Source organism: Tinamus guttatus, unplaced genomic scaffold (assembly GCF_059628265.1).
Source record: "Tinamus guttatus ecotype Peru unplaced genomic scaffold, ASM5962826v1 Tinamus_guttatus_pri_ptg000599l, whole genome shotgun sequence".
NCBI lineage: Eukaryota > Metazoa > Chordata > Aves > Tinamiformes > Tinamidae > Tinamus > Tinamus guttatus.
In genome coordinates this window covers 1,944,111-2,064,566 of record NW_028289133.1, presented here as the reverse complement: position 1 = coordinate 2,064,566, position 120,456 = coordinate 1,944,111, and the positions used below count along the sequence as shown (strand labels likewise).

Below are 120,456 nucleotides of genomic sequence, written 5' to 3'. Positions count from 1 at the left end.
AGTTTTGGAAGCAGCAGTTGCACCTTCATATATGAACTTCTGTTCTGTTTAACACATACAGCAAAGGTTTATTATTCCCTCTCCAACAGATAAAAGATACAGCATGAGATCTCAGGTGTCCAACTGTTTACCCTGTCTGCATTAAGGTTTGGTTCTCTCCATCTTCTCCAAAGACTCCTCTTTTTCCACTTACAGTGTATTGAACTGTGTTACTAACTTTCATCTTATGAATTGTACCTAAACTAGATGGTAGAAGGGGCTAAATTAGAGGTTATGAATATTCTTTTTGTATAAGCTTGACAAGATTTTACAAGTTCATCCTTTTACTGGTTCTGGAATTAAATTAATATAAAAATTAATCTAGTAACAGATTTTCACCTTGGTGATTTTTTTTTTGTCCTAAATGATTAGTGTGTCTTTCTTTCCTTTGCAAGGCACATTATAAATTAACACCAAAGGTGCTGGCTACTTTTAGGATCCTGGGAGACACAGGAATTCCTTGTATACCTTCTGCAAAAGCATCTGCTCTGAACATGTTAATAATTCATATACCCATTTCAGAAAATTGCTATATTCTTTTTTTTTTGATGAGCGTGAAGGTCTGATATCAAGGAGCTTAAATGAATTCTAGTTTTAATTCTTTGGGATCAAAAATAAGAAAGCTTTACTTGTAACATCACTGTGATTACCCATGTTTCACACCATGGAATCACAAGACTTTCAACCATGGTGTAAGCCTATGGGGCATATGCATAATAGGATTTCCAAAAATTTGGCTATAACTCAGACTTTCTGTATTTTCCATGCATTTAAAGTTCATGTGAATCAGCGATGCTGAAAAAAAATACAATTAGTTAATTATATGAACAATTGCATCTAATTATTCCGATTATCCAAGTGGTGGAGAATTAAGCTGACAGCTGAAGTATACAACAAAGACCCATCATGACATGAGTCACGAACCTCTCTCCATACCTCGCTTGTACACAGCACTGTAAGGGGCAGCTGTGCATGGAAGGAGAGACGCACGTCGAGCAGGATGTCTTGGCCTAATAATTGTGGCCTTTCAAAACTCGAAATACGCTCGCTAACCTGGATGTTAGTGGTTGTGATGCTCCGGGTCTCCGCTCCGTTGTAACCAGGAGCGTGTTTGAAGTAGCCTTTAATGGACAAAGATGGCAAGACCTTGGGACCAACCTCCTTTGGATCTTCTTTCCTCAGTGATGATTGCTTCAAGTAACTTTTCATACCAGTGAGTCATCACCAGGTGTCCTAAAGAGGTTATTGCTTCCCCACTCACTCAACATTAACTTCCTATTAATGGTCAGATTCACTAAATGATTCAGACAATCATAAATCAGTTGTCTAGTATTGTGGGGCTGCTCTGTGCTGTTACTGATGCACTGAATTGAAATGCTGCTAAAACACAGACATTTGATTGTATATAGTGACATTTAATTGCATATAGTGACATTTCTTTGAGAGTCTCATCTGCGGCTAATATATAAGGTTTGATCTTAAAAATCTGAAAAAAATCCACCCCTCCCCTCTGTCTTGTTTAAGGCTAACTGTACTTTTCTCTACAGATCTCTACAGATCTGACAAAAACATTTTGATTATCCCAGAATCAAAACATCTAAACTCAGGGAATTCCACACTAGAAAGCTCAATTCAACCTAAAGATGTTAATGTATGAAAATGCACAAAAATGAACTTCAAACACTCTTAAATCTATCTTGTAGTGAAACAAATTAAGTGAACAAATATGAAATACACCTTTCAACATAAATTAAAATTAATTTAAAGATGCAGTTAGTGAGATGCTGAAATCATATCTAGTACTACTGGTCAGAGAACAGATTATTTGTCTTTTTTATGGTGAAATTCCTACATTCATAATGAGTGGTTTCAAATAGAGAATCCCAGATTTCCTACCTCAAAATCTCAGGTTATCTCATAATCTCAACCCTTTCTCCCTTTTCATAAAGGTTTTCAGTCTGACATCAGTGTGAGGCTTGTTGGACTGGTTTAGCTGCCTTCTACATCCCTGGTATCTTTTGCTTCATTTTCTGATGCTGGTCTCCAGAACAGGACTAATCATTGCAATTAATGTTTTAAATTCAGATGTGCACAGCAGCATCATTCAGTTTGAAGATCAGCATTCCTGGCCTGGTTTTCCATGGTGATAAATGAGGAATCTGGTTGTCCTCCTCACTCTCTGAATTTTATGATACTGTGTTCTGCACTAGCTACAGTTCTGTCTTGCCTATAAGCTGCAGCAAGCTACTTTGCAAGCAAAATTGTGAGGTCCAGTGAACCCTCTGCATACCCAAATAACCTCCCTGTCCCTGTAGGGTAAATCCCATTCCTTAAATTTTTTCCAGTTTATCTCCTAAGGGAACCTGATCCTCCAAGGTGCTGAGCTCTGCCATCTCCCATGTTGCTGCCATCTTGCAACTTGTTTCTTGGAGATGGTGCTCTGAGTCCTGCCAGAAGCAGGAAAATCAGCCCATAGTGAAATGCTGGGTGGAGCAGAGTCAGTGATAGGATCATCCCTCTGATTCCCAGACCTTTCCCAGGCAGGGAAGGAAGACAACAATTTACCGTAGGAATTGTGTCCACCTAAGGAAAGACAGCGCTGATAAATATAAAAGAATAATGATGCCATTAAGAAACGTGAGTCATCTGGGTGATGGGAGCTGGCATCCCAAATTGATTTTCAGGCTTTGAACAATTCCCAACATGTAAAACAGTTGAGAATATTTAATTTTCCCCTCTCTCCACTCATAGCTAATTTGTATCAGAGTTGGACACGGAAAGATCAGTTGATCTGAGCATGGCAAGAGACCCTTCTAACAACCAAGCAAAGGCCTAAAACAGTAAATAGCATGGGAAAAGGCCGGAAAAAAATGGTTCAGCAAGCAACTGCACCATAACACAAATGTCTGAAAAATTAAGATCCCACTTCTGCAGTAATGTGGACACTAACGCAACATTCTGCTTTGTGCTGGTTTCAGTAATATTTCTGCTGACAATCATGGGGAAAAGAATATGTAGCTACTAATGCTCCCTGCTGGGCAAATATTTGCAAAATGCTTCCTCTGTTCCTGCCTCGTCATAGCAGCAGAAATCCTGCCTCCTTTTTTTTTTTTTTTCCAAGCAAATAAAGCACCTTCTTCTTATCTTTGGGAAAGGAAGTTGGGAATGCTTCTGCCTGATGAGGAGGGTGTGTGTGAGAGCACGAGAGGCAGAGGGAGCCAGGAGGCATCTTCTTGTTAGGAAATACTGGGTGATCGGGCTGCGTGGCATTCCTCTGAGATGAAAAGGCACACAATTCCACAATTAAACGAACACTGGGAGCAGGTTTGCAGAGCGGAGCCGCTCAGCAGCTAGACCTCTGCTTTGCTCGGGCCTCGCTGTGATTTACGGCTCACTCTTGATCAAAACCCAGAGAGGGTTTTGGCTCTGAACCCTGCAAATGCTCTGTGTGCCCCGGGCTGGGCTGTGTGTGCACAATCATTGCAGAAGGCAACAGGGTGTAGGTGCAGACCGAGCAAGACCGAGGAGGGAGCTCGCTGGGCTTGCATGGCACCAATTCGGTGTGTGGCCTTGGTGCTGCTGCATGTGGCTGTGCTGGAGAAGGATGCAGGTTCCTCGCAATGCTGAGCTGGCCCTGAACTCTTTCCAAGCTCGTATTTATGGCTGGAGAGAGTGAGTTAGTCAAGATGCACCCTGGGTTTAAGGGTTGGTCCCTGCTAAAGTGTCATGGCACGGCGAGGCATCAGAAAAGGGGCAGCCTGCGTTTGGACTACTGAGTGTCTCCAGGCCTAGAAATGCCACTCAGTGAGCTCAGGAAATGACAGTGTAGGTAAGAAAAGAGCAGAGTGCTCAGAGAGCTTTGCAATTTTTTATTTTTTTGCTCAAATTGTATGCAGGCACGAAGCGCATCCTGCACACAGAGGAGTCATGGAGCAGCTGCCTGCTCCTCTACCTGGCTGAGGTTCTCTTCTCCTTCTCATTTTTAGCATTCCTCTACTTCTTGAACCCCGACCTTGTTCTCCTTATGAAGTGAGGGGGAGCTTAGGTCCTGGAACAGACATGGGCAGCCCAGGACTGATGTTCTCATCAGGAATTTGGATCCCCCCTCCAATGACTGCAGGGAGAAGGCTGCCAGAGATGCTTGCTGGGAGTGAATTCCTCACATTCCTACCTGGCCTGGCAGGATGATTCAGAGAATAAAACCTGTGACAGCAAAGGCAGGGGAATAAAATCTCTTCCCAGGTCTTCTGAGAGCCGTTAAACGAGAGCCATTAAAAAGGAAACCCTCAGTGCCCTGAAACCTGATAGATACTAAGGTGGACTTGGCTGTGAAGTTGCTACTGATGGGTGGCACGGGTGGCACGCGCAGAATGTCCTCAGGCAACAAATACAGCCCTTGCTGTAATGAAGTATTCACGGAATTCGGGAAAACAGGTTTTTCTGTTAGGTTTTGCCTTCCCTGCTGCAAAGGTGGCGTGCTCTTCCTCCAAACTGATCAGTGCAGGGTAACTCTCCTGCTCCAATTTCCTGGGGGAGGCAAAGCACTCTAATTTTTCATGGGGTAAATCAGGCTAAGACAGCAACGGGGCAGAGCATATGCATTCACCTCACCCAGCTACACTGCAGTAAAACCTAAGGTTTTCACAGCTCTGTTCTTATCTCACTGGAAAAAAAAATCACATTTTCAAAGCAGAGAGGACTAATCTTCAGTGCCTGGAAAAGGAATCGAAATGGCCCCTTACAGATGCCAAGACCAAACTGCTCAGACTAAATGGCACTTATTCAAATTTGCTGTCTATCATCAGTATTGCCTCTGTGAGCAGAGAAAGTAAGTGCAAAGCGGTGCTATTTCATCTAAGTGACACTGAGCTTTTCCCTACCAAGTCATGGTTTGCCCTTGAAGATGAAAAGCCATAAAGCTGAGAAAAGCTGATGGATACAGCTTAGGAGCAAACTGGAGCTGTGCTCAGAGGAGGGCAGAAGCAATCAGAAATTCAGACAGCTTTTAAAAGGCAAATGAAGTTAAAAAAACAATCAGTCACAGCCTATCTTAACTATACGTTTTATTGCAAAGTGAATCATTTTCTCAGGGTTTCAGGAGTAATGATGACCTTTTGCAGTTTTATCTGTAATTTTACAGATGTTGTCACTCGGCTGTAATGCTAATTTAACCAGGCAGAGAAGGACCCACCTTAACAGGAATGCAGAGAGCAAAGTGAACCAAAATGAGGATCAGAGACATAATTCATATGGGATTCTTAATTTGTTCTATTACTCTTAGAATATGATTTATTAGTGGGATTTTTGTTGTTCACAGGTACCCAGTAATGCCTCACATCACGTCGGTTTCATCGTTCTATCAGATGCATATGGGTTTCAGGTAACCAAGTGCACATGGCACCTCTGTAGCAATAAAGATAAAAGGACTGTTGCCTTCTGGAACAAGGCTCTGATACGACCTGTGCTGTATGGTCTCATCTTTCAAGTGTTTGTCACAGGTATCCTCAGCTGCTGTGGTTTCTGATGAATGCAAGGAGTGCAAGACAGTCTGTGAGCACCAGGCTTGCTCTGAGACACATGTGGGGTCAAGCCCATCATGGACTTAGCTGCAGTGATGCCTTAGCTTGGGTGGCAGAAAGGGATTGCAGTGCCAAAGCAGCACAAATAGCGGTGCTTCTGGTCACTTAGAGAAGAAAGAAGATGGTTACCTAAGTAAGTGTAATGGTAAAATGGGAAAGAACTGGGCAACGTTTTATGTAACCTCCTAACAGGCAGCACTGGTCTGTCTTTCTGGTACCACAAGGTCTTGTCATGGAGATGACAACATGGCAAGAAGGAAGCACCTGTAGGTGCTCGGAATCGACATGGGAGAGTTTCAAATGCAGAGGATGATCTTCTAATCTCAAGATATGATGTCAGAGAAACTCAGTCTCCAGCCGGAGACAGCGCACACAGTGGAGACAACCACAGTGCGTTGTAATCATGCCTGGAGCTGCAGTGAAAGGTCTGCATCCAGACCACCATGTTCTCTATTTGTGGGGAAAATTAGCTCCTCTTACGCCTCCTTTGTGCTACAGAGGGCCTAGGTAGGTTGGCGCCTGAAGGAATCTAAGTGAGGGTCTTGCACTGGCTGCTGTGGGATGGTGAGCAGCTTGTGTTGGTGGGGGCTATAGACCAGCTGAGGACGGCAAAGGAGTTGCTATAACGCCATTCGCCATCATCATTTTCAGACTCTTTGCCCTTTTCTACCTTTCCTCCCAGGTGAAAACTATCCTGCCCTCATCTCTTCCGCTTCCCTGGAGTTTCCAGCCTGACTCATCCTTTGGCCTCCCAAGCCCTCAATTTTGTGCTCCCTTCTCCAGGCTGAAACGGTGACAAGTTTCACTGGCCTCCTTTGGAAGTCCCCCTGCCTTGGGGTTTTTAAAGAGGAATCTTAAGAGTCCTGCTGGGAACTGACTCAGGAACACATCCTTGGGGTTGTGCCCCATCCAAGCCCATTGATCTGCCACTGGGACCCTGGCATGGAGGCACTAACAGCCCTAGGACCAAACCGTTTCTCAACACATGCCTCCCAGATGTGTAACTGTCACACGGGAACTGTCACACGGGAAGCTTTGAGTCCTCCCATTGCTCCACCAAGTGTCTGCATCGAGACCACCCAAAATCACCAGGAACAAAACCAGACAGAACAATAACTGCAAACCTCCCCCTAGACATTCAAGTGGAGGGAAAATGTATTTTTACACATTGGATTTCCTCCTTTCCCGCCCCCCCTTTGCCAGCATCACTGTTGTACGATTTTAAAAGTGCCTCATTTGAGCATAGGAAACAGGCTGTAGAGAATCAGCTCAGCTCTGTCAGAGCCTGGGGACAGAGTGAGGCTTTTTTCCTGCCTTCTGTCTTGCCATCTGCATTGCAAAGCTGGGAAATTTCTGTTGTTCTGAGGTGCTGCCTCTGCAAGCAGTTGTGGTCACAGCTTCTATTTCTACGCTGGCAATTTTTGACATACGCGGTTTTCTTTCTTTCTTTTTTTTGGGTGTGTAAAGAAACATTCCCCCACCACACTGGTTCCTTTCAGCCCCCAGGGAACTGGGGGCTCTTCAAGGCCCTCTTCAAGGCTTTTCCCTCGGGAAGGGGCCCCGGCCTCTCGGGACGGTTCGCGGTGGCCGGCGCCTTCCCGCAGGGAGGCCGCGGAGCCGGACACGATGCCCCGCGTCGAGCGGCAGCGGGAGGCCGGGCCAGCGCGGGGAAGACGTCCAGATTTGAGCGGGGAGGAGCCAGGGCCCGCGCGACGCTGGCGCTGGGGCGCTCGGCCTCAGTCGAGGCGCTGGCGCGCGGACGCCGTGGGGAAATGCGCGAGGAGTCATCGCGGGGAGGCATTTCCAGCCCAGGGGAAGGAGCGGGCCGCTGAAGGGAGCTCACGGCAGGGCTGTTGGAGCAGAAAGCACAGGGAGCCCCGCGGCTCTGGCTCTCCACCCCCTCCTCCACGCTCGCATCTGGGCACAGCTGTTTCCCGGAGCCCGTCTGCAGCTGGACGCCGCTTTGCAGCAATGGAAGCGAACGGCAGCTTCCTCGCTTGCAACAGTAAGTCAGAGAAATGTCTTTATGCTTCAGCTCTCTCCTACTCGAACCAGAGCTTTCTTTTTCCTCCTCCTTCCCCCTGTCCTCTTTGCCACCCTGTGCAGTGTGAAACCCCATTTACAGGAGGGTAACAAGTGATTTTTTCTTTGTTACTAGGGCTAGCTGTGTTGGTAGGAAGAGTGTGTTGGCTGATGAGAATATGCAGGTCCTGAAAACTTGATCCAAATCTCCTCCCCTTTCTGGGTGAGACAGCGAGTGGGACAGATGCTCAGCTGGGTAAATTCCTGGGTCTCGGGGGAAGACAGTGGGGCTCAAACAAATCACCCCCAGCTTGGGAGCTTCCTCCCAGACTCTCAAATACTCAAAAAAAGTGAAATAATATTCCTAAAATAGAAAGAAGCCTTCCTGCCCTTTCAGCGAGTGAGATTTAGTCTAATCATTACAGGGACTGGGAGGCTTGTTTCATAGACAGGGCAAGAAAACATCCCTTATTCCCTGGTCTGACTTTCACCTATTGATTTATTATCTCTTCCTTGTATTTTCCTCACTCTGATGAGCAGAAACAATTCAGGGCTGTGCACAGCTATCGCAAATGGTTTGAAAGGGGATACTGCGATCCCACAGAAATAGGAAGTCTCCAGTGCTTATTTTTTAATGAGATGCTCGTTTTCTTAGTGTGGTAAAATAAAAGCAATCAAATTAACGCAGCAGTAAGTGCTTGTTCTTAAATATAAATAGTTAGCACTACTAGGAGAAATGTGAAAAGGCTCCCCCGGGCTCAAGAGCTCTTCCCTCTGATTTCCCCCGATGTTAGAAATCTGAGAGGAAGGTGAAACAGAGGTTAATGTTAATGTTTTTTGTAGGTATATCATTCATTATACAACCGCTGGGGAAAGAAAGCTAGAAATACATCTGGAACTATTAAAATCTTTCCTATTCTGGCTTGTAGGTCATTTTTCAGTGAGTATTATTTAGTCTTCTGGGGTTAGGAAACGACAGGAATTTGGTGGCTGCTTGTTTTTCTGTTTTCTTGTCAGAAGTAGAAAAGCATACCAGGGCTGGATGAGCTAAGTTTAAAAATATACATATTTATGTATTTACTGAAATTCCTTTACACATAGACTCACAGTGGCGAAGTAATTTTGGATGCCCCACTACGTAGACAAAAAGTTGCTCACGTATTTATTTGTGAGCAGGAGCAGACTTGTGCTATGTAATTTCTCTGAAACTGCTTGACTACTATAGTTTATAGATGTGGCTATGGCTATATGCTGAGACGCCCTTTCTATCCATGCAGTGAAGCTATAGCTTTAATACATGTGTTTTCTATATCAGAACTAACCACATACGCAAAATCCTATTGCAGTTAAATATTTGACAGTGAGTAAAAGATTTCTTTTTTAATAAAGAAATGATATATTATTACATATTTCTCATTCATATAGAAATCTAAAAATATTTTATATAATATCCTCAGGTAACAAAAGTGGATTTTACTGTAGATGAGAGCGTGTGAAATGTTTTCAGAGCTTTTTTTGACTCTGAATTTGGATGGAGATGTGAGACTTAGGATGAAAACTCAGCATGATCCTGTCCGTTTTCTGTAGAGTCAATGCAGCTACTTTAATTTAGTTGTCTGTGCCTTTTATTTTGAACGTGTTTGAGTCAGCCACTTGAGCTTCTTGTTGCCTTTTTTTTTCCTTTTTTTTTTTTAATAAAGAGTCATCTGCATTTATTATGCAATAACGTGGCTGGGCTATTAATAATCTTGATCTTGACTCATGAAGCTGGCATGACCCTAAACTGGGAGCCCTTGTGCTCACAGAGACTATGGAAAGACTAATTTGCACCATGCCTTATTCTTACACACTGCCCTCTTCATCTCGGACACTGCTCACATTGTGTGCGCAGAGCCCCGCGAAGGGGACGCGCTCTGTGGCAGCCCAGGGTGAGCATCAGCAGAGAGGCAAGAGCCATCCGCTTCCTCATTCCTCCTGTCAGCCAGTCCCAAGGACTTCTGCTTGATTTCAATTTCCAAATGAGTCATTTCCACCTGCCCTGTAGCTGGGAGTCTGGAGGAGTCTCCCTTTGGGAGCTGCACCCGTGGGTGGAGATTGCTGCGATGCTGGGGATGAGATGGGATCTGCTCTGATGAAGCTGGAGCATTGCTGCTCTTGGGCCTGCTGAACAAAACCCTCCTTGCACACCCGGCTTGGTGCGGAGGATGTTACAGATGCGTTGCATGGAAGGCTTTGAACCGGAGCATTACTACGGGTGCAACAGAACGTGCCATCGTGACACTTAGCAGGACATGCTCTGCAAGCTGGCCCTGTTTTCAGACAGGACAATAAAAGTTGTCTTGGGACATTTCTGTTCTCATGCAAAAACTGCTGGATTGGCAGTTGGAGTGCTGCTTTTAGTAAAACTAAAGCACACATTGGTTTTTAGACTCTGTTGCCAGTATGCAAGGCTCCAGCACAGATGAATAGGGGCAAACAGATGCTTTGATGCTTTGGAAAAACATATTAAAATGAGGAACAGAGAGGGAGAAGAAGGAGAGTAGTTTTCCAGTCACTTGGAAAACTACTGCAGGTAGCTGAGATCAAAGCCAAGCGCTGGAAGAAGCAAGGAGAGGTGCATGGGTAAGAGATGGCTTGGGCAAGACCTGAAGCTCTGCTAACTGGATGGGCAGCTCGGGAAGCCAAATGTGGCCATGATGTGGGAGCAAAATATAGTTTCCCTCACATGAAGGTAGAAATATATAAACACGTATTTATGAGGGAAAGCCACAGACAAGCACGTACTGATTTGTGAAATAGCAAGTCAGGAAGTGCAGGGCCTTCAAGAAGCTCTCCTGAAGGACTATCATAGCATGATTGCTGGGCTAAACATTGCAACACCCAGGGTGGATTCAACTGGATAAATGTGGGTGTCTATGTGAAATTTTAGGCTTATAGGGATTGAGATAGGCGAATTGCACTCCTTTTGTTTCTGCTGGCATGATTTCAGTGTGCTGTAGACATCTGAATATAGGTGAGACTAACCCCTAGCCCACATGTCTCCTAGGTCCTTACTGTAGGCCAAGGGTCTCAGTCCTTTCTCAGGCCCACCGGGACAAAAAGCTGCAGACTTTGAGTTAAACAGGGACATTTCACTTTTGCTTTATTCAGATGGAAATTTTCCCACAGTTTCTTCTAAACTTAGATGATCCAGTATAAAAAATGTGTCTGCAGAAATTGGACTGCTTTTAAAGCCCTTTGTGCAGATACACAGTGCAACTCTCATTGCCTATTGCTAGCTAAATTTAGAGTAGTGAAATTCCAGATAAGTCAGTCAGGAAAAAGAAAAATAAGATTTTTTTCCTAATTTTGCATAATTTAATTAACCTCTCCCCCTCCCTCCTCCTCCACTGATACTGAATGGCAAGAGTGACCTGTATTTGGCTTGCAGAGAAAAAATCATCTCCTGATGCAGAAGTTGGCAAAAGCTGTAAGGGATCAGAAATTGGAAGCTGGAACCCAGCAGTTATGTTATGAAGAGAACATCTTCACTGCCAGCTGCCCAGAAACATGACTTAATGCATAGGGAGCAGTTATGCAAGAAAACTGCACAGGTGCTCCTTGCTGCTGGTTCTGATCTTGTCTATCAAGTTGGCACCCTCCTATTAAATTACTTTCCTCCCACCCTTTTCACATCAAGCTGGAAAGGCTGTAAGTTACTGTGGCCTGTGTGTTTTCTGGTGCCTCTCACTCCATTCCAAGCGAAAGGACCAGTGCCCTTTGGTCTGCGTTTGAGATCCTGAGTGTAATGAAGGGGTTTTGCCTGGATTTCATCAGGAGCACGTGGAGACAGCGCTGGCTTTGGAGTGGTCACTGCCAGTGCCATGTGTGGATACAGGCATCTCGGGAATGACCCCGAGTGGCAGAAGTATTTCTGTAGTTTTTTCCAAGTAAAGGTCACCCCTCAAAGCGATTTGTCTCAACAAGCAGCCTGGCTCTTTTCTAATAGACAGGGCCAGGGCTCTGCACAATGTCAGCTCGCAGCCTGGCATGAGTTTGGCCTGGCTGCTAATGGCATGGGCCAGGGACACTTCCCAGTGGGCAGGATGGATATGAGCAGCCTGTTTTGAGGAAAGATGGCAGAGCAGTGTGGACTGATCCGAGCAGAACCAGGGGACAGGTTGCTCCTCCCAGAGACCTTAGAGCAGGTGAGACAACCAGAGCCTAAGGGGCCTGAGGAATATTGAGCTGGGTTTCAGAGCACCAGAAACTGACCCACCATGTGGCTTTTTGCCAGCATTTTAGGCGCTGATTTGGAGGACAATCCCATGACATGCTCCTTGCAGGGACAACCATGTGAAACACCAAGATTCATCCCAGTATCACTTGGCCAGACCTCTGAAGCACCCCGCAAGGGTAGCCGAGCAGGAAGAGGAGCTAGGGTAAGGAAGAGATAGGGTTGCTGATGTGGCTGCGTGCTTCGTGGAGAAGCCCATTCTCAGTGTCACCACAAGGTGGAACTTGGTACATATCACATGCGCTGAAGATGCATCCACGATAAACAAGCAGAAGCATCTTTGGCTTGAGATGCCTCAATATTATGATCCCAGCACCCATTCCCTGCTCCCGGGTCCCACAGACATAGTGAGAAGGGCAAAGCTGGTGCAGAGGAGCCAGTGGCATCTCTTGGTGGTGGGTAGAAACTGGCTAATGGTACCACTGATTAGGAAAAGCACAGGGGAAGCCAACTGATTTCTCTTTGCTTGAGAAGTTTTGTGCTTTTCCTGAGCGGCCACTGCCCAATGCTGGCTGTGCTTGTTTCCAAGCAGCCAACACGCCAAAGATACCACCCATCCTTGGTGTGCAGTGCTGCCAATGTAATGATCATCAGGCTTTGTTTTCCATCGGGAATGATGCCCCAGCTGGAGAACTGCTTCTGAGGGCTCCATCGCCCTAATGAGCAATGGCAGTTTGTTACATTACTACAGACCAGATGGACCATGGCTTTTCCAGACTGTCATGAGCTCTGGCTGCAGCTGGATAGAGGACTCCACACACAGAGGGGAATACACAGGGCCAGATGCTGCAGTTCAGGTGCTGAACCCTACTGCTCTTTTGTAAATAATCCTATGGCATTTCATTGCGGAGGAGTGAGGGGGGTGAAACTACAGTGTTCCTTCAGAAAAGTGTCATGTAAAATAGACATCATTCCTTTTGGTGACAAAAACAGAGCAAGGCACAACCTTTGACCTCTTAGATGGGGAAAATCTCCCCCTCAGATGGGATGGGTGTGTGTTACATCAACCGCTGGAGGCGTTATTTATCACGGCACAGGAATTTGGATCATACGCCTGATGCAATGGGGAAGTGATGAGGTCACCAGCAGCACGAGCATTTTATTTCCAGCGCCAGACTATCCCAAGCCCGGGCGAATCAGCAGCTGCCACCTGCCTTCTGCCATGTCCCATGTCATTTGTGGTGCAAAGAGGCTGCAGTCAGCAGAAGGGCTGCGTCGTGTTTGGGGCTGCCAACAAGCCCTGGTGGCAGTGGGGAGACCGGTTCCAGCCCTAAAGAGCTCAAAGTCAATCTGCTTCTTCCTCTGTCAAGTGGTGATAGAGCTTCCTGGCCTCCTTTGCAGATGTGATGGAGATTAATTTGTGACTTTTCTGGAAAACTGAAGAGCAGCCTGAGCGTTATTAGCTTTCTCACACCGCCTATTTCCTACCAAACTCTCTGGCCTTTCTTTCTCTCTCAAGTGCCTGTTTCCTTCATTTCAAAGTGCTTTGCAATTTGTTCACCACGTTCTGGCATTGATTTGTGTTTGCTCCATGAGTAACCCCGCTGGAATCGATAGGATGATTAGCAAAGCCCTGATCTCGGTGCATGGGCGTGAATAACTTTGCGCATGTGACTGCTACCATTGATCTCAGTGAGGTTGGTCACGTGCATAAAATTGCAGGCTTGAGTCCTTGCAGGTTTCAGCCCTAGTGAGGTGTTATCCAAGTAAGGGTGTGGGAATTTATCCCGAAGCCATTTGCAGGAATCACTTCCTTCGGCACAGCCGTGTGACACCGTGTCATGTACCATGTAACAGTCGCAGACAATGGCCTGTGCCATGCAGTGTCACACATACCCATCAGGCTGCGTTTATGAGATATTCCAATTTCTTTGAACAGCCTCAAGACCATAATAAATCCCGACGTGTTGTTTCCCAGAGCAGGGCGTTTCTAGCCCAACGCTGCCATCTTTGTTTTAAAAACAAACTCATGGTTCCTGCCTTCTTCCTCCAAAGTCCTAACAACAGCAGCCCTTCCTATGTGGGAGTCAGCAAGGGTCCTGTGTTTTGTGTGTGTGTGAACTCCAGGGATGACGAGAGCAGAACGTTCTCCAGGAGCCTGCGTGGCTCTGAGCACCGGTGCCGCTGGCGCCGTGTATCGGAGCTAGTAGGAAAATGAAGTGGAGGGGTTCAGCGTGCTCCCGGATGGATCCCTATGGGAGATTCGCTGCTGCCGGGCTGGAGAGCTGGATGCACAGAAGCAAACTCCGTTGCCAAAGCACGGGAGATGACTCTCTTCCCCGCTCCTTAAATAGATCAGTTCTCTCCAGCACAATGTGAAATACGGGACGTGCTTGGAGCCCGCTAGCTAATAAGTATCATCTTGCCATTGCATCATGCTGCTCTCCAGCTCGCCAGGGCATGAGCCAAGCCCGCAGCTCTCTGCAAAACTACAGCTCCAACATCCACCTCGCGTGCGTGGAGAGGGCTCAGAAGGGTGGGAGCTCTCCTCACCACCTGGTTAGTTTGGCAAGGTGCCATCCAGAAAGCACCCTTACTCTCCTGTGCTGTGCTTTACAGCTGCTCTGTGTAAATGAGGCACGACTGCCATGTACTGCTGTGCTGAGACCATGCAGGGGCCCTGCCTCATCCTCAAGAAGTTTTGTATACGAGGCACATGTCAGCGATCACTTTTTGATCCTGTCCTTGTGCTGGTCAGGTAACCAGTGCCAGGTGCTGGTCTGTGAGCGTTGGAAGGGCTTCCCACAGAGTGGGTAGAAAGGAGGGGCGCGAGGCTTGGGCTGGAGAGCTCCAAAGGCCCCTCGCAACCTGAGTTATTCCGTGCGCCCTGTGCGTTGTCGCAGATGGCGATGAAGCCTTTGCTCCGTGTCAGGCTGCAGGATGAAGGTGGGTGACGCTGCAGCCTCAGAGCTGTGCTGAAACGCAGGGCGAGTGACTCAACGCGAGTCACGCTGGAGATCCCTGGCGGAGAACAGGCTCACAGGCGCTTTAGGAAAACGCTCCTCTCTAGCTGGACAAAAGAAAATCAAAACACCGTTTATGGACAACTGGCTACAGCAGCCCTGGCTACAAGGTGCTCTCAGCCTTCTCTTTGTGTTCCAGGGGCTACTAGCGGCGCAGCAGAGCAGCCAAGGTCTCTCGTGCGGGGGCACCTCGGGGCAGGGGTGAAAAGCCCTAGGCACTGTGTAGGAGCCACAGGTGACATGTGGGGACCCCGCACCCCTCGGAAACAATGCCCAGAAGTGGCACCGCTGTCGGGAAGCTTCCTCCTTCCACCTGGGCGGCTGCCAGCGGGAGCAATTTTGCAGCCGGAGCGGAGCGTGCGGCCGGTGAGCAAGCGGGAGGAGAGACTTCCCACGGTCCCACCCCCGCCGGCCCCTGCCCTCCCTCCGCGGCTCCTGCTCCCAAGCTTGAGACCGGCTCCCAGATGCCCGCGAAGCCCTCGGGGGCTCCTGGGGCCCCCCATCCCTGCCGGCACCTGCTGCCCTTCCCTGACCGCCGTGCTGGACCATGCAGTGCATCCGGAGGCAGCCGAAGCTCAGCGTGTCCCAGGAGAACCTGCTGCAGGAGCAGAGCCGCAGGGTGGCCGCGCTCAACGGCGCCAGGCTGGGTAAGGGCAAGGAGGCCACGTCCTCCGCTCCGTGTCTGCCGCTGGTCTCTGCAAAGAGGCTCTGCTCCACCCTAGAGGCGGCTCCAAGGCTGTTCTTAAGCTCCCGAGGTTTCTTTTCCCTTCCTTTGCTCCCCTCCAGATGGGCAAGCCACCACCTCGGCGCTTGAGGCATCGAAGAAGGTGGGAGCTGAGTGGCAAAGGGTCGTTTTCCAAATCTCCCGCTGCGCTTTCGGAGCTGCTGCTGGAGAGCGTGTTGGAAATGGCAATCCTGCCTGATTTTCCTGGACTCCTCGGTGGTGCATTTCCAGCCCGGGGAAGTGCTCAGAATACAAACAGGAAACCCAGGGAGTTTCATAACGTCTGCGCCTGGCTCTGAGCTGGGTCCTGCTCGCTGGAGCGGCGGCCCGAGAGGGCAGGCGGGAATGGAACTGCCTCCCTTTGCCCACAGCAGCGCCCTGGATTGCATCCACTGACTTCAAAACTGGCAAGCCTGAGTTGTGCCTGGTCTTAAGCACTCGCTGGAAGAGGGGGGAGAAGGCAGGAAGAGGCTTGTTTTATAGCAGCTGTAAATCCGTGCGCTTATACCGGACCGGCAATCCGTGAGCGAGCAATGCGGAAAGGCAGCGACTCGCTGCCTCCTATGAGCCTGCTCCTGGTGTCTTCCTGGTGCTACCTGCTGCTGTGACAGCTGGTGTTTTATCCTGTTGCCTGCTGGCTCTAAGCCTGGGATGGATAACGCACAGGCTAAAGTTTTTGGTGTCTTTGTGTCTAAAGCCTCTTTGTGCAGGATAGTGACTTTGCACTCGCTGCAGTGCCGCTTGCTTAAGGCTCTCGTGCCTTAGGCAAAGGCAGTCTTCCCTCTGAACTTTATGGTGCAGTAAATATATTCTGGTTATGAAGTGTGTGGCATGGAAAGTGGAGAGTGGCCCTTGAAATGCACGTTGCAATTTTGGGTGGAAATGCGTGTTTGGTATTTTGCACAGGGTGCTGAGCGAGATGCAGCCCTTGCTCATGGTCCAGGCAGGATCTGCACACCTAGGTCAGTGTGCCGACTGCTCTCCTCATGCCCGGCGTTGTTTTGTACTTGGACACCAACTGCACAGCGGTTTGGGATCTTTAGATGTGTGTGGTGGCAACCCAGGCTGCTCTCAAACCAAAGCTTCTGTGTCTGCGAAACCTGAGCTTGGCAGAGCAAACCTCATCCACTCAGCAGTGTTAGGGAGCGACTCAGGAGAAAAGCCTGAGATGTGAACTGGGAAAAGATGTTTTTTGGGGAGGAAAGCAATTCAAAGGACAGTTTTAGAGTATTGTGCCACTGAGGGGTGTTTGCTGTTGCCCTATTACCAGATCAATTATGGTGATCAATTCAGATTAATCTCTGGCCTGACCAAGACCATTATCTGCCTGTTAGATGGGAACAGAGAGGTGAAGTAGACCAAGGACCTTGGTGTATGAGAGAGGGTCCAAAGCAGTAGCTGTCCTTGCAGGCTGGTTTAGTCATCTGAGCTTGAACTCCCCCTGCATGGACACTGAGCAGGCCTGGGACCTGCCTTGCCCCCCAGTTAATAGGATGGATCCCCCTTGTCCTCTGGGCCCACATGTTCCTGGTTTAGTGTCTATGATGGGTTATTCACAGCAGAGGTGATCTCTGGGTGGCTGCTGCCTATCCCAAAGGCCCTGGAGGTGTCACAGCTTTCCACATCAAGGGAATGATGGAGCTGCTGGCACCCATCCTGTCCTCTCCTAGCCAAACACATCACCTCCTGGAGGTGAACATGTCTTCATTCGCTCCCTACCTTCTCTGGCTGCCTTCTGACCCAGGCTCCCTGCAATCTCTGATCTTTGCCATGGTTTCACCACATACCTTCTTTCTTCTTTCCCTGTGCTCTTGCAAAGTGCAAGGCAAAGACTTCCTTTGCCAGATGATGTCTCGATGTAAGAGTTGACTGCATGCAGAGGCTCAGGAAAACAAAAACATGAAGCTGTCAAACCCTTTCTTGGACAGTGATGTATGCTATGCACCCAGGAGGATGCTTCTAGCTAGCCGTAAGGGATCCAGGATGTATTATTATCATTTAATTCTTCCCTGGGGACCCATGGAGAGCCCTGAGGCTGGCACTGGAGGGTGAGTAGCTAGCACAGGAAGAGGTTGGATACCCCAGCATGCCTTCCTTTTGGCTTGGTCCATAGACACGTCAGCCAAGGATAGATGACAGGGCTGTTCTCACCCCATGGTTGAATCCTCTGAAGAAGAAAAGGAGCTTCAATCCATGCTGAAGACCGGCTGAGCTGTGCTGGCTGGAGGGATGAGGGGCTCTCAGTTCCTGCTGGTTTCCTTCTTGTGTGGATCTGGCTGGGAAGAGAGGAACCTGCCCTTGACCACTGCCTGTGGCCATCTAGGTTTGCCCGAATGACCTGATATTCTCACAGACAATATCTGTTCTGTGATTCTGTAATACGTGGCCTTTACGTCCATGATAAGCCTACTGGATCACACCTTTATGCTCTCAGTCCCTACAGCAGAGGCCATGCGTTGTTTTTGTAGTGCCAAACACAGACAGCATAGCCCATCATCGATGCAACCATTTAGCATGTTCAGTGTGGTACGTCACACGTGCTGCGTGGAGCGTCTGTGTAACCAACCATTTCACAGGTAACGGCGATTTCTCATTACACACTTATGTGCATGTGCACCCATGGCTTTCCTTCTGCTCAGGTCATCCTAGGATGGCTCATCCTCCTCCTATCCCATAACAATACCCTGCATGGTTGGGACCTAAGGAAAAAGAAGGAAAGAGGCCAGGAACCAGAACAGAGTTTTGTGGGTGATGCAGACAAAGAGGAAACTTTCCCCCTTAACCTTGAGGATACCAGAGTAGCATTAACTAAGCCTAAATCTCTGTTAACTCCTCTGATAAGAAGGCATTTTCTTCAGCAGGGAAGCCTCGACACTGCAGTTTAACAGACCCAGGGCCCTGTGATGCTGCTGTGGTGTCTGCTCTTCCCCATGGTGATCTGGCTTCTTGTAGACCTATGCCTTTGCTTGAAAACAGTAAAACCAAGGAGGTTCCAGATGCCATGGCTGGGGTGACTCTTTTACCCTTCTGTGCTTGCAGGAAGTGATATTTTTATTTTCTCTGTGATTTTCTTTCTGAAGTTTCCAGAATTGTGCATATCTCCCTCTCACATCTACTCCAGACCAGACACTGGGCCTGAGAGGCCAGGGGATTCTGAAGCTTAGGCAGGTGTTTTAATTAATGATATAACTAATTGCATGTAGAGGAAAGAGAGAGGCCACAGCTGCCTTTTCAGGATCTCCAGCTCCTATCGTGCTGTGTCAACTCGTGACACCTCAGCCTGGCTCAGCTCCAGGCCTGCATTGTGGCATCTTCAAAATCAGGAAAACATCTTGAGCTCCTCAGTGGGTGAGCAAAACAGACCCCTAAAAGTGATCTGTGACAGAGATCCCAGGCTTTTTTGGCAGTCTAAAATTCTCTCTTGAAACCCAACTGTCCCAGTCACAAGCACATGATGCTGCTCTTTTGCTGCTGCAGCCATCATGCACCTTGGTAATCTGCAGCCCACCAGCTACCCCTCCTCTGAGCCCAGCTTAGTTGTGGTGTCCTGAGGTTAGAGGCAACTCTTGGATCTCATGTGGGGCCTTGCTTTTTAAGCAGAGCTGAAATGATGCTTGGTGGTTTATTAATTTGCCCTGTTAAAATAGCAGCAGCTCAAGGGTGTGTCTTCCAAAGAGGAAAAGCCAGTGGCCCTGGGGGAACTGTCGTATAAATGGTTTTACATCGGCTTACTTGTATTTCTGTTTTGTGTGACCCTGCATTATATTTACTGGGATATATCCCAGGAAAGCGAGTGGCAGGTGGTTGCAAGTGGCTGAATGACAGTTGAATGAGCTGATGGACAAGTATTAATGACAGTTGTCTGCATCACCAAGATAAGGTTAGCAAAAATCCCATTGAATCAGGACAAGTTTGGCAAGTGCTGCAGAGTTAAATGGTGTTGCACCAGCTCTGAAATAACCCTTCTTGCAATGTCAGAGTCAAGATGCCTATTACTGAGAACCCAGAACGTGTTTCTCATGTTTCATTCTCTGGCCCTCCCCAGCCCACACGCTCCGGATCTGTAATTAATGGTTGATTTAAGGGGCAGATTCTCCAAGGTAGTTAGGTATGTAGAAGTCATATACTACTGCGATTCAAAGCTGTAGGAGGCTAATTCTCTGTTTTGAACGTTGTGGTAGATGCTCGATGCCAGTTTAGATGTCTAAGTGCCTTCCTGAATCTAGCCTAAAACAAGAAATTGCTGAAGTTCCTAGCGACAGAGCTTTGGTTATTGTTACTTTGCATTGTAGTGCTTGGTATATTTAAATAAAGTGCACTTTATATAAAGTGAATGCTAGCTGGACAAAGAGGGGAAGACATCTGCTACTTAGTAGATGCAATGCCATCAGTCACTGCCCTTGTCTATGTATGTTGTAATATTCATGACATTGATCTTCAGAATTCCCTGGGTGGAGTGGAGGGACCTGTTTTCCCAGAGAAGGAAGAGAGGCATCTGTGTATATCCCTGTGTCACTGCCAAAGGATATCCGTGATAGAATAAAGCTGCTATCTCTTGAATTTCCTGACAGTGCTTGAATTGCAAATTACCCAGCTCTTCTTTGTCTGCTTTTTTTGTTAATATGTTTTTGTTTTTGTTCCGTCCTATGTTTACTTGGAAGAAGGTATTTTATGTTTGTGAACCACCTGGGAATTCTGGCAATTCGCTTGGTTACCTCCATCTAAGAATAAACGAGTGGTCACTCTAGTGAACATAAAATGTTGTGTAGCGGATTTCTTTCTGTCTTCTGCTGTCCTCTTCAGAGCTATCTTCTTTACTGGAGTGGTCTCTCTATATATTTGCCTGCAATGTCCTATGAAGGAACAACCCTGTGTACATTATTTCTTGTGTTGATTCCTGTAACCCAGTCAATGTTTTCTTCACAGGCCTGAAAGATGACAAGGATCTGAAGTTCCTTCTCAAAGGCAGCCAGCTGATCAAAGTGAAGTCAGGTTCTTGGCAAAAGCAGCGGTTTTATAAGCTCCAAGAGGACTGCAAAACCATATGGCAGGAATCAAAGAAGATGCTGAGGACCCCAGAATCACAGACCTGTAAGTATCATTCCCTTCACCACATGCATCAGGCACTGTCTATAGAGAAGGTTGCTTGGTCCAGGGCATTTATCCTTGCAGTGGGAAGGCAGAGGTTCGAGCAATGGGGCCAGATCCTTCACACCTTGGCACCACACAAACTGACAGATGGTGTCAGCTCTGAGACAGCTGAGGGGAATCTGCTGAGTGAGGATTGGCCACGTTTCCCAAGCTGATGAGCTATCACTCAAAGCTGTCATGAAGTGGAAGAGTAATAACCACAGGGGCTGCATGGTGTGATGTAGCATGGCGTAGTGTGGAGGGAAGACCACACCAGTGGCAGGTGGGACAAACTCTTGAGGAAACAACAGCATGCTGAGCTCAGCAGTGATTCCCAATTTCCTCCTAAGAGTTCAGGTTACTCAGGTGTCCCTGTGGTGGTACAGCCAACATGCCAGATGTGAGGCTTGTCTTGCACATCTGCAGCATCATACAGTGAATTTTGGTTGTTGGTTTGGGCTCTGCCAGGATACTGCTTATCTGCCCTGCAGCTCTTAGGAAAGCAGGACAACGTACAGTCTGGTATTGAAACCTCAAAAGGAAAAGACACTGATGTGGAGATCCAAGGGCTTGCAGGAGATGTCTTTGGAAAGCAAAGTCTGTTCTCATCCTTACCCTGGAAACTCAAAACTTGCCCCACTGTTGTCCATGACAAAAAGTCCAGATACAACAGTCACCACTGCAAGAACATGGGGAAAAAACATTTAGTGTCAGCATCATCAAACTTAGGATCTTATTACCCAGGGCCTTCTGGTCCCTGCTGTTGAGTTAAAATGGAACAGTGTCAAACATCAGAGGGAAAGGAAGACACTCATTACAACAGTGGTATGAGGCAAGGTATGCATCTGTTTATATCTGTTATATCCTTTAATATTCTTCTGCGCTGTTTCTCTGTCATGATCATCATAGACTTTTAAAGACATGAGGTTAATGAATAATTCTCAATATAGTCTATAGCATGCTGAAATGTGAGAGCACTGTTGTCCTAGTTATTTGCACTTTTTTTTTTGCAACAACTAAATGTGTCTAAGCAAGGGGTGGGTCTTCCAAATTACCTCCACTCCTACAGTAAGTGTCACTGAGGTGTGTGAGATCTTGAGCCAGAAGAATAAGGTTGCAGGGCAAAATATATTTGGTTTATAACCTTCGCATTGCTGCACTTTTCACCTGTGACCTTGGGCAGCTCATTTAATCTCTTTTTACATCTTTCCCCCAGTTTAACAACACGCCTTTCTTCTCCACTACCTAGCTGTATTTTAAAAGGCTTTGGGCGAGAGACCCTTCCTTTTTGTGCATTTGCACGTCCAGCACAGCAGGGCCCTGAGCTCCACTGAGCCAGTTAAATACTGATGTGATAATCCATAATAGCAACAACAAATGTGAAGGCCTTAGTGAATGTGAATGCCTGCTCGGTTGACCTCTGTTCTGTTTGCAACTGAAGTCCTTGCCCAGGTAATGTCTTGTTACAAAACAAACAAGGGTGTGAGTCGAGAAGGAGGAACTTTCAGAGCTTTCTTTCCCCTGCCAGCAATTTCCAAATTATGGGGGCTGAGTGCTCCTCTAGCAACAACCTTGCCCTCACCTGCAATCCTCTGCAATAACTGCACAACCAGCAAGTCCTTGTGACCTGACTGCGGGGACCTTGAGATGAGCTTAGAGAAGCGCTCTTTGAACCCGCTGCTTCCCTCTCCAGGGCAGTGGCACAGAAAATTGCACTCACTATAATTTATTATATATCAAGTTACAGTGAGAGACCTGCAGTGGGACCAGATCCTTTGAGGTGGGTGTTGCGCACAGGCTGGGTATGTGCGTGCGTGGGAAGCGACTGCACGGTCAGCAAGGGTGTGGATTTACATCGCTCAAGATACCCCAGATGTTTTGTTAGCTGGTGGCAGCTAAGGTAGGTGGCTACATTTCTGGAGATGGTGTCAATGACACTGCAGGCAGGAGAACTTGCTGTGCCCTGGGAGTGTCCTAAGTGCAAGAACAAAGGCGGACTAATACCAGCTCGCCCCCACACATATTGCTCTATAATACCTGCACGGGAATAGGTCCCTCCCAAGAGAAAGTCTCTTTTATCACTGGGATAGGAAAATCATCCAGGCAGTCAAGGCTGAGGTGATCTCTGCCATCTTGAAGAAACAACTTCTGGCAAGGCCCCAGCTCTGTTGATTTTCTTGGACTTGCTGACTTTCTGTGCTTGACTTTTACTCAACCACCTCAGGGATGCTTTTCACAGACACTGTGGGCATGCCTCAGCCTAGAAGTCAGTGGTAGAAACCAGCACTGTACCAACACCTGCTGAGTCCCCAGGCCATCCACTTCCCCACAGTTGTCTGCTCTGTCTGTCCTCTAAGTCCTTCCACCTCCAAGTTTTCAGGGCAACCACTGGTTTTGAGTTTGATTCTCAGGATTTCAAATTCACTAGGTATTAACTGCTCTGGATTTCGATACGGAGATGAATTCCCCAGTTGACACTGTGTCTTCTGATAGACTGTATTGCTGTGGCTGCTTTTTTATTTGGCCGTATGTGTGTAGTTGAAAAGCAAGGAGTGTGGGATCATGAGTTGATACACAGGATCAAGGGCTCCAGGGTGAGACTCTCCAGAGAGTTACACTTCCTTGCTAACAGACCATAACTTTGTCTTCCAGTGCAAAGCCTTTCTAAAACTGCAGATAAGCTGCCTTTCATAGGGAGGAAAACGAATGAGTAAAATGGAAACTGGGAGGTCTGGGCAGCAGGTCTAATCTTATCTGCAGCAGAGCTGAGAGCAGCCAGATGGAGGCAGCTCAGAGGAGTGAACTCTGGATAGGGCGAGGGTTACATTTTTATTTGGACAGTTTCCTGTTACTCCAGTTACTGCATACAGTCATACAGAGAGGCTGTTTGTAAACCACTGTGTGGCTGTGTTCATAGAAGATAAAACTGAGAATCTCCAGGGCTAGGCAGAAGAATCTCAGCATCTTGAACTAAAGACATAACAAACATAGCAGGGTTGTCACAGGCACAGATAGTTGCTTAGGTCAGATGCAAAGGGACACAGTTCTTACCTTGCTATGCCTTTATTTAAAACAAGTAGAACTTTATATTGGCTGTTGTCTGGATAGCTGTATTCCCCACAAGGCTTTTTGGAGGCTAGGCTGCCATTACGATGTAGTTCCTACACAGGTAGAGCATAATATTTCTTCTCCATATTATCCATAATCCATTATTTTTCACTATATTCCTTTTAGGCACAAAGGACCAGATTTTGCAAATGCATTGGTAGGAAGCTCTTGCATTGCCCTGTGGTGATGACTGCCTGCAGGCAATGCCATCCATCCCTACATTGCTTTGCAGCAGCCCCTGTTGCAAACTACCTCATTAAGAAACACAAAAGTGATGTTGGGCCTCTTGCATGGTGAAAGGTTCAAGTACAGGTCCAACATGGACCATGTACACCTTCAAGCAGCTCCCACCACTCCCAAAGCATTGGGATCTTCCTTGTTGGCAGGATAGCTGTGCCTCCTCCTGCTCTGTGGTTATCACAGAGATGCTGGTCCATAAGGACTTCTGTGCTCTCTCTTATCTTAAACAAAGTGTGGAGCTAAAGTTGCTCAGATGCTTCTCTGGACTATTAGTCTTTTATGCATCATACTCTAGGAAATGGAAAGGATCCCTGGGAAATGGAAAGAAAGCTTTGTACGCTATGTTTTTCCCTAAGGAGAAAAAAAAAAAAAAAAAAAGAAAAGAAAAAGAAAATTAAAGAAAAGAGATTGGCTTGGGCCTGAGAGAACGGAGTTCAAGTGGCAAGTTAACAGTTTTCAGAAATAAAAAAGGAAAGGTTTGTGCAAGGATCTGAGAATCAGCCAGTTCTGTAACAGCCAGTTCACTCCTGAGCATCTCTCTGGACCAGTTGCAGAGGGAAGGGATCCAGCAGGGTGCAAGGGCTCATGTCCAGGGAGCAGCAACCTGTCACCATCCCTAACACAATCTTGTTCAGCTGCGGTCAGATATCAGGTCTCATCTGTGTGAGGAAAAAAAAAAAGGAGCAAAAAGCCATATGCTGCTTTCAGCTGATATCAATTTTTAAAAGTCTTCTCTTAAAGAAGTGGAAATCCCTAACGTGAGCTCACTTAAGCCAGCATTAACCCCTTTAAAAATCATCTGCATTTAAGATTTTGTAGAGAGGGTTGAAAACCTTACAGTGGAACAGCATTTTGAGCTTTTGGTGGAAAAGACAAGTGCTCAAAACTGGAAGAGAAAGCCTGAATGATTGATTTCGATTTAGGGCTCCTACCATGGGGCCTCGAAGGAGCTGGGGCTTTGCTACCTTCTGCACAGAAAGTCATGGAACAAATTAAAGAGATTTGGCTGAAATATTTAAATTTATGGCCAAAAGCTTTTTTTTTTTTTTTTTTTTTTTTTAGTAAGAGTGAGTTTTGGACACAGCTGAATGAGGAGGGCTAAAGTACTGAATTACTGGGCAGTGACACACCTATTTAAATCAAAACATTGTGATTATTTTCAGACATGAAATTGATACTTGGATCTAATGATTAATTACCAGTTGGTGTTGTTGCTTTTGATTTCGAACTGTATAACATGGTATTTCTGTATGGTTTAAACACAATGCAAAAACTTTATGTTTATGGCCTGCTACCAGTGCTCAGCAGGAAGCTTTTCCCTTTATTCTTAAGTTCTTGTGAAATTTAGGAACGCCCTTAAATTGCTTAAAATACCCCGTGATGAACATACCATGCCATTTTTGTGGAGGGATGAAAGATTGCCTCCATCGAAAAAAAAGTACTGGACTGGCTTTCAGAAGAACAGAAAAGATGTAGGGTCTTTCCATGATTGCTTACGTCAATAAGTAAAAACTTTTCCTTGTTTCTGTGCATCTGATATGTGCTGAAATATGTACAGATTGTTCAGCAATCTGTATACACACAGCAGGGAGTTGATTTTGCCAACAGCTTCTTTCTAGAGATGGGTGGGCAGTTTCTTTAGGAATTGATGCTTCATAGTCAGATGTGTATTTATCCCTGGAAAGATATTTGCTGATGTGAATGTGTTATGCAAGGCGGATCTCAGCTGTGAAAACAAAACTGTCTCTTTGTCATCTCATTAGTTTTTATCAAAATCACTCATCCTATTAAGCAAGTCATCTCAAATGCAGAATTGGCTTTTGTTGTTGTTGTTTTTATCATTATTATTATTTAATTTTGAAACAGGTCACTGCATGCATTGCTGGGACCATTTTCTTCGCAGGCAGTATGCTGAAAGTTATTGACCTTATTCTTCATAGCATATGTTAAATGCAAAGATGGATGGGCTGAGAGCCTTAGATCCAAATTTAGGGGCAGAGTAATAGAAGGAGAAGTACAAACCAGCTGCAGAAATAGTTTATGGGGCCCTGACTGTGCTGTCTGGGAGGAATGTAAATAAAGATCGCTCTATTTACATCATCACTCCATACTGACAGGATAAAACTGGATAAAGACCTTATACAAAAAGTTTTCTCCTAGTAGATCTGTAAAATTGCACGCCCATTAGATTACTGGCAGTCATCTGGTGACATGTGCCAACATGCAGCGGATCTGAAGTTAAAACACAGTGCTGGGCAAGTCAGAGGGGGACAGAGGAGCAGTGACTGGATGAGGAACCAGCAAGTGAGACCATGGGTAGTACAGCAGGCCAGGAGAAGAAGGAGCAAAGTGTCCAGGGTTAAGAAGAAGGCAGCACAGTGGGGTTTACAATAAAAAACACCCCTGGACCATCATGGGAAAGCATCTCTCAGGTGTTAGATAACCTTTGGTGTTCCCAGTGCAGGGAGTTTATGGGACTTCAATGCCTGCTGGCTGTAAATGTCCTGATCCCAGCTACACTCAGCCATAAGCATCAGGTGCAAATGAAAGCAGCTAAAACAACTTGTGTCAAACTCTGTTGAAGTTGTGGCTGGGGAGGGTTTGATCTCTCTGCAGATATGCAGTACTGTGGGGCAGTATGGTGCAAGCTGTTACCACCTGGGTACATTTCTCATCTATGTTTCTTGCCAGCAAACAGAAATGACTTACTGAGGCTGCTGGAGTGGATGGAAGAAGACAACGTGACTCAGTGCCACACTGCAGAGATCACTCATTTTTGGAGGGGAAGTAGGATAATGAAAGGGAGGGATCTGAGGGCTATTTCCTCCACAGTGAAAACTGCCCCCCTCCCCTTATGAGTAACTGAAGTGCCCATGCATTGATGCTTCTCTTCCTCCTTATCAGCAATGGCTTCTCACCACAAGAATAGGGAAGCACTTTCGTAGGTTTAGTGGTTTGTTGGAGGAATAGGTTCAGTTCCTCATTTTCTGTCTTCTCTGTAAAGCTCGCGATAAAGCATTTCCTCTTGAAGGGCTGTCTGTCCAACCAGAGGAAGTCTAAGAGAGGGTTCTTTCTCCATTCCTCCCTTTTTTTCTGTATTCCTTGGGGTTAACATACTCAGAGTTCAGTCTGGACACTTTACCATAGAAGCAATGACTAGGGAAGAGAAGGATATTAAACCTGGAGCAGAGGCCAATGGCTAGGGCTCACCTCTCAAGCAAACGCTATAACCATTTGACATGTTGACAAGGTCCTTCTGGCTCTTCAGCCCTTGTATTTTTGGCTGCCTGATGGCTCTTTGTGCGTACATTTAGCTTGGATGCACTCCTGAAGCCTGACAGCTCTGTGGTTGCAGCTTTTGGGCTTATCTGAGGCTTGAACTTTTGTCCTTCTTCCAACTGCTTCCTCCAGGATTGATTCCTACACTAATGACCATCCCGTAGACATGTATGGCTGCAACTGATGCACAAGGGTGAGTTTGGCTGTGCCTCGTGGAGGGTGGTCAGGCCAGCCAGGGAACTTGCAGGAACAAGGAGGGAATCTTTCATGCATGGGTTGTTCTAGGAGATGACATAACTTCTGGTGACTGGGGGAGCTTTCGGGTCAGGGAGAGGTACAGGTGAGGCTCTACATCCGTTCAGCAAGTTTTCTGGGGTCACGGTTTTGGACTTGAGCACTTGCAGACTCTTCAGTCTCGTTAGATTCACATCAATGTGAATTATGGATTTTATTTTCCTTTGAAAGAGGGACGCTCCTTGACCTTCTGCAGTAGGTTAGAAGTTTGCAAGTATAACTCTGAACACCTGGAAAGCCACAGGAGCAGAAATATAGTCCAAACAAACACCCAAAAGACACACTGTGGTTGCTGGAAAATGTCATGGCTGTCAAGGTGGTCTCCTGCATTCTGCAGGCTTGACTCATCGGCTGGCTCTTAATGCTGCATTGAAATGAGAGGCTGGGCAGAGAATTGATGAGGGAGGTGCAGGAGGGCAACATTGAGTAATGTAAATAGAAAGGAGGGATAAAAAAAAACAGATTTCTTGTCTCCCTCTGACTTGCTCAGACATGTGTAACCTCACTGACCCCAGGGAATGCTGCTGTATGTCCCTGTGAACCCACATGCAGAGGGGAGAAACCCTACTGTTAACTGTGGCACTAGCTGAGCTGCATCCATGGCAGGGGGAGGCTGGCTTGGATGTGACCTGTTTGGCCTGATGATGAGAGGCCTGGAAGGATACAACATCCCTTGTGTCCGCTTTGTGTTTTGGGCTTTACACAAACCACCTCTTCTGCAGACATTAATACTCAGGAGAAGCAGATGCAAACTTTCCAACTTCTCTTCTGGCTTTCATTTCTTCTCTGCTGTGCTGGGATGGAGAAAGACGGGGAGGCTGCAGTGATACGTGTTAATGGGAGTTTGCTGTAAGTGATCCTCTGCTTTAAAATGCATCTCTATCCCTCAGTTGTTTCTGATTTCTCCTTGCAGTTAGCTCAGCTGAGCACACAGTGAGTTTGGGATGGTTGCAGGGCTGCTAGTACAGTACACCCACTGTTCTGGAGCAACTGATAATGTATTCGTGCTGGGTTCAGATTTTCCGAGAGTAGGGAAGAGATAACATTTACAGATGGCTTTGGCCAGCTCCTTTGGCTTCAACTCTTTATTGATACATGAAAACTGAACACATGGCCAGGCTATGGAAAGCTTTAAAAAGTTCCCTCCCTTATTTTTTTTTTCAACAGTTCCTGCATTGATAGTCCCTCTGCTAGTCTCTTGCATGGTTATGCGAGACACTGATCCTGTTCCTCGACTTTTCTTGTACTTTTTCTACATGGAGGACCCTTGTGCTCCCCATCATCTTCCTCGTAGCAGAAAGCCTCACAAAGGAGAAGGCAGCCTTTCCAGACACAGAATTGCAGTCTTCTCTCCTCCCACACAGCTCTCTTTTTTTCCAGCAGATTTACTTTGCCAGATAATGGTTTCCAAATAATCTATTCTAAATTTCCAGCATTTAACATCAGATTTTCTAGCCTAGGAAACACCAGGTGCTTGCCAACCCCAAATCTAGGGATTGATTGCACAAGCAGATTAGCTAGCCGGTCTGAGGGGAAAATACCTCCTAAGAGCGAAGCAGTGATGAGCAGTTGGCAGGTGATTAGGAACAACAGGGCGAAACTTCCACATGGACAGTCACAACCAGAGCAGGATGGCTTTGGAGAAGTGTCACCTACCTATGGACCATCTGCAATGTGCGTGTCTACATCTGTCCTCTTGGTAGATGGTCCACTGTAGCCTTGTAGTTAAGGGTGTGATTTATCTCTCTCTAAAGGGTATATTTAAATAGGACAGAAAGGTTACGTTCCAAAAGGTGTCTTTTTGTTTGTTTGTTTTGTTTTTTAATTGCTTATGAAAGAAGCCTAATTAAACTTTGGACATTTTAATTGAGGTTAATGCCTCCAAACATGACAGTATCCTTTCCAGTAAGGGTGCAAGATATGTAGTTTTGTAACTTAAAGCACAATCTCTTTCATTTTCCCTCTGTGCTAGTTAGTGGGAACACTTACAATCAGCAGCCTAGCTGTGGAGGAACTGCAGTTCTTTTATTCAAGGAGAGTTTTAGCACTCAAAGCCATAAGTTTTCACTCACAGTAAATTGGCCGGGTAGCATAATTCCACAACAGCCCTGCCCAACCCAGCTCTCTCCTTCTCTCCCCTCAGACACATCCACGGTTGACTCTTGGTCTTTGCCGAGTGATAAACACAAAGATAATTGCTCATCATCAAGGAGGGTTTTTGCCAACTCTGGGAAGCACTTCCCTGTTCCCCGGCAAGTTCTTATATAGAGACCACACCAACAAAGTGTTATGGAAGATGTTTGGCCACCCCAGCACATGGTGGAAATTCAAAGCAAAGGTCAAGTGGTGGTTTTGGATAGTTAAAGATTTTTCAAAAGTGAAGTGTTTCTGTTGTTGTTTTTTTTTTTCCTTTTAAACTGAACATATTTTATGCAGCTGAGTATATTGTGAATGCCAAAGTGAAAAAAAAGGAGATTTAAAAACTTGTATATGCATCCATGAACTTTGGATGATCCCAGGGAAGCCATGCTAGAACTGTGGGGGTAGATACTGACATATCTTTCTGCAGTGTTGACTTTGAAATAATTAAAAACTTTAAGAATGAAACTGCACCAATTTAAATGAAGCAGCAGGAGGTATGGATGCTTAAAGACAAGTTTCTCCTCTTCAGCCAAACAGTGTGGATATTTTGCACTTGCATACTACTTTTCATCAAAGTTCCCTCTGTGTTTATAGGTGGATAAGAAAGGTGGAAAAAAATGACCAATGGCTGGTGTCCCTCTTGGGCTGTGCTATTGAAAGCATGGAAAAGGACACAGATTTCTGAAACTGGTAGCTCCTGTCTCTGAGCAGCAACATCTCAGGCTGGACAGTTAAAAATCCATGGTCTCAGTGACAGATCCAGGTACTGGAGTAGGGTGGATAGATGTAATGGGTTGCATGTCCTGATGCTCATCAGGAGAGGCACCACTTTGCTCTCCCCATTTGCAGATGTAGACTAGGGTCAAGTCAGTGATGCTCTGCAGACCAGAGCCAAGGTCTTTGAGATGATTTATGTCTCATAAATGTGATAAGAGAGTATCACATCCAGTACCAATTTTGCTTGTTTGTTAAATAAAGGATATGGGAAAAGAACAAAGGAGAAGCTCTTTGTGTGTGTGTGTGTGTTTACTTTTTCTTCTTTCTCTTACTGCTGCTTTTGATTTCAGTTTTTTTGGTACCCAAGTTTAGAGAATGGGGGAAAGGAAGGAAATCCTCCAGCAATGGTAGGGAGAAGTTGCAGGAAAAAGAAAAAAAAAAAGTAATTTTCTAACATCCATCACCAAGTGGAGATAAGGCTGACCGAACCCCTGCTGACAGGATGCTCTGTTTTCTTTCCACAGTCTCCATTGAAGATATTCGGGATGTGAGGTCAGGCCATAAAACAGAAGGTATGGAAAAATACGCCAAGAATGTCCCAGAGCATCTCTGCTTTTCCATCATTTTCAAAGACCAACGGAAAAACCTGGACCTCATTGCAAACTCAGAGGATGATGCCAACCACTGGATCAACGGCCTTGGGAAAATCATAGCCCACAGCAACTCTATGAACCAGAAACAGAAGCTCCAACAGTATCCTTTGCCTCATAAAGTAGTTAATCACACACAAAGATGCATTTCTCTTTCTCTGCGGGTAGAGATAGGAGACTAAATCTCCTTTTCCCCGTTGATCTTGGGCACTGAGTTTTATCCTGCACTGATTTTACACCCGGGAAACTTTCCTGATTTCCAACGCTTTTTCCTGATTTGATGCAAGCAAGAGTAGATTTGGGCTTCACATAGCAAAGAATTGCCCCTTTCAAGTAGCTTTAGATAAAACAATCATTATATTTTATATTCTTCAGGAGTCTGTCTCACTTGCATTGCAGTAAACTCCAGGACAGTCAGTTCTTGGCAAGGCATGAAAAGCTGGTGCTGTTTATCATGTTTCTCAGTAAAATAAGGCAAGGGAACCCATTCTTCTCTTCTGTTTGCCAACTTTACCCTGGGTAGCTCTAGTGCAATTGTTTCTTATTTGTCTCAGGTTGGAGGAAATGCTGTCCTGAAAAGAGTTTGCAATTGCTCTAGAAATAATGCAGTTATTAGAGTGGAAAAGGAGTGAAGCGGAAAAGGAGAGTGAGTTAGTTGGGTGAAATCCAAGCTCTGCTGAGATTTTCCCTGGGATTTCACTCAGTAAGGTCCTTTATGATCACAGGTCTCATCTCCATTTAAAAAGAGGTGGGTGCAGAAATGAATCCATGGGTGCAGGGATTTTTAAAAGTTTTTTTTGCAGCTTCTCTGTGTCTGAGGCCCTGCCAGCAACATCTGGATCTGCTGGCTGATTTCCCCTCATTTGACAGAACAGCAGTGGTCATAAAATGCAAAAATCCTGTGAGTTCCAAAAAAAAAACAGGCACCCAGCTATCAGAGAGGAAGCCATGGAGTAGTTGCAGAGAGGAGCCTGTGTGAGCTCCATGCCTTGGTAGGCATCAAAGCATCTACACAGCAGCAAAGTGATGCAAGTTCCTTGGCCAAGGGAAGGCCACACAGGTTGAGTCTGAGCCCTTGGCAGGGACTGGGAAGTCTTGTCTTCATCTGGGGCTTCTCTCCACATGGGTTCCCAGCTAGATAATGTATAGCAGACATGAAGGAGATGGCCCATAAAGACTGAGCTTTCATTAAGCCTTACTCTTCTGTGGGTTTTCTGGTGTCTAATAAGCCCCCGGCACAACCTTGGTGCAATCTGCTCAAAGGAACAAGGCTCTATCAGTTCTGATGTGCCTGATTGTGTTTCTCTTCTGGGTTATAAGTATCTTTTTAGATGCTCTTTCATATTCCAGACACTAAACTCATTCCTCAGCTGTGTCAGCAGTGGAGTGTCCATGGTAGCAGGGAGTAGGCTCTAGACAACCTGAAATCTTAAAGCTTTGGTGCTGCCAGCACCACAAGTTACACCCTGGCCGTTTTCCTTCTGACTGTGAAGGCTGCCCCCACCCTACAGTGTGTGGGGCTACAAAAAGTGGTCCTTGGGGCATGCTGAATTGAGTATATTGCTGAAAAACTTCCTCCTAAGAAGTGATTGCTAAGTGGGAATGGAATAACGATGACATTTGTAAGGGAAGAAGGCTGTAAAATTCCAGCCTTCGTGGAAAGGGCCTCTCTGGAAAGCAGAATCAAAGCTGAGGCGGGCAGACAAGCAATATTTCTGGAAGAGTAATTACAGTGCAGTGCTGGTTTTCAATCTGGGCTTGTCTCAGGCCATTTAATGTAACCTGGAATTACAGAACAGCACAATTTCTCATTTGGAGTTTGATGATATTTAATTAAAGCCTGGGACTTCAAATTTAGTCTTTTCTTCACCATGTTTTCTTGGCAGCATGGGTTTAAGCAGGACTTCCTTAAACCTCAGAAGTGTTCTCCACATCTGTGAGCACAGAAAGAGAAAATAAGTGAGGAAGAAGTGCTGAGTCCCTATCCTGTACCCCCTCAACAGAGAATTGCCTTACATTGTATCTTTTCCAGTCACTGAAACCTTGGCTTGAATATGTAAAAAAATGAGCACGATTTTTAAAATATTTTATTTGGAAATTATAGAAATTATCTTATAGAAATTATATAGAAAATATTCATAAATTGCTATATATAGAAATTATTATACAGAAATTATATAGAATTATGTAAAATTATATATAGAAATTATTTAGAAATTGTAGTAGATTTAGAAATATTGAGACCAAAAAATGTACTAGCTTCAGGGAGAGTTTGTTCAGCTTGTGATATGATGGAATTGCCTGTGGTTGCAAGGGACTGGGCTTAGCGGCTTATGTGTTCTTTCCAGTCATACATTCCTATAAAGGATAAAACCTCCTGATATTTAAAAAGTACTTCTGACGTCCTTCTACATACAGTAGTATCTTACTAAGCATCAGATTCAATCCTGCAGCAAGCTGGCATAGTTTGTTTAACAAATATTGGAGGTATGTGTGCCTGGAATGATTTGAGACCAGAATCTAAAGGGGATTTTTCATCTGAGGTGCGTGAAACTGGCTGCGTTGATTCTGGCTTTTATGTATAAATTTCACTTCTGTTTGGGAGTCATTCATCCCAAGTTTTCTGTGCTTTTCTGTTGTGAGCAAGTTCATGGAATATCCACCAGCCATTTTTAGTCATCTGTTTGGTTTCTAGTAGAAAGTTGATAGTCCCATTTACAAATAGTTTACACATATTTCTAAGTTCAGAAAAATAGTGTGAGTGCAGTGTCCATGGTGAATACTTGGTTTTGAAGGTTACATCTGCAGCCACTAAGGTTGTCATTTAATATTTCCTCTGGGGGAATTTTTTAAGTGCCTGATTATGATACTATAGGCATCAGCTGATCTTTGAAAATTCTGAGTTTTATTTTGGTCATGCTGAGATTGGGCACTTTTTTAAACAACTTTTTGGAATGAGCTTGAAGTAATGGCTCCTTTGCAAGAAATAGAAGCTTAGATACATGGAGATCTAATTTTTGCTTGGATGACTTTTTCTATATTAAAAATAGGAGGCTTTCTTTGGAAACCCTTACTCATTTCACAGTTAAAGCAAAGTAAAGAAATGCAGTTCCTTGCTGCAAAAAGAATATTTTATTCTTGTTAAAACTCCAGTGTATCTTAACTGGCTGACATTATTTTCACAAGAAACTAAAAGAACTTGGGAAATCCAATTCAATTTAACAGGCATCACACATAGAAAAGCTTTTATAGCAATTGATCCAGATCCATAATAACTTGAGTATCCTATAAACCAAACTCTTAGGCATTGTCACAGTATAATATAATAATAGATCTTAGGTATTTTAGAACGGTAATCCAAGATCCACAAAATTTGTTTTGATTATGCTAAAAGAAAAAAAAGTTAAGAAATACAGGTAGAAAATCTTAAATAAATACTGAAACTGGAGGTGAATGCTTCTTTTGGAGACTCTGTTCTGATATACTGAATATTGGTCAAATCCATTACACTTTGTCTTACCTTCCTGGGAGCTCTTTTCATCTTTCATCTATCCCCTTTTAACAGTTTGCAACAAAATGCACTTTCTGTCATAAGAGAGAAATAAGACAACTTTATGATTTGCCTGTGGCCAGAAACTCCTAAGTAGAGTTGATCCAGCTTTGGCCAGATGGAGAAAAGCTTCTCCTGGGTCTGGATCGCTCATATTACAAAGTGTTGTTGCTACCAAAGCACCATTTTGCCCTTTCAAAGCAAAAGGCAAGATGATGCAAGATGTTCAGTGGTACCATGCTGATTTGCAGCAGCTGGAGATGTGGTTCTGAGACTTCAGAAGGGTTTTTGCCCCCCATCGTTTAAGTATTTAGGAGGTATTTAGACTAGGCACTGGCCTGGAGAGATTTCCTTACATCATCTTGCAGCTGGATTCATAGTTGCCTGCGGAAAGCTGATAAAAACAAAGACAACAAGATGAGCTTGAAGGAACTCAAGGACTTCCTGAAAGAAGTTAATATCGAAGTTGATGACTATCATGCCAAAAAAATTTTCCAGGTAAAGACAACAAGCACATAAAGTTGCTGTTGACTGAGGTAATGATTTCCCACAGCGTTTCAGCTTTAGCTGGAGATCTAAGCTAATATGAAATTGTAGCATCTTTTTTTTTTTTTGCACCAAGGAAGTACTCATGGTTTTTGGTGTTCAGTAGGTTCCCACTGACAATTAAGTTAGTCTAGCACAGCACTTCTGATGAAGGTATCTTTCTTTTCTGATGCAGGTATCTTTGATGAAGGTCTTCTGCCTTTACCATTGAAGTCACTTTTTACCAGGTTTGGTAGAAAGATGGGACACATGCATGAATATAAAAAAAAAAGTGAAATGCAAATGGATGTTGAGAGGTGCTGTGGTAGTTCTGCATGTCATGAGCATGTGGCAATGCTTCGGCCCACCTGACATCAGAGGGGTTACAGTTGTGAGCCCAAATCTTTACGTTCCCAGAGGAAGATGTCAAGTGACCATTGAAAACAGAAAAAAAAAAAAGGCAGATTAGAAAAAAAAAAGAAAAAGCAAAACAATCTAGAGAGATATGTGGCATTGCACACAGGCCTGGATCAGTCTGGTTGCTCTAATAGCCTCAGGCATGTTTAATCTGCTCAGGGACATACACTTCTAATTTCTCAAGATTTGGCTTGCTGGCTGAGCCTACGGGAAGATAATGGAAATGATGACAATTTCTGAGCTGTTAAGTTTTTAGTGTCTCTCTAGAGGAGACTTCCTGCCTAGGAGAGATAAACTATCTGGATAAATTCCAAATTTTCACCACGTCCGAAGGAGGATTTGAATTCATGGGTGGGCGGTATCTGAGATGCTCTTTCTTATCAGTGATAAGCAGGTGGGTGGTTGTGGCCATTGAGCAGTAGTTCTTCTCCTTCCTGCAGGCAGGTGATAGGAGAGATTGGGAAGGTTTCACTAAGAACTCCCCTAAAGGGAGGAACTTGTTCCCTAATCCTTGCTCTGTAGAGGTCCCTCTCTCTGGTAACTCTGCAAGGATTAAGAGGGAAGGTGGCCAGCAGATCTTTAAGATTTTTTTCCTTGCAAAATCCTCCTGATAAACTGCTAGTGTATCTTGTCCTTTCTTCCCCACTCAGGAGATCCTGAAGGAACAGCAGGATTCTTCTGATTAAGTTAGATGTCTCTAGTGCAGATGTCTACACTAGAAGTCACTTTACTCTTCCTTTTCAGTCTATGTCAGTCAAGACAATAAAGCTCAGTGAGACTGGGGCACAATTTGCCTATTCTTTTGGAGATATCTCATACAGATGAATCCTATATCTTTAAACATCAAGTATCTGAAAATACACCTTTGTCTTGGAGACACAGTCTCCCCTTCTTTCAGCAGTCCTTTCAATAGTTAGAAGGAAGCTCTAGGAGTAGAAACTTGCTGAATTCTACTTTTTGGATTTTTGTTTTTTGTTTTTCCTCTAGAAGTCCAAAGAGTTACTAAGCTCTGACTCATCCCATCTAACTGCAGGCAACTAACTGAAGTACCCTTATTAGACAGGTAATTATTCTAATCTTGCTGTATATCCAGTGGAAATCAAGGCTTTTCTGGAGATTAATTCAGATCTCTCGTTGTCTGACTTGCCTCCAGCAAAAGTCTGTCTTGCTCTATTTGACCGCTGAGGTAGCCTAAAGTAGATAATTATCTTCCTAGTTTACATGCTACCTAAACTTAGATGGGATGAGAGACATTACAGTGTCTTATAAGGGTGATCATTTCCATATTAGTGAGTTTTTTCTTCATTTAGTCACAGGAAGGAAGGGTGAATAAGTATTTGAGAGAGAACTATAGGGCATGTGTCACACTATTCTTTCTTTCCATCATATAACTCTGTGCCCACGTATAGGTTTCAGGCACATCTGAGTAAGACATATGCAATGCAAACAGACTCTACACATAACTTTTCTAGTTGCTCATCATGTTATGTTCACATGTTATATTCCTGTTTTAAAGAAAAGAAAACCTGTCATTCACCACATTCCTGCAGTTTATGCCATCCTGTTTCCCTCTTTCCATTCCTTCTTCAGTCACTAAATACCATGCTCTGCTTAGGCTGAGATCTGCCAGATCACAGCATGGGATGGTGCAGTCCTGGAAGGCAGCAATGAAAGGATGGTTCCCGGAGTGCTCAAACCTATTTTGAAGCTCCCCATAGCACTAAGCATTTCACAGGTTTTCTCACAACTGAGAGACACCCACAGCTTTCACCTAGCAGACCCTGAATTCATAACAACAAGTGAAAATCTTTGTCATTAGCTCAGCCAGCAGGACACAATGCATCGTGATCGTTTTATTTGGTTTTATAAGTGGGTTGTAAATTGCCACTAAAACACTCCGTGCTGGCATCCCAGAGGGAGAAATATTCTCTCATTATCATTTTGCTTGAGGATCTGCCAAGATCACTATGGCCATCAGTGAGGTCATCAGCAGAGTTAGGCTGAGATTAGCATGAAGACTGATTAAGCCAAGACACACATTCCGTACATAAAACCCAGGGCTATAGCTCTATCTGATCAAAGATAAAGGCTCCTTTAACTTTGCTTACTATATTTTAATCCAAGGACTCTATCAATCATTTAAGATGCACTGAGTTAAGTGTTTCCCTATATTTCTTCATCTCTTGGTCTACAAATGTCTCTTGATGCTTGCTTCATTCTTAGGTTGTCAAGAGATTTCGTTTTAACTTTTTGTCTGCACAGCACCTGCTGTAGTGGAGCTCAGGGCCATGCCTGGTGCTCATAGACATACCGATAATATGAGTTGTTAATAATAATAATAATAATAATAATAATTTTAACTGTTCTATGACTTGGGTTTCTCATCGAGAACCATCAACCAATTGCTTCTCGTTCACTGGCCGGTAACTTTGTCCAATTATTTTGTGTTCTGCGTTGTGTAGCCCTGGTGCAGATTACGGCTGGCGTATGCCAGAAGGAAAGAAGGTTTTCACTCCTTCTCCCCTCTACGTTTACAGCATTGTGACAAGTCCAAAACAGAGGCTCTGGAGGATGAGGAGATAGAGGAATTTTACAAGATATTGACAGAGAGGAAGGAAATAGACAAAATCTTCCAAAAGTATGCAGATGCTGAAGGGTTCATGTCCTGCCAGAATCTGGTGAGGTTCCTTTATGAGACACAGCAAGAAGAAGATGCTGTTGTTGCTGCCCCTGCCTTAATTCAAAGATACGAACCAAATGAAAGAGGTAAGTTGGAACTGTGCCTGGTTTGAGTCAAAAACTTATTTGCTTGGTGAGCTCTGAACTGCCTTCCTGTTGTTTTCTTCTGCAGCTGTGTGTGTCTTTCTCTCATAGCAGCTGTTTCTTTTCAGCCAGCGTTATTGGGAAATATTAGCAGCTCTAGAAGAGCAGTGTACAGGAAAGGCAAGGAAATATCTTTGTTCTTCTTCAGCTTAAGTACACTGATCAGCAGGAAAGCAGTAAGGAGATAGCTAGAGCACTGAAATCCCTGTGGGAAAGGCTCCGATGACCTATTTAAAAGTGAAGGTTTCAGGTGGCTTTGCAAGGTTTAGTGAGCAGCGATGCTTCTGTTCTCCAGAAGCAGGAATGGAGACCAGTCTTTCTGAATGTGAACATCTGAAAGCTGTCAGGTGCTGAGGTATCTGAGTAGTTAGCTGAGAAAATGACTTCTGTTTGGGAGAACAAACACAAAATTGTCTCTGTGCTCAGAAATTAAGTGAATAGACAGACTGGAACATGTGGAAGGATATGTTCAACAAATTATCCCAAAATCATAGACTTTCTGCATTGTCCTACTATAACTTCAGAAGGGGGACAATGCTGATTTATAGATGTCAGATCTGGAGATTGGACTGAGATCTAGTTCTACCTCTCGAGATAGGGAGACTCCACTTCCTCTCAAAATGGGTCCATACTGCATTTACTCTTTGCAAAACATATATTCATTGAATTTTTGACAATTTCTCTATTTGGACATGAAGGGAAATTGACGTGCTCAGAATGAGATGTTTGTACTGTGCATCTCTAGAGATGGTTTGGGTAAGTGCTGTTCTTGGCAGTTTCTGGGTCTTTTCAAGGATAGTAAGTGCCTTAAAGAGCTATGCTTGTAAAAGAGTTTTAAAAGTATTTTCAGGCTTGATGAAGCTGTCATCTTCACCTGAACAACTCAACATCTTTAGTAACAGCTGAATGTCTAGGGAGCACATTTTGCCTCTGTGGTCCTCTGGAGATCAATAGGCATTTGCAGGCAGAGTTATAAACCAGGTGAAGATGGCACAGCCTGGAGGTGTCAGATTTTCATTGCAGGATTTGTGTCTATTTATCTGGCAGCCAAGAGAGGTAATGCCATGACCAAGGATGGTTTCCTGATGTACCTGCTGTCTGAAGATGGGAATATATTCAACCCATCTCACAGTAAAGTTTACCAGGACATGACTCAACCACTCAGTCACTACTTGGTGTCATCCTCACACAACACCTATCTCATGGAAGACCAGCTGACAGGTCCAAGCAGCACAGAAGCCTATATCAGGTAATGTGTATGTGTGTGTGGACACAAGATGCATTGATACTATAGGTGCAAGAGGACCAGGAAGCAATCTCTAACCCTGAGATGGAGTAGTGGGCACTGCTTTGTGTTCACATTGAAGTAAACTGTTTCTAGACCAGGTTTGCCATGTCTGTATTACATAGCACTTTAGCTTGCATCTCCACTGAGTCTATTATTCTGACTATAAGGCATACAATTGCTACATTCTTTGTCTGTGTGTGTATTTTTTTAAAAAATTTTGAACTATCTGCAATAATATGGGGGTTGGATTATAACCCTGTAGAATGGTGTTTTCCAAGTGTGAAGCTCAGGGACTCTATTGTACGCCACAGAATATGGCATGAGATTAGGTGTGCTAGGGATTTATAGGATGTGAATAGTTCTGGGATAGAGCTGGAGGACTGCAGAGGGGGTGGAAGGAGCCAAAAATGATGTGTACTACTATAATGTTAACGATCCATATTGCCTTTTGTGAGTAGTCTCTGGCGTGAACTATTTCTAGAACCATGCTGAGGTTTATCTTGGAGCAAACTAGCTGGAGTAGTCCACAAAATCATGGACTTAAGGTTGGGCTGAGATGTGAGCTAATGAGTAAGTGTGGGTGATCAAGAAGCTCCTGTATGGTTTCTCTTCATCAGTTTAGAGGCTCCCACAGCATCTCTGGACAGAATATTAGGTGTGACCTACTTCTGACCTTAATGACAAATGCTGTGTCTGATAACTTGTGACCAGGAGCTTGCAGTGGCCTCCATTAACTTGCACAAACACCTTATCTTCTTTCTGCCATGACATTTACACAGCCCTGTTATTGAGACAAAGTTTCCTCATAAGCAGACTGGTGACTGCAGTTCTTCCTTTGCTTATTACTTATCTGTCAGGAAATTATGACTGTCTAGAGTCATAAGCTTAAAGTAGTGGAGAGTGAAATCTGACACCAGTTGCATTTTCATTAGCTGGATGAATTCATCTTACAGTATCTGAAAATTACAGAATTATATTTTGGCTAGAAAAAAAATTAAATAAAAAGATTCCCATGATTCTTATTGCAGTGAGTCAAAGGGCATGTGTTATCTGAAATGTACAGGGAGTTACTGTAAAAGAGACCAAATGATCTTCTGGAAAGAGAGGGGTCCATATAGGGGGAACTACATTTGAAAGAAAATGAAAATGTAAGTGTGGATATTTACAGGCAAGACTTTCCAAAGGGAATTTCAGTCTGTAGCTTCAGTTCTACACACTGGCCCTCAACAGTCTCCCCAGGCATCATTGTAGAGTTTCCACACCTCCCTCCCTGACAACTCTGAGGATTCATCCCCCGTGTCTTATCAAATCTAGATGAAGGCGGCACATCATCTAGGCTTTGCGAGCTCGTTTCTAAGGCTGACCTTGACCTACTGTCTTTCTTCCACTACATGATTTCTCCTTCATTTTATGATCTTTGTGCACAGTCTTTGAGCACAGATATGAGTGTCCTTTCTCACGTGGCACTCACTATCTCCTTTGCTGTCAGTTACCTTGGACTTTCATTACTTCTATTTTCAGACCCCTTTTGTGCTTTCCTTGCTTGACCTTGAGCTCTCTTCACTGACTCTGAGTTCTCCCGATTCTACCCTTTCTTCATCTGCTTTCCCAGTTTTCCAATCTCCTCTTTTCTCTCCGGATCCCCAAGCTCCGTGTAAACCTTCCCAAGAAATATCTGTGCCTGATACAGCCTCATTTTGAAACGGAGAGGAAGGTTTAAAACCCAACCGCTTCGGTTCTTTGTTTCCAGAGCCCTCACCAAAGGTTGCCGTTGTGTGGAACTGGATTGCTGGGACGGCCCTAACTCGGAGCCCGTCATTTATCATGGCTACACACTCACCTCCAAGATCCTCTTCAGTGATGTCATTAAGGCCATCAAGAACTATGCTTTCAAAGTAAGGATGAGGGAATTTGGACCCTCTAACATTTCTCATATTGAACTGTTTGAGACACGTAGTATGTCTCTGCCCGTTAAGCAGAGACCATAAAAAATAAGTCTGCACCTTAGCATTTCTCATGAGTAGAAGATACATCCTTCTGGCTGGGCATCCATGTTCTTCCTTCTTCAGAGATCCATTTCTAGGAGTTACTGGTTAGGCAGTGCACTGTCTGGGGCAGAGTGTCAATCTACCAGCACCAGCTGCACCCTGGATCCCACTACAGTGAAAATAATGCCCAATATCTTAAAAAACAACTTATGTAATGAAAAGTGCAAATGGGCCTATGGTTTGCATGGCTTTTATATGTCAGGGTACACCCCTAGTTTAGGAGCACCAATGTTTAGGAGCATTGGAGGATCAGATATGAGTGCTTCTATCCTGCATTAAAAGAAATGAGTAGGTCTGGAATCTTACATGTCAGTGCTGGGCTGTCAGCCTTCAACAGAACTTTGGGTCTGCCAAGACTCGTGGGTTTTCTGCTATTTTCCATCAGTCCAATTAAGCTGAGATTCACACCAAGCTTCCTTCAGGGCTGCAATGATAGTGATAATGTCTTCAGCAAATATCTAGGGGTTACAGGGAACCACAACCACATCAGGCCTTTGTGTGAAAGGAGGAAGGATTCAGTGGCGTGAAATCTCAGCCACTTAGAGATCGGAGCAAACCTAGTGATTTACAAAGCCTCCCTTCCCAGGCCTTGCTCTGAATTAGAGAGGTGCTCATACACATGGTGCAGGTGGAGAATGGTGGCACAGGGAACCTCATCAAAGTGCTCTGGGAAGTCTGCGACAGGTTGCTTAATCCAGCTCACTGCCTTGTCTGTTAAATTGTCATTTTTGGAAGACATCAACAGAGATAGCTACACTGCAGCTGAACATGACATTTTAAATAAATGCTCACTTTAGCAGAAGCCTAGACACTTTAGTTTCCTGAGAAAACATGCAGTTTATAACTTCTAGTAGCACTGGGGTTAATCTGCAGTTTCACTGATGATGGATGTTGCTGTCTTGTTCTAGACTTCGCCATACCCTGTCATCATCTCCCTGGAGAACCACTGCAGCCTTGATCAGCAGAAGGTCATGGCTCAGCACATGACGACAATCCTGCAGGACATGCTCTTGGTCGTACCGATAGATGGAAACAAATCCCACTTCCCCTCCCCAGAGGTGAGTGAGGCCACTGTAGCACTTTTTGCCTGAGGGTAGGACAAGAACATCTTCTTGCTGGGCTTTTGTGTCACTAAGTGCAGGAGAATATGCCTAAACTGGAGAAGGGTGCCTTTGCAGAAGAACCAACCTTGATGAGAGTAGAGGTGGAACAAGAAATAGGAGTATCCAGAAATAGCTGGTGCACGTTAAGGCCCATTCTATTTGCTTGCAGTCTGGAGGTCTCAGAGGAGACATCCCCGAAGGACTGAAGACGTTCTTAGTCCATTTACTAAGCCAGGCAATTCACTTAGTCCCTTGAGGATGTTGCTTTTGTGGGTTGTCCCAGGGCAGCTGAGTATTGAGGATCTTTCCTTGATCACCACAAAGCTGAATATGGCCTTCTTCAGGCAAATAATCTGAATCACAGCTAGGTTGGTTACTGCACATGCAAGGATAGAAGCTAAGTGGATACAAGTCCTCTGTGTTTCTGATGTGATGAGGCTGAACACTGACCGATTTCCTGAAGGGTAGAGGGTTTCCTGAAGGGTTTTGCTCTGTGCTGATGGACACAGCATATGTTCCCCTCTTAATACCTTGGATACTCCGCTGTGAAGATACAGGAGCAGGAGTGGTTAGCAGGACATCTATGATTGCTTTTCCCTCAAAGCCTAAGGGAAAAAAAAAATTAAAAAGCACAGGTGGCCTCAAATTGTATCAAGAATCAAGAGCAGAGCATCAGTGCACTGAGCATGGCCTGGACTGGGTCAGTGGTGGGTATGGAGCAGAGCAGTGCTACCTGTGGAGCATCCTTGAAGGACAAGGGGAGGCAGGAGGCTGTGCAGGGCAGATGCCCCCATCATCGCAATGAAGCAGAGAAAGCAGAGAACCAAGCTGGGACCCTGTAGGCAGAAGAAGAACTATAGCCCGAAATAGGGTTGCACCACTATTGAATTATTATCTGACAATTAGACGAAAAGTAGAAATGGAATCATGATATGAAAAAAAAAAGTTGAAAAAATTGTTTAAAAACCCCATATTGTAGTATTTGCCTGTTTCCACCTTTTTTTTTTCTTTTTTTTAGCCCCTTTATTCTTTCCTAGGCGCTTTGCAGAATCAGGCTTGTGTGAAAGTAGTTGTAGTTCCCTTTAAATTGCATTTCTTTATTAGAGAACTGTTTTGCCAAAAACTAGACCGCAATGCTTAGCTGGAGCTGGAATAAGTTTGTGTGTGGGCTAAAACTGGCAGTTGTCAGGGGAGAAGGGGAGAGAAAAGAGCCACCCAACATATCTTCAATATTTGTTCTGCCTCTTCCTTTTTCTCTTTTCCTTTTCTGATTTTCTCCTTCTGTTTGAGTGTTGCACTCCACTTGACAGAGTTGCAGAGCAAGCAGATCCATGTTGCTCCCTAGGTGCTGCTGCAGGAAATAGGATGAATCATAATTTTTGGTGCTATTGTTTCAGTAGAACCTTGACACTGACACGAAGTTGCCTCCTTTTAATCAGTGACTGTCCCAGGATGAGAATACACCCAGCATGGAGACAGGTCTCTGCAGGCTAGTACGGAGTTGGAAAATCAAAGCATTAAGTTTGCCTCTTGGCTGGTTATTTATCCTTAGTGCTGGAAAGCTGCTGACAACTTTTCAATGCACTGTTAATGCTTTGTAGGCCAGGGGAATAGTATGAAAACTCAAAAGGAGAAAAACATCAGGAAAAGAAATGTGTGATGTGTACCAGGGAATGACCCCAGCCTCTCTAAAGATGTTTTTCCCATCTTTAGGCTCATCCCTGCTGCTCTGCTTACACAGACGGGCATGTGGCTCCAGCTGAAAGAAAAGGGTCTAAATCTACCTTAGTGAATAGATCTTGGATAATATGTTCCAGTGGAGGGGTTGATCCATTTAGTTTAAAAAAAAATTGGCAATGTAGTGAAAACAATACTATTTTCTCTGATATTTTTCCTGTGCCTGCCTGCCTTGTGAAGCAGAGGAGTGTGAAGGGCTGAATTGCTGACCGTTTGTGGAAAGTACCTTGAACCTGAAACACTGTGGAAAACAAGAAAAATCTCTTGGATTTTCCACTTCCTTGTAAAGCTGGCATGGGAAAAGCTGGAGATACTTTTTTTTTTTTTTTTTTTAGAAAAAAGGGTGGGACCTGGATCTGCCACTAAAAAGAGGGCTATAAAACTATAAAATAGAAGCAGTCAAAGCACTGCTGCAGAGTGTGCTAGCAGGGCAGTAGCAGTAATTAAAAGAAGACCAACACAGTTTGGATTCACACTAATGACTCTCACTGCAGCCCAGGGCAGACATCTGATTTATTAGGATCTGTGCATGGTTGGAGGTTTGGGCTACACAGATAAATCTAAATATCCCCTTTAAATCACTGTCTTTAGGTCCCAATAACAAATTTGAGGTCTGTGTGGTGAACGATCAAAAGCCACAGGAAAGCTACAGGAAAGCTTTAGGACAGCACCAGGATCCTAGGGGAGAGCTGCTGACTGCTTATCGCAGGTCCTTTTGCCTCATCCCTGCTCTATAGAGAGGTTTGCCAGGGCCTTTTCCCCACATCCATGCTTTCCAGACAGATATGAGGCAAAAAGCAACACTGAAATGAGACTGAAATAGCTACCAACATTGCATGCAACTTCTAATACAGTGGAAGTCCAAGAGCCCTCTGTACTCTTTGTGCTGGACCTCCCTGTTCTCGGTGAGGATGGCTCCTTGACTTTACAGACCTGCTTTGGCAGCGTGACCATGAACTCCCCACTCTGGAGCCCAGTGCCGTGACCTTGGAAGGGCTCTGTCTCTTCATCCTCCTGTGGGAAGGCTGGTGTCTGTGGACTGCACCATCCCATGCCACCAGCTGTCCCACTGATGGCCTCTGTTGCTGCTTCTGTTGCCCCCATTCAGCATCTCCCCTTGAGCCCCTTAGCTCAGGAGCTGCTCCCATTGCAGCAGTATTATGGTATGGCACAACCAGTATGAATGCAAGGGTGGCTGCCCTGTAGGGCATGCTGTGCTCAGGGCAATGGAGCACATGCCTCTAGATTTGGTTCAGCAAAGTCCCAACCAGCTTCAGTCACAGCAATCTAAATCAGCAGTTGTCCCCAAGAGCCATCTACCCAGTCTACTTTTGCACCATAGACTGAGGCTGTTGAGTGGAAAGCACCCAGTAGGATATGTGCTGTGCTGGCTCACAGTGTGGCTTCAAGTTCCTCAACTTCATGCCTAACTCCGCATCCATGTCTTTCCCCAAGGCTGGCACAGCCTTTATCAGCCTTGACTACAATGCATCTTCTTGGCCAAAAAGCTTAAAGTTGTTTCCCTCTTATGTCTCAAAACCTCCTTTGATAATGTGTTTCTTTCTCTTTCCTGATTCCTCCTCCCATCCTCTGGTATTAAACACCCATCCTCATTGTTAAACCCTGCTACACCACAGCCTAGAGGTGGTCTGAAAGACATTCACAGATGGAGATGTGGTATGAATTAGTACATCTGGTCTATATATTCCCTTATGAACTTTAATTTGATAGTCCTCACAGCTTCTGTGAAATCTAGGGAGATGGATTTCTTTATCCTGAAGGTGGCATGTAAGGTGGCACTGCTCAGACACTGTATATCCATGTACTCTAGCAAGTCACTTTGGGCTCCCTTTGAAGCTAGTTAACACAACCAGGGGAATCTGAGGTGTGGTTTGCCTCCTGCTAAGTGTTTGTCTAAAGAGGCTGGGTGAATCACACCCCAGAAGTGTTTAGTTCTCTCTGTTGACTCTAAAGGAGGTGTTGAAAGCACAGAGAGTTTGATGAGGTGGATCCCCTCACTCCCACCAGGTTTAAAGTTGGAAAATAAGCCATGGGTACATGGCTTACACGTTGCCACTAGGGGAGGGGTATTTTCAGGTAGGATGAACCCATATGTGAAAATCTGATTTTAACAGCTTTTCAGCTTCGGATAAAATAAACAGTGCTTTGATTTAAGATGGTTGCCATGCCTCAAATCCCAGACTTCCAAAGGGACAAAGCTGAGTGTCAGAATCATTGCACTTGCAGAGCCAGGCTTGCTTGATGTGCAGTAGAAAAGGTGGGAGCCCTTTTCCTTCAGAGGGCCAAGGCAATGAGACTTTCAGGGAATATGAGAAAGGGCAAGAACTGCCCCTGTTCCAGCAGTCACCATACTATGTGGTCTTGGTCCAATAGTCCTGTAACCATTCCTGTTGTCTTACTTCTTATTTGACCTAGTGCTTGCCCCAGGCGGTTGGAATAACTTTATGATCTATTTGGAGAATATTTACTGAGTATTTCAGGAACACTCGTGCTTCTCCCTGAGACAAGGATCTGCTCAGCAGAGCTGAACCAATGAACTGTCTTTCCCCCCAGGCTAAGTTAGGCCAGAAATACTTCATATCACGTGAAGGAAAACTAAGAGAACTAAAACGAGTGTATGTGTGTTTTTCTGCCTTTGTGTATTTACTGATTTAAAACCTCATTAAAGGAGATAAGCGCTGAAATTCAGGACTTTGCTTCCTGCTACCATGTAAAATGAGAGAGGACAATGCTTGGAAGTGGCAACTTCTGCAAGGTGGATTTGCTCCTCCTGCAGGAAGTGTAGATGAAAACCATCCGTTTTGGTGTGAATCTCACCCTTCTGAAAGGAGGTGTCATGGGGCCCAGTGAGCTAATGCATCTTTTCATGGGTCTGGCAGTGCATGGACTGCTCTCCCTCATAGGTATGGCAGAAGTCACCTGCAATGGGGGATATTAAACCTTTGTGATGCAGCAGGACTCCTTTAGATTTCAAGGCTTGAGGGGACTGCTGTAATCACTGCATTGAGCACCCGGGCTGAGCAGTGTCCCTGGGTAAGAGCAGCACTGAGGACCCACTGCTGCCAGCTCTACTGTGGGCTGTGGTTGGGGCCAGAAGTGAAGGCCATTTTGCTGTGCTGTCACTGCTGATGATACTCAGTCACCTAGAGTGGTCTATGCCAGAAATTGCATCTCCCACTTGCTGGATGGATACTCTGTCCTGAATTTTAATAACCTAACAACGCTTAGGATTCTGTTTCATAATAATGAATCAAGCAATCTGCCCCAAACACTTTTTATCCCTAGTTTTCTTCTGTTGGGCTGTGAAATTAAGAGTGGCAAGGTTATTGAAATATCCTTTAGGGGACATGAGAAAGCAGACGCAGAGAATAATCATGTATAGCAGGATGCTGTCTACAGCCTGCAAAGGAGTAGCAGTGCTTCTCTGGCTCCCTCCACCAACTCCACTCCCCAAGCTAGTCTATCCAAAGCTTGAATGGAGTCAGGAAGGTTGCAGAGAGCTAGATTTCACCAGCTGCTAGTGGGTGTTATGGAAGCACAGAAAAGAACTGGATCCTGGGAGCAAGAAGGATGGAATGTGGATGCAATCCACAGACTGGCGGTTTTGAAGTGAAACTTGAAGATGAGCCATTATATCTCCCATCTGTGCACGTGGAGAAGGGAGGCAAACTTCTGCTCAGAAAAGGGCTGAGGGGCTGAGTGGGTTGAGGTTTGTCTCGATGTGGGGAGGAGGACATTGCTATGCTCTAAATACTCTTTTTGATCTTTTCTCCCAATCAGTCATTACCCAGTAATCAGTAGCCTCCTCCCAGATGCCTTTGTGCAGCTTTTGAGTGACAGGGAAAGTGCCCCTGATGTGTAAACACATCATTTGTGGTAGTTTGTGGTAGCTGAAGGAAAAAGCTCTTGGCTGCTTCCACAGGTGCCAGGGTCAGATTTCAGCTCAAGCCAAATTTTATGCATAGCTTGGCTGGGTGTTGAGGAGTTAGGCTGGTTTGCTGAGACATGATGCAATTTACTTGCACCCACAAAGAGGCAATAGTGTTCTTCAGAAATCTGTGTTGGTTTAACAAGCATCCTTGGTTTTCCACAGCTCTGTCATTTGAGAACAGTGGGGATTTTTGCTTTTACTGTGGTGGAAGGGGCCAATACAGGATGTCGGTGAAAGAAGGGAGAACGTGCTACACCCAGACCGAGGAATCGTATTTGCTAATTCTGAGATTGCATTTTGCTGGATTAAGCAACACCGTCCATAGCCAAGAGTACCAAAAGTGTCCATGTGTCAGCAGGAATCACAGCAGACCTCCCACTGACTTTACTGGAAGTAGTGGAGCCTAGGAGTAATCCTGGTCTGAATTAACTGATTTTGAGGCATGCATATTCCCTTGAAAATGGCCTCTGGGCATTCACCCTTCTCAGTACGGCTCCCTGCTGCCTCATTTGGATTCAGAGTCAGTCATCTCAAGGTCTCAACCTTCCTCTGCAATCAGATCTGGTGCAAGCTCTGGGCCGTGGTGGCAGTATGTTTGTATGAGGGCACCATGTGCTATCGGCGTATTCCTGCCACTGGAGCCATACTGTTTTTCCACTTCACCTGGAGGCTTCCTGTAGATATTGAAAGAGGCTGGAGAGAGCTGATGCAGCACAAGAAATGTGCTGCTTGGATTAGGCAGGCAGCCAACTGTGCTACACTGGCATCTGCTGCTCTATGCAAGCCAAGCAGCAAGAACCCAAGGTTTTGTTTTGTTAAAGGCAGTCCAGCAGAGCTCTGCAAAAGCTTCAATGCTCCCCTCAAACTTGTGGAAGTGGGCAAGGAGAAAGTAAATCCCCTGCAGTCCTTCTCCATTAAGAGACCAGACATTCATCCTCTCTCAAAGGCCTCCTGTTGCTTACTGCTTAATACCTCTTCTCAGCAGCTGGTCTCTAGGACCATTGCTTCTAAAATGTCTTTTAAGTCTGTAAGTGTTTCCAGGGTTATGGTTTGTGTCCCACCATGGTAGCGGTGGTGGAGGAGCACCTCACAGAAGAGGAGAAACCTTTGGGAAGGGTCTAGTTTGGGAACATTTCTGTGGGTTGTCAGCACCCTCAGGTGCTCTCCATACATATTAAAATGCCATGATTGCTAGGGACAAGACACTGATCCAAAAATTAATGGACTTCTCCCCATTAAACAGCCTAGTGATGCACAGGGCTGTACTGCTTCAATCCTTGTGTGGATCTAACAGTTCCCCAAGTTGTAAAGCGTTTATATCCATACATTGCAGAGGCTGTTTAATATCCATACAGAGAGGGTCAATAATGGTGTCACAAATACCTCTCATGAGTCCAGACCTCCTGATTGCCCTTGTTCACTGTGCTACATTCAATCTGGAAAGAGTAAGACATTTTCCTGACCTTTAGTAGCACTGATGTTCAGGTCATCTTGTTGATAGGATCAATGGTCTGTACTAGAGAAGGATCTATGGGCTAACCAGGGTTTTCAACTCATGGCTGGATCCCAGGGGCTGGCCAGAGGCAGAGCAAAGCCTCAGCAGAACAGACCTACTTTCCAGCAGTATCTGTGGATAATTCATCAGCAACTGATGAAACTCTAAAGGGCCCTGGCCCTGGTTACAACCCAGGAGCTGTTATCCCTTGCTCCTTCAGAACACTCAGAATCTTTTGTAACTTGCAGCTGTTATGTACATTTTTCCTGATGCAGCAATTAAAAGGGAAGATCCTTGTGAAAGGGAAGAAGCTGAGCAGGCAAGAGGACCCCACTGGAACAAACGGGAACAATAACCTGGAGGCTGAGGATGTATCTGATGAAGATGAAGCAGCTGAAATAGAAGATGAGTCTGTGAAGACTGAAGTGGAGCAGAAGGGGAAGGTGAGTCAAAGACATTGCTGAGTTCCTGAATGTGGGTGACTTCGAGAGGGAGAAAGAGCTTATAAAATACATTCTTCCCTGTTGTGGAAGGCTTTGAGGATCTGGGGAAATCCCAACTCTTTGCCTATCTCATGTCTTGCGGTGGCACTTTCTAGGTGGAATTTGTGCCATGCTTGAAGAAAAAGAATCAGTAGAAATATATTTTAAACTTGGTCCCATTTAAGACAGTTTCCAGTATGGTTTCAGATCATCTGCTAGGAGTAGGGCAAGCTGAATAGCGTATCACTCGAAGCATCGGAGCTAAGGGTCCAGGTCCTTGCTTAGCTTAATGATTTCTGTCCCGGAAACAAGCACAGGGATCTCACAGAGCCATTTAAGGAGGAAGGTTGCTTTCTTGTCCTAAAACAAGGTGGGAGGATTGTTTGCCTTGGGTAGACCCTGTAGTATTTATGGAAGCAATAGGGGAGAACACGTGCGCTCCGTCTCTGTCTCATTTGCAGACATCTGTATCTCAGGGAAACATTACGACATTGTTCTGAACAAGAAGCTGGTGTTTATCTACTCAAACTTTGAGAGATACCTGCATGCTCACTGGTCATTTTTACAGACCCCATGTGGGAGATAGAGCTATAGTGCTATAAGAAAAGAGTGAGTTGCGATGACTATTTCAGTGGGGAAAAGATGGTCTTCACAACGTTTCACTCCCCCGTGTGAGGACACTCCTTCTTGCAGCCTGCATGTCGCTATGAAAGCCATGTATTTTATGGCATACACCAGATTCATAGATGACATAAATTTATTCAGTTCCACTGATGTCAAAACTGATTGACATTGCCTCCAGATTCCAGGCAGTGCTCGATCTGCTCTATGGTTTTCCTCGCTGACTCACTTGGTTCTTTGAAGGATTTATCTCATTTTTTCATCTGTTGTCAACAGCATGAATTATTTTGAAGTTTGTTATTTTCTTTTCTTGTCTGATGGGAGCTGGCAACTCTTGCCTAATCCTTGCACAAATGAATGTGGCAGCGGAGTATCAGGAAGCAGAGCATTGTGAAAGCAAACTGGGGTCTTCTTCATTGAAGGCAAACACGCCCAAGCTCTATGAAAGCCCAATCGTCATTCCCTTCCCCTTGTTTTCTGCATGCTTGCCGCTGTGACAATATGGAAAATCATTGCTGAGGGTCAATTGTAAAGCTTAGCTACTGGAGAGAGCCATTGGTGCTGAAATACAAGTGATTATGCAGAAAGCAGTAGAAAGGGTATCCCATGAACAAAGTGAGAAAATCGATCTAGAGGACATCACGAAACAACAGTGCTGGGAGAGCAAATTATCTGCTGTATGAAATCTGGTCTTAGCTCACTAACACAGGCCAGATGTGTTACTCCTATATGTGCAGCCCTAATCACTTGTGAGCCCTAATAACCAATCTGTAATAGCCATTCACATAACAACATGTAAATAACTGCAGAAGGAGTGATGACCAAGATGCAGTGAAATATGCTGGATGTTATCATCAAACCAGCTGGTGTACAGACAGGTGAAATAGTGTCGGTGGTGTTCCCAGCTGATGTTCCAAGTGGAGAGACTAACACTTTACATAGAAGAAATGGGGAGGTCAGCTTTCCCCTTTTCTGCTGTCCCTCTTTGCAAGGATGTCACTGTGTGTTGATATTGGGCATCCTTTTCAGCTGGAGAGGCTGAAGAAGCTTTAGGGATCACAGGCATGACACGGTGAGTATTTCTGAACAGGACAGTAGAAAATTCCCACAGATCTCTTGGTTTCCTCTTTTTAGAGTGACACCTTGAAGCTGGCCAAGGAGCTGTCAGACACAGTTGTCTACTGCAAGAGTGTCCATTTCAATGGCTTCGGAGACCCCGGTCACCCTCGGGCTTTCTATGAGATGTCATCATTCTCAGAGAGCAAAGCTCTGAAGCTAGCTCAGGAATCTGGTATGTACATTCTGTCCTGGCAAAAGACTGTCCTCTGCCCCAATTCCTTACAAAGACAACAGCTACCGGTTGTCAAACGTGAGCAGATGGTGTCCCCAAAGATGTAGGTCACAGTCTCCTTGGCCATGAATGTCATGATGAGAAACAGTAAGAATAACTTTATGTTGTAGAAGCTATTATCAAGAAGGATATTTTATACAGGCAACTCACATACAGTCAGACCTTCTAGGCAAAGAAGCAATATATATGACATTAAGAAGAGAGAAATGTAGCCCCTGTCACTGAAAGGAACATTTTCTTCTTTCTCTTTTTCATTCTTATTTTTGTTTTTCTATAGGAAACAGTTTTATTCATCACAATATCAGGCACCTGAGTCGGATCTACCCTGCAGGCTGGAGGACAGATTCCTCCAACTATAACCCCATCGATTTGTGGAATGTTGGATGCCAGATCGGTGAGTACAATGGACGAACGTAGTGAAGACGGTGAACATAGGCAGGTCACCCATGATCTGGCGTGGTGGGACTTTGACTGAGGTCCGTGTGTGGTCTCAAGACACTTGCTGGCAGAGAGGCTCAGTGGTCACCTGGACAGATCAGCTGTTCAGTCAGTGCTCACTGGCTTTACACAGGGCATATCCTGGCCTACCTCATTACCACTAGAAGAACTTTTCTGCAAATTAATGAGCAATCTGTGCTCATTGTATGAAGAGTTCAGGTAGTGAAGAGTTTAGCCAGCAGAGGCATTAATGGCTCTAAGGGTGACAAAAGGGGTTGTTAAAGTTGGACTGGGAGGGAGGCTTCATAGTGAGGCTAGGCAACCGAAGAATTGTCTAGATTCATGGCAGGAGATAATTCCTTCAGAGCAGAAATGAATGGGTTTATTTGAAAGATGAGGTTGTTCAACCAGATGATATAAATTCAATGCAGGATACTCTTTGACTCAGCTGTCAGCTCACCCAGTGCCAGGGAGCTGGGTAACTGGAATGGCTGTAATAGTGTTAAATATGTGAAATCCTCCAGGAAGGCAGGCTGTAAGGGGTGGGGTATATCACTGCTCTGCGCACATTAAAGAACCAGTATTTATATCCAGAAGTGTCATTTTGGGTGGGCAGAATGAGTATAAAAAGACTCCCATTGATTTGCTTGAAAGTGACTGAATTTATTTATTTATATTGCAGTGGCCCTGAATTTCCAGACAGCAGGCACAGAAATGGATGTCTACCAGGGTCGGTTCCAGGACAATGGGTTTTCTGGGTATGTCTTAAAGCCAGAATTCCTCCGGGATGAGCAAACCAAATTCAATCCAAAATCCATCACAGAAGGATCATGGGGGACAAGGAAGAAGCTTGTGCTTAAAGTAAGTATAGAATTTGGAAAATTGTATCATTAGCATCCACCTTGGGAGGCTGTAGGTTGTACTTCCTCTTTCTGGTAGTCCTACCTGAGCAACATTATCCTAACCCCACTATTTCCAACAGTCAGTCTTTGCTTCAGTCCTGTACAGTCTCTGATCCTTTCTAATGCCTTACACTAGGAAGGGTCAATGACAAAATACCCTGTACAGGAAGACACAGACATCTTGTAGGCATGCCATCAGCAGTGTCCTCTAATATTTCAAAGTATCCTCTGAACATTAGGGAAAGAACTGGAGAAATTCTCTGTTCCCTGCCCACCTGTCTAGCCTGGTGGGTTGAAGCAAAGGTCCATATGGGCTTTTGGTTATTAGAGCTTTCTCTGAAAGATGTCACGATGTTGGCCATAAAGTACCAGCACTAACTAAACACAACAGGTCCTATACTCCTGCGGAAGGAGAGGGATTTTTTGCTAGGCAGACACCTCCTCTGACAGTCTGCCCTTTTCTTCTGTTTCCTTTGCAGATCATCTCTGGTCAGCAGCTGCCCAAGGTGAACAAAAGCAAAAACTCCATTGTTGATCCTAAGGTGACGGTTGAGATCCATGGCATTCAGCAGGACAACAACAAGAAACAGACTAAAGTCATTGAAAACAATGGTAAGGGAATTTCTTCCATGCTGAGCTCCTTTGGAGGATCACACATGGCAGTCTGTTCCTCACCAAGACCTGCTGCCCTGGGTGAATCCAAACCTGCCCACATTGTGAGGGTAGAGAAGATGCTGTGGGCCTGCCTGAATTCAGGGACCCTGATAACAGACCGGCAGTGGTTTTAATTAGCCCCACTGATTCATGTTCTTTTGGGATATCTCTTCCATGAGGTCATCCACTTTTTGTCCCTCCAAGATGTTTGGACACAGAAGTGCCCTACAAAATGACATCAACTTGGGCCGTCTGAGATGTTTTTGTATTGGCTGTCAAAACTGCAGAGCCAGAGCTTTGGAGGTGCTCCTTACTCCTATACATCTGGCTCTGCAATAGTCCTCCCTAAGGTCTCCCTAAAGAAAGCTTCTTATGAAGCTGATTTTTATCCTGGATAGTTACAGAATCACAAAAGTTTGAAGGGACAGTGGAGGTGGCTTGTCCAGCCCCTGCTCAAAGCAGAACCAACCTCCATTGTCAAATTGCAGAAGGTATTGCCTAGTTGAATTTTGAATATCTATCTCAAAGTATGGAGATTCCCTATCTTCTCTGGGCACCTGATCCAGTCTTTGAATGCCCTCATGAAAAAAAAAAAGAGAATTAATCAGATTTTCCCTTGTCGCAACTTGTGCCTGTTACCCCTCATGCTTTTTGCATACCTCTAAGACCCGAGCTCCTTTTCTTCAAGTAGGTAGTGGAAGGTGGTAATAACAATCCCTTAAGCTTCTCCTGGTGGAATGAATCTATCTCTTTCAGCCACTTCTCATATGTAACGTGGTCTGTTGCATCACTCACCTTTTGCATAGCTCACCACCCTGCACATGACAGATGCACCACGTCTCTCAGGCGGCGGTGTGCTGAATTCATGCACACTGGAATGACATGACAGGTGAGGGAGGAAGGCTGGAAGGTTCCAGGAACCAGGCTCCAGCGCTGATGTTCTCGGAGATCTCGCAGACGTTCATCTACCAATGGATCGTTTCTTGTCCATCAGACATGGCCATGGCTTTCCTCCATAAAGAGCGTCTCAGTGTTTGTGAGGGTTTGAACACTGTGGCATTTGGAGGTAGCAGATGGAGAGAGATGAACAAGCAATAGTCCTCTCTTCTATGGGGCTAACTGAAGCAGTAGGAGTCTGAAAAATCAGACCTCATCCTCCTCCCAATGAACACATCACATACACATACCCTGGTTTTCCATGTGGAGTAAGAGCCAAGTGCATGCTTTCCTCTCTGCTAACAATATTTCCCTCTTCCTCCTTTCCTGTTTGAGTCAGTCTGGCTCAGCTCCTAAAGCTCATAGCCATGGCTGGATTCTGTGTGCACCTTAAAGGTTAAGAAATAGAAAGGGGGAAAAAAAAGCCTTTTGCTGATTTATTTTTTAATATAATTTAAATTATGTATTTTTAAGATGATTTCATGATTTCTGTTTCCCTGGGATCAGTAACTTTTTTTTCAAGAAATAAAGGGATTCAGGGATAGAGGTGTGTTATCTGAACAGTCCAGTGGATCTAATTCTGTGAATGGCAGAATAAAATTCACCATCCCAGAATTGGTGTTCCGTGGACTCATTTCAGCACGTTTAGGTGATCTGAAAACTCTCTGCCTCCCGTCAAATCATCAACAGGCCCTTGGTGACCTGCAGGCTTGGCCTGATGTTTTGCTGTCCTTGTCCTGTCGTGGCAGACAGACTACGCTGATGGCAGCAGAGTTTCCAACAGGGTGTCCTTTCCTCCTGTGTGTTCCTGGGGAGGGGTTTGGCTCAGGGTGACCTGGAAGGAGGCTACATGGTGCCCAAACTTTTCCTGTCATCTGATATGACAATCTTAGCTGTGTTTGCTTGGGGAGTCTGGATCACCTATTCCTTATCCATTGCAGAAATGGAGTGAGTCTGGCTCTCTCCGGCACTGCCCTTGTATGGGGAGATGTAAAGCATCTTGTCCATGTGTATAATAGTGTTTTTCACAGATAGACATGCCTCATTAATCCTTTTGCAGGCAGGGGGACTGAGGCATAGGGTGCTGATGGATGGGGAGGCATAAACTTGTAGCTTCTAGAAGACCATCACAGTATAAAGGCCCAGCTCTCCCCTCTCTTCTCCCCTTGTTTGAGACTGTACAAATTTGTTCCTGGTCCAATGGCTACCTGAGACGCTCATGTGTATCTGCTGGAGACACCCAAGTGCGGAGGTCCATAGTGGGCCTAGGATTTGTCACTTGCAGCCTAAACTGAAAAAATTATTGGAGTCAGGTAGCAAAACAGTGTCAGAGCGTGGAACAAGTGTCTCAGCACTGACTGCATGACCTTTGCCATGAGTCAACGTAAGTTGGTAGCCAAGCAGAGGCTACATCAGTTTGCAAGCATCTCTGACCTCCAGCCTTGTCTGCAACCAGCTCTGATCTCCATCCTTTTCTCTGATACTTAGGCTTTAACCCCAAGTGGGATGAAGAGTTTACATTTGACGTAGAGATTCCTGAGCTTGCCCTCGTGCGGTTTGTGGTAGAAGACTTTGACATGTCAACCAAGAATGACTTTATTGGGCAGTACACACTCCCCTTCACTAGTCTGAAGCAAGGTAAGGCCCTGCTCCCACTTCTTTGCACCCCCTGAGCCCTTCAGAAAGCTCCTGTGTCCTAGATGAGCCCTAGAGCCCATTGCACTGGAGGTCCCAAGAGACCTTCTCTCTGAGGCCTGGCCAAGATGGTAAATGGCTTGTTGAGCAGCTGCTCAGCACTGTCTCTGGGTAAGCAGCAGCTAAGGAGGGAAGGGGATCCCCCCTTTCATTCCTGCTGCCTGAAGCTGTACCTATCATCTGACCTACCTTTTCTGTGAGGCACCCGGAGCGAAACACTTGGGGGCAGCAGCAGCTACAAAAAGGGAAATATTACTGTGGGGCCTTGCCAAATGTTAGCAAACGTTTTTCTTGACAAGACTAAGGGTTGGTTTCCATCTCCTTCCAGGTTACCGCCACATCCATCTTCTAACTAAGAATGGGGATCCGTACTCCTCCTCCACCCTCTTCGTGTACATCAGTATCCAGGACTGTGATTAGTGACTCAAAGCTTTCTGGGCACAGTGAAGCCTGTTTCAGACCCAGAAGAACCTCAGCGTGCGACATCTCGTGCGACATTTGCCTGCAGCAGGATCCTGTCAAGTCCCCAGTGCCTTCTCCGGAGCAGCATATGGTGCCCCAATAGGGCCCGTGGTGTGAAATAGCCATCAAACCTCTCCCTTCTGTGTGCTGGAAACATCCTGATGGGGTTGTTGAAAATAATCATTTTGTAGCTGTTCCATCAATCCATACATGTTTTTAGTTCAGTTTAATTCATGTGATTTTTAATTCTGCTTTTAGTGAGAGCATAGGGACTCCTTTTTAGCCAAAGAAACAGCTCTTGGGTTGCGTTTGGGCAGACATCTGGACAAAACACCTAACACCTGTGCCAAAAAGCACACCCTACCACTGGAACACAGCAGTCAGAAACAAGCTGACTTCACACTACTTCAGATGTTGCTATATAAAGTCCCAAACAGGGACAAGAAGTCTCCTGTTATCTGTTACAGCTTAAAAAGGAAAGCTGCACTACACAGGCCCATGTTATATAACTTGACTTACCTTTTGTATTATAATAAAAAATACATGAACACTACTCTGCCTGTGTGCCTGGCGCTCAGCCAGGTCGCAGTGCATTCAAAGCCTGGCTCCGAGTCTGTGAAGGAGAAAGAAGCCACCAAATGGCAGATTTCCCTCTAATGCAGAGTGAAACCCACTCAGAGAGACCTCAGAGAATGTCTTTTACGGATGACAGTGGAAATACACTGAACTGACAGTAAGGCTTTTTTTTTTTAGTGCCATAAATCATTTTTGTTTGTGTTTTTATAGAAAAAAATGAGAAAAAAAATCTTTTTTTAACCATAGAGGAAGCAGCAGTAGAAACCTCTTTAAATGTTAGTTTGATCCCAATTGCACTATAGGCATAACTTAGCACAAGCAGGCAAGAGTGTTTTGAACAGTAATCCAGTATTTATGGAAAAAGGTCTTTTTTTTTTCCACGTACAACTACAGAGTTAAGGGAATATTGTTGAAATAAAATAATATATTTTTGAAATGCCAGCTGTGTTACTAACTATATGTTAGAGTATTAAAAACAGAAAAAAATGGAAAAAGTCCAATTATTTGTCACTATTTGCCTCTTTGGCTTGTTTGAATGCAATTTGACAATAGACTTGTTTAATTTGTCTAAAGCTAATTAGTCTTTCTGGAGTTTGCCATACCTACTGGTGAAGAATGACATGCTGCTACCAAAGAGGTGAATGTCCTTCTGAATGAATTCCAGTGCTCTCCCTGCCCCATCTATTTCCTAATCCAAAATAGTCAGGATTTAGTAACCCTTGGGCACACTGTAAACTGGGCTTCATTTAATCCAACCCAGAGTCTGTCATGCTGCAGTAGTCACTGCTGGACACATTGAATTTTCCTCCTCACTATAATTCTGTGTGATGTTGTAAACCACTGCCAGATTAAATGTGAATTTAATCCCCACCTCAAAGGCTCAAACTGAATTAATTCCCAGTGATTCAAAGAGCTCTAGACAGACGTTGCCAAGACAGAAGGAGCTGTCCTGCAGTGATGTGGGCTGCCTCTCAGCTCACCTCTGACATGGGGCAGGTTGCATCATGAGGCACAGCTGAAAGCCAAGGTGGGAGCGTTCTTGACACATGCAGTGTCATATGGTGACATGCAGTCTCCTACTGCCACAAAGGTCCCACATGATTGGGTTCTTGTGTGTTGGGGCTAAACTGCTATTCTTGCTCCTTCACCACCTCCCAGGGGTTTGCAGTGTTATCATTTGGGAGAAAAATGCAATTTTTGTGCAGCAAGTGTGATGAGTGCTAATGTCCTCCTCCCCCAGGGATATTTGAAGAGGGGGGCTGAAATGTGTCTCTGCTCCTCTTCACCACAAAACTGAATTGTAACCACAGTCTGTCACGCTGGGCACTGGAGCTGGATGATGGTGTCCCAAGAGCTGTCCCCTAAATGACCACACATTGCTTCTGTGCTCAGACCCAGGTCATACAGCCAGGGTCCTACCCCCCCATCAAAGCCCACTGAGATGCACAAACTGGGTATCTTCATAAACCCTGACGTTTCTGACTACAACTCCCATCCTTACCACAGCCAAAGGGTTGTAGCACTTGTTCAGGAAGGACAGAGCAGGGGCAGAGCTCATTGCTCCCAGCTCTAAAGGGAGGGACATTTATTGACAAATATTGACACAGCAGGACATGTAGATGGTCCAGCTCCCGTGTGGACCATTCAGTGACCAGATGTCTGGCATATAATGTCTCTGAAGCCAAACGCAGAGCACAGTGGTTGAAAGGGGATAGGCTGAGTTTGGTCCCTGCTGACAGGATGCTCTGCGCATCTCATTTTAAAGAGCCACTGGATAAAAAGTGTGAATAAAGGATACCCTCGACTTCTCCATACCATGCAGGGAGCTTGAACCATGCCACTTGCGTAAAGGCATGATTAGTGGCATTTCTGCCCCCTTTCTCATGTCAGTGCTGGGTCTTGTGTGGTGAGTTGGATGAGCAGGTGTGTTGTCTAGGAACAGATTATACATAGGTTTTGCATTGCAAAGTCAGATGTCTTTTGGATCAATGAACTTAATTACCACCTACCAGCTAAGGCCAATCACTAGAAGAGCAGAGGAGCGGGGAACTGCAAGGTAAGAAATAGATGTGGACAAGGGCAAGAGCACACCACCCATGATCAAGCTGGCCTTAAATGGACTACATGGAGAAGCCAAGGCTTCTTCTGCCTCTTGTGTGTTTAAAAGACAGGAAAGATTTGGGGGAAGAGCGAACAGCCTTGCTCAGATCAGCTGACAGAGTTGGGGCAAAACAGCTGGACCAGCTGTGACAGAGCTGAGATGGACCTGAGCATGAGGGGACACCACCATAAGGGATCTCTCCCCAAAGGAACATGGTCCACACTGGTGCCAAAGGACTTCACCTTGGGGCAAACAAGGAATCTCTGTGGCCCCACACTAGGGAAGAGATCTAGTGAAAAGAGACGCCAGGGCAGCAGCAAAAATGAGACACGGTCCAGGAGACACTGCAGTGTAGAAGAGCAAGTGGTGTGAGAAGGAGAAAACAAGTGAGAAACTGCCATTTCCTCTGTAAATCAGAGGCAGGCATTAAAATCATCTCTCCCCACAAGGAGCTCCCAAATATCACAGGGACCTTTTATTTGTAAAGTCTCATGCTGTTTACTGAGTCCTGGCATGTCTCCTCAGCACACGTTTGCTGGTGAGCATCGTGGCAGCAGGAACGAAAGTGCCACGTTGTGAACCAGCCTAATCTCCCTAATCCGATTGCATTTCCACCTCTCTCCATTTGATTGACTGCTACTCTTCAGGCCCACAATCAGGGCTTATAGATGGAGTCACTGAGTTTTGTCAAGCGGCTCATGCAACTCGTTAGTTTGGGAGCTGACAGGAGCATGCCACAGCGGGGCGATATAAATATTGTATGTGGATTGTTGCTTCCAGCTGTGGCAATGCTGGCTGAAACAGGGATAATGTGCACTGATTGTATCCAGTGTGAACACAACAGGGGCAATCATGCAGATAATTTGGCCGATTTGTGTCTCTGCTTGATTCTTACCTTACTCTGCACGAGGTTTCAATGGATTTTTGCGCTGGGCCCTCAGGCATGGATGGGCCAAACAGCTGCAGGGAGCATAGAGGTAATGGTGAGATTGCAGCTTGCGTAAAGTAGCCCCCAGTACTTAATTGCAATGATTTCTGCAGAAAATTACAAAACCTGAAGGTGCTTGCCCCCAGGACAGCCAGATGGTGACACTTCACTGTGACTGCACCATTACCAGTCCGGGATATTGCTTGAGAACTCTTTGCTCCTAGGTCAACTGCAGCTCCTAAGCCCACGAACACTGTATTCCTGGAGCAGGGAGGGCCAATCAGGTCAGCGGCTGAGTGCAAAGGAAGGGCAGCCAAGTGGTCCTGTTTGTAAGGAACAGGAGCCTTCAGGAGCATGGGGCATCGGCACAGGGAGCGAAATGGTGCCAAGGCACCTGCTATGCGGCATTTGAGGACAGAGAGGCCCGCACCGCCTGTGTTTGTCCTTTTCTTTTTAAAACATCCAAAATCCCGTTAACAACCAGCTGCTTGAAGGAGCTGTGGCCCTGCGGAGCTTTTCTCCACCGCCGTCCTACCCCACCTGCTGATAAAGGACAGTTTTCATGCTGCTGTTGGCTGTTTATTTGAAATCACCGATTAGGCTGGAAGTGAAATAAAGCTGCAAAACCAAGTCTTTTGGGTTTCTTGAAATGTATGTGCTTCTTCCTTTTGTTTACAGTTATATCCCTTAAACACTGGTCGCTAGCATTGCCCCTGCCCCCTTGATCAGATTGAGCTCACACTGTGGAACGTGCCCTCAGCCTCACACAGATCCCAGGGATGGAGCTCCGTGACGAAAGCTGCAGTCGGACAAAGGAATTCCCCAAAACTTCCTGGCTTCTCCAGGCCCCTGGTCTGTGGGAAGAGGGACTCTCCTGCACCTGCCTGTGGTCAGAGAGACCAGGCAAGAATGGAGACACCTTTTCAATGAAAGAAAAAAATAAAATAGGGTCTTGTCTGACACTCAAAATCCTGCATATAGTCTTGAATCTCATCAGCCTCTTGAAATAAATCAGCTAATAAATATGTTCTAAATATGTGGGGTTTTTTTTACAGGCCAGCTTCTCTCTCTTTTTTTATTTTTTTATTTTTTTTATTTTTATTTTTTCTTTTCCTGCATATTAGTCTACAACTGATTTCTGTGGGAGATATCTCTTCTGCAAGCTGTGAAGGAGTTGATCTGGCCAATCTCACTCCATGGACTACCCTGTCATGCCCTACTCCAATATCTTTTCCCGACCCCAAGACTCCCTACCAGCCCCTATTGCCTTCCCTCCTCTCCCAGCCCAGCACTTATACACCTACTGCAAGTAGTCTTGGTCCTGCCTAATTTTAAATTTCTAATTTCCTAATTTTCCTAACTTAAATTTCAGGAAGACCCTGAACTTAGGCATGTGGAAGTCTGCTAGGGGGAGAGGAGAGAACAGGCTAACTATAGTTGTGTGAGACACACTCATCTTTGTGACTATCAGCAATAAAATGTCCAAAAAAAAGGCAAGAAAATCCCATAAAGTCACTCCTAGAAAAAAAATTTGCATCCTAGGTTTTGGGGTTGGCAAAGAGAAAGGAGCTTTCCCCCTGAACAGAGCCTGCTGGAAGAACTGCACAGGGGCTTGGCCTGATTGACATGAGGTTGGGTTCATTGACAAATATCAGCCTTGCTTCCTTGCAGCTCCTAAGAGATCGAGGTTGGTCCCAGAGTCATTAGATTCCAGGTGGTCCCTGTGGTTTCAGAAGAGTCCGTATTGCTTCTTTTCGTTCTGTTGCTTCCATTTGGGCATCTGGTAGAATTCGTGCTTGGACTTCCCAAAGATATCATGGAAATCAGCGTCAGAGAGATAGTACTGCAGTGAGAAGAGAGAGCAAGGAGACAGTCAGATATGGCTTTTGTAGAGACTGGGACACTTACCTAGGTAGCATTCCTACCTCATCATGCCAGTGTGGGTCCCTGTACGTAAACATCTCCTGTCCTGTGCCTATCCTCATGGTGGGAAAGTGGAACATCCCAGCAGCTGTTCTTCATCCTCCTTCCCAAAGCTCAGAGCAGGTACAAGCCCACCACCCAGAGGGACACCACCATTTTGGGGTTACTGTGTCCTACCTGGAATTCTGCCCCATTAGCAACACCGAGGCCATGACAATTAACATTATTTCAGAGGAGTTCTGCTGGCTAAAATCCTGGGTGTTTTCTCAAGCAACAATTTGCAGGGAAAGCAATTCTCCAAACAGCATTCTGGCTGGAAATGCTCTCTTCCATTGCCAGAAAGACAGAATGTTTTATAGATAGCTAGTTTATCAGTGTTACTCAGAAAAACTCTGTGGGAAGTGGAAGTTAGCTTTTTTTTGCTGACATTTTGTGTGAAAGAAAGCGTTTATGTAAAGACCAGCTGAAATATCATCATTAGTATATGAGGAAAGCTAGCACCACTGAAGTGCAGATCTGTTGGTCCAACTATAGATCATCTCTTTAGCTACGGAGCTTGGCACTTGCCAGGACATCTGTTGATGCAAGAAACTGATCAATCATTGGCTCTAGATAGTAAAGAAAATCAGCTGCTGTGCTTGCTTTGAGCTTAGCTGCAGATGTTGACAAAATTCTTGGGATGAGCAGAAATGTGGCAATTATCCTCCCTGCAAAAGTTCCTTGCTGAAATTCAAGCTTTATAACAAACAGACAGAAACAAAACAAAATATCATTTCTAAAAGAGTTTTGAATGAAAACATAAATCTAGGACCCATCCAGAATGAAACTCCTGGTTCTCAGTTACACTCAGTCACGTGACATTGTGTCTTTCAGGATTTGTAATTTTGAGGCTCTGTCCCCCAAGGACAGCGGTCAAGTGGAATTATAAAACAATCTCACTGAAAGTAAACATTTTTAAAATCACCTTTTTAAACTTATTTTTTTTTCCTAAGTTAATTTCTTAACTCTAAACATTAATTTAAAATATTTGGTCCAATACGGAGTCAAAACACATGTGAAATGACTGCAATTTCCAAAGTACGATTTAACACCTTGAAGCACTAGTGCAATTAGCTAACACTAAGTAGTAGGTTAAGCTATAGAGATTTGAAACCAGCAGTGCCATCACCTCTTTCTTAGCAGGATCCACGCCTTCTGGAAGTTCATCCACCGTTTTGTTCATCAGCACCTCTCGGGAGTAAACTCCATCACCATTAGGCATTGGGGAAGGGCTGCTGTTGCAGTTGCTGCTGTTGCTGTAGCTGTTGCTGTCACTATGATTGAGTCGTGTTTTATACTCAGAGGTAACTCTTTTTGTATTTGAAACAGTTGAGTTGATCATGCTGATGTTTCTCTTGTTCAGGTTGATGTTATTAAGATCCTGTCAGGTAAAGAAAACATGTCAAGACAACATGCTCCATCAGTGCAACAGAGGAGAAGTTGTCTCAGGTCTTCTGCCTGCTGGTCTGAAAGGACAGGTCCTGCCATAGGCCACGAATCAGCTCAGGAGAACTGAAGCTGCGAGGAGAAGGCCCAACCTTTGACATTAGTAGAGCATCGACGTTATGTCATGATGTTGCAATTGCTAAAACCATAGCAGTAGTTGTACCCTCTATAATTAACCAGGGGAACTTATGTAGCCTAGTGTTTCTCAGGGAAAAGGCAAGGGAAGGCTCACATATGAGTAGGAAGGATAAGAATAGATATCTATCCATCCTAAAGCTTGAGGAATTCCTGTGTATCCCTCACCGACCTGCTCCCTCCCCTGGTTCAAAGTTGCTGCCACTTCCTTCCAGCCTGACTCCATGTAGGGCAGAACTGATTCCTTGGGACAGTCATGGTTGGGACCATTGGGACCTTGTGCTGGCTGTGCTTTGTGGGATCTCCCACTGGGCTCGGTCCTCCCTAGCCTGTGGCACCTGAGTGCCCCCAGCCAAAGCCCAGGGTCTCAGCGATAACAGCTCTGCAGATTGCTCATACTATGATCCTTGTGCTTTTAATTGCACGTGTATCTTAGAAATACGCTGTCCAGTCTCCTGCCCGCCTCTGTGCAGGACTGGAAAAGTCCCAGGAGATCTGAATGTATTTATGGGCTGTTTATCACATCTTGCTTGGCTTTCTTTGGAGGAGAACAGCTCCTGAGACCCTGAGGTCCTGGTACCTGCTCTATCCTTATGCCCTCTTCTTCACGTGACCAGGCTGGGGAGCACTGTGGTATTAGTACCCTGACGTTTACCACCCACATGGTGCAGGAGCCACTCACCACTGTGATCTCGGATATAGCTGACACATCTCCCAAGCTGTTCTTCATCTCCTCGTAGGACTTGCCATCCTAAAGGCAGAGAGACATGAGAACCCAAGGTCACCTTTCATGAGGACATGCTCCTGTTCTCCAGTCGGGCTGGGAGATCACAAAGATGTGGAGATGCCATCTGTGGTGGCAGCTAGTGTTTTCTTTAATCCCCAACTCCTGGAATCAGGAGATTTGGCCTGAATTTGAGCTTTCATTTGAAAACAAAGAAACAGTTCTCAGCCTCTGCACTTGTACAATACAAGGAAACATAAAACCAGGAAACCTACAGACTTCATAGAGCAGGAGGAAAACCAAGACAAACCTTATTTACCAGTGGATTTTCTAAATTTTAAACTGATCTTGCAAGGCATGAAAGTGTAGGATAAGCTTTTTTCCTTCTGTCTTTTCATCTTCTGTTTAATTTATTTAAAGGTACCATTTTTTCAAAATGAAAACTCTAGTCCTAGGCTTGTTATAATTTGTGGCCTGTATTAACAGATATCTTTTACTTCCTAAAAAGGAATATATTGGATATTTTGGCAAAGCTGTTGACTGTGTTTTCCGAAGCAGCCAGGAGATGTCAGTTCTTAACAGCACCATCTAGAAAAGTTCCCCCAAAGAACAAACAACATAAACACATGGACTGCAGAGCAAACAGATATAAACTCAAAACTGAGCAATGAACACACATACACCAGATGTTCCTGGGATGCTAACAGTTTGAATTGCTTGTCTTTAGTTGCTGAGGCTGTCTACAGGGGATATTTTTTAGGGGCATTTATTTTTTGAGCTGTATACTTGTTTTTTCAGTGATTCATCAAAAAGATCCATGTTTTTGACCTTTGTTTCAAGCATCAACGTTGTTTTAAAGTTCAGTGCTTTGGGAGCCACTCTCTTTCCTGTCCAAATCCTGCTTTTTAAGACAGACTTTTTTACCCCCAAACCAGTTTGCAAAGAAAGAGGATGCAAATTCAGATTCAGGGGAAAAATAGCTCTGTGTGAGATTTCCTACAGTATGAAGCCCCTGGCAACCTTCACCCCTGCTGCCTCTCCACCCTGCAGGCTCCAGTGCAGGACTTGGCTCACAGCCTTTTAGGCAGCCAGATAACAGGAGTGTTTGTGAGTCAGATGAACACCAACATTTGCAAGAAAAAGACAACAGGACAGAGAAGGGGTGATCAGTGGCAGCCTGCTGGGTAAAGTTCACATATTCCTTTTAAAAAATCAAGTCCCTGAACCCTGAGCTCTGCTGTCTAAGCTTGCTCTGGGAAAATACTACCTGGGAGATGAGTTTTTACCCAAATCTCCATCATCGTGGGGCTTTTTCTTTCCTATGTCACGCACACCAGTGCCATCACGTGGCAGGCGTGTTGGTTTGAAATCTCTGTGTTTTAAAGGGGGATGAAGGGGGAACGACTTCTGGCTTTCTCGGGCAGCTCCAGGGGCAGGTTTTCCTTTATGCAGAGCTGGTATTTGTTAATCAGATTTTCAGAAGATGGGTTTTATATAGGATGCAAAGGTGAAGGGGACCTCTGCCAGAGTGTCCAGTGGCAGGGCACTGATGGACAGCCTGAAAACCTACAGAAGAGACCTGTCTATTTGCATCTTTCATTTCACTGGAGTTTATCCCTAAAGTTGGGTCATGAACTTTCCCCTGTGACAGCATGTTGAAAAATGAACATTTTTTTAAATTCTCCTTATGATGTGGGCTGCTTCTGTTGAGACTCTACACTTGATTTTACTACCAGCAGCCCCAAAATACATACTTTTTGGCTGAAATATCAGACTATCTGATTTGGTACCTGATGTTTTTAAAAGGAATATGTGGATATTGTGAATTAAAGCACAAATACTTCAATTCGCAAAAGCCCTCTGTTTCATCAAATAGGTGCTTTTTGCTGGAGAAGGAACAAAAGCAGGACAGGTAGCCCTGTGCCAGGAAGCCACAAAGCTCAAGAGATGTCATGGACATTGAGCACTGCTGGGCACATGTGCCCATCACGGGCCTTTCTCAGTAACTTACACTCCATTTGTAGGGGTCCCAAGCATTGAACCAGCCTGTGAAGATGAGGGGCTCATAGCCCTGTTTCACCAGTATTATCGGAGTTGCCAAGTCTCTCCCTGCTGGATGGGTCTTGAGATACTCCTTAGCCGAGGCAATTGCCTCATTCCTCTCATATGCATTGGAGGATTTTCCAATCCAAAGGAAAACCTGCACAAGAGAAGGTAATGAAGATGTGCAATGAAGATCAGTGAGCAGTTAGGACCTGTGCAGACAGCTATGTGCTCTCTCCTGCCTGCTGAAGTGGAGATAAGCTGGAATTGTTGTTGCCAAATAGTTCGCTGGGTTTTTGATCCTAGTTTTGCTCCAAAACAAGAAGGATTTTGCTTTTGAGACAGACCCACAGCATAAGCGTTTTGGGAAACAGCTCTCACACGTTTCAAGGCAGTTAAACCTAAGTGATGAAAAACTCAGATATTCTCTGAGTAAACTACTTGGAGTCTGTCTCTGACAAGCTAAAGCAATTTCTCATCACTGGTGATGGGAAATGAGGGGGAAGGTTTCTGGGTGTCACCCTGCTGGCGAGAGAGCTCATACTTTTACTCTCCGTGCCTCAGTTTCCCCGTTTCTGAAACAGAACTAACAATACTGCCTCACTGAAGGGAGTGGATGAAGAGGGTTAGACATATGTCCACCTATCAGGGCATCTGGAGGGGTTTGGAGATGAGACAGATGCGTTGCCCTCAATTTCATGCTGAAAATTGGATTATAAAAGATATTAAGGCAGGTCTAGAGGGAAGGGGAGAGGAGTTTGTGCTGACCTCTTGCCAAGTGTCTAGCAGCATGACGTCATCTTCATCCAGGTCTTCCTGGCAGAAACCCACCACTTCCGTCATGATGAACCGTCCCGTCTGGTTGGAGCACTCGAAGAGGCGAGGCTGGTAGTGGGTGTTCCGCTCCTGAAACCTTTCGCACACGTGGCAGGGAAAGAAAAAACAAGAGAGATGGAAACCTTTTCCATTGTGGTTTACCGCTGGCCCAGAAACTACTAGTTATGACCATGACGGATGAGGTGGCAATATGATTGGGTCTGAAAGCTGGTAAAGTCAGTTCTCAAGGAATTCTTGCACAGTTTAAACATTTTTAAGGTAACTCTTTCTCTACCCAAAGAAGGTAAAAATATAATTCTTCCCTGCTCATGGAGAGGAGCCTGCTGTCAGGTGAAAGCCACATCAGCCCACTGGGTTACAAAGGAACTTACCATTTTTCCAGAGACCTGGAGAAATCCAGGTTGCTCAACATCAAGTTTAGCATCTCTTGGGACTGGCCATAAGTCTAGTACTGGATGGAAATGAATATGTCATTTATGTAAGCTTAGGAAAGTCATGTCCTAAGGCAAGCACTAGATGCATTTACTGCAGGGAAAGAATGATTGGGAGACTTTTGTCTGATGGGTTTGGATCTGGAGCACCTAAAGTTTATACAAGAGACGTCTCAGTGGGGTTTCCAGTAGGGATTGTGGCAGACCATTACATGGGGGATATTCAGACCTAGTGTTCTCTGTGATGAGGATATGGTAACAAAATTCTTCTTCACTGTCTTCCAGAGGTTTGATCGTTTGCTTAATATTGCATAGCCAAACCCAGAGGAACAGTCACGTTACCTCTTCTCGCTAGCATAGGGGGCTTTGCCTCCCAGAGCTTCCCAGAACTCTGCTGGCTCTTGTCCCTCTGAAATAGTCAACTTGTCCCGTCTTGAGACGACATCAGCGACCATCTTTGCCATCTCTCTTTCATCTCCGCTGCAGCCCTACATTCAGGATAGACGAATGAGGCAAAGTTAGGGGCAGACTGGAAAACCTTATTTGTGGGACAGAAGTAGCCTGACTCTGCATTCTTCTCAAAAGTCTTAGACTTGCTTTAATGCTTTTGAGGATCTCACCCTGTAAGAGATTTTGTAGGGAGCTGGACTGAGATTTATTGACTATATCTAAAACTCCAAACCTGATCCCTGGAATTCTGTACTGCCAATAACCTCATAGGCCTAAGTCATCTCATCATAAGGCAGATGCCTAAAATGAGTCAGATGAACATGTTCTAATCCAAGCTAATTTACCACAGGTGGCAGAATATCAGGCTTGGAACCTGGAGTGGTTTGCTCTGCTGAAAGGTCATGATGTATAAACATGTAAAGTGAAGTGAAGTGAATCCCACAATTCTGGGAAACAGCAACTTCTGTGAAGAGAAAGCCATGTTCCTGCTAATCATATATAGAAAAGACCTTCTCCTGGGTGCACTGGCCGCTTGCTCAAGCATATACCTCCATGGCTCTGTGATGGGTAGAAGACTCAAGCTGTCCCCTTTAACACATTGTAGTCTTACCTTCCCACACCACAGGTAGCAGACTTGGCTGGTTGCCAGCAGGAAGACATCGTTAGAGTTGAGAGAAGAGGCCCGGGCTGGCACCTCTGTGGCCTTGGTGTTCATCTCATCCGTGCCCCTCACCTGGAAGAGGCGGATCGTAGGTTCGGGGGTGCTTGTCTGACCTCGGCTTGTGCCCCCCTGCAAGGAAACAGAGGGAAATGTGGCACTGGGAAGGGAGGATCACATGAAAATTCAGTGTGTCTGGTTAGGGGAGAAAGACTTCTGAGCTCAAAGCTCCTCACACCGCTGCAGTGAGGGACCCCAGGCCTGAACAGAGCCCAAGTGGACCAAATGAGTAAATTCAAAAAATGTTCAGAATAAATCCAATGTGTCATAACTTCTAAATTTCTCTGTAGTTATTCTAAGTCTCCACAAGCTCCTGCCAAGGCACTCAAGTTCAATGTAAACAGACCTTAGGATCAGCTATGTATTTGACATGTGAAAAGGACATGACATTTACACAACATGGACTCATTTTCACCTGCGGAGAGCTTAGCTTAATGACTTCTGTGTAGTCATATGGCTGGACCACCACTGAGTGTTGAGAGCAATCCTGCTCTTTTGCAGTCATTTATAAAGTTTCTACAACAGATGGCAGCAACCAAAGCAACAAATGAAGTAGATTAGAAGATAATGAGATGAAATTCAATTGCAGGGACAATTCAAATAGTGTAATGTTTTGCAGGGTGTTTTTGGGGACTCTTTCTGGAGGCCAGTCCCTGAACGATCATGGTATCTGCAACTTATAGCAATTCTAGCATTCCTTCTACTACAGTTCTTCTATTTTAACTCTGCAAAATATTTTGGGATAGAATTTGAAAGAACATCATACGTAAATCTTGGACTTTAACACACAGATGAATCCAGTTCAGCCCTGGACTATTCTCCCTTAGGTATTTACTGTGTTCAGCCTACTTGGGAAATTAGTATGGATCTGGAAATGTTCCTTCTCCACCAGAGACTTCTAGTGTCTGGGAAGCCCTTAACTTAGTGTGTCTTATTCTTATTATTATGGGTAAGTGCACAGACTTGCTTCTCATAGTGAGAAAGGGGATTTTGAAAACACAACGCAGCAGTCATGGCTAGGCAAGTACTACAGAAAGAGTGTGGAAATGTTCCATTCTTTCCCTAACTAGTCTGTACAGGCCTAGCAGACACATGTCATTGATAGCAGCCCATTACTCGTAAGTATTTTCACTGTAGCTGCTGCTCCATGCTCAGGGTTTGCACCTTGCCCATGCAGGCACAGCTCCATTACCTCATAAATGATGAGTTTGCCCTTGAAGATCGCCAGGAAGTGCGTCGGCTCCTTGCCCATCGTCACACGCACCTGCACAGCCTCATCCCCATACTTCTTATCCAGCTCCACGGCATTGATGGCACAGGCTGTGATTTCATCCACAGAGGCATGGCGACCCTAGGGAGAGAGCGATACCACTCATATCACGACGAGGTGAAGGTTATAAAGCTCTGCACAGTGTAACTTCCCGACAGTCCCAAGCTTGCTAGAATCATGATCCAGATGCCTGCCTATGATATCACGAGATCAGAAGTCAAACTACATTATTTTAAATTTGCATTCTGGTCTGGTTTTCAAAACTTTTCTCTGCAATCTAGGAGAGATGATAAGCCCCATAATTCTTCATGTTTTCTGTTTTATCTCTGAGTTTGATGGCAGTTTGGGCTCAAAGTGTCCATGTTGCTTACGAGACAGAGCTTGGAGTATATGCAAGTGGATGGCTGATAGGAAAAGGACTTGTGAGTTCTTTGGCATGTTTCAGTTAGGTTTGGGGGTACAATTGCTTCTACCAGTTTTAGGCTTCTAACAAACACCAGTTTTAGTCTTCCAGCAGACAAAGCATAGTCTCTTCTTCTCTGGTTTGACATACCTGCCACATGTAGAGGATATAATGAGGCCTGCCTGATCTCATGTATGTGTACAGGACCAAGTAGCAATCACCACCATAGAATTGCCCATATTTCTTGGGATCCACTGGCTTCATGTGCAAGTCCTCAATCCTCCATACCTAGCAAGAGAAACATTTTGGTGAGCAGCAGTGGAGTTAATATGAAGATAAAGCACAGTCTCTTTGCCAGCAGACTCAGATCTGCAGCTAGGAAGATGAGCCTTATTTAATTCCTTTGTATGCCAGCCTATGTTGCTCCAATTAGGTTGGGACAAATTCATGTCTCTTCAGTGACTCCTAAAAGACATAAGCCATTAGCTAGACTTTTGACAATTGGTGACCCTCAAGGAGGTAGAGCCTCCTGGTGCTTCTCTCTCAACCACTCCATCTTTCATGGGAGGCTGAGAAAACAGAGGATGGCCTCTGCTCTGCAGAAATGTAATGGAGACCTAACTATGAGACAGTGCAATAAGGGTGTGAATGTGTCAGTCTTATGCCCTGTGCCTGTGGCAGGAGAGGAATAAACTAACTAACTCCTTTGCTCCACTGACCGCAGGTTGGAGGAGAAAAATCCAAGAGCTATAGTAAAAGTGTTGCAGAAATTAGAGTTGTTAAGGATTGTGTTTTGGCTGTAGCTGTGCTTCACTAGGGAGAAGAGGTAGGAAAGCTGAGTGTGCTTTCACTGCCCTACACAGCTGCTGTATGTGAAATGGTAGATGAGTTTGGAAACACTCTACGAATTACATCATCTGCCAGAGAAAGGATCTCTCTCACCTCTACGTTCCCGGAGGCATCATCCACCATTCTCTGCTCAGCAGCTAGCTCTGGTCTGGCATGGAGCTGAGTGGTGTCAAACTTCACCTGCTCCACCTTGGCTGGATTCGCCACCAGAATCAAAGCACGAACACAAGTTATTCCATGAATACAAACCATATAAGCCGCGCAATCCCTGAGCACCACACACACACAATTATTGCACACGTGAGAGAAACATGGTTAGCAGTTACATGAAGCCAGTCTTGCCACCAGTAAGAAAATGTTGATTTTAAAATATACAGGAATGCACACACTCTAATGTTGATCTGTGTTAAGGGCTGGCAACTGGCCATACAGCACATTCCAGTGAAGTTGGGATTACCAGCTGGTAAAAATATTAGTTGGCTCCTGACTGAAAAATTATCATTAAACCTGTACTTATTTCCCTCCTTTTAAAATGTTGCTTTCAGAAATAAAAAGAATATGTTTCACCAGTACCTGATAAAGAGAGGGGCAGTATGCAGGGAAGAGACAGACAAAGAGATGGAGAGAAGAGAGACAACTTGCAAGGAAAAAAGAGATTTGTGGCTGTGAAGTTATCACTAATGGAGACTTTCAGAAAGTCTGTCATTGTCCTCTCACTCTCTCAGCATTATTTCCCCTCTGGGGATAATATATTGCATTTTTCACTTCATCAGCATGATAGATTGAGCAGTTGTTTACATTGGTGTAAGTATAGAATAATTCTATTGATATCAGGAGTGCTCAGGGTGAACAGAACTGTAAATGAGAGCAGAATGTTTTTCAACATTTCCTTGTCAGATTTGCTGCTGGCCCTTTCTAAAAAAAATTATTAAAAGTTCTCTAAGTGTGATTTTTTTTTGCATTTTTTTTTCAGGAGAGATTTATCAACTTTTACACTTGAAATAAATAATCAGGATTTTGGTTGATGTGAGAAGCTTTGGCAGTTGTGAACGTTGTTCAGTTGCTGCTGGTTTTGCATCTAGTGAATAAGGTAGAAAATATAGGGCATGAGAAGAACATGCACTTCATTTTCAAGATGTTGAGGATAGGAGGCAATCAATGCGAATGATGTTCCCTCAGATGTGACTTAGCACAGGTGACCAAGCAGCAAAGCCAAATCTGGAACGAGTAATGGCTCTGAAAAGGTACTCACCAATTTTGCTAGTAGTGTAGACTTTGCCCAGCCCTTGTGTTTCTTCCTTTTCCGTCCACTTCTGGAAAAGCTGTTTAAACATGGCTGACTCTGCTCCGTCGTTTATCACTTCAATGTTGGTGGAAGGAGGATAGCCTTTGGCTTGGATGAAACCCTAGTGGGTTAGCAAACGGACTTTAGTTGGGGCACATCGAAGTTTTTACAGAGTTGAGAAGAAGGACGTGAAGCTGAGCCAATTTAAAGAGCAAACATCTTCCTTGCTGCTGAACACAGCAGCATGACCAAGGACAGCATTCAACTCAAGATTAAGACACAACTGAACCCTGCCCCAAAGTTGCTGACCTAAATCACATCTTAAAACCAATAGCTAAATGTCGTCATCATCTTGAAGTGAATCTCATCCCAGGAGTCTAATGAAAATTATCCTCCTCTATCTCACCCAGATCTGTAAATAGTTTCTGGTGAGAAGTTGGGAGGAAGGAGCAGTGATGGGATGTACCTATGACCTGATAGAACAGCTTAGTTCTTTACTTCACTAAAATCTTTCTGTCTAGCTTTAAAAAAGTGAGTGTGTCCTCCCTTTTGCGTGTTAAAACACATGACTTATCAAGATAGTAAAGGAATGGAGGCAGTTAAGCACCACAGAGTATGATGTGTTCCGAAGAGACAAACACTCGCAAATAAGATGGCTATGGAGTTAACATAGGTGCTTGATACAGTCTGAGAGGAAGAAAATTATTATGCGTTCTGCCACAATGTCCAAGTCATTGCTCAGTTTTCAGTAATTGCTTTTGTGTTTATCTCAGCAGGCTCCAGGACGACCCAGAAGAACAGTGTTGATAGCTGTGGTTCAGGGAAAGAGTGTGGGTTTCTGAGCATTCATTTTGTGCTGTAAATACCACAGCCGCACACTACCCCAAGGGAAAAGCAGAGCAGATGGTCTTCTCATCCCTCCCACCCGCCATGCTGAAAGAGATATCTTTGTTCTACATTTGTAGCTCAAGGCCAGAATTTGCAAAGCTGATTGATTGCCTGCTAAAAAGCATCTGAGTTAAGCTTTTGAAAAGAGAACAGAGGATGGAGATAATTTTAAGGCAAGGTTTGTCTGAGTTTTTCTTTCCTGAGACTGTAAGTGTGATCAGTATTGAAGTTGGGTATCCCCAGGTAAGATCTCATTGAGGTCATTTATAGTCTTCAAACAAGCCATTAGATAGTCAGTAAGGACATAGACAATTGAGCTAAATGACCTCTTCACTTCAATATGCTAACTTCTTTAAAAAAAAAAAAAAGTCTTACTCACTCAGGTTCTTTAAAGTCTACTTTTGTCTGCATTCTACTTTAATGTAATCCCTGGTTTTATCTCAGGGTGGCCAGTCTGAATTCATGACAAATTTCATTCTACCCAATGGAAGATACCCATGTCAGCTTCAAATTCACACATACAACCTGAACCCAAACCCACTGGCATCATCTTGTTCATCTTGTTGGTCATGATGGGCCTCTAGCATCTATGCATAAGATCTGCTTTTTTCAGAGACCAATCAGGTTCTCCATTGACTTCCCTCACAAAGTATCACAATGTTGATTAGCAACGTAAGAAGTGACTTTCTAGATCAAAGCAGTGGTCCATGCTGCTTTGGCAGTGACTCTAGGAGATGCTCTTTAGAAAGTACTTTTGAGTCTGCTGACTCTGCAGTCTGATCCCTTCACTCTTCCCAGTAGCCACAATATTGGGTCATGACTGTTAGAGGCAACAGAAGATGCTATCCCCTTTAATATCTGTTTATGGACCTGCTGTCCATAACCTTTTGTAATCCCATTCTGCACTTGCTGATATCATCAGCCTCCACCATGTCTTGAAGCTACAAATTCTATAAGTTAACCATCTGCTGTAAGAAAGTATTTTATTTTGAATTTTCTTTTCTTGTCTTTAATTTCCTCCTCCTAATTTGAGTGACGGGTCCTATTTCTACTACTGTTTGGTGAAGAACAATTTTGCATTTACTACATCCCACCATCCTTCAAAGTTTAAGTCCTGCTATTACACAGGCCAGTTCCTAAAGACTCACACTTATTTACAATGAATGGTCAGATAAGTGCTCAGTTACCCTCCCACAACATTGTTTGCACTAAATCACAGCTCACCAAAGCTCGGCTGAAGGCTGTTTTCTTCTCATCCTGGCTGGATAATTTTCCTCTCCAAACATAGATTTTAAAACCGCCTTGATCTAAAATGTGGCAGTCCTGACACGAAGCAGAAAAGAAAAACAAATGTAAAAAAAAATTTTTTTTTAGGAAAAGGTACTCACTTGCATGGCTCATATCTAGGCTGGCTCCTGCCTGGAGATCTAGATCTAACCTATTTCATTGCCTTGCAGAATGTTATCCCTGGTGTAACCATTAGCAGACGCAACAGAAGATGGATTTTCTGTGGCGCATTAATGAGCTATGACTGCCTCAGTTCCTGGTTTCTTGGGTACTCTGCCCTGTGAGTGCCTCTGATCCCAGCAGCTGCAGTTCAGCTCTGAAGAAATAAAATGCGTATTTTACTTAGGCCCTTCTCCAAACTGGCCATTACAGCCCCACAAGAGCTGTTCCCTATGTGCAGCAAAGAATCAAGGATGAGCAATTCTCTGCCACATTTTAGCCAGAAGGATGCTAGGAAGGCCTTTGTTTTCTCAATTCCTTTAGGCGGAGAGTCTGTAAGGAATATCCTTTCAGGATGGTCAAGAAGCCTGTTTTCCACCTGGAATTTAATCCTGGCTCATTTCAGTCCAACTCACCTTGACTCTCCTTTTCTAATGATTGACAAGCTGATATATTTCTCAGCTGAGAGGGCTGGTTTGTCACCTTTTGTTAAAGCAGCTTCATTTAATTTGTGGCCTCTGGACACCACGACTGTAGGTGGAGGCTAAGGTGCCCTAGAGGACACTGAACACTTTTAAAGGATAGAAGGGCTGATAATTTTCTGCAAACAGGGTATCTCACAGAAATAGGTGCTCAGCTGAAAACAGAGGAGGCCACAGCAGCGTTTCCCTCTGTAAGGACTGAGGTCTTTCTCTCACCTCGTGCTGGAGCAGGTCTTGCGTCAGGGGCCGAGTAGCTATCTCCTGTACTACCAGGTCATTGTCCTTCTCATAGACACTGAAAGAAAGAGTCATCAGGCAATTAGGCTGTGCAGAGACCTCTGTAATTAAGGCTGGGATTCGAGGGCTCTGCCCTCAACTTACTGGTAGAGCCGGACATTTGCCTTTTGCAGCTCATCTGCTTTCGTGTCAGGGATGGCTTCTCGGAGCTCCCCACGTCTCTCACCCAGCACCATCTTCATGATCTGCATGAGGTCTGGAGAGTCCTTCTCGTTGTCAATAATGCCGATTTGAGCACGGCCACCTCTTTCGCTGTCCCTGATGCTACGAGCCAGCGCTAGGCCCTACATGAAGATCACAAGGGGATAAATCCAGATCCAGACAGTGAATTCAGCAAGCATTATTTCCAAGCTATAGTAATGATGAAGAATTAGTATTCTAAACTAGATTACTGTAGTTCTGTAAAGCTGCTATTTCCTTGTAAATCTAGCTGTTAACAGCTGTGGATGTGTTCACTATGCCTGCTAACTGACTTGACTCCTAGGAAAACATTCCTGCTATTTGCTCCAGTAGGGCACAAGTGTGCAGTAGTCACAAGCACTGCATATGTGCAACTGTACATAAGCAAATCCAGTAACGCGGTCTGGAAGGGAGACGGACACATCCTGACCAGAATAGAAGCCAGAGGCAGCAGAACTGTAGGAGCCTGGATTTACAGTGATGACGTTTTAAATATAAATGTTTGAAATATTCAAAAACATGGAGGTTTTCTGGGACAAAAACACTTTTGATTTTCTTAAAAGCCAAGTAACTAGGGAGAAATCTCATTTTTCCCTGGGTAAATGGATAACATGTAATTTTTTTCATCGTCTCATGACAATAGCTTTGGAAGGGGCTATCTGTTAGGCCTAGGAAATGATTTGTTTGATTGCCAAAGCTGAGGTGAAACCTGGCTTGTTCCTCAAAGCAGCCTTCGCTCTTCCTGCTCCCCTTCCTTTGTGTCCTGGTAGCTTCTTTGTCTCCTCTCCACCCTCGCCTAGATCTTCTCCTTAACCCTTGTATCCTGCCATACTGCCTTCCCTGTGAACCTCTCCCCATCTCAGCTCTTCAGGTGCCAACACACGAAATCTTAACATGTGCGATGACAGGCTATGAGCAAAATTTTATCTTAGTATCTCAGTTCCTCTATCAGTGAAATAAGGGTAATCTTATTTCCCTAAAGGGTAATATATATTCCTACTTGTCTCATACAAGCCAAGCTTTGATTCCTTGTGATGCTGTGAACAACTAATAATTCCCCTACCCTTGTGGAAGTTGTTGCAGTTAAGGGGCTTTTGTGCCAGTACTCACCCTGGATTTCTCAGCAATGTTGCAGTTGGGTCCGTTCCACTGGATCAGCACTTTCCCGAGGTCCAGCAAGAAAACATCACCCTTATTAAAACTGTTCCAGGAAAGCTCTACCTGTCACGAGAAAATGAAATAGCTTGGTTTCATGAGACAATTAGAGCCAATGGGTCAAGTCACAGTCATAGGGAACTTGCTCCCAGGAATCTAAGAACTGGTCTGCAATGGTGTGCTGGTTTTTCTAGTGAGATTCAGCAATGATACTGGGACTGTAAGATCGGTTTTCCTTTTCAATCAATGTAAATAACTGTACTGTTATTAATGCAGAGGAGATAGGGTAGATGTTTGTGCTCTGAAAGTGTGTCCCTACTCATTCTCCAAGAATTCCAGTTTTCCAAATTATTTTATGAGAACAACTCCCCTGTGAATGAAAGTGCCCAGGGGTGGTCCTCATCCGTTCACTGAGCCAAAGGGCTTCTTTCAGGATAGTACCTAGTCTCACAGCAAGTTCTTGAACACCGTCCTGTGTGCTCAGTAGAGATGAGCTATCTAGCAGGGAAACCTGTTGGAAAAAGGGTGCAGGAGGAAAGACAAGGACAAATGATCCATAAGTAGAGAGGGCTCCTGTGCTTACCTCTGTGGCCGATATGTGCTTCTTCCCTTTGACATGAAGAAGACGCTTGATGTTGTACACATTGGTCTCTACATGCCTGAATCCTGAAGCTGCTCCTCCCTTCTTGTAGCTGGTGTGGAGCAGAGAACAAAGAGTTCACACTGATTAGAAAATAGTTATCTCTCTATCCTCTGAAAAAAAAAAAGCAAGCTTTTGGTGACAATAAAATCTAGGGAGAATATCATTTTAGACCCCCCAAAATAGAATGTCAAGTGCTTCTTCGTTGTCTGATTCTATCATTCATGTCTTCCATTAATTCCATGGCTTCTCATGGTGTCATTCCATGGTGTTGTTTTGCTGCATCTTGGGAGAAAGCATGTAGCTGAACAGGCAAGTCAGAGGGCAGTGGAAACACAACACAATCAAATGAAAATCTCATCAAGAAAGACAGTGATATCTCAGAATGGAAGTATTCCTCAGAAAATCATTAAGAAACTTGTTTTGCAGAAAATATGGATCATTTTGGTAAAATTTGGGTTTGGATTTTAAAGAAGTTGCAACAGAAAGCTATGGACATAGGTAGTACAAAATTCCATTGTAAAGGGATACAGGACACTATCTTCTTCTCAGATTTAATCTACCAGCTTTGCTGTGCTTTCATTCTTGAACATGCACTTTGCAATGCCTGCTTTTAGCCCAGTATTGACTTACTGCATGATGCCATCACTTCCTCTTGATGCTACTTTGCAAGGAATGTGCAGTTGCATCATGAGAGGAGGTGGTCCCTCCAAGAAAGACCTAGACCCCTTTCCCTGGCTTTTGGACAAGTCTCACCCCCTTCTACATTTCCTAGTGCATTTTAGAAAATCAGTCTAATGTTCATGCTTCAAACCTCTCATTAAGTGAAGCAATAAATGTGCAATGTGTGAGAAGGAGAGAGAATTGCTAGGAGGTTTATAATTTTTAGCCATGTATAGCCACGTATAATTTTTAGCATTTGCAAGGAGGGTTAGGCTCATCTGTGGCTATGCAACAGTATTTTAGACTTGTCTGATTCAGTAGTACTTACCCACAGAAGGATACTCTGGTAAGCCTACATGCTAAGATGCAGAAGAAGCTTTGTTTAATCTCCGATTCTGCCCCACACTTCCTGTATGATCTTAGAGATGTGGTTTAGGCCAAGATGAAACCTAACTCATACTGATCTCAGGAGCCGATATGTTTCTAAACTGACTTCTAAATCTACAAGCTGTTGAAAGTCTTAATTTTAGTCCCTTTTTGCCCTTTACTCATCATTAAAATGAGAATAAAATCATTTCACTGTCACACAGAGATCATGAAGAAATTCATGAGATGTGAAGGTGCGCAATACAGCAGTATCAAAAGGTAGCCTAGGATAGAGACCAAGAATGGGTTTTCATCTGCGTTTTCTTCAGCTATTTGAAAATGAGGCACTTTTACACTCTGTTTATTGCCAGTGGAGAGGGACAGGTCCTCTTGGAGGGCAGCTGTTGGAGTCACCTTCCACAAACCCTGAAGACCCAAGGGCCAAGATCATAAAGCAGAACAAGACGATATTTTTTTTATATCTGAAGTTCAACGAAGTTCACTACAAGGAAGTTATTCCCAGTGTGAGCCAAATTATCACTTCTGTATAAAGTGGATATTAGCCTAAAGTGCCCTGAATGGGCCTGCTAATCGAAAATGTATGAAGGAGTGGAAAGAAGACCAAAAGAGTGAACATTGCTTAATATAAGGTTAAAATTGATTAAGAATCAATTACAACAAAGATCTTGGAAAACAATCAATGGAAGAAAACAACATGGTTCCAATCCCAACACTTAAAATTATACATTTTTTTTTAAAAAAAATGAAAATTTTCTTTTGCATTTTGACCAACTACAAAACTGGTCCATCTTTTTCAGATTTTTGAAATGTTGATGCTTCTGGGATAGAGATAAACTGAGGGAACCCCAGGGGCTATGACTTGCATAATCATAGGGTACTTTACAGTACTCACATAATGCCGTTCCGGAAATAGCTTTGGAAGGTCTCAGATTCGTGTCCCTGCACTTCCCGATGCTGCACGGGGTTCCCCCCAAGTGCATCATCCATCTGGATGACGTATAGGGCTGCAGCACCTTGTTCATCCTGGGTTGAATCCTTGCCAATCCAGTAATGCAAGTCTGTAGCAATGCCGTGAGAGGTTCTTTTGTTCTGGAAGAGGTGGGAAAGAGAAGATCCAGGATACATTTTACCTCATTGGGAAGATGCAACCCACACAAGTTTGACAAATACCACCACTGGCCATGGAGAACTGGCATAAAAAGTGATCACAGAGCTTTTTCCCAGGGGATTTTCCACTCCTGCCTTTTTCCTGGGAAAGAGGAGGCAGGACTGAGCCCTACAATCAAAGCCTGGACTGTGCAGTGACTCTCAGGCAAAGCCAAGTCAACTCAGGCCCCAAGGCCCTGACTCAGCAGAGCACCTATGAGGCCTGAATACATATTGAACTGAAACATGTTTAGGTACTTTTACGATCCTTGTTATCATGGAAACAGAACACCTGTGCAGCTCCAAAAATCTATGTGTTCAACTTGTCCTACTTTTGTAGAGTTTGCTATCACAACTTGAAGGACATTCTTTTCATAGATCACTTCTTTGAATGTGATATGCACCTGCATTTATTTGCCTGGAGGTACTCTCTTTTCTTTCCCTTTCTATCACACTACTAGATAACACAGAGTGTCCCTGAATTCCTGCTGACTTGCAAAACAGACATAACTCCAAATGAAGCTGAACCTATGTGCACGTGCTGTGATTCATCTTATTATAGAAAAATCCAGTAGCCTAGAAAGAAGAAGCAAGGGGTCTGAGAACAGGTAGGCTTATTGTTGTGTGAGTTGTGACAGATATCTTTCATCACCCATCGTGTTAAATCCTTCATCCATGCCTGTGAAAGATAATAAAAGCTCATTTTATAAACTGGATTTGACGCTAAGGTCTGTTTATTTGCTTTGTGTAGTAGTACCACAACAAAAAGCACTTGAACTTGAATAAAATACAATCCAGTCTCCTTCAGCACAAGTGATTAATTTGTGGCAAAATCACTCTATTTAATGGACTGTCACTGAATATGATCAAAGTCCCATTGTTCTGCAGACAACATTCCTTTGGAGAGCCTCCAGTCAAGAAGCAGAAAGATGAGCATTTTTTACCCTATTTTATGTGAGATTGAGGGATAAATGTGGAGCGATTAAGGACTTTTCTACTTGGGGAAGCTTTTACAACATAAGCTGAGTCTGTCAGCATCAAAATCTCTAGTTATTATGTTCATCACTTTGCAAGGATGCTCCTATTCTGCTCTAAGCACGTCTTAGATTCACACAGGAGGATTCATTTGCTTAAGAAAAATGATGTTTATGAGATTTTCAAAGCTATCCAAGACCTCTGCACCGGACAGATGTGACTTATGAATTACAGAGCATATGTGCTCCTCCAAAGCAGCAGCTGCAGATACTCATAGCATGTATTTGGGCATTTAGCTCTGACCCTAAATTTAGGGGTCTAAATGTGAGAAAAGTCTCAGCTTCCATTAGAGTAAATGGAGATCTAAGACAGAGAGGACACAAGACTGGCAGGTTTTCTATGTTTTCATCTGTGCCTAGAGGCCAGGTGGAACACCCTCTAGCAATAGCAGGAAATTGAATAAAGCTCATAAAATTAAGAAAAAGTGATTCTTCAAGAAATCTTCCAAGAACTGTTGTCTGTGCTAGAGTCGCTAACAGGGGGCTCAACTCAGTTGGCTTGAATAGGACCCTAGGGACATGTGGGGTGTTTTGAGTCACCTAAGTTGGTCTACAGATGCTACCGAGAAGAGATGTAGGTCTTGTGTGTCACATCTGCGGATCATGTGTGGACATCTTGGGTATTTCAGGGCCTTTAAAATGGTGCAAAACTCTGATTATAGCTTAATCCATCCCTAGAGGCATGCAGACAACCTGTTTTCTATCCTGTAAACATTTTTGAGGGTTAAAAGTAGGTACCCTCCGCAAATAATTTGGGCATGTACTTGTGGTGTGGATGAGACCGACATTCAAGTCTCTTGTCTAAAAAAATCACCCAAAGAGCATAAATCTAGCTCACACACATCCTCACATCCTACCTGATGATCTATTCAGTGGTTAGATATTGGTGATGTACAGGAAACTTTTTTTTTTCATATGATTGAATCACTGCACGAACTGGGCTATGCTTCTGTTGCATTACAGATGTGTATTTATGTGTTTTTGGTTATTGTGGGACAGCAGAGACTTTGCTGTCACTTGACTCATGGGAGTATTTGCAGAGGGGACACAGCCACAGGAAGTGGGAAATGCTTCTGGTTTCTACAACGTGAACCAATGGGACCTGGATTGCTCTGTGCGATGAAGTGATTTGGAAGGTGGTCCAGAAGCTCAGTGAGACACATCATCCTCCCAGACAACCTTAGGAATGCAAAGCACTTCTTTGTGCAGTCCAGACAGTAGGGTTGTTCTCAGAAGTTCTTCATGCCTCTGGGTAGACTGGGTTTCAGCTGGTTGTAAGTAGATCTGGAGTAAATTTGGGTGGGATGGATGAGGCCTCCTAACAGAGAGAGGAAGAAGGACTATAGAGTCTCTCTGCTGCTCATGTGTCACTAAGTGTCACACTTCCATAACCCATATCATCCTCTGAAAACTCCCACGAGTCAGACAAATTTGGCCTTGCTTTAGTGTGCCAGAAATATACTGACCATTTTGCCATCTCTGTGCATGACTCAGCTAATCTGAAGATAAAACATTTAAATAAATTGCAGATTGAATGGCTTTTCTGCCCTTCTGATTATAAAAACATGCAATATTGCTGCAACAGGCAATGTTAAATTCAGGTGTATCATTACATGACAGTGAACACAAAGGAACAGCCATTTTTATTCAGCTGTGCTTCTCTCACAGGTGAGAGTATCTGGGGGTCAGGCAGGAGCTAAAGAACTTGTTTGCCTACTGATGTTTCTCTTACTCACATGTAGAATTACGTAACAGTCCCCTTCAAAAAAAGTACCATAAGCCTTTTCGGGAACAGGAACCATCTTCATATTCTGTAAAAGAAAAAAGAAAAATAAGAGTGTTTCGATTGTTGCTAGAACTCCAAGAGCCAGAATTTGATGCGTGTGAAACAGGGAAGCTGGGGTGCATGAAACACGAGAGTGACAATGAAGGTTTGGAGAAGGAAGGACCAGGGATCTCAAGTGGCAGTTACATGCTTCAGGGCTCCCAGCAAATACCAGGGAGTTTTCCAGAGCAGAGAACTCATGTATCATTTTGGTAAAGGAATTGATAGTTACACTTACTTGCTAATAGGGTTACATCTCCTGCAACCCAAACCCAAATAGAGTTTGAGGATACAAACACTGTTTTGCCTTGTCATAATTGTTGATAGGATTTTGAAAGTTATTTATTTAGAGCAGGATGAATCATGGTTTAGTTTGGCAGCCATACACCAAAATGCTATATTGGCACCTCAAACATCTCTGTGTCAGCACCGCAACACGTCAGCACTGCTCTTCCCACTTCCACCTCTGTGTGTGGCAGCTAGGAATGGGAAGAGTTCAGACAGGACGGACCTGCAGAAATGAGGAGGTGCCCAAATAGGGTCACCCATTGGCATTTGTGGAATAAGTCACACAGGGAAACCATACACACCCATACTAGTTGGGACTCCTTAGACCAGAGTGAAGGAAGGTTAAGTGCATTGCTGCAACATTCTGGGAAGGGAAATCAGGGGGAGACCAGAACAACTTCTCAAATCAGCAGTGACATCAACTTGAAAATTGTTAAAGAAACTATGCAAAAAATCCCAAAGTGGCAAGAGAGCCTCCAGTGCTAGAAGATGTGCTGCCAGAATATATTCAGTCCCACCAAAATTAGTATTTCCTTGGTCACCCTTAGTCATCCCTGTTCTACAGAGGAAGGAACCAAAGGACAAAGCAATAACATGTTGCAAAGGGAGGAAGATAAACCTAGAAATTGTGTCACCTGCTTCCCACAGCTGCTTCTGTCCTGAAGGACCATATTTTGCTACCCAGACAACTTCAAGAATACCTCTTTCTTGAAACATATACACACAATGTATCAGGGCTTTCTCCTCTTGTCATACCTCTATGCTCCATATCTGGAGTCCCAGCTTTCTCTCGATAATTGGAAGATTTGAGTCACCGTCTGTCATCCTGTCCTCTGAGCTGGAAGGGAAAATAAGAACAGAAAAACAGAATATCTATAAATATCTACATAATTGGATACAACAGTAAGTAAGCTGAGACTGAAACTTGTTTGCTCTGGATGTATTTGCCAAACTGGTTTGATATACACATTTATGATTCCTGATTAACACTGCAAAGGACTGGGCTCATCAAGGTGGGATTCATCTGACCAAGTACAAACATCTACATCTTAGCTCATCACCTGGATTCCTCTTGCAGTCGATGGAGATTTGGATATTGCAGGCAAACCTCACCATGAAATGTCTCCATCTCTCCACTGACTGCAAAAAGAGGACAGCACAGCTCAGCCGTAATTATCAAGAGTTAGGTGAAATGAACTCCCACTCCCAGCGTATCCATGCTTATGGTGGAGAACAAGCAAAGTGTGGGATCACAGCCCAACAAAGCATGGTTAGGATACCGTTGTTCTTGTACAGGATTATTTTACAAGAGTTTAATCAGGTGGAAAAGGATCCATCAAGGTGCTCAGCCTAGCATCAGTATTGCTTTGCTCTCACAGTGGCACAAGCGGTGGCATGGACCATGCAGGACCTACAGAAAATTCATGCAGTCCTAAAGCAGCCCTGGAGATGAGGCCAGGGTCCCAAGTGAATGGAGCTCTTCCATTTCAGAGTGAGATTCAGCCTACCTATAAGTGTCTCAGGGTAGGGACAACCAGGCTTTAAGCTCCATTAAAACCAATGGAGACCTAGTCAGGCAGTAGAGCATAGGGCATGATTCAGCTAATGACCCAGATATCTACTTTACACATAGCTGAGCAGTTCACTAGGCTCCACTGTCTGATCATAGAATCATAGAATCACAGAATGCTCAAGGTCGGAAGGGACCTCTAGAGATCATCTAGTCCAACCCCTCTGCGCACGCAGGGTCACCTAGAGCACGTGGCACAGGACTGCGTCCAAGCGGGTTTGGAAGATCTCCAGAGAAGGAGACTCCACAACCTCTCTGGGCAGCCTGTTCCAGTGCTCTGTCACCCTCACTGTTAAGAAAATTTTTCCTTAAGTTCATGTGGAACTTTTGGTGTTTCGGTTTGTGGCCACTACCAATGGTCTGATGAGGAAGGGCAAGGTGCCAGGTGTATGCAGAGAGGTCTCTAGGGACATTTGAGATGCTCTGCATATCTCCAGCTGCCACTCTTGAAGGGTAAATGTCTCTACCCATCCTTTATCATATCCATCAACTATGAAAACAGAAAGGGACTGCCCTTATTTAGGCTCCCCATTCCTACTGCTTGGATAACAGGTTTTGCTTGAGAAGTGACTCTCAGAGACAGCTGTTTACATTGCAACCTTCTGAAGCAAATCACGACCACAGGCAGCTTATGTAAAAACATGGGGTTATACACCAGCAGGGCTGGCTGGCCCGTGGGCCCAGCAGTTGCCTCCTGAGCAGCTCAGCTCTCCTGCAGTGTCCATGGCACATATACTTGTGTAGGGGTGACAACCATATCAGCTGTTGCAGCATGAGTCAATCCTGCCCACAAATCAGGGCCTAGCTTGGAGAGAAAACATGTCTCGCTGTTTTCTGTGTTTTGCATTCATTTGCTTTAGCAGTATGCTCCTCTGATTTACATTTGTTTATAACAGACTGAACTATTGTACTATGTTAAAAACAACAACTTGATTGACTGCATTTTCTTCTCTCCCGCTGGATGACAAAGCTGTGCTAATTGTAGGCCATGGCCTCTCCTACATGCTTCGGTTCAGCTGTAAGAAAATGCCTATCAGAAGAAATGGTGCCACTGCTGAACACGAACTTGGCGCAATACCTGAACCACAATAAAATGAAAAATAAAAGAAGCCACAGGGGAAAATAAACAAACAAACAAACAAAAAAAAAGAGGAAAGAGAGCAAGCAAGCAGCTACTTCTGAGGGAGAAAAGCACAAATATAAGTGATCCTATGCCTGAAGTCATGTTCATTGCTTCTGCTATGATAGCATAAAGAGATATGCTGCCCTTGGCACCACTAAGACATGGGAAAGCACTGTCCTTCTGGAAAGTTTGCACATCAAGTAAGAGCATAAAACGGGATTCCATGGCATTTGGTCCATCCTGTTCTTCCATAGTCCAGAGCTGCTAGATCATGTCTTCTACAGGCAGTAGAGAGAAGCAGGTACCTATAATGGTGTAGATCACAGCCCTGACACCTCTCCATTAACTGGGAAGGCACCCACAGTTGGGCAGCCTTGGGCAGAAGGAGTCCAAAATGCTCATTGCCCTTTCAAACATAGATATATCTGAAGGACCATGGAAGACTGATACCCTTATGGCTTCATGCATCTACCAAGAGTGCAATTGTCAACCTGCATCCCCTTTCAGTTTCTCTAAATAGCTTCCAGGCAAGAAGAAAAACAGCAAGGAGAAAAATTCCTGGAAAGGCAAATGAGACCCACACAGGCTAGTGTATAGATATATATATGTGTGTGTATATATATATATATATATATATATATATGCATATTTCAGTGTCTAAGCAGGAACTAAACACTTTTCTGAGTGAAAACCTTAATGGCTCACCTCCTGTGGGATCTCTTTCTAAGAAACTGGATTCAGAAATATGATCCTTAGGCAAGACCTTCCTTTCATTCCAATATGACATTTGAAAGGTCCCTGACAAAGAAAAACCCCAGTGAAATCTTCCCTCATTCATCTTTCCCATTTATTTAGGACATTATTTTTCCTTCCAGTCTAGTACCAAAGCAGGAACAACTTTAAAATAAAGCAGTAAAGACGCTTGTAGCTGTGTATGAATAAGAATTCAAGGCATTAGGTAGTTTTTCAGTAAAACTGATACTGGTCCCCGTGGAATGCATGGGTGTCCTATCTGCCTCCTAGCAGCATAGGAAACTAGCAGCTGGCCAGCTGTGAAACACAGCTGGCTTCATGGTTCTCCCAATACTCCAAGCTCTCCCATAAAAGAAGCTATCCCAGAGGATCCAAAGAATCCTCTGAGCTCAAGTAATCTTGTTGGATAAAGCCATCCAAAAGTCAGCTCCGCTTTAGAGATTCCCATGCGAATCCCTGATTCAAAAGAGGTATTCTCAATCTCTTCCACTCCTGGGACTCCTTTCCCTGTCAGAAACCTCCCTGCTTGCCTGGTCCACAATTTTCTGGGAAATGATATCCATTGTCTTCTCCTTAGTCATTGAACTGAGGAGAGAGTGTGAAACACAGACAAGGTCAGTTTGTTCTTTGGACTTTCCAGTTTCTTTCAGTCCGTGGCAAAGTTAGAAATAATAGGAATATCAGACAGCTCATTTCTTTAATTATTTAAGGTGGATATTTAATCAAATGATCTCATAAATCAACACTTGCCCGGACACAAAATCCAGTATTTATGGAGTACAAAATTCTCATCTGTGCTGATACCGAGAAAGTTAGAAACTCGTCTAAATTACAAAGAAGACTTTAAGAGACCTGGGTTCCCTATAGGATTTGAACAGTGATACTCAGGTCAGTTCCTTCCTCAAACAAACTCATTTTGCTCAGTGCTAGGTGAAGCATGAACTGACAGGAAACATGAGTCAGCAACCTCAGGGGCAGGAATACACCAAAAAAGGCCAGCAGCACTTCAAAGGACAAAAAGGCAGTTATGGGGAAGGTTATTTGCTTCCTCATACACAGGAATGTTGTTTTTTTTTTAATATGAAAGATGGTGAGGAGAGAGAGCAGAGGCAATGACACTATTCCGACTCCATGGCCAGCTATTCTATTTCTTCCAGCCTCTTGCACTCTTGGAAGAGAAGACAAGTTCACACTGGAAGCTCAGGTTGAGGCAGGACCAGAACAGGGACCTCTGCCTTGAAGTTGCTCTGCTTGATCAACACCCCTTGATTAAGATGCTATCAATTAAACTACAAAGAACAAAATGCTTCTGGATGGTAGGGACAGAGACCTTAGAACCAAAGAGATAACTAATGTCTTGGCAGGATGTCATCGCCGGGACTGAACCTGGAGGCTTCAGAGCTAAAATCAAAGTCTTTCACAGCTTGACCTAAATAACAAAGCTTCTGGATCAGGGCAGATAGGTCCGTGCCTGCTTGCTAAATCTAATTTCCATCCCCTCACTAACCAACACAGTGTAGGGAAGAGCTTTTGCTCCAGGAAGCAGATGATGGATTAAGTATCAAGGTCACTCTCAAGCTTAGTTAATAAATAACAACTGGGGTGGAAATGCCAGCGATCACTACTTCATTTTGGTCAGCCTGGTAGGTGTTGAGAAAGAGGCTTTAGTAGGATATTTCTTCAAGTAGATTCAGACTGTTTGGGCGGGGAGGGAAAATCAGGACTCAGAAGGGGAATAGGAGATCATTCAAACTCCCGAAAGACATTCTGAATTCAGCCTGATTTGGCTTGTCTGGATTTTGGCGGCACGTTTACTCGTCTGCAGTCACAGTAATAAAAAACCCCAGTGAGATGACTAATGCTCTGTACAGCCTTGGGAAAATCGGAAGCAGCTGTGGCTCCAGCCTTTCCAGGCTGAAAGGCCTAATTATTGGGAATATTTGGGCTGGCATTGGATGAGGTAAAACCAGGCTGTTGAATTGCTTTCATTGTCTCCATTGTAGTTGGGCATCTGGGTCCAACTAGGTGCCATTTTTTCGTTTGCATAAAGGACAGCAGTTAACTCCTGTTTTGCCCATAGGAATTAAATTTAAGGATGAGTTACCTTGTGTGGCTCATGAGCTCCCAGTCAGACTGTTTCTTTGAATGTTTTGCAATAGTCAGTGTCTGTCCAGAAGCAGAATACTCAAGCAATCGAATCTATCCTTTATTTTACTACTGCAATAGGAGAAAAATTATCTTTCATCTCACATGAAAATGATTGATATAGAAGTCCACCAATGGGACTTCTATCTCATGCCATCACACAATCAATCATGTTATCGAATATCCTCTTCCAGTCTCTTCATTAAAAGGAAGAGTTTACATAGATGAGAGCTCCTATTAGGTATATACTATCATGTATGTGTTAGTGACAACTCCTCACCTCTCACACTATCACAGGAAGGTTTGCAACCAGAGGAGCTGAGCCACGTTACCCACACTGGATGTGCTGGGACTAGGCAGGGAATAGGAAACGTGTGTTGGAGTGCAACAGGAAGGAAAAAAGTACAGCTTGGGTCATACTCCTCCTGTAGGACCTGTAAAGTCCAGATTCAGGAGCTCAGTGTGTCCAGCATGTCAAAAAACGAGCTATGCACAGGCGCCTACGGCTGCAGGAGAAATCTGATTGCAGAGAGCATTTCAACCTTCTTGAAAAGGGCTGTTGCCTGGCAGCTAAAATTAGGTAAAATAAGCCTTGAAATAAGATGCTATTTCTGATCGCAGTGGGTAATTAAATATTGGAACAGCTTATTAGGGAAGCTGGCAGGCTTGCCATTGCCTAATGTCTTTAAAATGAGACGGCTAAATGGTGAGGGTGTGCTCGCTGGCCTTGGAGCTGGGAGCTCTGCAAAAGCAAGAGCACACGCTCGCACACTTTGCTAATGGGGTCTGTGGGGAACAGCAAGCTCTGCTGCCCCAGATCACTCACAACGCTTTCATTTTGGCGTTAAAACAATAAAATGGATTAAACCTCATGCTTCAGGATTTTGCCTGGACGCTTCCATAGGTCAAAAGGATCCTCCTGTCCTTGATTCCAAAACACCTGGTTGGATTATGTGGAGTTTGAAGTGTTTTTAAAGTCTCCTTATATGTAGAGAGCAATCAAAGCTTGAGATGGGGCACCAGGCAAGTTGAACTAACGTTATGAAGAAATTTCTGGCTCACCTCCCCAGGGCACTGAATTTGGAGCTCAGAATAAATTTCCCTTGAGCTCAGACGGGCAAGTTTTCACCTTTCTCTATGAATGGCTGTCAGGGATCAACAGAACAAATCTTGTCCAAACAGCCCTCTGCCGTCACAGGAGACTAGTCTTTTCAGTTCTTTGTTCCTGGGGCAAAGTAAGGCAAAGTAAGGTGAGGACTGGGATGAACAACTGAAGTCTGGTCAAGAATGTGAGGAGAACCCAATACCCTCTCTGGGTTTCCAGGAGGAATAACCAATTTGGTCAGGCTGGCACAAGGTCTGCCACTCCAACAGCAGTCCCAAGAAGCAGACCATTGGCCCAGTGTCCCTTCCTATAACCAGTGCCTTCACCCTCATGCATTTCTGACACCTCTGGCTTTGCAGCTTATACTGTTTTTCCCAGAAACTCGTTGATGCTTTGAGTCCCTTGTGAGCCACATATTGTGGATGGGCTTTGCACTAATCCTCTGAACATACTATTGCTTCTTACTTAAAAGGAAAGAGCAAAGAAGTAACATGTTACTAGGAAACAACCACCTTCTCAATTGCAAAAGCTTTCAATCCGTACCTCATCTGTCTCCTCAAATCCCTTGGAGGACATCTGATTTAGAAGGGCAGGCAGCTCGCAAATTATCTCCTATGACTTTGACTAGTTCCTGCAGCTGCCTTATTTCCACCTGCCATAAATTCTAGCTCAACACTTTGCTCCATCCAGAAATTCTTGCTCATCTCTGCTCACTTCCCTTTACAACCTCCTTTGTCCTCTCTATTGATCTTATTCCTGGTAGCTTTCCAGGACTCTGATCTTCAAGCAGATGGTCTTTGGAAACTGGTTTGTATGAGCAGATTTTCCCAAACTGCTTCCATTTCAGAATCCTCCCTTTAAAATTTTAACAACTGACTGTTTTCCTTACTCTACTGGGAATATGCTGTATTGTCCAAACAAACTTCTCAGCAATAAGAGCTGTGTAACGGTGATTAAATGACAAATTCTTAATACCAGCCACCACTCCCAAGTCACGCAGACTGAGTTTCCACATTCGTACTATTGAATGGAGAGACCACAACGTTCAGCAGTCACTGGCACTAAAAAGGGAGATCAAATTGGCTAAACATGGAGGCAGATAGTTTTGGCCATGACGTCTTGTGGAGAAGGTCTGAGCACCCACCCTGCTTTTGGCCGACTGCTTTCCCATTAAGTCATTCTCTCCTGGCTTTCTTTAAGGATGTCTTGGAAAGCTGCAGGCTCTTCAAGGAAGGCAACATCCCTGCATGGGGAGGGGACTTCCCTAGATCAGTCCCCGTGAGTGACACTGAGCTCTTTCAGTGCGAATCTACCAGCTCTCATTGAGCCAGAGGAGAAAAAAAGTAGCACAAGAAGCTCTAAAAGCCCTCTGTGTGCAAGGGCCTTGCAGCAGCATTGCCCTTGGTAGGCTGCCAGGTGCACTCCTTTTGAATAATAAAATGAAGACTGACTCAAGCCTGCTTCAAAGGTATCCATTCCACCTTCGGCTTCTCACGATGAGGCCGGCGAATCAGGAGGGGCATGGAGCCACCCCAAGGGAATGGCAAGCATGAAACTTGCCAGTTCATTACAGACAAATCTGTCCTTTCTTTCAGATCTTCCTACCCTGGTGAAAGGGGAAGATCACTGGCTTGGGACCAACACTACTCCAAAGGCAGGGCTTCGTGCCATGGTGAAGGCAAGAGATACCTACTGCAGGAAAACAAAGCTGGAGCCATTTTCATTCCTTTTCCTGGTTTCCAGAGAAGTAGCTCAGGTTAGAAACATTCTCAGAAACTTGTAATTATTCACCACCTCCAGGAAAAAGATTATGATCCTCTCCCACATCAGCATTTGAATGGAGCATTATTTAACCTACTGGCTGCGGGTAAGAACAATTAAGTGCTGACATAACCAGGAAAAGGGCATGTAGGTTTGGTCATGCGTACAAGGGCTTCCTTGGCCCAGTGCAGCACCCGGGTGGCAGAAGTTTACAGGGAGGCTGCAGCAGCTGAGACCCCTCAATACAAGGTGTTTTCCTGCCTGAAATGAAGGACCTGGTTCTTGTTCAGCTGACAGCTGCCACTCATCTTTTGAAGATGCATAAAAATAATAAATACACGATCTTGGAGAAAAAAAAAATCATGCTGCTGCTTCCTATAGAGGGTCAGATAAGACTGGCCAAAACAGGAGAACTATACCCCTTTGGAGAAAGACTAGATAAGGGGCCAACGATTCATCCATTCTCAGTCAGATATCTTGGGTGCTTAAGTCTGAGGAAGACTTCCAGGGTAATTCCTCCCACCCTTTTGCAGAGTCTAAGGCAAGTCTGCTGAATCTCAGCCAGGTGGGATGCAATGTCTCCCGAGTCTCATAAGGAAAGCCTTGGCTGAGGGCCCAGTCTTCCCCTTTGCCCCTCACCTCTCTCATGGGAGCCCAGCCCCATCTGTTGTGTCCAAAGATCTTTCTTGCATGTTTTACCATTCTTATTGGTAATTATTTGTGAAATTAAGAGCCATTTTTTCAGATAGCGAGCACCCCTGCTCATCTGCACCATCCCCTTGGAAAACTGGGTCCAAGAGTTATGATCTTTGCTTGCTGCTTATAATTTTTTTTTTATTTATTGCATGCACACATATATGTGTGTGCATATGCAAGACAAAAAGCAGGTTTTCCCTGCTGCACTGTTTAAAAGTGCTGTTGATCAACTCTGTGTTATCAGGAGCTTTGCCTGACTGCGTTGCAGAAGGGGTGGCTGTTGTGGCTCCATTCAGACCAGCTGGAGAACTGGTTCCCAAAGCATTAGCTTGCACGTGAGAAGTGGCAAGATTAATATTAACTATCGAATGGAAGGGACCATTCCAGTCTTGCTCCAGTTTAGACCTGCAGGCAAGACGTCAAACTAGGACAGGAGGACCCAAGACTTCTGGATAAAACAGGTTTAGATTTTGGATTGCAAAAGAAATGACTCATACCCAAGCGGGACACTCTGTAGGTAGTTCTGCATTTTCATGGCTGGCACGGCACAAAGCAATGGATGTATTCAGGATGCAGCTTCACTTCTTCATCTGCATGGAAAGCTTGTACTTTTTCCTATGGGCATTTGTATTATTGGGCATGAACACCTTGCTTGTGTCCAGGCAAGCAGATACCAAGTGACCCAATGCAGGCATCCACATTCAGAGCAGGGTGCTGAACCACAGTGTGAGTTCTCTTACTAGAGCTGTTAAAACTTGAAACACAGCATGGGTTGGGAGATCATGGCTCTCCTCGATGAGTTGTCTGTACCTGTATCACCCCACTTTAAGTGACTTCTCCTTGAAGAGATGTCTTCCCATCATCCCAACTCCTGGTTGTGTCCGTTCCTGAGATGGCTGGCCCACCTTTTGGTGGCTCTTCTCTGTGATGGTAAGAAGGAAGTTGGGATAGAAGAGGGAAATGGGATGGATTATGGGAGCAAGGGGCAGATGGATACAGAACAGTGAAGACGCTTTTCCTTGACCCTGTGGTCCCACCAGCTGTATGATGGATAGCATTGGCGCATCACAATTTTAGGAGCTTGTACTCTCTGTACTCCTGAGCACTGCTCTTGGCAGACGCTGCAGGGCAAGAAGCAAAGGCCCAGCTGATGGGACTGTCCACCTGTACCATTTGTTCGGCATAAAAAGAGAAAGCCAGTCCATGCAAGACCTGATATGTAAACGCAAGAGGAAACTGGGCAATCCCATCTTGCAAAATAAAGGCCAGCTCTGAGAGATTAGCAAGCTAACTGCGAAAGGCCAAACGAACAAACTATGCTTGCTGCAAATAGTGCAAACAGAATTCTCACTAAACGACCTTCCTCAGCCCTCCTGTTATTACAGAATATAGACTGAGCACACTCAAGCTCATCTTTCCTCACAGTGAACAGTCCCAGGTCATGCATGCAGATGGAAGACCACCTGGGCATGGAGGACATCGCCGTCAGAAGGTCATGGTTAAACACTTGATGAATATTAGCCCACAGAAGGGACTTATCAGGATCCACTGAAATTGCTGAGCTGAGACATAGGTTAAAAAAATCCCAAAGAGGGCTTTTCAAATTGTCTGAAGGATCCTTAAAAAAGTTTTCCTCCAGGCCTTGCTTCTGTCCAACAGGGACTTTGTCTGAGCACAGAGAAGGGTATCAAACATGTAACGGATTCAGGAGTGGTTAGATTTGTTCAAACTATGACAGCTTTTGGTAGACAGAAAAAAATATACAGTAATAAACCACTGTCCCAAAGAGAAGGTGGATATCTCTGTAGTCTCAACCACCCAAAATAGAAATGATTTCTGCCTGTTTCCTACCCTGTTTTGCTGTTTTTGAAAGAATAGTTTTATATAAAGGACCATCCAAAAACCTGTTCTTCCTTTCTAGGCCACGGCAACGGGACATTTTTAGGTGGGAGAGGTCGGCTGCTCTGAATAGCTCATTCCACAGGAACTGCCTAGAACGGAGCTCAACCATGCAATTTTGCATCCCCTATGTCTTGTGTCTTTGACGTGGCCACAGAGAAATAATGTGTTTCACTGTTACACTACCAAGCACTGCACCTGATAAACATGAATAGGTCTAGATAAGGACGGAAAAAAAATAAAGATAGGATTTCTGTTTCAAGCAAAGGTCTTTGAACTGGAGTAAATGCACAACATTCTATGTTGAAAATTAACAATACCTCTGCGAAGACATTTCAGACTGAAGCTTGTCAAAGAGTTACAGACAATATTCACCCCCTCTCGCATTCCTTTTACACGCAAAATAATAAGTGGAAATGCATAATCAGGCAAGATACACTGTAATTAGGCCCATTTCCAGGGTAGTATGTGGAAAGGGAGAACATGAAAAGTTTTAATGGAACACATATCCCCGCCTGAGTGTGCAATGTATATTTGCCTGAGAGGCCAACAGAAGCTGAAGAATAGATGTGAATAAACAAAGAGCTAAAGCAGAGGTATTTTAGGTATGGGATATCCATACTGAAGTATTTGCTTCCTTGAATTGTTGGATTTTCATATATAACAGAGCGGCTTCAGGAGACTTTAAAACCCATGAATTTGTTTCAGTTCAGCCACACAGAACAAATTTCAGAAGTCTGAAAAAGCAAGAGAGCCTTGTGATGAACACAGGACCTCAAGCAGGGTTATTTATGACTTACTTACTTATTTTCTAGGAGCTACTAAAACAAGCTTGGTTATGTAGCACAAAGGCTTTCACTATGCTCCATGTTGCTCTTTGTTGCACAGAGGTCTGGATCAAAAAAGGTATGTGAAGCTCCCTCAAAACTGAGGAAAGGGTTTTGGTCCCGCAGGATATGTGTGGTAGGGAGCAGAGCACTTTGGAAATAGCAGGGTCTTAACCTGGCCAACAGCACAGTTCCCTTCCAAGCATGAGGCACATGTTGAAGCTGGTCACTTCCCTGGCTGGGGATGAACAGCACCATAGGGGCAATGCAGGAAGGACAGACTCCAGGATGGATCCATGCTCCACAAAAACAAGGCCGAAATCAGGAAGGTTACAGAGGGTTTCCACACATGCCAGTCTCAGCCCTCCCTAGCCCTCTGGAAGAGATGGTAACAACCGCGATGTCTAAAGTCCAACAGAACATACACAACTCTGAGAAATGGTCCACAGGGACTGTGAGCATTTTCAGCACCCTTGACCATTCAAGAGCAGGAGCACCGAGATCCCGGGAAGGCAAAAGACTGAGGCGATCCCATTCGCAGTTATGGAATGAAACCTTTGCTTGCTGGGAGACCTTGGCAACCGTCGCCACAAAAGACCTGGCAAACAACGTCATGAGACCTACATTGCTGCCGGAGGGAAGGGAGCCGGAGCAGGAAAAGGGCAGCTTGTTTGTGCAGGGAGGAGGAGGAGGGGGGACCTCACCTGCTTCTGCCAGAGCAGCCTGGGGGAACAACCAGCGCTTCCTTGATCTGCACTTTACCAGCTGGGGCCCGTCCTTGCATTCTGCAAGCGACGAGCAACCACGTCGCACAGTGCCCAGGCGAGAGGCTCTTGTACAGCCCCGCTGCAGAGGCAGGCGGGTGCACTCCGATTCTCTAATCTGTTTTGCGGGCTCTAATCTCCCCATTTAGCTGCCGTGTGTAAAGAGCACCTGGGTGATTCACCACCTAAGTGTGGCTCCTGTGGGGCCAGTTTGCTCCAGCGGCTGTAACGTTTGTTTGCATCTGCGTGAGGGCAGCCCTGAATAAATGCGAACCTCTTGCAAATGCTAATTCATATCTCTTCTCCTTTGAGTTAAATATTTATGCTCTTAATAGACACGCCTAAGAAAAACACCGTTAGGAAAGCCTCCAGCTTAACTCCATTGCAACTCAATTTTCTCTTAGTGCAATTTGCATCTCAAATGAACAGGATGAGAAAAGACCCTGCACTTCTTATAGAGCAAAACAGTGCAATTCAGCCATTAGCAGATTTATCAAGTAGATCCGGCCATAAGAACTTCCAATGACTTTTTTTTCTTGCTGTCCGAACATGACCACATTGCAAAGGCATTCAAGCTTTAAGCAGATCCCCGTGGCAGCAAAGCATAAAACAAACCGGGTTAAAACCTAATGCCTTGCTGGTTGTGTGAAATCAAAGCCGTTCTCTGCAGAGAACTAAACGAGAAGCATGTGTCCTTGGAGCAGCGTAGGCTGATATGTAGACTGGCCAGATTTTTAGAGATCTGAGATATCCGCTTATTCCAAACCCAGATGCAGTACTAGATATCGTGAAATCAAGATGGCCTCATTCTTTTTGGTGCAGAGATCCCGGTGATTTTTTTTTATTTAAACCTTTTATATATCTCACAGAGTAAAAGTGGCCATAAAGCAGTTACGGCCCTCAGAAATAAAACGGAGAGGGTTGCAGTGAAGCTGCTTACCTTGGGAGAAAGCGCGTAGCGTCCTCGCAGGTCCCTCCTGCTGCTGCTCAGCTCGCAGCCCTCTCTGCTCTTTGGCGAGCTAGTTTCAAGGCACTTTTGTTTGCTGTTCTGCTACCTTGTCAGCTCGGGAACAGCAGCGCTGGGTAATTCAATCCCCTGCTTAACCACAGAGACACTCCTACTCCAAGATCACACCCATTCCCCTGGCTCTGGAGGGACAAAGAGAGAGCAGGAGTTTCAACCAACTCACCCTTTGCATCCAACAGCCACCAGCTCCCAGTTCATGGAGCAGCAGCAATTAGTAAGAATTTAGAGTCCCATTTGGAGTGTTTTTTTTTTTCCCCCTTTTGGCTGTCTCTCTTGGGCAAAGTGAGGTGCTGTGATTTTGAGAGCTGTATTAAAAGTTGGGCCCAGGAGTTCCCAGCTCCAGGTGCTAACTTTGCAGGGGGAAAACCTAGCAGTCAGCTGCAGAAATGCAATTTGTCCCAGGGAAAACAACCTGCTCCCGTGTTCCCTCCAGTGTCCCCGTGCCGCAGGCTGGAGCCCTCTGTGCAGCGCGGATATGTGGAGCAGGGGTGAGGATTGCTGGGAAGATCACTGACCAGAGCGGGCACATAGCAGAGTATTAGAGCATGCAATTGGGCTGCCCTCCCAGGAGAAATATAATGATAAACCAGAAAATCCCAGCCAGACTGGCAATGTTTGCTGTCGTCACCTCCCACAGCAGAAAGCTCTCCTCTCTGCTGGGAAAGGCTGTAGCTGGCAGTTCAGAAGTGACGGCAGACAGTAAACAAGGGCTCTACATCTCCCATTATTAGAGGCCAAGATATCACATCACGGCAGGACAGTCAGGACATTCAGGCGAGGCAGGGTTTCTCATTTTGGTTCTGCTTTTTACTTCCCTCCAGCTCAGCTCACTCAGCTGTCAGCACACATGAACAGAAATGGGACGTTTCCCTCTTTTATAAGATGCTTGGAAATGCATACGCAGATCATAGAATCACAGAATGCTTAAGGTTGGAAGGGACCTCTAGAGATCATCTAGTCCAACCCCCTGCACATGCAGGGTCACCTAGAGCACGTGGCACCGGACTGTGTCCAAGCAGGTTTGGAAGATCTCCAGAGAAGGAGACTCCACAACCTCTCTGGGCAGCCTGTTCCAGTGCTCTGGCACCCTCACTGTTAAGAAATTTTTCCTTAAGTTCCTGTGGAACTTTTGGTGTTTCAGTTTGTGGCCATTTCCTCTAGTCCTATCAGTGGCCATCACTGAAAAGAGCCATCCTCTGCACTCCCTCCCTTGAGGTACTTCTAGACACTGATCAGGTCCCCTCTCAGCCTTCTCTTCTCCAGGCTGAACAGGCCCAGCTCACTCAGCCTCTCCTCATAGGGCAGATGTTCCAGGCCCCTGATCATCCTTGTAGCCCTGCGCTGGACTCTCTCCAGCAGCTCCACATCCCTCTTGTCCTGTGGAGCCCAGAACTGGACACAATGCTCCAGATGTGGCCACACCAGGGCTGAGTAGAGGGGCAGGATCACCTCCCTCGACCTGCTGGAGACGCTCTTCTTAATGCACCCCAGGACCCCATTGGCCTTCTTGGCCACGAGGGCACACTGCTGCCTCATGGTCAACTTATCATCCACCATGACACCCAGGTCCCTCTCTGCAGAGCTGCTCTCCAGAAGGACAGTCTCTAACCTGTACTGGTGTCTGGTGTTATTCCTCCCCAGGTGCAGAACCCTGCACTTGGCCTTGTTGAATTTCATGAGGTTTTTCACAGCCCAGTTGTCCAGTCTGTTACACATTGCGATATCATAGCTCCCCATTAAGAAAAATCAAACTGTTTCTGCAAGGGCGAAATGCAGTTGCCCTCTCCAAAAGCTGCCCTGAGGCCACTGACCGTGGGCTAACTGGAGACAAGCCACGTCTTCTCAGTCCCAGCCGTTCCCGCCTGACATCTGCATTGCTCTGCTTGCATGTGGCCCCCTTTTCTGGAGAGGGGTTCAGATACCGTTGTCATCAGGTGGCTCTTCCTTTGGGGTCTAAGGCACTGCTACAGCAAGATGGAGCCTGCGGAGTTGGCGCTGTTGGTTTAGAGAAGGCATTTGCCCTTCATGTAGGCCTCTCTTCTCAGTCTCACCCCATTGATTTCCTGTGTGCTTTCAGGCACAAGTCTGCTTAGATCTAGATCTTTGGAGAAATTCAGAAATCAGATTTCTACCGTTTTCCCTGAGAAATGAGACTTTGACCACCAATCCTTCCTGTCTCCAGTGCTCATCTATGAAACAAATCTGCTCCATCCCTTTGGAGCAGAGGAAAATGGTCACCAGATCCTCTCTCATGTAGGAATGAAGATCATGACATGAAGATCATCTCAGAGATATGTGGGAAGGAATGAGCGTAGAAGGACCTCAGGAGCTGGTCTAGTCCAACACCATGCTGCTCAAAGCAGGCCAGCTAGGGGAGATTGTCAAAGACCATGTCAAATTAGGTTTTGACTATCTCCAAGAATGGAGACTCCACAATCTCGCTCAGATAGGAACCATCGAAGTTCTTCCTTTACTATCCACTAAGTTTTTCATGCTATAGTCTTAATTTTTCTTGCAACCCACAACAACTGGAGGTGGGTATGGGTCAGCTCCGTGGATAAATCCCTGCCACATACCGAAGTAGGATCAAACAAGCTCAAAGTATCCACAGATCTGAGGCCTTCTTGGGCTGAGAGACCTGTAATGTAAGGTATTTTGAAAAATACCTCATGGCTGGTGTACCACTGTTCCCCACTCTTTATTTTCACAGTGGAAAAAGTAGCAATTAATCCTGGCGAGCTTTTAAGGACACTGAGTCTGTAGAAATATTTGTAAAGCAATTTAGAACAATTGGCAACAAGGGGAAAAATCAGTTTTTCACAAAACAGGAGCTCCTTTAGTGCCGAGCTATAGGCACTTTTGTTTTCCTTTAAGTCTCATCATGTCATGCTATTAGAGAGCAAAAAATATTATTTCAAAGCAGTTCAATCCAGTACTGGTGGAAAACAGAATGGCCGACTTTCATAATTAAGACATGCACCGAGATGTTCCTGTTCAGGTCTTCATTTCCAGCTATTTTTTCCTCATATGTGACACAATGCATTCATACTCTGGTCTTGGGCCATGACTTATTATTCCCCGAGTAGAGACATTGTAGATTGAGAATGTTTTTCATGTGTACAGATGGCAGATGAATAACAGTTTCAGTGACCCAGTGGAACGATAAGACATCGAGGACATTGTTAGAAGGGGATATGATGGTAAAGAAGCTGCTGGAAGGAAGATTCTGCCAAAGTGCAAAATAGAGAGGTCTCCATCTGTCTCACTCTTGGCTGTTCCACGTGCTTGTGGACAAGGTTAACATTGTGTAGGGGGAAGCAGGCTCTGCCAAAGTCATGTTTACAAAATGACACGTTGCAAAGGTATGTCCACTCCGTTTTCTGGTATGGAGCTACCGGAGGAAGACAGAAGGGCCAAATCCTGCGGGTGAGATAACACAGCGGGGGCCTCATGCTTTGGAAAAACAAGGGAAGGAGGCAGAATCATAAAAAATGTACAGGCTGCTCAAGAGACCAATGCAAAGACCCAATGCTGCATATGTGAGGTTAAATGCCCTTACTTGTTGCTGCCAAAGGATTGCCTGAATTTCTGATAATATTACAAGAGAATTTTCCCTGATCCAAAAACAAATCATATGACATTTTATCACATGTTCCCCATTAACCCTTCATAAGGTGCTTCTCTACTCTGCAAAATCATCATGGTCAAATGACCAATTTACACTTTTATGGACCTGCTGATAGATTTGTACGTAGAAAGACCAGAGGCTTTTAGCTCGCTGAAGTTACTCCCCCAGGAGACCCTCTGGTGGCATCCAAGGCAATGGAGATCAACAACCACAAGGGACTGAGCACCAGTTGCAGGATTTGGACCAGCGCTTTTCAAGGGGATTTTTGCTGAAGGAAGGATCTTTGCTGTGAGGAAAAGCAAACACAGTTTTGCTTTCTGGCTTGGCCTAGGCTGGGCCAGTTGAAGTCAGGGCTTGTCATGGAAACTGTTTTGTAGGGGAGCACTCGGCAAGCACCACCTCGCTGGGGCGCACATAGCCGCATCTGATGGGCGATTGTGTTCTGGTTAATGTTTAACTGCAGAAAATGGGAAAGTCTCAAGGCAGAAGAAGGTGCTCGAACACCTGAATGAGCAGCACTCCTGCACTGCAGAATTGCGTCGCATTGGCCAAGCTGCTGTCATCTTTAGTAGCTCTGAGTCATTACATCCCTCTTCCGCTCTGTTCGGGTCGATAACCGATAGCTTCGGTTCCACAGAAGAGCTGTTTCACCACAGCTCTTGGGTAATGATCACTGCTTTGCATGGGGACAGGCAAATGGCAAATGTAGCTGAGCCAGGATGGGCCAGGCCAACGCCTCTCTTCCCAATTCAGCAGAAAGGAATGGCCTTGGCAAGACAAGGACACAAGGGTAAATGCTGTTTTCAGACCGGGCTAGTTTTGAAGAGAGATCTGGAGATTCACTTTGCCTTACTGGAGGCAGCAGCTTGCAGCAGGTTAAGACAGGAGCCATCTCCCTGGAAAAGGGGTTGGAGCACTGAGGAGAAGAAACCTGTACCTGTTGCTTCAGTTCATTACTTGCCAGTCTTAGTGGAGCTCCCATTTTAAGCTGATTATTGTGGACTGTGAGCTGGGGGTATGATAGAATCACAGAATGCTCAAGGTTGGAAGGGACCTCTAGAGGTCATCTAGTCCAACCCCCCTGAACATGCAGGGTCATGATGCTCTTGTTTTCTCAGGCCTATGGGGAAAAGTGCATCTTTGAGCGCCAACATATGATTTTCCAGGGGTTCTTGACTGTCTATAACCTAAAATATCTATAGTCTTGAAGATGGGAGGCACAACTGTAATCTCTACACACCCTTAATTTTAAGTATTTCATTTAAAAACACTAGCAAAACTCTCTTTTTTGGAATGGGGAATACCCCATGCAAATTCTGAAGTGCTTTCCAGCACAAGTCATGCCTCCATCCCCAGGATAGCTCTTGCAGCTACTGCTGAGGGTTCGGTGTCAAACTTGGTGTCGTGGTTGCTGGAGAAGACCCCTGAAGTGGTAAGTTACAGATAGTAAGGACAGTGGTACCAGCCATAAAAAACTTAGGTTGCCAGACAAGGAAACTTAATGCATGAATCACTGAGTATAGAATTGCAGTCCAAAAGGGAAAATACCTCAGTGAATATAACAGCACTGAAAATAATGATGGGATATAACAACAAGGATGGAAACGGCCATACAAAGCCAGACCTCCCTTGGTCTTTCTGCATGAGCTCTGTCTGATGCTGAAGACTTTGTGGAATGTTATGCTAAAGTATATTTTGTTTTCCAAAACTGTATTTGGAGGAATGAAGAGGGAAATCCTCAGGGAAGGATTTTTTTCTGCTAGGGAGCGACCTCTGCCTTGAAGCAAAAGACCTTTCGGGAGGTTAATTTGCTACTCGCTGGCAGCTCCAGAGTCTCTAATCTCTGGGGAAGGCTGGCCACGTATGTGTGCACTGCGGGCGTGGGTTCCTCTCTGCCCCGCTCCGTTTGCTCACTCGCACCGTGGCCAAGAATTAACAGGTACACTGAGAAAACCGGATAGCCAAGGTGGGACAGTGACGTGTCGTGGACAAACAATAGTGCTGGCTTCCTTCCAGAGAGATAAAGAAAGACTGGGGACTGTGGCCCCAAGTTTGGATCTAGCCATGTTCAGGCCATTCTTTTATGTGGGAGGATTCCCAGAAGCTCCCAAGTCCAATAGACCCTTGGCCCCATGTCATCTTTGGATCCAGTGCCCAACCCTCTGACACTGAAGCCAGAGCTTGGGCAGTTGATATTTTACAAGCTGTGTTCTTGTTTAGTGGATGACTGTCTGATAGGATGTGCTAGAAAAATTACATTTTGTACTGCTTCAGAAAATATGCCTGGGTTTCTAGAGTGCCAAGAAGCTTTAAGGAAGTAGTTGGTGTCAGTGAAGATTCACCAGGACTGGGCCTTCTAGGTAAAGCGATAGATGTTGCTGGGATGAACATCAAAGCAATGTGGTGGACTTTACAGAATCTAATTTACTGGATAAATGATGTGCAAGAGAACAAAAATCCCACTCTACTGAGTATTTTCATCAGTTTTCCATAAGGTACAACCTGCTGAGATGACGATCTGGATTGTCAGCTGCTTGTGGCTGTTCTAAAATTATAATCTTGTTCTACAGATTTTAAATCCTGCTTCGTCGCTTTGCAAAACAAGAGTTGATGGTTTACAGACACCTGAATTCATAATCTCATAGTAAGCTGCCACAGCACTCTGCATCTAGAATATGCAGAGCTAGTCTACACAGTATTCCTAGGCAGAAAAAAGCCATTTACCCAATGAGAACTTAGCTAGACAACTAATAATATTAGATAAATGCAACTAACACTAACCTTGCACTACAGAGAGCTATCATTACTATTAAAATGATATTATCTAAACTTTTCAACAGAGTAAGATACAGTTTGAGCTGAGTTGTCATGTCAGTCTTAAAATGGTAATAGGGATTACCAGTGGTTGTTAGAGGAGTCATATGATGGAGGGTGCAGGGGCTACAGGCAGATATGGTGTCCTGACCTACTGACCACACGCACTGGGATCACCCAAGAACTGACCTGGTGACTCAGTCATGAAGACCAACCTACTGAGCATCCTGTAGGTGTTTCCTCTAGGGAGATGATTCCTTTAGGTAGAGAAGCACATCTAACTTGAAGAGGAAGCCAAAGAGCAAAAGCAAAGTACAAACATTACAAATGACACAGCTTTGCAAATGGCTGTATAAATAGTTTAGGAGCTTCACAAAACCTCAGGGACTCTGTCGAGCCCTAATGAAAACCTCATGAAGCCCAGCAAATTCCAGCACACTTTGGTCAGGGTCATCAAGCAGAACATTTGCAATTTACAGAGTCAGCTGAATCTAGCAGCAAGGATGCATTTTATAGCACAGGCTGAGCAGCCAGGGAAGATTCAGCAGCACAGTCACTAGTTAATCGGTGTTCGAGGTTGGCAAAGTTTAGTCCACAGGAGGTCTTGCATGGCAGAGTCACCGCTGGTCCCACAGCAGGGACATCCCCTGGGAATCTCAGCCTTTCGGGACTGTCCTTCCATGGGAATGGCACCATGCACAAGCAAGACGAAGGATTAGTGAAGCGTCCTCATACATCACATGGAAAGCGAAGCAAAGGGAGATTATGACATTTTGGGCAGAATTACAGATGGATTCCACACAAGAACCAGAAAGTCAGCTCAGGTCCCCAACAGCAAATTTGCACCTGTAAGAATTGTGACCCGGGTTTGCCTCCCACAGGATACAAGCTGGTCCCAGAAAAAACAGTTAATCCCAATGGTTTTAAGGGGAGTTAAATAACTGGGGCATCAGAAGATCTAGTTACAGGACCTCGGCTTCAGTGGTGAAAACCACTGGAGTCTCCACCCTTCCTATTAATACTTCTCTTCAGCATTCAGACAGACCGGCAGTATTCACCTTGGCGATGACTTAGTTGCTCACATTTAGTAACTAGACCTGAATGCCCACAAAATAACTCCACCCTCTCTTCGGAGAGTAATTTTTAATCCCTGTCATTTCAGTGACCTGGCTATCTGTGTGACTGCACAAAGCCCTTCCCCACAAGGTTGCGAGGGAAGGTAATAAAATCTTGGAGCTCCGATCTGTTGCCAACGCACTCGAAGACCCCCCCGCTGAAATCAGAGCTATAGCAGCTCACATCTTTCCTTGAAATAGGACAACAATTTCCAGGGGTTGTCTGGTAGTTGAGTCAAGTTCATAAACTCCTGACGTTCTGACCTACTGAATGTGGCTAATGAGTTTTGAATCTTTGGGGGTCCAATGACAAATCATGCAAGCCACTGAGCCCTGGGACGAACAAGCAGAGCCAAGACCATCCTTACAGGTCTATGCTTAGAGCAGGTCAAGGCCAGGGTCTTGCCTGGCAGCAAGCTTTTGTTCACAGGAATGCATCCCTCAATGTGCCAACCAGGAAAGAGCACGAAAAAAAAACAAAAACACAAACACTGTAAATGCTGAGAAATGGCTGTCTTGTTAAATTTTGCCCCTCCCTGTTTCTCAGGGTGCCCAAAAGGTGCAGAGCACCTTCCACTCCTCGTGCTCACATTTGCTTCATTACCCCCGTGTTACATGTTCGTCACCTTGTGCTCTGGGAAGGGACTCAAGTACTGCTGCAGCAAGCGTGATGTGGGCACTGATATTCAAAATAGCTTCAGTTCGGATGATGAGTGAATATCAGTCCCTCTTCTGGGCACTGTGGACGCTTCTGTGATGCCTGCAGCTTCTCAGCCCCCCTATATTCCTTGTTGAGCAGCACGTGGATCCAAACAGGAAAGCAAACACAGTGAGGGGTGGAGCAGGTGCTGCCAACCAGGATCCACAAAGTTTGTCAGCTTCTCTCAGAAAATGGGAAACAAGGGTCACAAGAACTGCTCAAGGGGAACACGACTTGTTTTGTGCAATTATAACTGCCCCAGCAGTTGAAGAATTTGTGCAGCCAGGTTTTAGACACTTATTTTGTGCAATTATAACTGCTCCAGCTGTTGAAGAATTCGTGCAACCAGGTTTTAGGCAATGTCGTAGTGTAGAGTTAAGTTGCCTGCCAGAAAAGGGCCTCAGGAAGTCAAAGCCAGGGCTAAAATCCAGGTCTTCTGTGCCCCTCTTACCACCCACAGGGCCAAACTCGTTCCTGCATTGCACTTGCAAAGCTGGTCACAACCTGGGCTGCCAAAGAGCAATGCTCATCCTCACACTCTGCATTAGAGGCCAGTGAGGAGCTGTGGCACACCCCAAAACCTTCTCATTTTCAGGAAAAAAAAAAATGAGGCTGATGCACCTAAGCCCTTTTGAGAGCTTTTCTGTTATTAGTCAGTACAAATATTGACACCACCCGTTGTTAGCAGGTCAGAGCATCGACACTGGGTGAGGAGCTCGCATGAGCTGAGAGCATTTTTCTGCGCTCTTCTGGTTACCGTGTTTAAACACGAAGCAAATCTCCTTTTACGCCAGACTTCCCCCTGAGAGGGAGAGGTCACATTTGGGGCATCTTTGTGCCACTTCCCAAGAGAAAGAGGCCAGTTTAGTGTTTCTCCTTCCTATGTTTCCTGGCTTTTCTGAACAGCAGCCAGCAGCACTTGCATAAAGAGCCCATTCTGCAAATCACAATATTTTCTTAGTAGCTCTGGCAGAAATGGAAGGCCTCAGAAGTCACAAAATTGCCTCTTTTAGACCTATGGCTGCACTCATTTGGATTATACACGTTGTCCCACAGAGCTCATTAGCAGCCAGCTAATAGCACAGGCTCTGATCTGTAAGTGTCTGCACATTATAGTGAGCGTTTCCATTTCTTACCAAAATTGCTCATACTTGGAGGGTAAAGAGATGCCAGAGAAATCACAGAGCTCTCATCAACGCGCAGAGATGTTGGCTTCTTGGCCATTTTTTTGTGCAGGGACTAACTCTGATTCTGTTCTCTTGGGAATCAGACGCATCACCCCCTTCATGAGTGGGGAGGAGGCAGGCGATGCTAAGTCTGCAGCCTCCACCAGGTTGCTGCTCCTTGGTCCTCAGGGCAGGTCTGCTGTACCCACAGTCTGGGGAGGTTTTCTCTTCCCACCAAGGACCCCAGCAAGGCAGGACATTGTCTGCTCTTTACTCAGATGTACTGCAGGGATCTCTTCCAGGCTACGTTTCCAGAAATGCAGCTTCTGAGAGCCTGTTGGGAGACGACCACAAGCAATGACCTTAGAGGTCGTATTTGTAATATAGAGATATTGGCCACAAACTGAAACACCAAAAGTTCCACAGGAACTTAAGGAAAAATTTCTTGACAGTGAGGGTGACAGAGCACTGGAACAGGCTGCCCAGAGAGGTTGTGGAGTCTCCTTCTCTGGAGATCTTCCAAACCCGCTTGGACGCAGTCCTGTGCCACGTGCTCTAGGTGACCCTGCGTGTGCAGGGGGGTTGGACTAGATGATCTCTAGAGGTCCCTTCCGACCTTGGGCATTCTGTGATTCTATGATTCCTGGGCTCGTAGATGAATCTTTTCCCAGGGGAAAAGTCCATTGCTAACACACCAAGGCCAGGAGCTACTGCCAGTAGGGGATTTGAACAGGATGGGCTGTTTTCCAGTTCCTGGATCATGTTGATGGAGCAATTAACACCCTGCAACATCCATGTTTGCAGCTCTCAGAAGAACCCCTTGTGTTGGTGACACTCTGCTTCCTCTATGGGGCTGCATGCTGCTTGCTGGTCCAGCAATCCAACCCACTGGAGAAGAAATACGTTTCCTGCCTTTTGTACACAGGCAATGCAGAAAGGAGAATAGCCCTCCAATTTTTTTTTTCCCTTAATTAATGACAAGCTGTTCAAGCTGAGGAAGCCAGTGCTCTCTGGAACATTTTCTACTTTACATCGAAATCATTGATTTTCAGCAAAAACCCACAGCTCCCAGCAGCCCCAGTCAAATTCCAGAATGCTTTAGACCTTTGAAGACTCAAATTTAGAGATATTTCCTTACATTCTCCCATGTCCTTCTCCTAAGCCAGGCTTCCCAGCTGGATTACGCATCCCAGGGACACATCTTGAGCTGCTTTATCGTGGGGCTTTGCACCTCACACTTGTTGGAGACCAAGTCACAGCAGGTTCACGTTCTGCAGTGTTCAGCACAGGGGGCTTCCACAATACCTGTTTTGATGATTATTGTTGGTCTGGAGGCATTCCTGCCTATCCAGGAGAGATGGATGGACATATATGTGCAGTTAGGTGCTTTTCTTCCAGCAGAAATACATGGGGTCCTGTGATCCTGGAGACTCTGGTGAGGCCAAAGGAAAGAAGCATCTCTTGCAGCACCGTGGTGAGGGCAAGGCACGTACTGCATTTATCCAGACAAAAATGTGCTTCCACTTAAACCCAAGAGATTATAGGTGTGATTCATGCCTAGCCACAGGCATATTTGTGTAATTCGGGAGAGCTGGATTTGTCTTTCCATGACATTGAAGGTCCATGAGACCTTGAATAAGGGAAGCATGACCACTGAAGCGGGATACCTCGAGCTGTTACAAACTTACTCCAGGTATCCCAGTTCAGTGGTCATGGATCCTTGCAGCTAGTACATAGCTGCGTGCACTAATGTCCTAACATGTTGATGAAATCTTTCTTTTTGCTGAATAAAAAACTGTTTTTCTTTCTTCTAGAGCTGACACAAATTTGACTGAAATCCTGCTTAAAATGAACTATCTATGCTGACAATCGACCTTCATTTTCCTCTCATCTAGGAGATATTGTCTCCCTGTGTCGCTTTCCTTGCAGATGGTTCATGTTTTCCATATCACTTGTGCAGCACTGTCAGTCCAGTTTATCAATATATATATGTATTTGCTTTTAAAGTGCGCTGGCCAAAGCTGAACACAACAGCAACTGAAATTCCTCTGGCAATTATTTCCCAGCTCTTGCCCGACATTCTTATTGAGTATATTCCTAGAAGGAAAACTGTGATTTTTTGGTGGTTTGCTTTTTTTGGACTTGTGGTTGTTTCCCTGCAGAAGCATCACAGAGTGACCCGAGTTTTCCTTGCCATCTGCTGCCTCTCCCAGCTTTTCTTCTGCAGCATGCAGAAGAAAAACCACCACGTTCCAAACCACCTCCCACTTTCTGCTGTTACGTTGGATCCACACGTGCTCTCCGTGCAGGCGAGACCAGTGCAATCTTCCTGCTCTCAGCTCTCATCTTCATCACATCTGGGAAATCTCACCTCTTCTCTTGAAACACCTCAAGGCCAGAGCGGTGGAGATGGGGCTGCCACGTCTCCTCCATCCTCTGCTCTCCAGCTATCAGCGCTGCATAAAACCAGACCCTATATAGGAAAATGCACATGAAACTCCTTGCAACCTGTCCTTAGGATAACTATCCAGCAAGGCAAAACACTCACCCCCTTCATGGTAATATCATAGAGCCCAGCAGATTCATAGTGTGGTCCCCATCAGCTCGCAGCCCTCGGTCGCAGGTTGTTTGCCCCGTTTCACCCATAGAGGGTGGCCTGCAGCACCTCGCTTACCTGCAGCTTTGGAGGTCCCTCACCCAGGACTGTTTTCCCAGTTTTCCCAGTTTGGAATCAATCATTTTATAGGACAGGACCACATCAATCAATACGACCACATCAACGGCTCTGCAGACAAAACCTCAGCTCAGTGCAAGCAACTCTCCCAGAGAAACAGCAGTGTTTAAAATCCTGCTTCTAGCAAGATAACTCCATTCCCTAAGCACAGTGGCCAAAACAACCCAGGACAAGGTTCTCACCATGGGAGACAGTGGTTATTTTGAAAGCTCCATAAAGCCCTCCTCTCCTGGTGAGGAGTCCACGGAATGGGGCCGCTTGGTTCCTTTCCACCGGGCTTTGGGCACAAACGAAGATATTTCTGTTCAGCTTTCCTGCTGAGCTGTGCCGTGTGGATCGGGATGGGGGAGCTGAAGGAGGACCAAAGCGGCGTTACCTACATCTGGACATGCAACGACAGAGGCCAGCAAAGGGAAAGGGAAACAGCATCAGGAGCAGATAATGGCAGGGAAAACACCCACCCCAAGAACACACAACCTTTGGCCATGACCACCCCATGACTTGGATCCACCTGTGCTGTTAGGGAATTCTCCCACGATCAATCTTTTTTTTTTTCCCAGCAAAAAGCATCTGACTTCATTGTTCCTAATCTTATGTGTTTTCCAACTTAAACAGCAAGCTTTTTATCGAAATGCTTTGAAATTGCTGCTTCTGTTTTAGATCTGAAAGCAAAGTACCCAAAACTTGCACTTCACCTTCTCCTCCCAGCTCTATTAGCCTGCTAAAAGCATTATCCCTTTCTACCTTGCCACCAGTGTTTTTAATAAGAGGAACCCTCAGGATAGTTTTGGTTTTTTTTAAAAGCCATTCAGAGGTTATCTAGAGAACAAGTCTCCAGGTTGTTAGAAAATAAAAGGAATTAGACTACAGTTGTTGCTCACTTAAGAACAGAAAAAATAATCATACAACTGTTTGAAACTTTGAAAACGCAGTTAAAAAAAAAATCAGACATTTCCTGATTGCTCTACAACTGGCCATATAAATAGGATAGATGAATGGAAAATTCATAGGAATTGATAAGTTTGCATTTTATTTTGCCAAAAGATTGGCATTAAAAAAGGTAACTCCAAACTCTTCCAGCTATTTCTATTTGTCTTCATGGAACAGAAACCTCCCTAGAGCATTGAGTGTGTGGCAGGATTGACACAACGTGGAAACCTTGTTCCCCATACCCAAGAGTTGCAGACTCTGATTTGGGTGTTTTTTGCTTTGGTGCAATGGGTGAGGTGAGAGTGAAGGCAATCCCTCAGTCTGGAACTCATCAGGAGCAAACACACACCTCGACCCCACTGAGACAACCTGCGTGGTGCTCACCATGTACTTGTTAACTCTCTCGTGCAGGAGATGTGCTTCCTCACGGGGAGCTTCACCACAGCCATCAGGTTGCCCCAGGGCAGTTGTATTTGTTCCATCTTCAGTAGCTGCCTGGATTTAGCCCTGAATTTGCTGTTCCAGATGGCCGGCTCAGCTAAGAGAACTTCTGCTGGAAACAACTCATCAAGAGCAGGTCCCTATCACAAGACGAGAGACGGGAGATTCGCAAATGGTGGTACACAAGGCACTTTGCAGGGACACGCAGCATCTGGAATCAACAACCATGGGGACAGGAACAAGTTTACAATTTTCTACCAGGATTTAGAGGTTTTATGTTGAGCAGCAAGCCCAAGCTCTGTCACAGCTTGTGTGATTTAGATTCTTTAGCTTCAAACCAAAGTGGATGAGAAAGTGGGATGTAGAGATGTAAGTAAGATTAAGGTTTGAATAATCTATTTCCCTTATGACTTAAGTCCTTGAGTTTTACCAAGACACAGTCCAGTGAACTGGACTGAATTTCTTTCAGTTAGTCTGGTCCCACAGCAAAGCAATCTTCATGGGAGCAGGAGAGGCACGATAGAGCTCAAATGGCACTTGTGAAGGTGGAGAACGATTGTCTAAGACCAGAAATGTTTTTTCCTCACCCATCCTGGTTTAGGTGGTTTGGACCACAAGCTTATACGAATTTTGCTCAGTTAAACAAGCATGCCTCAGCCTCTGGTGACAGAAAGACTGACAACTACCTACACAGAGGCCAAAGGTGTTCAAGTTTCTGACACGTAGCCAGCTCACTGGGGCGAAGAGAGAGAGCAAAGGACTATCGGCTATTTGGCAGTTCTGCCTCAAAAGTGGGTCTGGAGAATTGGAAAATAAGCTGTGAATCTGGAGCCGGTTTCATACAGACTTATTAAAACACAGGCCTGGGAGGCCACTTGCCAGGAACTCAACCCTGTCAGCTACTGACCCGACACTGACAGCTCTTGAGGGTGATTCATTGCAAGCAGCCTTTGCGGAGGGGCCCAGTGGAAAGTCTATGGGCTCTTGAGATCCTAAAGAGGATAGCATCGTGAGTGAGGCATGAGAGACCCCATTCCAACATCCTCATGCTCCTGCAGGTCACCTCTTCTCTACTGCAGCTGAACTTCCCATCGGTCAGATGGGAAGATGTGAGATGGGAAGACGTGAGATGCGATGTTGCTTTCCCTCCTACCAGGCCAACATTGGACAACTGCCCCCATTGGGCACGGCATTTCTTACAAGTCCTGTGTTGATGCTATGAAGCTGTGATCACCCTGTTCTACTGCAAAGTCAGCCAGACCTAGAGACAATTCTCATTTCTCACCACTGAAGAGAGCAGGAGCTAGGCAGTGTTTCGCTTCCCTCTGGGCTAAGCTACACTAAATCCTGAATTACTCCACTTGCTGGAGCTGCTCTATGCATTTATCAAGCCAGTTGTCTTACCGGAGGATAAACTGTCATTCCCTTTAATTACGGAGGTTCGTAATGAACCAGTTTCTGCTTTGCTAGTGTCGCACAATAGTTCTCAGGGGACAACTGCTCTAAAAGTGAAGAAGACATTAGAAAAGGGTGCCGGATATTAGGACAAATCAATCACTCTGCTTAAACACTTCCAACCTGCTCCAAAACCAAACTGCAAATCCATTTCTGTAGTGACATCCCTGAAAGTGTAGAAGGTACGAAAATGGTGACTATGCATCCCAGCCTGACAGAAAGCACATCAGCTGCGTTATTTTAAAAACACAAGAAAGCATCAGAACTGACAACCTGGTTAAGGAGAACAAGTCAAATAAAAGCTTTATTTTCTTTTTGAAGTTAATTTAAGGAAATCTGAAAGAACTAGCAACGCTGGTTTCTGGTGCCACCTTAGAGCTGTTTGCTGAAATGCATTTATTCCCTCTTTAACTAAAGCTTGGATTTCCAAAAGGTACCATAATGTTACAGAATCGCATGAGATGAGACTGCAGCATTCGTAAAAGATACAAGAAATTATGGATTTGATTTTTTTAACCCTTCAGATAATGGCATTTCTGACAAATTCTCTGTAAAAGTAAGAAAATGCCTGCAAGCATCCAAACAACTGCAGCAATTTAAGGAGAAACCAGGGCCAATTTTTATATTGATCCATTAAGCAGAACCCGACTTTTTTTCTGCTGCACATTATTCACTGCAAACACTGGGAGATGCAGCTCAAGGCGTTTTGGTAAGTTTAATTTAAATTCTCCACATTGGTTGGATTGCATTAATTGAGTTTGACCTTAAAGCTGGGTGTCATGGGGAATATGCATTTGTAGATAACGCAGGGCTTGGACGAAAGAGAATTTCGGCATGTTTGGATCTGAATCCTGACCTTGGTGCCCCAAAGCTTTGGCAGACGTCTCGGCGCTGAGTCCCTGCTGCTTAGTGCTCCTTCTAAACCTGCTAGTTTGGCACCAGATTTGTTCCCCTTCCCAATATTTGTCCACAATTGTCTTTTATGTCCCTCAGTCAAATCCCAAACAATTTGAAGTTTTTATGCTTAAAAGATTGAAATTTTGAGGGCGGGAGGGGGAAGAACTATGGTAGGGAAAGTACAGTAAGATAACTTTAAACTGGATTATTCAAGAAATACTGATTTCCTCCTTTATTTTTGTGCACTCATGAGATGACGCTGCATTCATCAAACAGAAAGCAGCAAATACAACGTGTACAGATGCTCCTCTAGCTCAAATCCAGACACCAATTCCTCATGGAAAAGAAACTCAGCTTTCATGGAGCAAATGAAGGAATGGGCTCTGAAACGCGGATTTGGATTTCCAGCAGAAGGAAGACGTTATCCACGGCCCCGTGGAGCCCAAAGCTTCGTGAGGCCCTTCCTGGAGGCGAGGACGCTCCGAGCGTTGCCTTCTGGAGCTCAGTTGCACCATCTCGTGGTCCGACCAAGCCCTGCACGGACACGGCCTTAAACCCTTCCGAGCTCCAGGTCTTTAGACAGGACTGAAGATGAAACCCAAGCACTGCCAGGTCCTAGGGCTGCTGGTCACACCACAGCGTCACCCTGCACCTTGAGCCACCTCCAGGGCCTTCCAGCAGAAAAAAGAACTTCAGGGATCCATACAGACCCATGCCATACGGAGACAGGGAAAACACTCATGCCCAACTGCTTTACGGAGCAAATGTCCCTACCTATGGTAGAAGTGGGCTCAGCTCTTGATAAAAGTCTTCTTCCCAACTCACCAGATACGTCTGACAAGTTTAGCTGCACAAAAAAATACACACTGCTTTTACATGTATCCATAGTTCTGAACCTTTCACGGCTTGGCATGCAAAAACAGGTCATTAAACAGAGTAGGAGGAAAAATAAAGTCCCAAAATATTCTTAGAATGATTTTCCTTGGGAAAAACCTGCACGGAAATATGTGTTACCAGCATTCCTGGGGGATAACCTGCTAGCACATGCCCAGTTCCTACCAGCAAAGCCATCAGCAGAACATCTCTTCAGTCTAACATCTCTTCAGTCTCTTCTACATTTTCAATATTCTATCCAAAGATGTTTCTTTGCAATATTAAGACACCCGTAATTTTATCCATAGTTAAGATTGAGCTCGGATGCGTGCCAAATGTGGTTTGGCTGGTGGGTACCAGGTCCAGGTTGAGTTTAGTCGCTAGTACCAGTATCAGGTCCCCATTGGAAGAAGAAAAACAAAACAAAAAACATCAACCATTTATGGCTGTTTTGGGAATAGGATTTTTTTTTTCCCCATTCAGGGAGGTGCTAACCAGGTGAATCCATGTCCATCACCCGAAGAATCAATTCGATGCTCCAGAGGCTGTTCCTGGATGCAGGATCCTGTTGCACTCAGGAACCAATACAGTTGTACAGGAAACCAACTCAGCTTGCATCATTCCCATTTTTTTTTTTTAGTACCTCAATCCTCATGGGAGAATCCGCTGTCTTCCTCTCTTCTCATCTCCAATTTATCTACAAGGCTGAAGGTGGCTAAACCTTGGAAGCAGATTTTTTTTTTTTTAATTCAAATTTGCAGCAAGTTAGGAGAAAAAAAGTGCCCCAACAAAGGTGCTTCTGGAGGAAGAAGCTCTTGATGCTTAGCAATAAAAGTTTTAATTTTTATTAAAGCCTAGCAAATTAGGAGACTCAAACAGGAATGGAACACGGAGAAACTTCTGCTTTGACGATCTAAAGTCTTTGCTTTTCCCTCCAGTATTTCCCCTAAGCAGAATGGTGTAAGGAAGGGAAGGGGATTTCTGGGGGATTTTAATATATACTTTATCAAACATGAAGATGAAAAAAAAAATCCACTGTTTATTAGCAAACTGAATTCAAAGCATGAAAAAAAATCAAAGCTATAGTTACACTGTAAACAAATTCGGTTTTCATTGTGCAACTTATAAAAATATGACAAAGAATCTGAACTTTGAAGCCTTTAACTCCTGAAGCAAACCGCAAAATCCCGGAGCGTTCATGTTTATTGAGATGCTGGGAGCTCACGGGGGTTGCACAGCTGCTTCTGTAAGGAGGAAATAACCAGCCCTGGTTACCTGCAAGCACAGAGCTGCTCCAAGGGGGGAGGGATGTCTCTGGCTTGGAGGGGAAGCATCTCCAGACCTTCGAGTGGAGATGACCAGGTCCTGCCAGGAGACCAACCCAAGAGGACTGCTAAGGTTGAATGACAAGATCATAGAATCATAGAATGCTTAAGGTCGGAAGGGACCTCTAGAGGTCATCTAGTCCAACCCCTAAGATGTGTTTTTTTTTTTTTTTTTTTTTTTAATTTTCATTTTTTTGACAGCTAACATGAAGCAAGTTTCTGTGCAAGATATACAAACACTTTTTTTTTTTCCCCAGCATTCTCATGTAATGCACATCCTGATCACATGTGTCTACATTACCAAACCGAGGATGGCTGCAAAAATTTGACGACAACCAGAGAGAGAAGAGCAGCAGAGCATAATTGTAGGACAGGTTTCCCCAGGGCCCAGGGGACATGACTAAGCCGACACAGCCGTCACCTCCAAAATTCAGTTTGCTGCTCATCTAAATAATGACCAAACGTTACCTTTTTAGAATGCTGGATGGGGAGGCTGTAATTGCAATTGCACTTCTATTTTACTGAGTCAAATCATTTCTCTGCTGAGTCCAAGACGTTACTCGTGTGCTCCCCGTGCATCAGAAATGCACCGCATTGACACCGCATTGACACCGCATCGCACAGCTGTAAGACAACCTGCTCTTCCCCATGGCTCCCTTTCCAGCTAGCACCCCAGGAGGCTTTGATCCAAACGTGCTTGGAAGTTGTCCAGGGTGGAGGTTGGCCAAGCTGTCCAAACCAATCTATTACCCAAAGACCTTTTATTTTCCTGCAGCTCCTGCAGGAGGGCCGAGGAGCCCCGCAGAGCTTTGCTGGTTGCTCCACAGGCTGCATCGGGGCTCCCTCGCCAGAGAAACTGCTGGAGAACCGGAGCTGCAGCCCACGGGAAGAGCCCCATCCCTCCTGGAAGGAGCTTCAGGACGGCTGGTTTTTCCTTCCGAGCTGGAGCACAATAAAAAGGATGAGGGAAAAAGGAAAAAAAAAAACCTTGGAAGGCAAATGGATGCACAGAGCACAGCGGATTCAGTTGTGCACATGCTGATTTGTCGTCAGCCAGAACAGAACAGTATCTTTTTCTTACCTCCATAAAGGAGCCAACTGTTTATGAATTTTGAAATACTCGCTTTACTAAGAGAAAGGAATCTTTATGCTGAGCGGCAGCTATGGAGATTGGTATGTTTATTTAGAAACAAACAACCAAATCAAAAGCCCCACCAACACAAAGTTAAGGCAGTTTAGCTTGTTCCAACTGATCACAGGAAGAAAAAGCAGAGGTAAAAAGGAAAAAGATTCGGGTTTTGCTCTTCGTTGCAATTAATGTGCAACCTTGAGCCAGCTGCTTAGTCTAACAGGCTTAAGGTTTTCTGCTCATAAAGCATTAATATGTGCCTTTTCCTAGAAAGGAAGGCTGTGCATAAGTCTTACTGTGTCAGATTAAACATCCCAAAATAGATTTTTTTTCCAACCAAATAAAGTGTTTTATTCAGATATTCATTTGAATATGGCAATGATTTTAAGAACCGCTATTCAAGTAGCTGAAGTGAAGCCTTCAAAAGAAGTCACACAGCTTTGAGGCTCGAACAAATTATGGTATGATCTCATCCAAGGGATCTAAATAGCTGGAACATCTGCCAGAGCCACCATCAATTTATTTAGCAGGGTTCATCAGTAGTTCATCAGCTCTGTTTGCACAAGCAGGTGCCGGGTCAGTCAATGAGGAGACCTATACATGATTTAAAAAGAGGAAAGGGGGAGCAGAGGGCAAGAGAAATGGTGATTTTTGCTATCTAACACGGATGTGCTGATGGCAGGAATGAAGCCCCTGTCAAATCGCAGCAGTGGCTGTTACTGGAAGGAGAGGGGCTGAAGTTCTTTTCCCCAGAGAAGTATTACATGCACAAGTAACTATATTGTTAAAAATTTTTATTCGTGACAGTAAAGAAACCATTCAATACCTGATTGACAACACTTCTCCCTTCTGCAAACACTCACACGGTTCTGTAGTGTTTCTCAAGTATCACTGGATTGTTCATTGCATTGAAGTGTAAACAGCTCCATTATTAGAGGAAAAAAAAACAAAACAAAACCCAAGAAACATATCCATTGCTTACTCCTCCGTTAAGAAGTTCCCAACAGATCTTTAACAAGAAAGAAAGAAAGAAGAAAAAAGGGAAAAAAAAGAAAAGGTCAGCTGGATTTTTACAACATCATGTGAAACAGAAGACTGACAGCTGGTTTTGCATAGATAGCCCAGAGATTTCTAAGCAATTCCCCCAGCAAGCCTCACCTGCCCTCCTTGCTGCACAGAGCACCTTGGAAATCAGAGGCACAAACTTGGTTTTGTTTTACAAATAGGGCTGTGCGGGACTGTGTTTTATTAGTAAAAAGAACCTGTAAAACAGAGGATTACGTGTTGGTAAATTATAGAGCTACAGATTTTTCTTTTTTTTTTTACACTGAAATTTCAAAAGCTGCAACATCAGTACACACCAGTGTCATTTAGATACTTTATTGTCCCCGACCACTCTAATCAAAATCATGCTGTGATAAAGTGATTGAACACACCGATATCCAAACCTTGCCAGGTGCCGAGCTTCCTCGATGGGTAACTTCGCTGTTCAAAAAAGGATCAAAGGGCAAAACAAGAGACAAATTATTCTTCCAAAGCTACCTAGATGAACACAGCAATATTGTACATTTGCTAAGATCGTCCATTCAAAACTTGCCACATTTCCTGGTGTTTAGCAAGTATTTTGTGCACAGCCCTAGTTTACAAATGGCAATTTAATCATAACACTTCAGTTGAATTTCAAGGATCTAAGGCATTCTGCCTTACAGCTTAATTAAAAAAAATACCTATACAGGCAAAAAACCTTTTTTAACCCAACATAAAACGGACAAGAAAACTTCAGGTCTGGCAGCATTTCTTTAGATGCACTGAAAGAGCAACTGGAAAAAAAAAAATTAATACTTCTCTGATAATATCCAGCCATATGCCTGAAATCCAAGGTTGTTAACAGCCCTGGTGACCTGCATGCATTAACTGCACTTTAGAATATGCAAGAGATGTAGGAAATAACGTTTTTTTCCTAGTTCGATTTGCAAAAACCTGTACTTAAAATGCAATCAAAATACCCGTATCACAAATTTTAGAAACATTCCACTCATTTAACTGGCTTTATTGTTATAACTATATTGCTCTTTTTTTTTTTTTTAAATCTAGATAACTTTAAATATATAGTACATAGATAACCAAGCAAGCTTCAAACTTGAAACTTTAGGTATGACAAATAGAGCCAAAATAAACATAGTTTGATAATATGATCCCCTGCCTAAATTAGGGACACTAAGGAAAGCCAAAACTTGATCTTAGCAGAACGGTCCCAGTTTTATGTCAATGGGAATATAAAAAGTCTTCATTTTGCAGTGAGAATCAACATGATTAGAAATCTCTATCAGAAACTATAGAAAATACTCTTAAAATACTAGCACAGATCAAACCTGTTGCTAAGTGTGACCTTTCGTGTTGTCACCAAGTATCACTTTGATGCTTTTCTTGGTTATAGAACAAGTGTTTTCTGGAATTTGGAATATTTCAAGAGCCCAAACAAATAATACAGAACAAGTACGGTTGTACAGAGGTCACCAAAACAGTTCTTCCAGATGCCGAAACCGAAGTTCATTTGTCCATTATACGTGGATTTTAAAACAATACAAGACACTTTAATAATCAACATTCATTCACAGACTTAAGGCAACTGGTTCGTGAAATCGCCGCTTTCACGGACGCGAAGTAACGACACGGTCTGTCTCACGTACAACAGGTCGCAGCCGCGAAATGAAAACATCTCGGGGGTTATTTATTGTCTAATTGAAATATTGTTTGGTCTAACGCTAGTGAGAAAAATCTTTGAGTTTTTCCAGCCATTCCTATCATACCTGCACAGTTAACTACAACCTGAAGACTTCCCTGCAAACTGCATTTGAGGCCCGGAAGCGACAAACACAGTTGAAAATACTGCTCAGAGAACAACTTTTTGGCAGCTTAATAGTTTCATTCCTCTGAACAAAAACAAAATCAAGGAACCTTGACTGAACCTAAATGTTGATGAACTAGCCAGAATCCTTTTTTTTTTTTTTTTTTAAATACAATAACTTTTTAAAATTTATTTGTCAGTTCTATCTTCCATCGTGGCACAGAAATATACAGTACTAAGGTAATGCCAACTGGTAAGAAAACACATGTAGAGACTCATGAGTGTCATGGAACTGCCTGCAACACCCTCCTGCCAGCAAGCACATCTGGGGCACATCTGCCCTGCCTGATGTGGCACCTCTGGCGAGCTGCTTGCTGCCCGCGTGGCCGCTCTGCCCTTTGGGAATGGTTTAAGCTGCTCCCCTGATGCTGTGGACAAGGGTTTGCAGCCCGAGTCCGTCACCAATTGTGTGGCCTGTTGGTTTTCCTCCAAGTCATGAA

At 44.8% G+C, this 120,456-nt stretch overlaps 2 protein-coding genes across 3 annotated transcripts; one reads left to right on the top strand and one right to left on the bottom strand.

The window, feature by feature from the left end:
* The first annotated feature begins 7,478 nt into the window (after positions 1–7,478).
* Positions 7,479–58,712, top strand: PLCD1 (phospholipase C delta 1). Of its 2 annotated transcripts, none has more exons than XM_088534810.1 (15): positions 7,479–7,623; positions 20,530–20,694; positions 31,038–31,266; positions 35,082–35,211; positions 38,193–38,421; positions 39,526–39,727; positions 41,517–41,661; positions 42,723–42,872; positions 50,377–50,544; positions 52,339–52,495; positions 52,833–52,949; positions 53,676–53,854; positions 54,375–54,507; positions 56,974–57,123; positions 57,509–58,712. In XM_088534810.1, the coding sequence occupies exons 1-15, from the start codon at positions 7,590–7,592 to the stop codon at positions 57,598–57,600; spliced, it is 2,280 nt and encodes a 759-aa protein (XP_088390936.1). In that variant the 5' UTR covers positions 7,479–7,589; the 3' UTR covers positions 57,601–58,712. The 2 variants fall into 2 exon arrangements, with proteins under 2 accessions (XP_088390936.1, XP_088390935.1); XM_088534809.1 differs by lacking the exon at positions 7,479–7,623 and adding an exon at positions 15,427–15,526.
* A 4,156-nt stretch (positions 58,713–62,868) lies between these two features.
* On the bottom strand, positions 62,869–98,004 carry VILL (villin like). Its single transcript, XM_010218815.2, has 20 exons — positions 97,815–98,004; positions 84,988–85,069; positions 83,855–83,929; positions 80,831–81,027; positions 78,832–78,940; positions 78,204–78,314; positions 76,998–77,197; positions 76,833–76,911; positions 75,913–76,011; positions 73,768–73,921; positions 72,609–72,709; positions 71,817–71,954; positions 71,186–71,344; positions 69,886–70,065; positions 69,168–69,313; positions 68,326–68,470; positions 67,526–67,714; positions 65,473–65,541; positions 64,339–64,590; positions 62,869–63,090 (listed from the first exon to the last, which is right to left on the bottom strand). Exons 2-20 carry the CDS (start codon positions 85,054–85,056, stop codon positions 62,977–62,979), a joined length of 2,586 nt encoding a protein of 861 aa, XP_010217117.1. The 5' UTR covers positions 85,057–85,069; positions 97,815–98,004; the 3' UTR covers positions 62,869–62,976.
* Positions 98,005–120,456: the final 22,452 nt, after the last annotated feature.

Bases quoted from the DNA above. Each gene is read 5' to 3' on its own strand.
- PLCD1 (XM_088534809.1), top strand. From the start codon at position 15,427: ATGCAGTGCATCCGGAGGCAGCCGAAGCTCAGCGTGTCCCAGGAGAAC. The intron at 52,496-52,832 runs GTATGTACATTC...GTTTTTCTATAG, and splicing joins GAAGCTAGCTCAGGAATCTG to GAAACAGTTTTATTCATCAC. The intron at 54,508-56,973 runs GTAAGGGAATTT...TCTGATACTTAG, and splicing joins TAAAGTCATTGAAAACAATG to GCTTTAACCCCAAGTGGGAT.
- VILL (XM_010218815.2), bottom strand. From the start codon at position 85,056: ATGACAGACGGTGACTCAAATCTTCCAATTATCGAGAGAAAGCTGGGA. The intron at 68,471-69,167 runs GTAACGTGACTG...CGTGTGCGAAAG, and splicing joins CCCTATGCTAGCGAGAAGAG to GTTTCAGGAGCGGAACACCC. The intron at 67,715-68,325 runs GTCAGCACAAAC...TCTCTTGTGCAG, and splicing joins TGCTAGACACTTGGCAAGAG to GTTTTCCTTTGGATTGGAAA.